Source organism: Taudactylus pleione, unplaced genomic scaffold (assembly GCF_031769625.1).
Source record: "Taudactylus pleione unplaced genomic scaffold, aTauple2 ptg000285l, whole genome shotgun sequence".
NCBI lineage: Eukaryota > Metazoa > Chordata > Amphibia > Anura > Myobatrachidae > Taudactylus > Taudactylus pleione.
In genome coordinates, this window is record NW_028284687.1 from 1,104,393 (window position 1) to 1,215,885 (window position 111,493).

The following is a 111,493-nucleotide window of genomic DNA, read 5'->3' on the forward strand; positions in this document are numbered from 1 at the left end:
ACGTGAATCTTTTACAAACACATGAATTAGGGATGTTGGGGGTTTTTTACTTTTGCTTTACATTTCTTCCACAAATGGAGAGAATCTGTGACTATACTGAGGTCATACAGATAACAGGGGTGTGAGGGGGGAGTACACAGGAGAGAAGAAGGATATCCACAGTTGAGCACAGATGGTTAAATTAAAAGACTAAGGGACTAATTAAGTCACCTGTGCGCAAGCATGGCTATCCTTAAAACATGGACTGGGTGCCTCGAGGATCGACTTTGAGAACAAAATACAATACAGAATTCCATCAGTCACTCTGCACAAATGATGTATGTTACATGTGTGGCCATCCTGCCGGCCGTGTGTGTGCAGCGTAGGGTGGGGTGAGATGTCCTGGGTATAATCAGTGACTCTGTGAGGATCTGGGGACTGTCACAGCCACTAGCTGTCTCTGAGAGAGCGTCTATTGCTCTGTATAACAAGATGCCCTGACAGACAGTCTCAGCTCAGGGAGTGCAGCCCTTTGTTACATGGCCTGTCTGAGTCCTTTCCCAACTCCTGTAATGTATCATCTGGTATATACATATATGTTATATCATATAGCGTTCCCGCTAGGCTGTTTTAGCGGGGCGCGGCGCCCTGCCCTCTTTCTGGAGGGCAAAAAGCGCCCTGCCCTAACAGCCTGCGGGAACCGTCTTCATCCGCGGGTCGCAGTGTCCCGCGGGTGAAGCAATGTGCGGTGGCCCGGTCACCGCTGTAGAATAGACGCCGGGCGCATGCGCCCGGCATCTATTCTCCCTGTCTGCAGGGCTTGGGGGCTGCCCGGCGTGTCCGTAAGTGCCGGGCACGCCCCCAAGAGTGACGAAAAGGGGGACGCGTCTTATAGACATGCCCCCTTTTCGATGACCACGCCCCCTTCTCGGATATGCCCTCTCTAGCTCCGGCGCCCTGCCTCCCGCCGGAGCTAGAGGGAACACTAAATATCTATTATGTGTTATTCCCTGACCATTCATTACTGTTATTATTACTCTGTAGCTACTGCTACAACACTCTGCTCATTCTGTATAACACTAACAGGACACCACAGGCTGCTCCCCTGTGAATATTAATAACAGGACACAACAGGCCACTCCCCCTGTATAGTAGGCACCACAGGCCGCTGTCACTGTACAGTGGGCACCACAGGCCGCTCTCCCTGTACAGTGGGGACACCACAGGCTGCTCCCCTGTGAATATTAATAACAGGACACAACAGGCCACTCCCCCTGTATAGTAGGCACCACAGGCCGCTCTCACTGTACAGTGGGCACCACAGGCCGCTCTCCCTGTACAGTGGGGGCACCACAGGCCGCTCTCCCTGTACAGTGGGGGCACCACAGGCCGCTCCCCCTGTACAGTGGGGGCACCACAGGCCTCTCCCCCTGTACAGTAGGCACCACAGGCCGCTCCCCCTGTACAGTAGGCACCACAGGCCGCTCTCCCTGTACAGTAGGCACCACAGGCCGCTCTCCCTGTATATCAGGCACCACAGACCACTCCCCCTGTACAGTAGGCAACACAGGCCACTCCCCCTGTACAGTAGGCACCACAGGCCACTCCCCATGTAAAGTAGGCACCACAGGCCACTCCCCATGTAAAGTAGGCACCACAGGCCACTCCCCATGTAAAGCAGGCACCACAGGCCACTTCACCTGTACAGTAAGCACCACAGGCTGCTTTCCCTGTATAGGAGGTACCACAGGCCACTCCCCCTGTACAGTAGGCACCACAGGCTGCTCTCCCTGTACAGTAGGCACCACAGGCCGCTCTCCCTATATAGGAAGCACCACAGGCTGCTCCTCCTGTACAGTAGGCACCACAGGCTGCTCTCCCTGTATAGTAAGTGCCAAAGGCTGCTCTCCCTGTAAAGTAGGACACCACAGGCGGCTCCTCCTGTATAATAGTGCACCACAGGCCGCTTCCCCTGTACAGTGGGCACCACAGGCCGCACCCACAGTATAGTTGGACACCATAGCCCGCTCCCCTGTATATTATGCACCACAGGCCGCTCCCACTGTATAAATAGACACCACAGGCCGCTCCTACAGTATTGCAGGCCACCATTACCTGCTGCTGCCGGACACAGCGAAGTAGCCTGCTCCGCGCTAGAGACTCGACACACTCGACGGCCACACGGAAGTTGCACTAATCGATGAAACCACCCTTCCTCTGTGTGGAACGCAAAGACCGGAAGTAAAGTGGAACGCACTAACCGGAATAACTATGGAACGCAAATACCGGAAGTAGAGTGGAACGCACAACCAGGAAATAGGTTGTTATTGGCTAGGAATTAGTTCCAACAAAGATTTATAAAGACATTTAATGATAGAGCCACTTATTATTATTATTATTATTATTATTATTATTATTATTATACTGTATATAAGTGGCTCTATCGTTATATATCTTTATAATATACATATACTGTCCCCATATATCCTCATACCACCTGTTATACATGTAATGTCACCATATACCCTCATACCGTCTGTTATTCATGTAATGTCACCTTATACCCTCATACCGCCTGTTATACATGTAATGTCACCTTATACCCTCATACCGCCTGTTATACATGTAATGTCACCTTATACCCTCATACCGCCTGTTATACATGTAATGTCACCTTATACCCTCATACCGCCTGTTATACATGTAATGTCACCTTATACCCTCATACCGCCTGTTATACATGTAATGTCACCTTATACCCTCATACCACCTGTTATACATGTAATGTCACCTTATACCCTCATACCGCCTGTTATACATGTATTGTCACCTTATATACCCTCATACCGCCTGTTATACATGTAATGTCACCTTATACCCTCATACCGCCTGTTATACATGTAATGTCACCTTATACCCTCATACCGCCTGTTATACATGTATTGTCACCTTATATACCCTCATACCGCCTGTTATACATGTAATGTCACCTTATATTCCCTCATACCGCCTGTTATACATGTAATGTCACCTTATATCCTCATACCGCCTGTTATACATGTAATGTCACCTTATACCGTCATACCGCCTGTTATATATGTAATGTCATCTTATACCCTCATACCGCCTGTTATACATGTAATGTCACCATATACCCTCATACCGCCTGTTATACATGTAATATCACCTTATACCCTCATACCGCCTGTTATACATGTAATGTCACCGTACACCCTCATACCGCCTGTTATACATTTAATGTCATAGTACACCCTCATACCGCCTGTTCTGCATGTAATGTCACCTTACATCCTCATACCGCCTGTTATACATGTAATGTCACCTTGTACCCTCATACCGCCTGTTATACATGTAATGTCACCTTGTACCCTCATACCGCCTGTTATACATGTAATGTCACCTTACACCCTCATACAGCCTGTTATACATGTAATGTCACCTTACACACTCATACCGCCTATTATACATGTAATGTCACCTTACACCCTCATACCGCCTGTTATACATGTAATGTCACCTTATATACCCTTATACCGCCTGTTATACATGTAATGTCACATTATACACTCATACCGCCTGTTATACGTGTAATATCACCTTATATACCCTCATACCACCTGTTAAACATGTAATGTCACCTTACACCCTCATACCGCCTGTTATACATGTAATGTCACCTTACACCCTCATACCGCCTGCTATACATGTAATGTCACCTTATACCCTCATACCGCCTGGTATACATGTAATGTCACCTTATATACCCACATAAAGCCTGTTATACATGTAATGTCACCTTACACCCTCATACCGCCTATTATACATGTAATGTCACCTTATACCCTCATACCACCTGTTATACATGTAATGTCACCTTATACCCTCATACCGCCTGTTATACATGTATTGTCACCTTATATACCCTCATACCGCCTGTTATACATGTAATGTCACCTTATATACCCTCATACCGCCTGTTATACATGTAATGTCACCTTATATCCTCATACCGCCTGCTATACATGTAATGCCACCTTATACCGTCATACCGCCTGTTATATATGTAATGTCATCTTATACCCTCATACCGCCTGTTATACATGTAATGTCACCATATACCCTCATACCGCCTGTTATACATGTAATATCACCTTATACCCTCATACCGCCTGTTATACATGTAATGTCACCGTACACCCTCATACCGCCTGTTATACATGTAATGTCATAGTACACCCTCATACCGCCTGTTCTACATGTAATGTCACCTTACATCCTCATACCGCCTGTTATACATGTAATGTCACCTTGTACCCTCATACCGCCTGTTATACATGTAATGTCACCTTGTACCCTCATACCGCCTGTTATACATGTAATGTCACCTTACACCCTCATACAGCCTGTTATACATGTAATGTCACCTTACACACTCATACCGCCTATTATACATGTAATGTCACCTTACACCCTCATACCGCCTGTTATACATGTAATGTCACCTTATATACCCTTATACCGCCTGTTAAAATGTAATGTCACATTATACACTCATACCGCCTGTTATACGTGTAATGTCACCTTATATACCCTCATACCACCTGTTAAACATGTAATGTCACCTTACACCCTCATACCGCCTGTTATACATGTAATGTCACCTTACACCCTCATACCGCCTGCTATACATGTAATGTCACCTTATACCCTCATACCGCCTGTTATACATGTAATGTCACCTTATATACCCACATAACGCCTGTTATACATGTAATGTCACCTTACACCCTCATACCGCCTATTATACATGTAATGTCACCTTATACCCTCATACCGCCTGTTATACATGTAATGTCACCTTATATCCTCATACCGCCTGTTATACATGTAATGTCACCTTATACCCTCATACCGCCTGTTATACATGTAATATCACCTGATATACCCACATACCGCCTGTTATACATGTAATGTCACCTTACACCCTCAAACCGCCTATTATACATGTAATGTCACCTTATACCCTCATACAGCCTGTTATACATGTAATGTCACCTTATATACCCTCATACCGCCTGTTATACATGTAATGTCACCTTATATCCTCATACCGCCTGTTATACATGTAATGTCACCTTATACCCTCATACCACCTGTTATACATGTAATGTCCCCATATACCCTCATACCGCCTGTTATACATGTACTGTCACCTTATCCTGTCATATCGCCTGTTATACATCTAATGTCACCTTATACCCTCATACCGCCTGTTATACATGTAATGTCACCTTATATACTCTCAAACCGCCTGTTATACATGTAATGTCACCGTATATACCCTCATACCGCGTGTTATACATGTAATTTCACTTTATACCTTCATACCGCCTGTTATACATGTAATGTCACCTTATACCCTCATGCAGCCTGTTATACATGTAATATCACCTTACACCCTCATACCGCCTATTATACATGTAAATTCTCCTTATACCCTGATACCACCTGTTATACATGTAATGTCACCTTACACCCTCATACCGCCTGTTATACATGTAATGTCACCATACACCCTCTTACCGCCTGTTATACATGTAATGTCACCTTACATACTCATACCGCCTATTATACATGTAATGTCACCTTATATCGTCATACCGCCTGTTATACATTTAATGTCACCTTGAACCCTCATACCGCCTGTTATACATGTAATGTCACCTTATACCCTCATAACGCCTGTGATACATGTAATGTCACCTTACACCCTCATACCGCCTATTATACATGTAATGTCACCTTACACCCTCATACCGCCTGTTATACATGTAATGTCATCTTATACCCTCATAACACCTGTTATACATGTAATGTCCCCATATACCCTCATACCGCCTGTTATACATGTACTGTCACCTTATCCTGTCATACCGCCTGTTATACATCTAATGTCACCTTATACCCTCATACCGCCTGTTATACATGTAATGTCACCTTATATACTCTCAAACCACCTGTTATACATGTAATGGCACCGTATATACCCTCATACCGCCTGTTATACATGTAATGTCACCATATACCCTCATACCGCCTGTGATACATGTAATGTCACCTTACACCCTCATACCGCCTGTTATACATGTAATGTCACCTTACACCCTCATACCGCCTGTTATACATGTAATGTTATCTTATACACTCATACCACCTGTTATACATGTAATGTCCCCATATACCCTCATACCGCCTGTTATACATTTACTGTCACCTTATCCTGTCATACCGCTTGTTATACATGTAATGTCACCTTACATCCTCATACAGCCTGTTATTCATTTAATGTCACCTTATATACCCTCATACCGCCTGTTATACATGTAATGTCACCTTATACCCCCTCACCGCCTGTTATACGTGTAATGTCACCTTATACCCTCATACCGGCTGTTATACATGTAATGTCACCTTATACCCTCATACCGTCTGTTATACATGTACTATCACCTTATACCCTCATACCGCCTGTTATACCTGTAATGTCACCTTATATACCCTCATACCACCTGTTATACATGTAATGTCACCTTATCCTGTCATACCGCCTGTTATACATGTAAAGTCACCTTATACCCTCATACCACCTGTTATACCTTTAATGTCACCTTATATATTCTCAAACCGCCTGTTATACATGTAATGTCACCGTATATACCCTCATACCACCTGTTATACATGTAATGTCACCTTATCCTGTCATACCGCCTGTTATACATGTAAAGTCACCTTATACCCTCATACCGCCTGTTATACCTGTAATGTCACCTTATATCCTCATACCGCCTATTATACATGTAATGTCACCTTACACCCTCATACTGCCTGTTATACATGTAATGTCGCCTTATACCTTCATACCGCCTGTTATACATGTAATGTCACCATATACCCTCATACCGCCTGTTATACATGTAATGTCATCTTATACCCTCATACCCACTGTTATACATGTAATGTCACCTTATACCCTCATACCGTCTGTTATACATGTAATGTCACCTTATATACCCTCATACCGCCTGTTATATATGTGATGTCACCTTATATCCTCATACCGCCTGTTATACATGTAATGTCACCTTATATCCTCATACCGTCTGTTATACATGTAATATCACCTTACACCCTCATACCGCCTGTTATACATGTAATGTCACCTTATACCCTCATACCGTCTGTTATACATGTAATGTCACCATATACCCTCATACCGCCTGTTATCCATGTAATGTCATCTAATACCCTCATACCTACTGTTATACATGTAATGTCACCTTATACCCTCATACCGCCTGTTATACATGTAATGTCACCTTATATACCCTCATACCGCCTGTTATACATGTAATGTCACCTTATATAACCTCATAACGCCTGTTATACATGTAATGTCACCTTATATACCCTCATACCGCCTGTTATACATGTAATGTCACCTTATATACCCTCATACCACCTGTTATACATGTAATGTCACCTTATATCCTCATTCAGCCTGTTATACATGTAATGTCACCTTACACCCTCATACCGCATGTTATACATGTAATGTCACCTTACATCCTCATACAGCCTGTTATACATGTAATGTCACCATACACCGCCTGTTATATATGTAATATCATCTTAAATCCTCATACAGCCTGTTATACATGTTATGTCACTTTATACCCTCATACCGCCTGTTATACATGTAATGTCACCTTATATCCTCATACCGCCTGTTATACATGTAATGTCACCTTATACCACCTGTTATATATGTAATATCATCTTATATCCTCATACCGCCTGTTATACATGTTATGTCACTTTATACCCTCATACCGCAAGTTATACATGTAATGTCACCTTATACCCTCTTACCGCCTGTTATACATGTAATGTCACCTTATACCCTCATACCACCTGTTATATGGGTAATGTCACCTAATACCCTCATACCACCTATTATATATGTAATATCACCTTATTCCCTCATACCACCTGTTATACATGTAATGTCACCTTACACCCTCATACCGCCTGTTATACATGTAATGTCACCGTACACCCTCATACCGCCTGTTATACATGTAATGTCACCTTACATCCTCATACCGCCTATTATACATGTAATGTCACACTATATCGTCATACCGCCTGTTATACATGTAATGTCACCTTACACCCTCATGCCGCCTGTTATACATGTAATGTCACCTTACACCCTCATGCCGCCTATTATACATGTAATCTCATCTTATACCGTCATACCACCTGTTATACATGTAATGTCATCTTATACACTCATACCACCTGTTATACATGTAATGTCCCCATATACCCTCATACCGCCTGTTATACATGTACTGTCACCTTTTCCTGTCATACCGCCTGTTACACATGTAATGTCATCTTACACCCTCATACCGCCTATTATACATGTAATGTCACCTTACACCCTCATACCGCCTGTTATACATGTAATGTCACCTTATATACCTTCATACCGCCTGTTATACATGTAATGTCACCTTACACCCTCATACAGCCTGTTATACATGTAATGTCATCTTACACCCTCATACCGCCTGTTATACATGTATTGTCACCTTACACCCTCATACCGCCTGTTATACATGTAATGTCACCTTATATACCCTCATACCGCCTGTTATACATGTAATGTCACCTTATACCCTCATACCGCCTGTTATACGTGTAATGTCACCTTATACCCTCATACCGCCTGTTATACATGTAATGTCACCTTATATCCTCATACCGCCTGTTATACATGTAATGTCACCTTATACCCTCATACCGCCTGTTATACATGTAATGTCACCTTATACCCTCATACCGCCTATTATTCATGTAATGTCACCTTACACCCTCATACCGCCTGTTATACATGTAATGTCACCTTATACCCTCATACCACCTGTTATACATGTAATGTCCCCATATACCCTCATACCACCTGTTATACATGTACTGTTACCTTATCCTGTCATACCGCCTGTTATACATCTAATGTCACCTTATATCCTCATACCTCCTGTTATACATGTAATGTCACCGTATATACCCTCATACCGCGTGTTATACATGTAATGTCACTTTATACCTTCATACCGCCTGTTATACATGTAATGTCACCTTACACCTTCATACAGCCTTTTATACATGTAATGTCACCTTACACCCTCATACCGCCTATTATACATGTAATTTCACCTTACACCCTCATACCGCCTGTTATACATATAATGTCACCTTTTACCCTCATACCGCCTTTTATACATGTAATGTCACCTTATACCCTCATACCGCCTGTTATACATGTAATGTCACCTTATACCCTCATTCCGCCTGTTATACATGTAATGTCACCTTACACCCTCATACCGCCTGTTATACATGTAATGTCACCTTATACCCTCATACCGCCTATTATACATGTAATGTCACTTTATATCCTCATACCGTCTGTTATACATGTACTATCACCTTATACCCTCATACCGCCTGTTATACATGTAATGTCACCTTATCCTGTCATACCGCCTGTTATACATGTAATGTCACCTTATACCCTCATACCGCCTGTTATACATGTAATACCACTTTATACCCTCATACCGCCTGTTATACCTGTAATGTGACCTTATATACCCTCGTACCGCCTGTTATACATGAAATGTCACCTTATTCTGTCATACCGCCTGTTATACATGTAAAGTCACCTTATACCCATACCGCCTGTTATACCTGTAATGTGACCCTATATACCATCATACCGCCTGTTATACATTTAATATCACCTGATACCCTCATACCGCCTGTTATACCTGTAATATCACCTTATATACCCTCATACCGCCTGTTATACATGTAATGTCACCTTATCCTGTCATACCGCCTGTTATACATGTAATGTCACCTTACACCCTCATACCGCCTGTTATACATGTAATACCACCTTATACCCTCATACCGCCTGTTATACCTGTAATGTGACCTTATATACCCTCGTACCGCCTGTTATACATGAAATGTCACCTTATTCTGTCATACCGCCTGTTTTACATGTAAAGTCACCTTATACCCATACCGCCTGTTATACCTGTAATGTGACCTTATATACCATCATACCGCCTGTTATACATGTAATATCACCTTATACCCTCATACCGCCTGTTATACCTGTAATATCACCTTATATACCCTCATACCGCCTGTTATACATGTAATGTCACCTTATCCTGTCATACCGCCTGTTATACATGTAAAGTCACCTGTGATAGGATCATTGGTAAAGTGGTCTGTGGCAGGTACATTTGTCCCAGATTCCTGTCTTATGTGTTTTAAACCCGCAGGAGAAAGTCTGCAGTATAGCAGGCTTGAGTTTCGGCTTTTTGAAAAGCCGGTTTGGGACCTGGGGGTTGTGGGTGAGAGGAGAGGGAGGGCTCCACCCACGGCCACTCCAGGTTTTGGTTCTCGCAGCCTGGTAACAGGCTTGTTAGGGTTTCCACCTGAGAGTGGCCAATATAAGCCTAGTTAGTTGAGGGCTGATTGTCTCACATGGGAGAGCAGACAGGGAGTTTGCTCAGAGACACTTGAAAACCTATCTGTGAGTACTGTGCTGTGCTTTGTTGCTGGCGAGGGCATTAGGCCCTGCCAGGTTCTGGTAGTGAGGGAACTACCTGTGAAGTTAGTGCCCCGACATGGCTAGGATTTATGTTTATGTTTTCTTTGTTATTTCTGACATTGTACAATAAAGACTGGCGCCGACCAGCTTGTACTTGCATCCAGACTGGTGTGCTGCTTCCCTGCTGCTGTGTGTGTGTAAGGAAGGAGTCCTCTACCCAGGAGAGGGACCCCCTAACTTAACTGTGTCACACACCTTATACCCTCATACCGCCTGTTATACCTGTAATGTCACCTTATATACCCTCATACCGCCTGTTATACCTGTAATGTCACCTTATATACCCTCATACCGCCTGTTATACCTGTAATGTCACCTTATATACCCTCATACCGCCTGTTATACCTGTACTATCACCTTATACCCTCATACCGCCTGTTATACATGTAATGTCACCTTATCCTGTCATACCACTTGTTATACATGTAAAGTCACCTTATACCCTCATACCGCCTGTTATACATGTAATGTCACCTTATATTCTCTAAAACCGCCTGTTATACATGTAATGTCACTGTCTATACCCTCATACCCCCTGTTATACATGTAATGTCACCTTATCCTGTCATACCGCCTGTTATACATGTAATGTCACCTTATATCCTCATACCGTCTGTTATACATGTAATGTCACCTTATACCCTCATACCGCCTGTTATACATGTAATGTCACCTTATACCCTCATACCGCCTGTTATACCTGTAATGTCACCTTATATCCTCATACCGCCTGTTATACATGTAATGTCACCTTACATCCTCATACCGTCTGTTATACATGTACTGTCACCTTATACCCTCATACCGCCTGTTATACATTTAATGTCACCTTACATCCTCATACCGTCTGTTATACATGTACTGTCACCTTATACCCTCATACCGCCTGTTATACATGTAATGTCACCTTATACCCTCATACCGCCTGTTATACATTTAATGTCACCTTATCCTGTCATACCGCCTGTTATACATGTAATGTCACCTTATACCCTCATACCGCCTGTTATACATTTAATGTCACCTTATCCTGTCATACCGCCTGTTATACATGTAATGTCACCTTTTACCCTCATACCGCCTGTTATACATGTAAAGTCACCTTATACCCTCATACCGCCTGTTATACCTGTAATGTCACCTTATACCCTCATACCGCCTATTATACATGTAATGTCACCTTACACCCTCTTACCGCCTGTTATACATGTAATGTCACCTTATACCCTCATACCGCCTATTATACATGTAATGTCACCTTACACCCTCGTACTGCCTGTTATACATGTAATGTCACCTTATACCCTCATACCGCCTGTTATACCTGTAATGTCACCTTATATCCTCATACCGCCTGTTATACATGTAATGTCACCTTATATACCCTCATACCGCCTGTTATACCTGTAATGTCACCTTATACCCTCATACCGCCTGTTATACCTGTAATGTCACCTTATATCCTCATACCGCCTGTTATATATGTAATGTCACCTTATACCCTCATACCCCCTGTTATACATGTAATGTCACCTTATATCCTCATACCGCCTGTTATACATGTAATGTCACCTTATACCCTCATACCGCCTGTTATACCTGTAATGTCACCTTATATCCTCATACCGCCTGTTATACATGTAATGTCACCTTATACCCTCATACCGCCTGTTATACATGTAATGTCACCTTATATCCTCATACCGCCTGTTATACATGTAATGTCACCTTATACCCTCATACCGCCTGTTATACATGTAATGTCACCTTATACCCTCATACCGCCTGTTATACATGTAATGTCACCTCATACCCTCATACCGCCTGTTATACATGTAATGTCACCTTATCCTGTCATACCGCCTGTTATACATGTAATGTCACCTTATACCCTCATACCGCCTGTTATACATGTAATGTCACCTCATACCCCCTGTTATACATGTAATGTCACCTTATACCCTCATACCCCCTGTTATACATGTAATGTCACCTTATATACCCTCATACCGGCTGTTATACATGTAATGTCACCTTATATCCTCATACCGCCTGTTATACATGTAATGTCACCTTATATCCTCATACCGTCTGTTATACATATACTATCACCTTATACCCTCATACCACCTGTTATACCTGTAATGTCACCGTATATACCCTCATACCGCCTGTTATACATGTAATGTCACCTTATCCTGTCATACCGCCTGTTATACATGTAAAGTCACCTTATACCCTCATACCGCCTGTTATACATGTAAGATCACCTTATACCCTCATACCACCTATTATACATGTAATGTCACCTTATACCCTCATACCGTCTATTATACATGTAATGTCACCTTACACCCTCGTACCGCCTGTTATACATGTAATGTCACCTTATACCCTCATACCGCCTGTTATACCTGTAATGTCACCTTATATCCTCATACCGCCTGTTATACATGTAATGTCACCTTATACCCTCATACCACCTGTTATACATGTAATGTCACCTTATATACCCTCATACCGCCTGTTATACATGTAATGTCACCTTACACCCTCATACCGTCTGTTATACATGTACTGTCACCTTATACCCTCATACCGCCTGTTATACATGTACTGTCACCTTATATGCTCATACCGCCTGTTATACATGTAATGTCACCTTATACCCTCATACCGCCTGTTATACATGTAATGTCACCTTATATCCTCATACCGCCTGTTATACATGTAATGTCACCTTATACCCGCATACCGCCTGTTATACATGTAATGTCACCTTATACCCTCATACCGCCTCTTATACATGTAATGTCACCTCATACCCTCATACCCCCTGTTATACATGTAATGTCACCTTATACCCTCATACCCCCTGTTATACATGTAATGTCACCTTATATACCCTCATACCGGCTGTTATACATGTAATGTCACCTTACACCCTCATACCGCCTATTATACACGTACTGTCACCTTATACCCTCATACCGCCTGTTATACCTGTAATGTCACCTTATATCCTCATACCGCCTGTTATACATGTAATGTCACCTTATACCCTCATACCACCTGTAATGTCACCTTATCCTGTCATACCGCCTGTTATACATGTAATTTCACCTTACACCCTCATACCGCCTATTATACATGTAATGTCACCTTATACTCTCATACCGCCTGTTATACATGTAATGTCACCTTATGCCCTCATACCGCCTGTTATACATGTAATGTCACCTTATCCTGTCATTCCGCCTGTTATACATGTAATTTCACCTTACACCCTCATACCGCCTATTATACATGTAATGTCACCTTATACTCTCATACCGCCTGTTATACATGTAATGTCACCTTATACCCTCATACCGCCTGTTATACATATAATGTCACCTTATCCTGTCATACCGCCTGTTATACATGTAATATCACCTTATACCATCATACCGCCTGTTATACATGTAAGATCACCTTATACCCTCATACCGCCTGTTATACATGTAATGTCACCTTATACCCTCATACCGCCTGTTATACATGTAAGATCACCTTATACCCTCATACTGCCTGTTATTCATGTAAGATCACCTTATACCTTCATACCGCCTGTTATACATGTAATGTCACCGTATATACCCTCATACCACCTGTTATACATGTTGTGACCGGATGCCTGTCGTCTAGGCCGGCCCTGGTCATGGGTTAGCGGTTTTGGACTCCCGCTCACCGTCAATGACCGCCTGTCACTGACTCCGCCCACCAGGGCCGGATTAAGGTCTGTGGGGGCCCCTATATACCACAGTTTCTTGTCACCCTAGGAACATTATTTTTTGCTTTTTATTCACCTCAGTAGTAATGCCCATTATGCAGTGCAGCCAGTAGTGGTCCCCCTATAGAGTCCCCCAGTAGTGTCCCTTATATAGTGCCCCCAGACCCAGTAGTGGTCCCCCCCAATGCAGTGCCTCCAGTAGTAGTCCCCCTATAGAGTCCCCCAGTAGTGTCCCTTATATAGTGCCCCCAGACCCAGTAGTGGTCCCCCCCAATGCAGTGCCTCCAGTAGTGGTCCCCCCTATGCACTGACCCTAGTAGCGGCCCCCTTACACACAAAAAATAAAATAAAATGACAACTTACTCCGCCGCAGTCAGCTCCGGGTCCCGGCTCTTCTTCTTCAGCTCAGTATGGGAGAGACGTCAGCGTCATGACGTCTCTGCCATCACACGCAGCGGGGGGAACCGGAAGGCGGAGCTCATGAGTGAGCTTCAGCCGGCTCCCTCCGTTGTGCAGCAGCCGATGAGAGTCTGTGTGACTCTCATCGGCTGCTGTAACATACACACACCTGCCGCCGGCGGCTGTGTGTATGTCACTGTGTAGTGTGGACTGCGCTCACTGCGCGGTCTACACTACACTAGCGGGGGGTGCAGACAGCACACCGCTGCTAGTGGGGGCCCCTCTGTGTGTGGGGGCCCAGGGACGACCGCCCCTGTTGCCCCCCCCTTAATCTGGCCCTGCTGCCCACTGCACTGTGGACGTGTAGCGATGCTGCCACCACCAAACTCTACCATCGGCGTTTGAAACTGCTTCTTAGTTACACTCAGGCTCTTACAGCCAGCGCCTGGAACCGCTCTGCTGCGTATGCGTTTGACTAGCTGTGGCCACACCCCCTGATTGGTGTCGGCTATTCCCACCTGATCCCTCGCAATGGACCAGGTCTGCACTGTAGCTGGCAGAGGGTTTGAACTTGGAGACACGGAGCTCTTACCCAGAACAGCCAGAGAACGGAATAGCGTTTGGCACAATTCTGATGGTCGCAGGATTGAGGCAATTGAAGTAAAGGCAGACGGTGTTTATTGCTCTCAGCCTTAAAGACTCAACCTTCCGAACGAAGGGGTACATTAGCATACATGAATCATAGCAGCAGTTCTCCACAAAGGATAAACAGGGTTGTACACATACAGGGCTCGCAGGCCCTGATTCAGAGCCGGACGCTATTAGCGCTCGCTCGTTCAGAAAAAGGGGGTGGCTATTCAAATTAACCATTCGCTCTTTGCGGTCTGTTGACGCCTCTAGGTCTGAATGAGTGAACAAAACATGCGGTCGTATTTTGGAAAACTAAGCCCCCTGGCCGCTCGCATCCTACGTCATGTCCGCTATTTATTAGATTAATCAAGTACATCGAACAGCGTATGAACTGCTCGCTATTCTTGTGGTTGGTTTTTCCTACCGCTATATTGCGAGCAGTTCTGACTATAAAACAACCAAGTGACGTGGTCGATGACGCTGCTGTATTAATTATGCACACCCATAAAACGCCCGTTTTGACCTTTAAGCACGCCTGGTTCTGAATTCCACTTCCCGTTTTCAAGCACCTTCCCCTGTTACCACCCACATACGCCTCATTCTGTCACTCAAAATAGCAGGCATTCGCTATATAGCGAACAAACGATTTTCGGCCGCACTGACTGATTCGCGCATGCATATTACAAACCGTACGCATGCGCAGATGTGCGAACATCGCTCCGAACGAGCGAACGTCCGCTTACGAGCGGCTCTGAATGAGACCCACAGTCCCTCTTTTTATCTCATTCTTACACACAATATCACAGGTGGGTAAATCCGCCCTGTGTTCCACTCAACCAATCATGTTTCCTCACATAATATAATTTAACAACATATTACATTTCAAAGGAGTCACCCAAACCTAAAAACAAAACTGATTTATCATATAGTAATAACTGTCTCCTAAAATGTTGATATAACATTTCACAGGAGATAGTAAATGACATTCATCCTTCCCAATGGGAGTATCAATCAGTTTGGCATTTCCAACCTTAACACATTCAGTGACCTCCAAAAGGGGTTTCTTAAAACAAACACTTTTCCCCAGAAGTGCACACACACAGGAGACAGGTCTCAGGGCCATTTCAAAGGAAGATTTGGCAATTGACACTCTTCACACCTTCCCAGCTTCCATCCTGGTCTCACTGGAATTAGGGGTGAGCGGGTTCGGATTTCTGAAATCCGAACCCCCCCGAGCCTCCCGGCTCCCCCGATCCGAGTCGTATACGAGTCAGGCTCCACTTTTCCCGCCTGACTCGGATCTGAAATCGAGGGAAAACGTCATCATCCCGCCTTCCGGATCTCGCGGATTTTGGATTCTATAAAAGGTCCCCGCGTCGGCGCCATTTCTCACTCCGGCTGTGGACAGTGAAGAAGGAGGGTGGGAGCTAGGGGCTGGCTGGGCTGTGTTGTACTTTGCTGCTGTTGTCCATAGGGGCTGGCTGGGCTGTGTTGTACTTTGCTGCTGTTGTCCATAGGGGCTGGCTGGGCTGTGTTGTACTTTGCTGCTGTTGTCCATAGAAGCTGGCTGGACTGTGCTGTGCTGCTGTTGTCCATAGGGGCTGGCTGGGCTGTGTTGTGCTGCTGTTGTCCATAGGGGCTGGCTGGGCTGTGTTGTGCTGCTGTTGTCCATAGGGGCTGGCTGGTCTGTGTTGTGCTGCTGTCATAGGGGCTGGCTGGACTGTGCTGTGCTGCTGTTGTCCATAGGGGCTGGCTGGGCTGTATTGTGCTGCTGTTGTCCATAGGGGCTGGCTGGGCTGTATTGTGCTGCTGTTGTCCATAGGGGCTGGCTGGGCTGTGTTGTGCTGCTGTTGTCCATAGGGGCTGGCTGGGCTGTGTTGTGCTGCTGTTGTCCATAGGGGCTGGCTGGGCTGTGTTGTGCTGCTATTGTCCATAGGGGCTGGCTGGGCTGTGTTGTGCTGCTGTTGTCCATAGGGGCTGGCTGGGCTGTGTTATGCTGCTATTGTCCATAGGGGCTGGCTGGGCTGTGTTGTGCTGCTGTTGTCCATAGGGGCTGGCTGGGCTGTATTGTGCTGCTGTTGTCCATAGGGGCTGGCTGGGCTGTATTGTGCTGCTGTTGTCCATAGGGGCTGGCTGGGCTGTGTTGTGCTGCTGTTGTCCATAGGGGCTGGCTGGGCTGTGTTGTGCTGCTGTTGTCCATAGGGGCTGGCTGGGCTGTGTTGTGCTGCTGTTGTCCATAGGGGCTGGCTGGGCTGTGTTGTGCTGCTGTTGTCCATAGGGGCTGGCTGGGCTGTGTTGTGCTGCTGTTGTCCATAGGGGCTGGCTGGGCTGTGTTGTGCTGCTGTTGTCCATAGGGGCTGGCTGGGCTGTGTTGTGCAGTCAGTTGTCCATAGGGGCTGTGTCCACTCCAAAGTCTTAGGGGCTGGCTGGACTGTGTTGTGCAGTGTCCCCTAAAGGCTGTAGTCCTAGAGGGGTGCTGTAGTGTTGTCCAGGGAGTGATCTGTGCATCAGGGGTGCTCCCCCAAAGTGGACTCCAAAAAAAAAAATTTTTTTTTTTGTGTTTGTGAATTGTGTGCACTGTGGCCGCACGTGCATCAACAAAGTAGTGCCAAGCGTGCGCCAGTGTCATAAAGCAAGGGCCGGCTGGCTCATCTCTTAAAGGGTGGTGTAACCCCCAAAGTGCACTCCAACAAAAAAAATACATTTTCTTCTGTGTTTGTGAATTGTGTGCACTGTACGTGCATCCTCAAAGCAGCAGCGCCAAGCGTGCATCTGTCTGTTAAAGGGTGGTGTAACCCCCAAAGTGCGCTCCACAAAAAATTAAAAAATCTTCTTTTTTTTCTGTCTTTGTGAATTGTGTGCACTGTAGCTGCACGTGCATCAACAAAGGAGCAGCGCCAAGCGTGCGCCTGTGTCCCATAAGTAAAGAGCTGGCTGGCTCATTTCCTAAAGGGTGGTGTAACCCACAAAGTGCACTAATCTCCAACAATAATAAAAAAATATTTTCTGTGTTTGTGTGCGCCTTAGCCGCACGTATATATCAATATAACATAAATGGAGGACCAAACTTTCTCCGATAAACATAAAATAGGGAAAGATCAAAAACCACTTCCTCCTAGTGCTGAAGCTGCTGCCACTAGTCATGACATAGACGATAACATGCCATCAACGTCGTCTGCCAAGGCCGATGCCCAATGTCATAGTAGAGGGCATATACAATCCCAAATGACAAAGTTCAGGAAAATGACCTTAAAAAAAATTTTAAATCATCTGAGGAGAAACGTAAACTTGCCAATATGCCATTTACGACACGGAGTGGCAAGGAACGGCTAAGGTCTTTCCCTACGTTCAAGACTAGTGGTACAGCTTCACATGATGATGGAAGCCCTCCTCCCGCTACAAAAATCAAACGAGTTAAGCTGGCAAAAGCACAGCGAAGAACTGTGCGTTCTAAGAAGATATCACAAATCCCCAAGGAGAGTCCAAGTGTGGCGGTGGTTGCGATGTCTGACCTTCCCAGCACTGGACGGGAAGAGGTGGCCGATCATGGTCATGCCTGGGCAGAAGACCAAACATTCCACCTCTTTGGTCTGGCAATATTTCTATCCAAATCCAGACAACAACTGTGTTGCCATATGTACCATATATAAAGGTGAAATAAGTAGGGGTAGGGACGTTAACCACCTAGGAACATCCTCCCTTATACGTCACCTGCAGCGCGTTCATAAAAAGTTACTGTTAAGTTCAGAAACTTTGGCTAAGACCATAAGCAGTCCAGGGACACCTAAATCCCTTCGTCCTGTTGTATCCAAGCGCCTGCAAACCACACCGTCAACTCCCTCCTCGTCAATTTCCTCCTTAGTCAGGATCGGAAGTAGTCCTGCAGGCCATGTCACTGGCATGACTGACTCCTATCCGGGATTCCTCCGGAGGATCCTGCATTGCTACCCCTACTACAACTGCCACTGCTGCTGTTGCTGCTGGGAGTCGTTCATAATCCCAGAGAGGAAGTAGGAACACCACTACTTTTACTAAACAATTGACCCTCCAACAGGCCTTAGCGAGGAGGATGAAGTACGACAGCAGTCATCCTGAAGCAAAACGTATAACTGAGGCCTTGACTGCTATGTTGGTGTTAGACATGCGTCCGGTATCCGCCATTAGTGCAGTGGGATTTAGACAATTGATGGAGGTAGTGTGTCCCCGGTTCCAAATCCCGTGTAGATTCCACTTCACTAGGCAGGCGATACCGAGACTGTACAGAAACGTCAGAAAAAGTGTCCTCAGTGTCCTGAAAAATGCGGTTGTACCCAATGTCCACTTAACCACAGACAAGTGGAACAGGGCAGACTAAGGACTATATGACTGTGACAGCCCACTGGGTAGATGTATCACCTTATGCAGCAACAACAGCAGCGTCACCAGTAGCAGCATCTCAGAAATGCCAGCTCGTTCCAAGGCAGGCTACGTTGTGTATCACCAGTTTCAGTAAGAGGCACACCGCCGACAACCTCTTAGAGAAACTAAGGGAAATCATCGCCCAGTGGCTTACCCCACTTAGACTCTCCTGGGGATTTGTGATATCTGACAACGCCACCAATATTGTGCGGGCATTACATCTGGGCAAATTCCAGCACGTCCCATGTTTTGCTCACACAATAAATTTGGTGGTGCAGAATTTTTTGAAAAGCGACAGGGGCGTGCAGGAGACGCTTCGGGCCACTTTCGCCATTCAGCGACTGCGTGCCGAAGATTAGAGCGCCAGCAAACACTCTTGAACCTGCCCCGCCATCACCTGAAGCAAGAGGTTGTGACGCGGTGGAACTCAACCCTCTATATGCTTCAGAGGATGGAGGAGCAGCAAAAGGCCATTCAAGCCTATACATCCACCCATGACATAGGCAAAGGAGGGGGTATGCACCTGACTCAAGCACAGTGGAGAATGATTTCCGTGTTGTGCAAGGTTCCCCACCCCTCAAACTTGCCACACGTGAAGTCAGTTCAGACACTGCCAGCTTGAGTCAGGTCATTCCCCTCATCAGGCTTTTGCAGAAGCAGCTGGAGAAAGTAAAGGAGGAGCTAAGACGGAGCGATTCTGCTCGGCATGTGGGACTTGTGGATGAAGCCCTTCATTCGCTTTGCCAGGATTCCAGGGTGGTCAATCTGTTGAAATCAGACCACTACATTTTGGCCACCGTGCTCAATCCTAGGTTTAAAGCCTATGTGGTGTCTCTCTTTCTGGCCGACACAAGCCTGCAGAGGTGCAAAGACCTGTTGGTGAAAACACTGTCAGCTGAAGTGGAATGTGACACGTCAACAGCTCCTTCTTCATTTTCTCCGGCAACTGGGGCTGCCAGGAAAAAACTTAGGTAACCTAAGCAACCCACTGGTGGTGATGCAGGGCAGGCAGGACCAAGTTTGGACATCTGGTCCGGACTGAAGGACCTGGCAACAATTTCTGACATGTCTACTGTCACTGCATATGATACTGTCACCATTGACAAAATGGTGGAGGATTACATCGGTGACAGCATCCAAGTAGGCATGTCAGACAGTCCGTACCTGTACTGGCAGGAAAAAGAGGCAATTTGGAGGCCCCTGTACAAACTGGCTCTATTTTACCTGAGTTGCCCCCCCTCCAGTGTGTACTCCGAAAGAGTGTTTAGTGCAGCCGGGAACCTTGTCAGCAAAAGGCGTAGGAGGTTGCTTCCACAAAATGTGGAGAAGATGATGTTCATAAAAATTAATTATCAACTCTTCCAGGGAGACCAGCCTCCAGAACGTACAGAGGGACCTGTGGTGGTGGATTCCAGCGGGGACGAATTAATACTCTGTGAGGATGAGGATGTACACAACACTGAAGAAGGTGAGGAATCGGTGGATGAGGAGGATGAGGACGAAATCTTGCCTCCGTAGAGTCAGTTTGTGCAGGGACAGATTAATTGCCAGATTGTTTCGTGGGGGCCCAAGTGAACCAATCATTTCAGCCACAGTCGTGTGGCAGACCCTGGCGCTGAAATTATTGGTTTGTTAAAGTGTGCATGTCCTGTTTATACAAAATAAGGGTGGGTGGGAGGGCCCAAAGACAATTCCATCTTGCACCTCTTTTTTTTCTTTGTATTATGTACTGTTTGGGGCCTAGTTTTTCAAACTGCCATCCTGTCTGCCACTGCAATGTCACTCCTAGATGGGTCACGTGTTTGTGCCGCCCACTCGTGTCGCTTAGCATAGTCATCCAGCTACCTCGGTGCAACCTTTTGGACATAAAAACACTATTGTGAGGTGTGAGGTGTTCAGAATAGACTGGAAATGAGTGGAAATTAAGGTTATTGAGGTTAATAATAGCATAGGAGCAGAAAAACCCACACATTCTGTGATTTTAGCTGTTTTTATGCTTTTTTTCAAAAAAATACCAATCCGAAACACAAAACCCAGAACCCAAAACACAGAAGGGTGGTTTTGGCAAAACCAATCCAGATCCAAAACACGAAGAAAGATCCAGATCCAAAACACAAAAAGTGGCCGGTGCACACCCCTAATTGGAATGCACTTCAAAGAAAGCTTTGTTACACAATGGGTTTGACCACTACCATAGGTCAGGATAATTAACATATCACTTCCTATGTCAGGAGGACAATCCCCATTACACTAATATATTCTTGAACCATATTCCTATAAGTGCATAGCATATTAAATATACTCTGCTTCATGCACTAATGCATTGCAGATCAGCTGCAGTGCATTATAGCAATACATATATACTTTAATGCAGTTTATTATAAACCACGTGCAGTGTGCTTTTACACTGTCCTGTGTCCTGGGACTTTAACTGTTTCAGTGCTGGTCACAGTGGGAGCTGGCTCTGTCTCCCAGCGTGCAGCCACACTCTACCCACACTCCCCCAGTGCAGTGGGTCCTGGCCCGACATAAAACATTAAAAACACACTTATTAACACTCAGTGCGTAGCGCAGAGTATACATTTACAATAGGTGCCTGGCGCCTTTTTGTCCTTTTAATAATGGCGCCGCAGCACAGGGGTTAACCCCTTCAGTGCTGCGGCCGCCATTCCACACGTGAGGCCGGCCTCCGGCCACACATGTAATGTCACCTTATACCCTCATACCGCCTATTATACATTTACTGTCACCTTGTACCCTCATACCGCCTGTTATACATGTAATGTCACCTTATACCCTCATACCGCCTGTTATACATGTAATGTCACCTTCTACCCTCATACCGCCTGTTATACATGTAATGTCACCTTACACCCTCATACCGCCTGTTACACATGTAATGTCACCTTATACCCTCATACCGCCTGTTATGCATGTAATGTCACCTTATACCCTCATACCGCCTGTTATACAAGTAATGTCACCTTATACCCTCATACCGCCTGTTATACATGTAATGTCACCTTATACCCTCATACCGCCTGTTGTACATGTAATGTCACCTTATACCCTCATACCAACTGTTGTACATGTAATGTCACATTATACCCTCATACCGCCTGTTATACATGTAATGTCACCTTATACCCTCATACCGCCTGTTGTACATGTAATGTCACCTTATACAGCCTGTTATACATGTAATGTCACCTTATACCCTCATACCGCCTGTTATACATGTAATGTTACCTAACATCCTCATACCGCCTGTTATACATGTAATGTCACTTTCTACCCTCATACCGCCTGTTATACATGTAATGTCACCTTCTACCCTCATACCGCCTGTTATACATGTAATGTCACCTTATACCCTCATACCGCCTGTTATACATGTAATGTCACCTTATACCCTCATACCGCCTGCTATACAAGTAATGTCACCTTATACCCTCATACCGCCTGCTATACATGTATTGTCACCTTATACACTCATACCGCCTGTTATACATTTAATGTAACCTTATACCCTCATATCGCCTGTTATACAAGTAATGTCACCTTATACCCTCATACTGCCTGTTATACATGTAATGTCACCTTATACCCTCATACCGCCTGTTGTACATGTAATGTCACCTTATATACCCTCATACCGCCTGTTAAACCTGTAATGTCACCTTATACCCTCATACCGCCTGTTATACATGTAATGTCACCATATACCCTCATACCGCCTGTTATACATGTAATGTCACCTTATACCCTCATACCGCCTGTTATACATGTAATGTCACCTTATATACCCTCATACCGCCTGTTATACCTGTAATGTCACCTTATATACCCTCATACCGCCTGTTATACATATAATGTCACCTTATATACCCTCATACCGCCTGTTATACCTGTACTGTCACCTTATATACCCTCATACCACCTGTTATACATGTAATGTCACCTTATCCTGTCATACCGCCTGTTATACATGTAATGTCACCTTACACCCTAATACCAGCTGTTATACATGTACTGTCACCTTATACCCTCATACCGCCTGTTATACATGTAATGTCACCTTATATACCCTCATACCGCCTGTTATACATGTACTGTCACCTTATACCCTCATACCGCCTGTTATACATGTAATGTCACCTTATATACCCTCATACCGCCTATTATACATGTAATGTCACCTTATATACCCTCATACCGCCTGTTATACATTTAATGTCACCTTATAACCTCATACCGCCTGTTATACATGTAATGTCACCTTATCCTGTCATACCGCCTGTTATACATGTAATGTCACCTTATACCCTCATACCGCCGCCTGTTATACATGTAATGTCACCTTATACCCTCATACCGCCTGTTATACAAGTAATGTCACCTTATACCCTCATACCGCCTGTTATACATGTATTGTCACCTTATACCCTCATACCGCCTGTTATACAAGTAATGTCACCTTATACCCTCATACCGCCTGTTATACATGTAATGTCACCTTATACCCTCATACCACCTGTTATACATGTAATGTCACCTTATACCCTCATACTGTCTGTTATACATGTAATGTCACCTTGTACCCTAATACCGCCTGTTATACATGTAATGTCACCTTATACCCTCATACCACCTGTTATACATGTAATGTCACCTTATACCGCCTGTTATACATGTAATATCACCTTCTACCCTCATACCGCCTGTTATACATGTAATGTCACCTTATACCCTCTTACCGCCTGTTATACATGTAATGTCACCTTATACCCTCATACCGCCTGTTATACATGTAATGTCACCTTATACCCTCATGCCACCTGTTATACATGTAATGTCACCTTATACCCTCATACCGCCTGTTATACAAGTAATGTCACCTTATACCCTCATACCGCCTGTTATACATGTAATGTCACCTTATACCCTCATACCGCCTGTTGTACATGTAATGTCACCTTATACCCTCATACCACCTGTTGTACATGTAATGTCACCTTATACCCTCATACCGCCTGTTATACATGTAATGTCACCTTATACCCTCATACCGCCTGTTGTACATGTAATGCCACCTTATACCGCCTGTTATACATGTAATGTCACCTTATACCCTCATACCGCCTGTTATACATGTAATGTTACCTTATCCTGTCATACCGCCTGTTATACATGTAATTTCACCTTATACCCTCATACCGCCTCCTGTTATACATGTAATGTCACCTTATACCCTCATACCGCCTGTTATACAAGTAATGTCACCTTATACCCTCATACCGCCTGTTATACATGTATTGTCACCTTATACCCTCATACCGCCTGTTATACAAGTAATGTCACCTTATATACCCTCATACCGCCTGTTATACATTTAATGTCACCTTATAACCTCATACCGCCTGTTATACATGTAATGTCACCTTATCCTGTCATACCGCCTGTTATACATGTAATGTCACCTTATACCCTCATACCGCCGCCTGTTATACATGTAATGTCACCTTATACCCTCATACCGCCTGTTATACATGTAATGTCACCTTATACCGCCTGTTATACATGTAATATCACCTTCTACCCTCATACCGCCTGTTATACATGTAATGTCACCTTATACCCTCTTACCGCCTGTTATACATGTAATGTCACCTTATACCCTCATACCGCCTGTTATACATGTAATGTCACCTTATACCCTCATGCCACCTGTTATACATGTAATGTCACCTTATACCCTCATACCGCCTGTTATACAAGTAATGTCACCTTATACCCTCATACCGCCTGTTATACATGTAATGTCACCTTATACCCTCATACCGCCTGTTGTACATGTAATGTCACCTTATACCCTCATACCACCTGTTGTACATGTAATGTCACCTTATACCCTCATACCGCCTGTTATACATGTAATGTCACCTTATACCCTCATACCGCCTGTTGTACATGTAATGTCACCTTATACCGCCTGTTATACATGTAATGTCACCTTATACCCTCATACCGCCTGTTATACATGTAATGTTACCTAACATCCTCATACCGCCTGTTATACATGTAATATCACCTTCTACCCTCTTACCGCCTGTTATACATGTAATGTCACCTTCTACCCTCATACTGCCTGTTATACATGTATTGTCACCTTATACCCTCATACCGCCTGTTATACATGTAATGTAACCTTATACCCTCATACCGCCTGTTATACAAGTAATGTCACCTTATACCCTCATACCGCCTGTTATATATGTTATGTCACCTTATACCCTCATACCGCCTGTTATACATGTACTGTCCCCATATACCCTCATACCGCCTGTTATACATGTAATGTCACCTTATACCGCCTGTTATACATGTAATATCACCTTCTACCCTCATACCGCCTGTTATACATGTAATGTCACCTTATACCCTCCTACCGCCTGTTATACATGTAATGTAACCTTATACCCTCATACCGCCTGTTATACATGTAATGTCACCTTATACCCTCATACCGCCTGTTATACATGTACTGTCCCCATATACCCTCATACCGCCTGTTATACATGTAATGTCACCTTATACCGCCTGTTATACATGTAATATCACCTTCTACCCTCATACCGCCTGTTATACATGTAATGTCACCTTATTCCCTCCTACCATTCGTTATACATGTAATGTAACCTTATACCCTCATACCGCCTGTTATACATGTAATGTCACCTTATACCCTCATACCGCCTTTTATACATGTACTGTCCCCATATACCCTCATACCGCCTGTTATACATGTAATGTCACCTTATACCGCCTGTTATACATGTAATATCACCTTCTACCCTCATACCGCCTGTTATACATGTAATGTCACCTTATACCCTCCTACCGCCTGTTATACATGTAATGTAACCTTACCTTATACCCTCATACCGCCTGTTATACATGTAATGTCACCTTATACCCTCATACCGCCTGTTATACATGTACTGTCTGGGTTATAATCGTGGCCTCTTCCCTCCCTCCCAAACGGAAGCCATCACCACCCTCCTCCATGCCCCGAAATGGCAGCAGACTGTCAATCACTGAGGGGTTCACCAACTCGGCTTTTACAAGAGTAACCAGGCTACCAGGATCTATCTGAGCCTCTGCCTGTTTGCCTTCTACAGTGATTATATACATGTGTTTATCTGGCTCAGCCTGTCGGTCTGCGGTGCATGCTAGCTGGACAAAGAAGCTTTGCCATTCACATAGGCAGTATTACATTGCATAGGCGGGAACCATGCTGACACAGCCGGCCGATCTCCAAGTACCAAGCCTACAGTCTGCGGATGTTTAAGTTGATCCCATTGCCCAGTGGGTCATACACTTGCGCAGAACTGCAGGCACATAGATATACAGGTTCATAACTAACCCTTGGCACGATCTGTAGCCCTGTTAGAGTCTCTGACTGTTGTCACTACTTGGTGAGATGGATTTGAGAGCAGGGAGCGTCATCCATTTGGGATCCCCAGCGATGGACTCCTTGTGCTCGAACAGACATCACGACTCCCAAAATCTCAGTTTCTAGTTTTTCATAGTCTTTGGGATCAATAAGATTTAAGTCAAAATATACCTTTTGCGGTTCCCCTGACATAAATGGTGGCAAAAGACCTGACCACCGATTTTTAGGCTACAGTTTCTTTCTTTGCTGTTTTTTTAGAAAGTTGTTAGATAGGCTTCAACATCATCACTCTTTGACATCTTGTGTCCGTATGGAACTGCAGCTAGTTACTATAACCAATGCTATACCACCTCTTTTACGGTTTCACGGTCTTGATGTTGCTGTCTCTGGTTTTATCAATGGTAAATTGCTGTTGCCTGGTAGCTTCCTGCTGAGCTGCTGTAGTCTGTAGCATTGCCGTAGCGATGTCTTCCATGTTATGTCATGGTGTAGGTGGGAAGGAAAATATGGCTCCCCTAAGCATCTGAAGATGACACCACCCAGAGTTTCGCCACATAACAGTCATTTCCCAGCAGAAAAAAAAATGTGTGTGTCTTGACATGTCTCGCATTCTCCACCATGCCATCTCCTGGGGCAAAAAGTTGCAATTGTCATACAGCAGCCAAATAGTAGTACGTCAGTCCAGGGCATTGGTATAAGTATCCGCAGCTAGTTTTATTAGCAGCACAAACATAAACAAAACATAAAAGTAAATGCTGGCCTGTCCAGCTCTAACTAACCAACATGGTTTCCTCTTTCAGAGTGGAGGGACCTCACAAAGCAGAAGTCTTTAGCACAGAACTTACATTCAGTAATCACAGTTTCTTAACAGGCCTCTGACCTGTTCCCCAGGCAGTGAGAGTCTGACTACAGTGAGCCACACCCCCTTTATCAGCCTCTCATAGGTGGTCTAGCTAATCAGCTTCTGTCTACCAGTATCATGACAGTGATGGCAAGCAGCAAACCAACTGCATGGGGGCGGGGGGAGCCACAAGATGTTTACAGCGCCGCATTCGGGCCGGATATACACATTTATTTCCATGCATGTAGATGCGCCCAGTATCCGCCAGAGTCTGTATTAAGCACCTTCATGTCTACTTGCATGACACGTGGAATGAAGACTCTCAATGTACTACATCTGGATTTTCCTGTATGACGGAAGGGTGTTGCGGTGACTTCATTGCAATACAACATAAAAAAGACAATTTGCAACACACAGAAATGACCGTGGCTGATTATATACATAAACGGCTAAAGAGCACATAAAAAAAGTTATCAGTATATGTACTAAACACAGAAGAAATAAATGAGCTTGCTAGTATAGTAATCTGAAGGTAGTAACCATATATGTAATATAGCACGTTATATTTCAGGACATTAGTTCTCGGGATATTCTTAGGCTATAAACTGCAAGGAACCATTCTGCAATGGAAGCTGAGTCTTCCTCAATAAGACTTTTCTTTACTGCTTTCACATATGCAAAATGTAGAATCTCCCAATATATTCTCTATGGCGCAATAAAGAAAGTTTAGGACAGTGGTTCTCAAACTCGGTCCTCAGGACCCCACACAGGTCATATTTTCCAGGTCACCCAGCAGGTGCACAGGTGTAGTCATTACTCACTGACACATTTTAAAAGATCCTCAGGTGGAGCTAATTATTTCACTTGTGATTCTGTGAGGAGACCTGGAAAACATGCACTGTTTGGGGTCCTGAGGACCGAGTTCGAGAACCTGTGGTTTAGGCAATATTCTGCGGACAAATAGATAACTCTATAGTTGCTGTCTTGTGCTAACGGAGGTAAAGTGAGAGACAGCCAGTGGCGGATTTTGCCTGTGGGCTGTGAGGCTGCAGCCCCCCCAAGCAAAATATATCACCTCTGTGTAGTCAGTGCAGTCCGTGACTGCACTGGCTACACTGTGACTGGCAGTGGCTTCCTATTGGATGCGCCACCTGCCAGTCACATATACAACAGGCTGCCCCAGGGTGAGGTGTCTCCTCCCCCTGGTGTCTCCTCCTTCTGGTGTCTCCTCCCCCTTGGTGTCTCCTCCTCCTGGTGTCTCCTCCCCCTTGGTGTCTCCTCCCCCTTGGCGTCTCCTCCTCCTGGTGTCTCCTCCCCCTTGGCATCTCCTCCTCCTGGTGTCTCCTCCCCCTTGGCATCTCCTCCTCCTGGTGTCTCCTCCCCCTTGGCATCTCCTCCCCCTGGTGTCTCCTTGGGGCTGCAGACAATGTAGCCCATTGAAAGCCGGTGACATGCACGTGCGCGGCTTCCCGCCGCTAGTGAGCATGTGCCGGTCCCGGCGCCTGACAGTGCGATTGCGCAGGAGGGGGAAGGAGCCGACGGTGAGTGACCCTGCTTTCAGCGGCTGGAGACTGCACAGACTTATCTGACCATCTGCCAGGGTTCTCCCAAATTGTTCCCTCCCCATAGAGGTCATTATTACTATATAAATCTCACATTTTGCTAAGCCCAAAGTGTTACTTCTGTATTATAGGTTTGTCACTATGCTTTTATCTTGCTAACCCATTGGGGACATACGGATTGATTATGAGCATTTTAATTTATTGCAATAAAGATAATAGGCTTGGGAGAACCAGTTTGTTTGACCGCCGGATGTGAGCTCGGCGGTTCAAATCCCGACACCGGCAGCCCGATGGAGGAGATCACGACAGCAGAGGTAAGTTTACTATTCCTAACCCTTCCCCCCCCAACCCACCTTTAGTGGTGCCTTACCCTAACCTCCCCCCGCTAGTGCCTAAACCTAACCCCCCTTTACCGCACCCTAGACCTAACCCTCCTGGGTGGGGGCCTAACCCTAACTTCCCCCCTTAGTGCCTAAACCTAACAGCCCCTTCCCCAGCCTAACCCTAACCCTCCCCCGGGGGGTCCCTAAACCTGACCCCACCCATCCCTGGCTACATGGATACTACATGGGCGTATCAGTCTTTGCACATGACTACACATGGATGTGCACCGGAGAAGAGCTCTCTAGCGGCATTCGCAGATGAGCGCGCGCCGGTAGAAGCAGTCGCGTCTTTGTCTACTTCTTCATCGGGCCCAATGGTCTTCAACCGTGCCGCGATCGTCATGTCACTAGCACCGAGTCCGCCTTTCACATCGTAACCTGCATCGGCACAGAAGGAGGAAAGGGATGATGAGATGAGAAGTGGGAAGAGAAGGTGTAGGGCAAGAGGAATGTGGGCGGTGGGGTCACATGGAGGAAAACAGGAGTGGGGACAAGGGGAGACCAGTACAGAAAGGGGGGAGAGAAGGTGATAGACACAAACAATTAAGAGGGTAGAGAGAAACACACATGCGGAGACAGAGATAGATGGGGGGCATTGTGCCCAAATTTCAGTGCGTACCAAAGAGACAGACAGGGGAGAAACGTAGGCATGGAGCCAAGAGCGTGCGGGCCGGCCTTGGAACATACACGGCTACCTCCTCTACTGGTTAGGTCTATTTCTGGGCACTGGGCACTGGGAATTGATATATTTAAATGGGGCCCCAATCTAACCCGGACATGTTATTACTCCAGTGTGACGGAGAGTGAGAGGACTATGGTCCTGATTCAGAGGCGCTCGCTATTTGCGAGCGCTCGCTCTGAATCAGGGCGGATTTAAAAAAAAAAAAAAAATCCGCCTCCAGGCCGCTCGCATAGCTGTGGGTGACCACCCACAGCTTGTGCGGGCGGCCTGGCGATGGTCGTGAACATCGGGCTTGCGACGAGACCCTTGTGGTCTCGTCCACCACAAGCCCCAGTGAACTTCCTGTTCTAATAGAGCAGGAAGTTCACTACTGACATCACGTATGATGTCAGTAGGGCCGCCCACAAACGGCAGGCGTTCCTTCGGGTACGCCTCCGTTTGTGCAGCCACCCCCCTGACCCGCCTACAAAACGGGGCGAGCTGTCGATCAACATCGACAGCCGCCCCGTCTTGTAGCGAGCCCTGGAGCGAGTGATTTCGCGAGCGGGTCTGAATCAGGCCCTATATTAATAATTAGCTGTGCACGGCAAAAAGTAATATCACTAACCTTATATATACGCTGCTGGATTGTGGATTAGACCTTTGAGTCACTTCTGATTGGGAAACAGGGAGCTGTTTTTATCTATTACTCAGACAGAGCAAAGATACTATTAATGTGCCTTTAACAGTGACCGTTTGTGTTCTGATAATATCAATTTTGTTCTGATGTCGGGATATTCCTACAAACACCCACTAATCGAGACACTGCTAATAACGACATTTTCAACAAAACGACTGTGGAGAATATATAGAAGTGACCAATAGACACAGCTATATATTATATACCTATTAGTGGGTCTATTTCATTATCTTTTGTGTCTACTGAGAACTATCAACAATTGGTCTGTGTACCTGTATTGTGATATATAGCATCTGCTCTTTTATTATTTACAGCTGGTTCCATTTTTAAGTGTTTTTTTTATGTTTTTATTCTTTATCTTCTTATATGATGTTTTTCTTATTACAGGCATATGTCACTTTCTATGTGGGGGTCTTATTTTTTGTGTGTACCCACATGATTAAATAAACTGTGGTTATTATTTGGGGTCAGTGCGTCTATACATTTCATTTTTAGGGAGAAAGAGGAGGAGGGCCATCGCAATGAGGAACAGACGACGGGCTTACCTGGGGATATTTGGGACCTGCACTGGTAACTGTTATTTCTCAGATTAACATGTTCCCCAATAAAGACTTTGGGGGTCATTCAGACCCGCTCGCGAGCGGCAGTACGCTCGCAAGCGGGTCGATGTTCCCCACTGCGCATGCGCACGATGGAGGGAGCTCCGTCGTGCGCATGCGCGAGACCCGGGGAGCGACGGGCTTTCCATCGCTCCGGGTCTCGCACCAAAGGGGGCGTGCTGCCGATGTTGATTGACAGCACGCTCCCTTTGGTGGGCGTGCCGGGGGTGTGCCTGCCAGACGGAGGCGTCCCCATGGGAACGCCTACCGTCTGAAGCCGGCCCCACTGACATCACTAGTGATGTCAGTGGGAGTGATTTTGGCTCTGATAGAGCCAAAATCACTCCAGGGCTTGTGGCAGGGAGACCCTACCGCAGGGTCTCCGTCGCAAGTCCGATGGTCGCGATGGTCAAGACCATCGCGACCATCTTTTTGGCCGCTCGCATATGCTGTGGTTGGTCACCCACAGCTATACGAGCGGCCAGGAGGCCGCTCCATTTTCATGGAGGAGGGCCCTGATTCAGAGCGAGCGCTTTGGTCAGAGCGTCCAGCTCTGAATCAGGCCCCTTGATCATAATATCTTCACATGATTGTTTTATTTTATTGTCTGGCGGTGGCGCTCCTCGCATGATTAGATGTGAAAGGGGCTCAGGGCCTGATTCAAAGATGGACGCGGAATTGGGGAGCCGCGCACAAACAGCTGTGCATTCTGTCCATCTAAAATGCTCCTTGCTGCATCTGCGATCCCAGCGTGGTGACCAAGGTCACAGCCGGTTATCACCATGGTAACCATCAGTCGTGATGGCTGCTCCTTTGGCTAGGCTGCGGAAGCTAAGGCTTACGGCAGCCTGACCGGATCCTGATCATTCGAGAGGCCAGGAAATCATACATCTCTGAATCAGCCCTCAGTGCACTGATGAATTGTAGCCAAGAAACCTGCTGGTTACAGCGAGCAAAGTATGACTGCAGAGGGCAACCTAGGTCCATGCCCATCGGCCACTCTCTAACAGGAGTTGGGGGGAGTATCACCAGTCTGGAAGGTAGAACAATGGCGTTTCCAGTTACCGGTGTAAGTAATTCTGCAAAGTGACGTCAATGGCTACAGTACGTGAAGCAGAGAAGGCGATTTCACGCCCACTATGGGGATATTATATAAACTACATGTGTTTGTGTGCTCCCCCTCCTCTTACATGTCATCCACTTAAGGTGCGTACACACGGTACGATTAAAATGGACGATGATATGAACGATAACCATATTGATCATATCGTGCATTTTTCGGTACCCAACGACCTGCGATGCGCGGGCACGTATGGACGATATCGATATTATCCATCGACCGCGCATGCAGGCCAACCTGCTCGATATCGACCAGGTTACTATAGGTGACCCGCGATCGTGGATCACTATAGTCGTTGGTGAGCTGGATGATCGATATCGATCATCCAGCACACCCGGGAGATCGTACAATGATATTATCGATCGTCCCGTGTGTACGCACCAATAGAGGGATTGGAGTTAGCCAGTAATCCTTAAGAGACCCAGAGAGGCAGCCATTTACAAATCGTTGTCCTGCTTGATAAATTTGTCACTGAATGTCCATGTTCTACTATGCAGGACAACCTGAGAGTTAAATATCGAGGTCAGAGGTTCTCAAACGCGGTCCTCAAGGCTCCCCAACAGTTCACGTTTTAGAGATATCCATGGTTGAGCACAGGTGGTTAAATCAATTTGACTGAGGTACTAATTAAGTCACCTGTGGTCAAGCATGGATATCCTTAAAACCTGGACTGTTAGGGTGCCTTGAGGACAAAGGGCCTGATTCAGACCCGGACGCTAAGCCGCGATCGCTCGCTATTGGCGATTGTCGCCCGTCTGCACATGCGTCAAAATACGCATGCGCAAACCAGTCACTGCGTCCGGGAATTGTGCGCTCGTAGTACACAGACTGGACGCTACTTTGAGTGACAGTGCCGTTTGTGGGTGGTCACAGGGGAAGGTGCTTGTGAACGGGGGAGTGGTGCAGCGAACGCGGGCGTGTCTGGGCGTCAAAACGGCATTTAATGGGCGTCCATAATTAGCATGGAAGCGTCATTGAATACGTCACTTGGTTGTATTTCAGCCTGCAGTGATCGCAGTGCTTGCGGTGGGGTAGGGTCTACCTTCAGGGCTGCGTGCAGCTCCGATGGCTCTCGATGGTTCTGATTACTCATACACTTCCTGGAGATGACATGTGGTCAGGGTTCGCAAAATACGCGCTATAGGGAGTTGCGGACCCAATTTAAAAAAATCCTGTAGGACGCGCTGTGTGGGGCTATGCTGGGTGCAGCAGCCAATCACCGCCAGCGGCATCTTTTCAACCAATAGCCGCCGGCGTCTCCTCAGTCACCGCCATGTGGCGTCGCCTCTCCCAATCTCTGGCTACAGTAGGATAACTGACCAGTCAGTCAGCCAGACACTGGCGGGCCCACCACGCTCCGACCACGGACTGTCTGGCCATGCCCACCGCCCGGGAGCAGCAGCAGCAGCAGCGAGGCAGCGTCTCCTTCCCGCATTCCCCCTGTTCCCAGGTCAGACTCGGAGTGACGTCTGCCTGTGGACACTCGTTGGAGAGCTGGGAGCGGAGCGCAGCACGGTGACTGCAGGGAGCCCGGTTCATACACCCCTATAGCAGCGCTGCATATATATATATATATATACACTTCTCTCAACTCTAGCCCCCTTGTGTGCCTCTGCCCCAGTCCCCAATGTGTGTCTCTGTCCAGTGCCCCAGTCCCCAATGTGTGTCTCTGTCCAGTGCCCCAGCCCCCAATGTGTGCCTCTGTCCAGTGCCTCAACCCCCAATGTGTGTCTCTGTCCAGTGCCCCAGCCCCCAATGTGTGTCTCTGTCCAGTGCCTCAGCCCCCAATGTGTGTCTCTGTCCAGTGCCCCAGCCCCCAACGTGTGTCTCTGTCCAGTGCCCCAGCCCCCAACGTGTGTCTCTGTCCTGTGCCCCAGCCCCCAATGTGTGTCTCTGTCCTGTGCCCCAGCCCCCAACATGTGTCTCTGTCCAGTGCCCCAGCCCCCAACGTGTGTCTCTGTCCAGTGCCCCAGCCCCCAACGTGTGCCTCTGTCCAGTGCCCCAGCCCCCAACGTGTGCCTCTGTCCAGTGCCCCAGTCCCCAACGTGTATCTCTGTCCAGTGCCCCAGTCCCCAACGTGTATCTCTGTCCAGTGCCCCAGCCCCCAACGTGTGCCTCTGTCCAGTGCCCCAGCCCCCAATGTGTGCCTCTGTCCAGTGCCCCAGTCCCCAATGTGTCTCTGTCCAGTGCCCCAGCCCCCAACGTGTGCCTCTGTCCAGTGCCCCAGCCCCCAACGTGTGCCTCTGTCCAGTGCCCCAGTCCCCAACGTGTGTCTCTGTCCAGTGCCCCAGCCCCCAACGTGTGCCTCTGTCCAGTGCCCCAGCCCCCAAAGTGTCCCTCTGTCCAGTGCCCCAGCCCCCAAAGTGTCCCTCTGTCCAGTGCCCCAGCCCCCAAAGTGTCCCTCTGTCCAGTGCCCCAGCCCCCAACGTGTGCCTCTGTCCAGTGCCCCAGCCCCCAACGTGTGCCTCTGTCCAGTGCCCCAGTCCCCAACGTGTGCCTCTGTCCAGTGCCCCAGCCCCCAATGTGTGTCTCCGTCCAGTGCCCCAGTCCCCAACATGTCTCCGTCCAGTGCCCCAGCCCCCAACGTGTCCCTCCGTCCAGTGCCCCAGCCCCCAACGTGTCCCTCCGTCCAGTGCCCCAACCCCCAACGTGTGCCTCCGTCCAGTGCCCCAGCCCCCAACGTGTACCTCCGTCCAGTGCCCCAGCCCCCAATGTGTGTCTCTGTCCAGTGCCCCAGCCCCCAGTGTGTGCCTCTGTCCAGTGCCCCAGCCCCCAATCTGTGCCTCTGCCCCAGCCCCCAATGTGTGTCTCTGTCCAGTACCCCAGTCCCCAATGTGTGTCTATGTACCCCCTCTCCATGTGTGCCTCTGCCCACCCAGCCTTTGTGAGCATCTGCCTCCGATTGGGGAGTCCTACTTGTTTAATTTAATGTATACTGGTCCCACATATTCTGATGTAAGCCTGCCTGCACCCACAGTGCTCTGTCCTTTGCAGCCTGGCAGCGCTGGACTTTTCCATGTGACTCCGATGCAGCCCGATCCTGGCATGACCCAGAGACGGTGACATGACGTCATGTACCCGCATTCCGCCTCCAGCTACAGTGATGCAGTGACACAGCAGGGCAGTGCAATAAAGTTGAATCAATGTGTTTATAATTTTTCCTGTGGGGCCAATGTCATCTGCTACATGTTTCATGGGATTTAGTTGGGACCCAGAAAATGTCAGGTAGGACCCCAATTTTTTAAAGTGAGGGGTCCCTGGAGACTCACATTTTTTGGAGCTCACCGCAATCACTGGTGCTAAGAAAGAAAAGTGGGTGTCATTACCCCGGCGTGCGCTCTCTAAGACATAGAGTGCATCCTTTAGCCTGGCCATGTGATCGCGGAATTTGCATATCCGCCCCCCCTGAGACAGAGTGCAGCTTAGCGTCCGGGTCTGAATCGCCCCCAAGAGTTTGGGTAACCTTTGATCTAGTGGAAAAACCAGATGCAAATATTCCATAACTAGCATGGATGACAACTAGAACGTCAATGAATCATGAAACTGTGGATAAATTCAGTACGTTATTTCTGTAGAGAGCCCCTCTGTGCTGCTGTATGCAGGGCCCCTCTGTGCTGCTGTGAGGGCTCCCCCTCTGTGCTGCTGTGAGGGCTCCCCCTCTGTGCTGCTGTGAGGGTCACCTCTGTGCTGCCTTGTGAGCCCCTCTGTGATGCTGTGAGGGTCACCTCTGTGCTGCCTTGTGAGGAAACCTCTGTGCTGCTGTGAGAGCCCCTCTGTGCTGCTGTATGCAGGGTCCCTCTGTGCTGCTGTGAGGGTCACCTCTGTGCTGCCTTGTGAGGGCCCCTCTGTGCTGCTGTGAGGGCCCCCTCTGTGCTGCTGTGAGGGTCCCTCTGTGCTGCTGTGAGGGCCCCTCTGTGATGCTGTGAGGGCCCCCTATGTGCTGCTTTAAGGGCCTCCCTGTGCTAAAGTGTGAGGGGCCCCTGAGGTACTATATTAGTTACACAGGAGAGGAGGGACATTAATAAGTTTCTCATGTTGCCAGGAGAGAGAGGTAATTAGTTTGTGATATATAAAGTAATAACAGCGGCCGCCATTTTGTTGTAGTCGCCGAGTCATTTTCTTCTAATAGCAACATAAGAAGCTTTGTATATGTCTTCTACATAACACAAGGTCAGCAGCCAGGGAGCGGCCATTTTCTCATAGTCTCATAGAGACTATGAACAGCAACTTATCCCGCCTATAATGTGTGACGCATAACAGGGGGCGGGGCCTCAGGCTGTTTCAACCGGCGCCATATTGAAACCTGGAGGATCCGTCTTGTAGCTCATACATTATACTGTATGCGGCTTATTATTGTGTGACACATGTCCAAGGCTGAGGTAATATCTTTCTCTAATACTATGGTACTATTATTATTATATAGGGGGAGGGGACTGTACAGTGATATATGAGGGGGAATAACACAGCTCCCAGTACATACTGATATGTGGTATTATTATTATATAGGGGGAGAGGAGACTGTACAGTGATATATGAGGGGGAATAACACAGTTCCCAGTACACACTGATATATGGTATTATTATTATATACTCTACCTATAATCCCGCCCCCAAGCCAGAGGCACCTCAGTTTGCGTAGGTGTCCGGCCGGAGTCGGATCACCATTAGCGCAGTGGGGGCTGATTAGCAGCCCCTAAGTTTAATGTAGGAGTTTTAATTTAATTTTATTTTTAGAACTCTTCAGAGCGGCAGTGTCGGACTGTCCATTGGACATCCAAGCTGTCACTCCACCCCGCCGGCGCCGCGACGCCAGTACAGGTCTGGGGATCGCTGCGGGACCCCAGAGTCTGTACTAGCCGGGCTCTGGGGGAATCCCAAAGCTGCAGCTGGATCGACAGGGATCAGGTAAGTCGCGGGTGACCTGCGTCTGTAACATGCAGCCTTCGGTCTCTGGGGACAGACCTGAGGCGCTAGCAGCGGCGGCGGGCTCCCCCTCTGTAGAGGCAAACCCCGTGTGACCGCTAGACCACCAGGGACTTGAAGTTCGGCAGCGGGAGCCGGCGTCCCGGGGGTTAATTGCTAGCCAGGGGAGGCAGCCTTCCCTGTCTAGCGGCTCCACCCCTCAGCTCAGCGCAGCACACCTTGCCTGTGTGTGGTCTGGCGTCCCTGAGCTGCATTCCTCCACGGGCCACGCTTCCTCTGAGGTCTCCAGGCCGCCATTTTCTCTATGGTGCAGCAGCAGAACTCCTAGGATAACAGTGAGCCCAGTCCCCCTGCGTACCTGGCCATTTGGGTGAGTGTACACAGCGCTATAGCCTTCCCAGACACTGAATCTGGGCAGTTGAATGTAGCAACATTTGCAGTATATTATATGTAATGTTTATGTGTATATATGTCTTCATTGTATTTGACTTATGCTAGTGCTGACTGTCTGTGCTTTATTCTCTCACCTGTCAGTGTATAGCTATCCCTTTTCTTTACAATCTGCCCTAATACACGTGTAGAAAAACACAGAAAAGAACTCCGCACAGGATTTTTTTTTTAACCATATGAAAAAAAACAACATATATGTTTGTCACTTGGGTGTTATAAGAACATCCCTTACCCATAACCTGGTTGGTGGTGCTCCCCTGGAGTAAGGGCTATATTCAACTTACAGGAATTATCCTATTTAGTAGGATAATAGAAAGAAACTCCTTTCTGGGGACTTTCTTTCTGTTATACTATATAGGATAATTCCTGTGAGTCTAATACAGGTGTACTTAGGGTGGTTCTGAGACCTCACATATATATGCTTGTCAATATTTGTGAGGTTTGTCACATACTGTTGCGTGCTGCACGTTGCCATATTTTAGGTGGAACTGTGTGTTGCATACGCTGATAATGGGTCCCTGCAGCTAATCTTAGCGTCAGTCAGGACCAGTATAGCACTGCTTAATATTTCCACGTGGCTGGTCAGTCAGATAGGTCTGACCAGGAAATAATAAGAGCACGATACTGCACCCTTTTTTTTGGCTATCCTGTGAATCATGGACTGCAGGTGTGAGTACGGAGGATTTGACTCAGGAAGGTTTATGTGAAACGTGCCATCAGGTGCCGGGCCCCTTACAGCATCCCCCTTGGGGGGTTTGTTTTCTCATGATCCAGGCCTCCATTGCGGATCGCCTCGCGGCCCCCATAGTTGTAACCCACTTGGGGTTACCTCAACATGCTACCCTTCTATCTCTCAGGGTATCTTGCAGTTCTTGCGGTTTACCCCTGTGACAGACTATTGCTCCCTACAGGGGTTTTTCAAATTCCACAGCAGTCTGTCATTTCCCTTGCAGGGATTACCACAACAGCCACCCTGGGTGGATGTTGTTTGTAAGGTATACAAGATGGCGTAGTAAAAGTCCTGTGGTTATGATGTTTCGGACTCCTATCCCTTTCACACGAGGGGGAGCCTAAAACAAGTATTATTATCCCTGCTTGGGTGAGGGCGGTCAAGCCATCCTAGTTATAGAGGATGTCGAACCTGCACCTAGATCAAATCACCCTCAGTTTAAGCATTAAAGTGTCCGTTTTTCTCCCTCTCTGACCAGTGGGTGGATCACATGGCGGGGGTCTGGCAATCGCCAGATAGGAGGTATCACAAGGCGTTTGGCCTCATGTTTCCCATTCCCTGAGGGTCATTGCAAGTCATAAGAATGACCTCATGGGGTGGATGGTCCTCATTGGCCTATCCTCTATCTCAAATTCCTAAACCAGTTCCTATAAGGTGCCTAGGCTCAGGAGGAAACCCCTACGCTCCATCATACGAGATTTGGAACCTGGGGAGTTTCTGGTATCGCTGAATGTTCAGGACGCGTACCTATAGAGCCCTCTCATCAGCGCTAGCTCAGGTTGGCTGTGCCTCAGCAACACTTCCAATTTTCGGGCTCTGCTCTGCCCTTTGGACTGTCCACAGCCCCAGCGGGGTTTACCAGATTTGTGGCTTTCATAACAGCCCACCGGTTCAGGGTATCCGACTGCTCCTGTATCTGGACGGCCTCCTGCTCTTGGCAGGATCACCAAGGTACTTTAAAGTAATTTCAAGTTAACCATTTCTTTCCTTCACAAGCACAAATGGTTAATCAACTGGAAAAAAGTTCTCCCTGATTCCCTGACAAGGTATGATTCATCTGGGAGCCCTGCTGTATTCTCAGAATCTGAGAATTCTTCTGACGTAAGACAAGATCTCCATTCTTCAACTACGAGTGCGCGGATGTCTAAACAGTCGACAAGTGTCATTACACTCTGTAATGCGCGTTCTGGAATCCAGGGTGTCTACCCTCGACAGGGTGGAATATGCTCAGTTCCATTCCAGGCCTTTGCATGATCTGATCCTCTCCAGATAGAACGGGTTTCTCCATCGGATCACTGTTCGGATGATGATGCTCTCTCTGAATGTGCGTCGGTCTCTATCTGGGTGGCTATGGCCATCTCATCCAGAGTAATCTTTACAACGGACGCCAGTCTCTGGGGTGCAGTGTCTGGTCCGCATTCCTTTCAGGGCAGTTGGACGTCTGTCAATTCAGCCCTGCCAATTAACTTGTTGGAACTTTAAGCTGTCTTGGGCCCTCACTCCGGCCTAACACATATTTCACGGTAAACCTGTAAAGGTTCAGTCCGACAATGTCACAACAGTGGCTTACATCTAGGAGACATTGGTCGTTGGGCAGCAATGACAAGAATGTCACGCATTCTGCAATAGTCCAATGGTCTCCTCCCGGCCATCTCTGCAGTGTTCATTCCAGGAGTTCTCCATTGGGAAGTGGGCTTCCTCAGCCATCACGACGTGCACCCCGAGGACTGGTCTCTTCTCCAAGAGTGGTTTCAACTCCTAGTGAGCGGAGGGGGCCTCCCACAGGTGGTCCTCATGACCTTCTGACTCTGTCACACACTACTGGTGTTAGAGTCCAGAACTAGAGGTGCTGCAGCAACCTTCGTTGACGAGTTGTCGGTGAAGTGGACCTTCCGCTTTGTGTACCTGTTTCCTTTGGTCTCCCTTCTTCCTCGAGGTCTTCGGAAGTTCAATCGAGACGGAGGTACTCTCCTGCTGGTGCCTCCAGTTTGCCCCAGACGTCACTGGGACTTAGATTTTCGGAGTCTCCCCATCGACACTCCGTTCCTGCTGCCTCAATATCCGGATCTGTTTCTCAGGGTCCTTGCCTTTCCCTGGTCCGGGATCATTTGTCTTTGACTGCTTCCCTACTGTGGTCCTAAGGCTTCTCTGACTCTGTCATCGTCGGGATGTTTCCAGCGCGTATGCCAACTTTTGCTGGGATCTACCACAGACTGTGGCATGCATAATTCTTATGGTATCGTACCTGTAGCTACGATCCTCAGGTGTTTAGGATTTCCAGAAGTTCTGGCATTCCTTCCAGCTGGCTTAGGTCTCACCCTCCACCTGGCCTTCCTGAAAGTGCGGGTCTCTGCACTGTCAGTTTTGTTCAGATGTGGAATTGCTCCACTCTCGGGTATCCAAACCCTCCTTCAGGGTGTTTTCTTAATTCTACCTCCCTTTATCCCCCCTGGGGGCTCCTTGGGATTTGGTAGTGTTTATTTGTGTCCTCCTGTGGCCTCCATTTGAACCACTTGCTTTAATAGCCCTTACGTGGTTTATAGCTTAGACTCTCTTTCATTTGGCATTTGCTTCTGTCAGGAGAGTGTTGGAATTGGGAGTGTTCTCATGTGCCTCCCTCTTCTGGGTAGTTCACCAAGACAGGGTTGTGAGTCGCACTTACCCTGTGTTTCTTCCTAAAGTGGTTTTTAAGTTCCATATTATTCAGGAACTTCTTGTACCGACATTTCAGTCTCCAGTCCTCTCGGCTGGGGTGGCCTTATTGACTGTGGTCCGGCCTCTCCGGATTTACGTGGTCCGTTCAAGTTCCTTCAGGACATCAGACTCCTTATTTGTAGTCGATAAATTTCACAGGAACGGATGGCCGGCTGATAAACGGAAATTGCCTAGATGACAGGAGCCTACACATATTACGCCCTTTCTGTTGATGCTTATTCTACTCGGGCTGTGGGCCCCTCGTGGGCGCCTGGCCACGTGGTCTTCTGTCCACACCTTTCTTAGGTTTTATGCATTGGATTCCTTTGCCTCTCACAATGCTTCCTTTTGGGTGACTGATTCTCAGCTCATCACAGGAGTGTCCCCACCCTTATAAGGACTGCTTTGGGACATCCCCAAGGTCAACCCTGTGGACCCCGTATGGACTCTGAAGAAGAAAATGAGAGAGATGGTAAGAACTTACCCTTGTGATCTCATTCTTCAAAGTCCGTAGGGCCCACAGGACACCCACCCTGACGCACCTGGCTTCATATGGGCTGTGTTACTGGCCACCGGTTTCCCGTCTCCTTCTCTGTGAGTGTGGTTCTAGAGTGTTCCAGTCTTCTCTCTTTCTTTCCTCCTCCGACCTTTGGCTACTTACAAACTGAGGTGCCTCTGGCTTGGGGGCGGGATTATAGGGAGAGTGGACCCAGTGCATCCTGGGAGCTAAAAGCTTTAACTGCGTGGTGCCCGGATTTGGTTCCCAACCTATAACCCCAAGGTCAACCATGTGGACCCTATGGACTTCGAAGATAGATAACAAGGGTAAGTTCTTACCATATCTCTCTATTATTATTATTAATTATTATTATTATTATATAGAAGGATGTAACCGTATAGTTATATATGAGGAGGAATAACACAGCTCCCAGCACACACTGGTATGTGATATTATTATATAGGGGAGAGGGGACTGTACAGTGTTATATGAGGGGGAATAACACGGCTCCCAGCACACACTGATATGTGGTGTTGTGATTATATAGGGGAATGGGACCGTACAGTGATATGAGGGGGAATAACACAGCTCGCTGTACACACTGATATGTGGTATAATTATTATATAGGGGCGACCGGACTGTACAGTGATATATATAAGGGGGAATAACACAGCTCCCGGCACACACTGATATGTGGTATATTTATAATATAGGGGAGAGGGAACTGTACAGTGATATATGAGGGCTAACAACACTTCTCCCAGCACAATATGTGGTATTATAATATAGGGGGGAGGGGACCGTACAGTAATATGTGAGGGGGAATAACATAGCTCCAAGCACACACTGATATGTGATATTATTATTATATAGGGGGATGGGACTGTACAGTTATATATGAGGGGGATTATATAGGGGGAGGGCACCGTACAGTGATATGAGGGGGAATAAAACAGCTCCCGGCACACACTGATATGTGGTATTATTATTATTATATATGAGGGGGAATGACACAACTCCCGGTGCACACTGATATGTGGTATTCTTATTATATAGGGGGAGGGGACTGTACAGTGATAGATGTGGGGGAATAACACAGCTCCCAGCACACACTGAGGGGAGAAGATACCGTACAGTGATATATGAGGGAGAATAACAGCTCCCAGCACACACTGATATGTGGTATTATTATTATATAGGGGGGAGGGGACTGTACAGTGATATATGAGGGAGAATAACAGCTCCCAGCACATACTGATATATGGTATTACTATTATGTTGGGGCGATCGGACCGTACAGTGATATATAAGGGGGAATAACACAGCTTCCGGCACACACTGATATGTAGTATAATTATTATGTTGGTGGCGATCGGACCTTACAGTGATGTATAAGGGGGAATAACACAGCTCCTGGCACACACTGATATGTGGTATATTTATAAGATAGGGGAGGGGGGACTGTACAGTGATATATGAGGGGTAACAACACTTTTCCCAGCACACACTGATATGTGGTATTATTATTATATAGGGGGGAGGGCACCGTACAGTGATATATGAGCGGGAATGACACAGCTCCCGGCACACACTGATATATGGTATTATATAGGGGGAGGGGATCGTACAGTGATACATGAGGGAATAGCACAGCTCCCAGCACACACTGATATGTGGTATTATTATTATATAGGGGAGAGGGGACTGTACAGTGATATATGAGGGGGAATAGCACAGCTCCCAGCACACACTGATATGTGGTATTATTATTATATAGGGGGAGAGGGGACTGTACAGTGATATATGAGGGGGGATAACACAGCTCCCAGCACACACTGATATGTGGTATTATTATATAGGGGGAGGGGACTGTACAGTGATTTATGATGGAGAATAACACAGCTGCTGGCACACACTGATATGTGGTATTATTATATGGTATGATTGTACAGTGATATATGAAGGGGAATTAAATCAACCCCACTGATTTAGATGTAGACACAATACTGATATTTATGCAGTATGAGTGATTTTCCGCCGCTGTAGGTACGGCGCCGGACGTAGAGAAAGGGATCTTCGGCTTGCTCCTGAAGTTGTGGCCACGAGAAAAGGGGGTGTGTTTTTAAGACACGCCCCTTTCCATCACTGTTGGAGGCGTTCCCGGCACTTATGGACATGCCGGGCTGCCTCCAAGCTCTCCCCTTCCTGTGAATCTATTCACCGGCTGTGATCGTTTCACCGCAGTTTTTCACACCCGAGGAACGCAGCCCGTGGGTGGTGATGGCACCCATAGGCTTTTTTAACATCCTGACGGGAACGCTAATTGTGTATGCTTGTAAGCCGCACTGTGCATGTGCAGCTATTTTTTTTGCAGTTGCGCTCAAACAGAGGATTCATTCGCAAACTAAGTGACAGTTATTCAGCATTTGGGGGAAGTATCGAGTGGTGGTCTTAAAAACGCGAGCGCGTCTGTCTATTTAAACACTGTTTTCTGGGCATCTATAAACTAGCAGGCACAAAAACAGACAAATCTCAGGTGCACAACTCCAAATTATTAATATATAAATGCAATACAATTTTGCAATCAATAGAGGTTTTTAGCATAATCTTGGCCAAGGTTATGGGCCTACCCTCCATATCCAGGTAACCTCTGTAGGGTAGGTCCCTAACATACTACGATTCAAATCCAGAGCGCAGGACACCCCCAAACTAGCCCAGCTAAGCCACCCCAGGGCACCGCCATAGAAAAGTGCAGTGTGAAAGAGATAGTTAGGAGCAGCTACTGCTGCATATAAAGAATGAAAATAAAAAGTGAGGTACATATATAATAAATAAACAGTGAAGGGTTAAAATGTGTAAGGTAGGGGTGCTAATCCAGACTGAGGGCGTCTCCTTTCCCTTAGGTGTGCAATAAAGCACATTAAATGGAGTATATGGGAAAGATTGCAAAATTTTATTGCATTTATATATTATTAATAATTTGGAGTTGTGCACCTAAGATTTGTCTGTTTTTGTGCCTGCAATTAGTCTCATCTGGTAGCACCTCCCATTTTTTATATATATATATATATGGTGTGCAGTCCAGAAATCCTTCCCATATACTCTATTTAATGTGCTTTATTGTACACCTGAGGGAAAGGAAACACCCTCAGTCTGGATTAGCACCCTTATTGGTTTAAAAGCATGGAGTCTTGTAATGAATATGCACACTAGTATTAGGCACAATTCTTGGTAAGTCCTACAAGTTTTATATACTGTAGTGCAACTTTGGTTCATTTTTTGGGTGTGGATCCCCCTGGATTGCCTTTGTTGATCTGTTTCAGGGCACCGCATAACACATTTTTCTTTTATAACACATTTTAACCCTTCACTGTTTGTTTATTATATATGTACCTCACTTTTTTATTTTCATTCTTTATATGCAGCTGTAGCTGCTCCTAACTATCTCTTTCACACTGCACTTTTCTTACTATGGCGGTGCCCTGGGGTGGCTTAGCTGGGCCAGTTTGGGGGTGTCCTGCGCTCTGGATTTGAATCGTAGTATGTTAGGGACCTACCCTGCAGAGGTTACCTGGATATGGTGGGTAGGCCCATAACCTTGGCCAAGATTATGCTAAAAACCTCTATTGATTGCAAAATTTTATTGCATTTATATATTATTAGTAATTTGGAGTTGTGCACCTGAGATTTGTCTGTTTTTGTGCCTGCAATTAGTCTCATCAGGTAGCACCTCCCATTATTTATATTTATTCAGGGTGTGCAGTCCAGAAATCTTTCCCATATACTCCATCCATCTATAAATTAGCCTCTGCTTTCTTACTTGCAGCTGGAGAGCCCTCTGCGTATCAAGACACTATGTCCGCGGCAGTTTAGGCTTACTCAGGAGGCTGATTGCCACCTGATCTACGTTTCCAGTTTTGTGCATAAGCGATGGATGTGGGGTGCTTTCAGTGGGTGTCTCTAAGCACTGGATGGTGAGTGCGTCATTAACATATCTTTCACAATTGCGATCCGTGAGAAATCGCAGCTACGATTGCATCCACATCTGAATTGGGCACTATGTCGCGATATGAATACTTAATGGTTGCTTAGTGTTTCTCAGTGTGTAATTTGTGAAGTTTTTTATAACAAGTATTTATTTATTCCTAGACAATTCAGCGGGAAGGAATGAGAGCATCAGTACGAGAATGATGGACAAGGACTGGAGTCACAAGACTGAGAGGATATTACATCTCACCCTGGAGATCATCTACCTGCTGACTGGGGAGGTGAGGGGATCTGGGGGTGTCACAGTGACATCACTTATATCTATAGTAATAATACAGGGACATGACTGGGGAGGTGAGGGGATCTGGGGGTGTCACAGTGACATCACTTATATCTATAGTAATAATACAGTGACATGACTGGGGAGGTGAGGGGATCTGGGGGTGTCACAGTGACATCACTTATATCTATAGTAATAATACAGGGACATGACTGGGGAGGTGAGGGGATCTGGGAGTGTCACAGTGACATCACTTATATCTATAGTAATAATACAGGGACATGACTGGGGAGGTGAGGGGATCTGGGGGTGTCACAGTGACATCACTTATATCTGTAGTAATAATACAGGGACATGACTGGGGAGGTGAGGGGATCTGGGGGTGTCACAGTGACATCACTTATATCTGTAGTAATAATACAGAGACATGACTGGGGAGGTGAGGGGATCTGGGAGTGTCACAGTGACATCACTTATATCTATAATAATAATACAGGGACATGACTGGGGAGGTGAGGGGATCTGGGGGTGTCACAGTGACATCACTTATATCTGTAGTAATAATACAGGGACATGACTGGGGAGGTGAGGGGATCTGGGAGTGTCACAGTGACATCACTTATATCTATAATAATAATACAGGGACATGACTGGGGAGGTGAGGGGATCTGAGTGTATATGCAGTGATATTTGGTTTCTCCCCCAAATCACAGGATTGCACAGTAGTGAGGAAGACCTTTGGTGAGTGTGAGACACCCAGCAGCTGTCCCCATGTGTCAGGAGGACTGAGCAGGACCCTGAGCCCCATCACGGTGCCTCCACCTCACTCACTGATACAGAAGAGAGACAATGACCAGAAGATCCTGGAACTCACCAACAAGATCATTCAGCTACTGACTGGAGAGGTGACTGCTGGGAATGGGACATTATACAGTAACACCAGGGGATGTGTCTGGGTGATGACTGGAGAGGTGACTGCTGGGAAGGGGACATTATACAGTAACACCAGGGGATGTGTCTGGGTGATGACTGGAGAGGTGACTGCTGGGAATGGGACATTATACAGTAACACCAGGGGATGTGTCTGGGTGATGACTGGAGAGGTGACTGCGGGGAATGGGACATTATACAGTAACACCAGGGGATGTGTCTGGGGGATGACTGAAGAGGTGACTGCTGGGAATGGGACATTATACAGTAACACCAGGGGATGTGTCTGGGTGATGACTGGAGAGGTGACTGCTGGGAATGGGACATTATACAGTAACACCGGGGGATGTGTCTGGGTGATGACTGTATCATTGTGTGTCAGGTTCCATAAGGTGTCAGAATGTCACTGTCTATGTCTCCATGCAGGAGGGGGAGTATACAAACTTGCCAAATAACAAAGATACTTTTTACAATATGGTGTGTAGATTTGCTCTGATATTATACTGTTTATTCCTAGTTAATGAAATTGCAAGTTTTTACAGTTACTTTGTTTCTACTTCAGGGTCCTTAGGGTCCACAGGGACTTCACCTTGGGGTATAGGTAGGCTGGGCAACCAGTCTGGGCACCATACAGTTAAATTCCTTGAGCCTCCCAGGATGCAGCAGGCTCCCCTCCTATACCCCACCCCCCGGCCAGGGCACCGTCAGTTTCGTCGGTGCCCGGCCAGAGTCGGGCGTTCCACAAAAAGGGGGGCTGTTCACAGCCCCTGAAGATTCTAAGAGCGGTAATGTGGACAGTCCGTCGGACATCCACATCACCGCCCCGCCAGCGCTGAGACCCCAGTACTGATCTGGGGATCTCGGCGGGCCTCCGGGGATTGATTCTTCTGACAGGGACCCTGGAGGATCCCTGTCTGTGGCCGGGTCTACGGGGGACGGGTAAGTAGCGGTGGGTGTCCGCCATCACAGTCATAATCACCCAGGGCTGGGGGCTCCCGGGGTGCGGGTCTGCTGGTGGAGCCAGGCTCTGAGTCCTGCGCTCCACCTAGTCTCCAGGGACAGCGGCCCAGAACAGTAGCGGTACTGCTCTGGCGTCCCTGGGGTTAATTGCAGCCCGGGGGAGGATGCCGTCCCTGTTTACAGCCGGCTCCTCCCCCGCGCCAGAAGCGCGCTCTTTGCTGGGCTCCTCCTTCTGTCTGAGCTCCGGCGGCCATTTTGGACCGGAGCTACAGACAGCGGTGGAGCCAGGTCCCCCTCTTGCATACCTCTCCCTCTGGACTGAGAGGTGCAGGTAACAGCGCGGTCCTACCAGGTCCAGTGCCTGGATAGTTGACTGGAAGCGCTGATGGACACTATATTTGCTGAGTGCTGCTGCCTGTGTCTGTCTATTCTATTACTGTCAGCCATTTTAGCTATCGCTATTTTTTTCTCTCAGAAAATTGACCCTTATAGTACAGATAGGGGTGCGATATATTGTGTTTAGACCAAGTCTGTGTTTAAGTGTCACATACATTGTGTCTATTTACTGTTTATCATGTCGGGTGATGATGAACCTGTGCAGATTGCTGCACCTGCCCTGTATTCCTGCATTAGATGTAAGGCAGGTATTGGGGAGGAAGAAGCAGAGGGCGGGGGCCTATGCACTACATGTACGTTACCTAGCCCTTCTCAGGCCGCCTGCGTGCCGCAAGAGCCTCCTTGGGCGAAAAGCCTGGCTCAGGCTATGTCCATCCTGGCAGGACGGCTATCGGCTCCGCTTGTATACCCTTCTATGGGGTTCACACAACAGCCGATGATACCGGGCCCTTCTCGGGAGCCCAGGTCAGATGGTGGTGGCACAGAGCCAGCCGTTACCTGCACCTCAGGTGTCACCTACCCCTAGTTGGGTGGACAACTTTCCTAAGGCGGTTAATTTCCTTATGGAGGCATCCCCGCTCAGGCCCGTGAAGAGGCCATTATTGTCATCCCAGCCTCAGTATGACGAGGATGATGTTACCTCAGATGATGGGGAAATCCTAGATTTGTCTGACACTGAAGCTCCCACCAAGGAGACGGAAGCTAGGTCGTCTATATATATCCCGGGACTTATACGGGCGGTCCGGGAGATCATGGTGATTGAGGACAAGATTTCTGCAGATACCGAGCTTCCGCATGCTTATTTCAAGAGTGTTAACACTAATTTGGTGTTTCCTTTATCTGGTCAGTTAGTTCATCACCTAGAGGAAGCGTGGAAGGCTCCTGGTAAAAGGTTTCAGCCGCATACCCTTTTGCGGACAATTATTTTTCTAAATGGGAGTCTCCTCATCAGGTGGATTCCCATGTGACACGGCTAGTGAAGAGTGCAACTCTGCCTATGTCGTCAATGTCTTCTCTAAAGGATCCTACGGACCGCAAGGTGGCGGTATGTCTAAAATCTATTTATTCTCTCGCTGGAGGGGTCGCCAGACCTGCAATGGCAGTGTGCTTGTTGGCTAGGACTATGGACAAATGGGCCGATGCCTTGGAAGCCTTGCTATCTTCCGGGGCTACCAGCGAGCAGATCATTCTGATAGGCAACCTCAGGGATTCGGCTACTTATGTAAATGAGGCAGCATTGGATGTAAGTTTACTTACTTCCAAGATTTCTACGGTAGCGATGTCTGTACGTCGATCCTTGTGGCTCAGATGTTGGAGAGCAGATGCGGATTCCAAGAGGGGCCTGGAATGTCTTCTGTACAATGGACAGGTACTGTTCGGACCGGCTCTGGATAAAATTGTGGACACGCTGGCAGCGGCAAAATCTACATGTTTGCCTTCGGCTCCGTCCAACTCTGGGTTAGGGACGTCGTCCTTTCGGTCCTATCGGCCTCCAGGTAAGTCTAAGGCCCAGTCTTTCCCAAGGTCATCAGGAAACAAGAAGCCTTCTAAGCCTAGGAAACAGGCTTGGAGCACCAGACGTCCGACTACCAAGCCTGATGATAAGCCCACAGCCTGACGGGGCGGGCCTCCTCTTGGGGAACCCCAAGGTGGGAGGCCGACTTCTTCAGTTCGCCCAGTGTTGGTGTCAGACCACCTCAGACACTTGGGTAAGGGAAGTGGTCTCTCACGGGTATTCCCTCTCTTTTCGGAAAAGACCTCCTCGTCAATTCTTTTCCACGGGTCTTCATTCAAATCCAGAGAAGGATCTGGAAATTCACAAGATTGTACGATCCATGCTCCAGGAGGGGGTTATTTTGCCGGTCCCGCTACCCCAGAGGGGGATAGGTTATTACTCCAGTCTCTTCCTGGTGCAAAAACCGAATGGATCATACAGGCCTATCCTCAACTTGAAGGCTCTAAACAAATATTTGAGGGTGCCTCGGTTCAGGATGGAGACCCTGTGTTCCATTATCTTGGCTATGGGGACTTTATGGTGTCTCAGGACAACCAGGATGCCTACCTTCATGTCCCAATAGCGATCTCTCATCAGCGCTTTCTCCGATTTGCGGTAGCAAACCAGCATTATCAGTTTCAGGCTTTACCGTATCTACAGCCCAGAGGGTGTTTACCAAGGTCATGGCAGTAATGGCGGCACACCTGCGCCTGCAGGGGGTACGCCTCCTACCTAACCTGGACGATCTGCTACTTCTGGCAGGATCTCCAGAGGTACTTCACCAGCAACTGCAACGAACTATACAAGTGTTGCAGAATCACGGATGGCTGATAAATTTGAAGAAGTCGTCCCTAACACCATCTCGGAGGATGCTTCATCTTGCAGCTCTGCTGGACACTCAGCAACAGCGGATCTTTCTGACGGAGGAAAAAATCTCAATGTTACAGGCAAGGATTCGCACTTGCCTGCGGGATCGCAGAATCTCGATCCATTCTGCAATGAGGTTACTGGGGTCCATGGTGTCGACGTTCGACATGGTGGAATATGCCCAAATGGGACGGGATACTTTTTCGGCTAAAGGTTCAGACGCTGGTACTGTCTCCAGAGGTACGTCTATCATTGACCTGGTGGCTTCAGAAGTCTCATCTTCTCATGGGACGCCCCCTCTGGATATCGGATTGGACTCTCCTGACAACGGATGCCTGTCTCAGGGGGTGGGGCGCTGTGTCGAGTCCACATGTGTTTCAGGGCCGGTGGACCTTGGCGGAGTCTGCTCTTCCGATCAACATCTTAAAACTTCGGGCAGTTTTTCAGGCCTTACAACAAGCGAGACTGTTTCTACAGGGTCGTCCGGTACAGATTCAGTCAGACAACGCCACGACTGTGGCTTATATAAATCATCAGGGAGGAACTCAAAGTCAGGCAGCTCTAAGAGAGGTGTCTCGCATTCTGACTTGGGCGGAAAACAACCTACCGGCCATCTCGGCGGTGTTCATTCCAGGAGTGCTCAACTGGGAAACGGACTTTCTCAGCTGTCACTATGTGCATCCAGGGGAATGGTCTCTTCACCAGGAGGTATTTCAGCTCCTGGTGGACAGGTGGGGACTTCCGGAAATAGATCTCATGGCATCCTAACACAATCGCAAACTGCGGGTGTACGGCTCCCGAACAAGAGACGCAGAAGCTCTCCTTGTAGATGCTCTGTCGGTACGATGGACCTTTCAGGTCGCGTACCTATTTCCTCAGTTCTCCCTGCTTCCTCGCATGTTGCGAAAGTTCAAGCAGGACGGAGGCATGATTCTACTGGTGGCTCCGGTGTGGCCCAGACGTCACTGGTACTCCGATCTACGGAATCTTTCCATAGACACTCCGTGGCTACTCCCTCAGCGTCCGGACCTGTTGTCTCAGGGTCCGTGTCTTTACCTGGATCTGGGTCAGCTGTCTTTGACGGCGTGGCTCTTGAAACATCCCTCTTGAGGTCAAAGGGTTTATCAAGCTCGGTGGTTACCACCATGCTCCGGGCTAGGAAGCCGACTTTGGCCAGGATTTACCGCAGGGTCTGGCACACCTATTTTGTGTGGTGCCGACCTCAGAAATATGATCCTTTGGTGTTTCGTGTTTCTAGAGTCCTCGCCTTCCTTCAGGCAGGCTTGGATAAGGATCTGTGCCTTGCTTCTTTGAAGGTGCAGGTGTCTGCCTTGTCGGTGTGGTGTCAGCGTTGAATTGCTCCTTTGGCTGATGTCCGCACTTTTATGCAAGGGTCCTTCGCATTCAGCCCCCCTTTGTCCTTCTGGTGGCACCATGGAACTTGGCGGTGGTACTGAAGGCTCTTCAGGGTCCACCATTTGAACCACTGGGCTCAGTGGGCCTCAAATGGCTTACGGCTAAAGTAGTTTTTCTTTTGGCTATTGCATCTGCCAGAAAAGTGTCGGATTTGGGGGCTCTTTCTTGTCGTCCCCCTTATTTGATTTTTCATCAAGATAGGGCAGTTCTTAGGACTCGCCCTGGTTTTCTCCCTAAGGTGGTATCCAGTTTCCACATTAATGAGGAGATCATTGTTCCGGCCTTTCAATCTCCTGGTTTGTCGGCGGGTGAGGCCACGTTGGATGTGGTTCGCGCTCTTCGCTTTTATGTGCAGAACACCTGTTCTTTCCGGAAATCGGATTGTTTGTTTGTGTTGTACGGTTTTCACAAAAAAGGTTGGCCGGCCAATAAGCAAACTTTGGCCCGTTGGATTTGTTTGGCGATTTCCGAAGCCTATGCTCGTGAGGGCATGCCTGTTCCGCCCTCGGTCACTGCTCATTCTACGAGGTCCGTCGGTCCCTCGTGGGCAGCTCAGCGTAGCGCCTCGGCTGTTCACCTATGTAAGGCGGCCACGTTGTCTACGATTCAGACCTTTGTGAGGTATTATGCTTTCGATACCTTCGCCTCTCAGGATGCTTCCTTCGGGCAGCGGATTCTCCTTTCTACACAGGAGCGTCCCCGCCTTTGAAGGGTACTGCTTTGGGACATCCCCAAGGTGAAGGCCCTGTGGACTCTGAAGTAGAAAACAAGAGATATGGTAAGAACTTACCTTTGTTAGCTCTGTTTCTACGAGGTCCTTAGGGTCCACAGGGCGCCAGCCCTAACGCCCTGTGCTTCAGAAGGGTCTTGTTCTGGTCGCCAGTTTTCTGTCTCTTTTCTGTGATTATGGAATTCTTGTGTGTGACGGACTTTCTCCTTTCTATTTTCTCCTCCACCGGCCTCTGGCTTGGTAATGTAACTGACGGTGCCTTGGCCGGGGGGCGGGGGTATAGGAGGCTAGCCTGCTGCATCCTGGGAGGTTCAAGGAATTTAACTGTCTGGTGCCCGGACTGGTTGCCCAGCTTACCTATACCCCAAGGTGAAGACCCTGTGGACCCTAAGGACCTCGTAGAAACAGAGATAACAAAGGTAAGTTCTTACCATATCTCTTGTTTTTGTGAGTTATTTAGGGTGAAGACCTGCCTAACATTAAGGTAGAAATAATTGAGGGAGAAGAAGAGATGTATGTGAGGGGTGATCAGCAGTGTAAGGAGGAGGCAATACCTACAGATTTCAGCACAGGTGAGTAATAAACACTTATTACAGAAAATAGTCACATATTCTCCTTGCTCAGTTACTACACCAATATCTTATCCTGCACCCTCCTCTGTCAGTGCAAACTAACAAGGGAAATGTATCTGCCCAGTGGGGGAGTCAGGAGCCATCAGCCCCTATTATACTCCTGCTCTCCCCCTCACACCATGTCACTGTGTGTTACCAGCCCAGAGATCTGACCAGTCTCCTCCCCACACTCTCTGGTGTATCTCATACATCAGGAGCCATCAGCCCCTATTATACTCCTGCTCTCCCCCTCACACCATGTCACTGTGTGTTACCAGCCCAGAGATCTGACCAGTCTCCTCCCCACACTCTCTGGTGTATCTCATGCATCAGGAGCCATCAGCCCCTATTATACTCCTGCTCTCCCCCCTCACATCATGTCACTGTGTGTTACCAGCCCAGAGATCTGACCAGTCTCCTCCCCACACTCTCTTGTGTATCTCATACTTCAGGAGCCATCAGGCCCTATTAAGCTCCTGCTCTCCCCCTCACATCATGACCAGTCTGCTCCCCACACTCTGTTTCTCTGGTGATGACCATCATACACTTTCATGACTGGCAGAACCTCATTTTTTTTCTTAATCTCATGCCCCAATGCAATCTCTATTCACTATGCCTTGGGGCGTTTTTATGTTCTGTCTTATCACCCCGCATTAAAGAGCAATTTTTATATACGTAATAAAAGCATCACATGGAATTATTCCTGGTTACCCTATCACACTATGGGCTGTTTATGTTACTGTACACACATCACCTGATAATCACATATATACAATGTACTCAGTCACTGTGTGTCTCCTACAGATGGACCCAGTAACAGAAATACCCCAGAGAGATGTCCCTGTCCTCTTTATTTCCAGGATTGTACAGAGGAGAATCACAGGACCCCACAGGAGGATCAGGTAGATGTGATTTACCAATATACCAAAGTGACTGTCACTATATGATCTGTAGAGAAGCTGTGTGTGTGTGTGTGTCTTATACACTGATATTATACTGTGTCTTCTCCATAATGATATTCCACATTACTAATGTGTTATTATTTTTTGTGGGGGATTTAGAAAGAAAATCTTACTGCATTAAAGATAGAAGAAGAAGAAGAGATGTATGTGACTGATATAAAGGCAGAAGATATAGAGGGAGAAGAAGAGACATATGTGACTGATATGAAAGCAGAAGATATAGAGGGAGAAGAAGAGACGTATGTGACTGATATAAACGCAGAAGATATAGAGGGAGAAGAAGAGACGTATGTGACTGATATAAAGGCAGAAGATATAGAGGGAGAAGAAGAGATGTATGTGAGGGGTGATCAGCAGTGTAAGGAGGAGGAAATCCCTACAGATATCAGCACAGGTGAGTAATAATCACTTATTATAGAAAAGAGTCACATATTCTCCTTGCTCAGTCACTACAACAATTAACACTTACATTTCTATCCAGCAGGTGATAACAAAAGCAGGAAAACCTCGGAGGGATGTTTTTACAATTTTACAACAGATTTTACAATAGAAGATAATACCCAGGAAATCCCTATTGCCCTAAATGTACATCATGCACCTCACAGTGCTGATAGACCATCTGATCCCTGTAATCCAGTGGCATGCTCTCCTGATATTGCTACACCTAGTACGGATCCTGCAGGGGATAACATCTTCTCCTGTTGTGGGAAATATTTCATACACCAGTCCGGCTTTGTGAGGCATTTGCAGACTCACACAGGTCCCAAAACTTTTCCCTGTCCTGAGTGCAGGAAATGTTTCACCATCAAATCCAATCTCGTTACGCATCGGAGGACTCACACGGGCGAGAAGCCGTTTCCCTGCCCCGAGTGCGGGAAAGGGTTTACGCGGAAATCCTATCTGGTTACACATCAGAGAATCCACACGGGGGAGAAGCCCTTTCCCTGCTCAGAGTGCTGGAAATATTTCACCCGGAAATCTGACCTTGTGAAACATCAGAGAACTCACACGGGGGAGAAGCCCTTTCCCTGCCCTGAGTGCGGCAAGTGGTTCAAATGGAAATCCAACCTCGTTACGCACCTGAGGTTCCACAGAGGAGAGAAGCTGTTTCCATGCTCGGAGTGTGGGAAGTGTTTCACGCAGAGGTCGGACCTGGTCAAGCACCAGCGGATCCACACCGGTGTCAGGCCGTTTCCGTGCGCGGAGTGCGGCAAATGGTTTACACGGAAATCGCATCTCGTTATACATCAGGCCACTCACACAGGAGAGAAGCCTATTACATGAGCTGAGAGACACGGAGTCCAGCTGCAACAATATTCTCAAAAGACTGGAAAAGTTGAACCATTGAATTGCAACACTTGACATTTATTTATTTTTATTTGTACTGTTGGTATTCTGTTCCAGTGTGATTAAACAAAGTATCTACTGAAGCTTTTCTCCAAAAAATCTGGAGGCAACGCCCTAGACTTGTAACCCACTGGCAGTACATCTGGAGCTTGGTGTTTACTGTGTGTAATACCCCCAGATTTTTCTTTCTTCCTTTAAATGTACCCATTGAGTCACCAAAATGAATTGATTCGGCATCTCCTCTAGCCGCCATTGTCCAATTGTAGCCTCCTGGAAGCAATCTCTGGTCCCAACTGTCTACGCAGTCAGTCGTGGCATGGCGATCATACCTCTCCAATGGAATATGTGACTAGTACGATATGACGCTCCACTAAACCCTTTAGGAAAATATGGGAGGCGTGCGCATTAGACAATAACAGTCAGATCTCCATTTTCCTGAGTTTGTAATGGGACAGCTGTCTCATTAGGGCCCTTAGAGTACATTAATGCCGCCATGCTCTGCAATCTTGACCTCGAAGTCCAAATCAGCACTAATCATCGCAAATAGCCAGCGTGCCTTGTGCGTTAATATCATCCCCACTACTACTACTGAGGTCAAATCTGCAGAGATGCGGCAGCTTGCAACCGCCTATGCTCTGTAAATATACTCCCTTGACTCCTCCAAGAAATACGGAAGGCTTGCAGTAATGCTGGTGAGAACAATGCTAACTTTATTATCAAACGCTTAAGTGCAAATTTTCTAAGTTGTTATAAATGAAAAGTTAAAATCAGCACTGCATTTGGCGACGGGTTATGTCCCGCTCAAACACATTTTTCAACGGCTAAAAGTGACTCAACCTTTTACTAAAGCTGCGATGTTTTAATGTAGGATGGTTCTGCTAACAAAAACAGCTGAGGACACAGTGTAGGCAGCATTTAATGGGCCGAACCAACATGGGAGCACATCCTGTACATTCACTAGGAAATAGTGACTGCAGCAAGGTCCTCTGTGAGCTGTCACCTTTCTGCTTTGCTTACTGTGCTGTTTATGTATATAAACTTGAGAAAATTTTCAGAGACCTATAGTTGCTGGTGGAAGTTACAGTTCATTGCTGGACTACGTTTTATAGTAACTTACCTTTTGTGCACTGTAGGTTGCACAGTTGACCAACAGAATATTTTAGGCCCGGCATCATTCAATTTTGTACCTTTTTGATTTTTTTATACAAGTCGATGATTTTATATAACATGACCTGCAGCTGTGTTCTGCATACGACCAAGGTAATAAAAGCTATACTTCCCAACCAAGTTGACTTATTGCGTTACCATGTGGTCTCCTGACCATATACACTGTTCACAAGAGTGAAAGGAAATGATTTGCTCATTATGTGTTAGAAACACAAGGCCACAATAAAAGTCCTTTAGTCTGCTCCTCGGGATTTGATCTCAGGACCTCAGGGACTTGAGGCCAGTCCTCCAGCCAGCTGAAGAGGCAACTTGATTAGTCCTAGCTTCTGGTTTACCTGATGTTTCTGAACAGTCCCTGGTCTCCGCCCACTTCATGGCCATGACCAATCAGCTGAAGGCTGTGCTGGTGATATTGCCCATCCTTGTGACCGTACCTGAACACGGTTTTACTACTGAGCATTCTGATCTCTCCAGTCCTGACCTCGGCCCGATTCTGGACTTCTTCTCGTCTGCTGCCTGCCCTGAACCATAACCTGTAGGGCATAGCTTCCCAAACTCGGTCCTCAAGGCTCACCAACAGGTTAGGTTTAGAGAGGTCCATTGATTTGCCCCATGTGCTTGACCATGGATAGCTCTAAAACCTGAACTGTTAGGGAGCCTTGAGGACCGCGTTGGGAACCTCTGATGTAAGGAAGACAGAATGACTAAATGCTGCAGTGGTTCCCAAACTTGGACCTCAAGGCACTCTAACAGTCCATGTACTAAGTATATCAATGCTTATGCACAGATGATATAACCAAACTAAATGAGGTATTAATTAAATGAAAAACAAGTGCAAGGGGATATTGGCTGGGTCCATATGTGCCCTTATCAGTTAATCTTTATTACAGATGGATATTGGCTAACAGACAGTAAGATTAAATCCAGTCTTGGTACAGAAATAAAAAAGCAATGAGTGTATTTTTTGAAGAGACAATATAGTCCTAGCATTAATACATAGAATGTGTGGTGTTCTATTTTATCCTGTTTGATATTTCTGAAGTGTGATATAAATATGTGGAGTCATATTTACTTGTGTTTGACCTTAAAATGAAGCATAAGGGGGGGGGGTGATGGATACCGAGGAATGAAAAAAATTAAAGGTCCCTTAAATTAAAAAGGCGTAAAATTCTAAATCAATATTAAAAACTACTGTGGTTAGCGGTTTCTAAGGCAGTTTTGTTTCATTCCTTTACAATGTTGCCATGAAGTCGCTTCCTCTACAATGATTTTGAATTTTTTTTTTAGTTCTATAAAACAATCCTTAGGGCCTTTTATTATGCTGAGTTCAGAAATGATTTGAAAAGCTATGAGTAGTTAGTCCTTGTTTTATATTTTATATATGTTCTGCAGTTCTTGCTTTGATTTTTCTTCATCCAAGCTGCTTATACGGATCTTTATAACTTATGGAAAGATCTCTCACCCCTCGGAGGAGCACTATTTTAAAGCCAAGATAAGAAAATGCATATCATTTTTTAGAGAAGCCACTTAATATGGAAGTATTAGAGGTAGTTCTCTCATCTACCCCCTAATGGGAAGAGCCCCAGGGACTGACCATTTGTCAGTTTCTAGAAGAATTTTAAGGACTCTTATGCCTCTTTTCTTAAAAGCCTACAATGCAATGTGTGCCAAAACACTTTTCCCTTCAGTTTATTGAGGCCCATAATTCTATCATCCCCAAGGAAGGTGAGGACCCCACCTAATGTTCCAGACCAGTCTCTTGAATATAGACCTTACTTATAGCAAAATGAATCATGAACGGTCTGAGTGTTGTTCTTCAGGGTCTGGTTCATCAGGACAAGGTGGAATTGGTAGAGAGGCGAAAGCGAACCCAAATAAGATCAATCTTATTCATCAGTGGAGGAGAGTCCCATGTGGTCCTGTTTATGTGTAGGAGGCAATTGATGGGGTCGATTAACATTTCTTATTGGGTCTCTATAGAAGGATGGATAACCCTATTATAGAATAAGAATCACCAGGAGAGATAACCAGGAGGATAGATAACCCTATTAGAGAATAAGAATAACCAGGAGGATGGAAAACCCTATTATAGAATAAGAATAACCAGGAGGATGGATTACCCTATTATAGATTAAGAATAACCAGGAGGATGGATAACCCTATTATAGAATAAGAATAACCAGGAGGATGGATAACCCTATTATAAAATAATAATTACCAGGAGGATGGTTAAACCTATTATAGAATAAGAATAACCAGGAGGATGGATAACCCTATTATAGAATAAGAATAACCAGGAGGATGGATAACCCTATTATAGAATAAGAATAACCAGGAGGATGGATAACCCTATTATAGAATAAGAATAACCAGGAGGATGGATAACCCTATTATAGAATAACCAGGAGGATGGATAACCCTATTATAGAATAAGAATAACCAGGAGGATGGATAACCCTATTATAGAATAAGAATAACCAGGAGGATGGATTACCCTATTATAGAATAAGAATAACCAGGAGGATGGATTACCCTATTATAGAATAAGAATAACCAGGAGGATGGATAACCCTATTATAGAATAAGAATAACCAGGAGGATGGATAACCCTATTATAGAATAAGAATAACCAGGAGGATGGATAACCCTATTATAGAATAACCAGGAGGATGGATAACCCTATTATAGAATAAGAATAACCAGGAGGATGGATAACCCTATTATAGAATAAGAATAACCAGGAGGATGGATAACCCTATTATAGAATAAGAATCACCAGGAGAGATAACCAGGAGGATGGATAACCCTATTATAGTATAAGAATAACCAGGAGGATGGATAACCCTATTATAGAATAAGAATAACCAGGAGGATGGATTACCCTATTATAGAATAACCAGAAGGATGGATAACCCTTTTATAGAATAAGAATAACCAGGAGGATGGATAACCCTTTTATAGAATAAGAATAACCAGGAGGATGGATTACCCTATTATAGAATAACCAGGAGGATGGATAACCCTATTATAGAATAACCAGCAGGATGGATAACCCTTTTATAGAATAAGAATAACCAGGAGGATGGATTACCCTATTATAGAATAACCAGGAGGATGGATAACCCTATTATAGAATAAGAATAACCAGGAGGATGGATTACCCTATTATAGAATAACCAGGAGGATGGATTACCCTATTATAGAATAACCAGGTGGATGGATAACCCTATTATAGAATAAGAATAACTAGGAGGATGGATTACCCTATTATAGAATAAGAATAACTAGGAGGATGGATAACACTTATAGAATAAGAATAACTAGGAAAATGGATAACCCTATTATAGACTAAGGGGTAAATTTACTAAAGTAAGATTTTTAAGAAACGAGTTTTAGATGAGATGCTACCCATAGCAAACAATCAGAATCTAGCTATTATCTGTTAGAAGGTGCTAGTTAAATGTTAAGTAGAATCTGATTGGTTGCTATGGGCAACATCTCTTCTAAAACTCATTTCTAAACACTCTCAGTTTAGTAAATTTACCCCTAAGAATCACCTGGAGAGATAACCCTATTATAGAATAAAAATCACAAGGAGAGATAACCAGGAGGATGGATAACCCTATTATAGAATAAGAATAACCAGGAAAGAGAACCAGGAGGATGGATAATACTATTATAGAATAAGAATCACAAGGAGAGATAACCAGGAGGATGGATAACCCTATTATAGAATAAGAATCACCAGGAGAGATAACCAGGAGCATGGATAACCCTATTATAGAATAATAATAACCAGGAGGATGGATAACCCTTTTATAGAATAAGAATCACCAGGAGGATGGATAACATTATTATAGAATAAGACTCAACTGAGAGAGAACCAGAATGTTGCTCCGGAGTGGTTCTCAGAATGGCTACATAATGATACGGCATCTGCATGTGTGAATTCATACGGAAGAACTATCTTATAAATAATATCAATATTAAAACAAATGGATATACAGTACTGTACGTGCGCAGTAGCAGTCTGCACGAGGGGCCTGCTGCTCCGAGATACTCTGAGAGAGCCTCAGGCCCTAAACAGATGCAGGAGAGAGAAAACCAGTTAAGTGGCTGGGAAATCTATATCTCAAAGGCAGAATCGATGAGGAGGGATGTGTAAATGAGAGAACACTATAGGACATCGGGGGGGGGGGGGTCCACACGCAGCAGCGCAGAGCGGGCTCTCGGGAACCAGTGCATGAGGCTGACTGCCCTCATGCAGTGTATGGCACTGACACTTATTGCAGAATTACACATAATATATGTAACGTAAATGTCTCTTTACCACCTGCTGCTCAGCACCTACAGGAAACTTTTGTCACAGATGAACCATTTATATACTTATATTCTGTCACATGTTTTATCCTCAAATATCTAATAAATGTGTCCTAGCAGCCCAACATGGTGGACACTCTTCGGGAGCTGTTTAGTCTTGGAATACATTCTCCCCCAGCGGCCATTATTCGATCCTTTGGCCCCAGGAGCCTACGTCCTTTATGGCTCGACCACCAGCTGCCTTCTTTTTGGAGCATCTGTGCCCAGTCCAGCTCAGCAATTTCATCTGTGACATCCTGAGGGGCTTCTATTGCCTCGGGGCCTGTCAGCACTTCCTGTGATGCGGCAGACACTGTTAGACTACTCTGGACTCTCTTGATTTACCCATGGCCCTTTCTGGATGCCTCACCCTCTCTACTACCCAATTCAGACCTGCTTGATGACCCCAGCCTCCTGGGCCCCACCCATCTCTGGGGCTGTCATAGTGCCAGAGCCAGACCTTCCACCCTGTCGATGCAGCTGCCATCTCTGCTGTCATACAGCTATCCTTCCTCTGGTTGGAACCCGGAGGGACTACTGACTTTCCAAACCACGAAAGCCTTGGTGTTACTGCTCCCATCTCTTGAGAACTTCATTCACTACCAGTTACTGTCCCCCGATTGGGAAAGCCAGCTTCCTCAACCAGCGACATTTCTTGCACATACATAGGCTTGCTCAGGATCACAGGATTTACTGTGTGGGTTTACTCTGTGACGTGCAGAGGCTCATTTAGGCATATAGAATCATTTAGGACCTTCTGGTACCTCTCTACCAGCTGCTCTGTGGTCCTCTCCTCTGGAACTTTAAACGGGACGTAGTTATTATACCAGCGCACAGAATGCCTTCGCCGGTATTTCAACACCAGTCAGCATCCCGACGGTAAGTAGTGGGTTTGGGGGAGGGTTAGGTTTAGGGGTATGGAGAGTGGTAGAGTTAGGGTACCTACAGGCAGGTGTTGGTATCTTAACCCTGTTGGGATTCTGACCGCCGGGATCCTGAGTGCCGGCATTCCATACCCAAATCATTTAAACCTATCCACCCAACACCTATTCGTAACTGTATCCTGACAAAGTTTCTGTGACCTCAGCTCCTGGTATATACTTTGTCATAAAAACTGGTCTATGGTTACTCCTGAACTCTTACCTTAGCCCCTACCTGGCACTTTATACCAACCTCATTTCCACTAACTTCAGATGGGAAGAGACTGTTCCCCTCATCCTGTTAAGTGACCATTTCTAATACCCAGTTCCAGACCAGAAACTGATACCCCGTTACCTTCCTTCCTGGAACCAACTTCTCAGGATATCGTTTTTGGCATAAGGTCTGCCCCATCATTTCTCACCCATCCTCCAACAAGAGATTGCCAAATTCACTTCCATATTAAGCCACTACCAATGAAACATCACTTCTAGTCTCTGAAGAGCAAGCTACTATACATAACGAGGTATGTGGCTATCCAATCGGATATGGCACAGCTCTTAGAGCACATTGTCACCCTGGGGGGAGAACCCAGAGGCTTCCTATGGACATTCACACCGAACTTAGGGATGTTGTATCATCATGTTGCCAAAACCTTCACGTTTGGGGTCTACTGGAAGACATTTCTCAACCCAACTTGGACATGTCCTCACAAAGATCTATGGTTAAATATTGGTGCCTAAATCTTAGTAGCAAAAACCTGTTTGACAGGGCCCATAGAGCTCTTCATCCCAGTTGTCTACTAACAGACATGCTTTTAGATGTTATCTGCTCCATTACTATACCCAAAAGGAAACTATCCTGAGGAAGACCCTTCAACTTGATGGCATTGATTTCCAAATGTTTTCTGACCTGTCGTGTTATACCTTGCAGCAATAGAGGGCCCTAAAACCTCTCACAGATGACCTCCGCAAACATGACCTAAGATATTGTTGGGGCTTTCTATCCAACCTCCTTCATAATGACAAAGCCGTTTCAATTACACACATCATCGGAACTCGACATCTTCTCTCCCTATGTTCATAATTGGGTTGGAGTTTGTATGATTCGTCCTGTCATTTGACTCCACCCCCTCTTCAACCTGACTGGACTCGCAGACTGCTTCTCTGCCCACCTGTACACTCACACAAGGCGGTCGGGACCTGCATCCTTTGCTCTAGTCGGTGGGAGCAGTGTGCACCATGGAACGAGCAGCACACTGCAGCCGGAAGACCAGCGCAACAGGCAGTGAGTGAGAGTGAAGGGGAGAATTATGTCTTTTTGCTGGTAGTGTAGGAGGGGGTGTCTGGGTGATGGTAGTGTAGGAGGGGGTGCCTGGGTGCTGGTAGTGTAGAAGGGGGTGCCTGGGTGATGGTAGTATAGTAGTGGGGTCCCTGGCTGCTGGTAGTTTAGAAGGGGGGTGCCTGGGTGCTGGTAGTGTAGGAGGGGGTGTCTGGATGATGGTAGTGTAGGAGGGGGTGCCTGGGTTATGGTAGTACAGCAGTGGGGTGTCTGGGTGATGGTAGTTTAGAAGGGGGGTGCCTGGGTGATGGTAGTGTAGGAGGGGGGGGTGCCTGGGTGATGGTAGAGTAGGAGGGGGGGGTGTCTGGGTGATGGTAGAGTAGGAGGGGGGGTGTCGGTGATGGTAGAGTAGGAGGGGGGGTGTCTGGGTGCTGGTAGTGTAGGAGGGGGTGTCTGGGTGACGGTAGTGTAAGAGGGGGGTGTCTGGGTGCTGGTAGTGTAGGAGGGGGGTGCCTGGGTGCTGGTAGTGTAGGAGGGGGGTGTCTGGGTGATGGTAGTGTAGGAGGGTGGTGCCTGGGTGCTGGTAGTGTAGGAGGGGTGTGTCTGGGTTATGGTAGTGTAGGAGGGGGGTGTCTGGGAACCATAACTGATTTAGCCATTCGCAGTTTCACTGGGCAAAATCTCTTCTAAAACTCACTTCTAAAAATGCTCACTTTAGTAAATTTACCCCTAAGGGAGGTAGGATATAGTCACCACACTATCAAAAAGTCTGAGACACTTATTTTTCCCAACAATAAAGAGAAAAAGAGGGGTATGATACTATGAGATACGTGGGCAACTACAGCCAGGTGTATGGTGTGACATCAAAAGGTCTGGGCAAGAAACACTGGCCCATCTTACAGATGGATGAAGGTCTATGCCACAAGTTACCAAAAACACCTATAATGAGTTGGAGAAGGTCCAGGAACTTGAGAGACTCACTAATCCGTAGTCAAGGAGTCTTATGCATGTGGATACTGCAAAGCATGTACCATGAAACTCACCATTGAGGATAAACATGGGAAAAGCAAAGAATTATCCTTATTTATAAACTTCAACACACCGAGTGTAATCTATTGCCTGGAGTGTGTGTATGCAGCCTACATTATGTGGGCATGACATCGAGAGTCTTAAGCAGAGGGTTCTAGAGCATATTGGGAACATAAGGAATGCTCAAGCTGATCTAATCAAAATGAAGAAACTACACAGTGGCCAGGCAGGTCTACCAGAATGATGGAGGAAATTATTACTCCATTAACGCCCACGGCCTTGAAAAGGTCACCTTGGGTATCGGGGCAGGCGCTCTGATGAACACACTTCTGAGATGTGAGAGCGAATGGATATTCAGATTGGGATCGCTTGCCCCAGGTGGTTTAAACGAGAACATAAACTTTGGGGCTTTCCTTTAATATAGAATCCCTTTTGGGCACCCACTTTACCGCACTGATCTTCCCATACTACAACCCTATTTTCGATTTATCCTTCTCAATCCCTGATGCCAGTCTAACCCTAGCTCGTCTAACCCTGGACTTCTTGTTATCATTTCAAATCCTCTTTAGGCCGTCCCACTTTTCCAAACCCTGATTAATATTATTGCTATAGGTTTCTTTTATACTTCCTACATTTTTTTTTATCTTATAGAAGGTCTTTGATGTGGCACCACAAGCCTACATTCATGACTAGTCCCCACAAACCTTAAGTCAGTACGAGTCTGGTCTTGTTAACTACTAAACAAACTAGGTTGCAACTAATCGGATATATCCTCAACCTTTTGACTCTAGATCACCACTTATTTCTCTCGTATTATAAGGGGAACAGAGCATCGAACACACACAAGTTGCCCTCTCTAAGCCCATGCACATTATATACATACATCACTATCCTAATAGTCATTAATCAAATGTGATTCTTACATATTTAATAAGTACTATTCATGACTCTGAGCTGGACCTCATGTCCTGGAGCAGGATTTGATATTGCAACTTTTCTTAGGACTACACAGGCAATTTTGACACAGTACTAGGTGACCTGCATACCAACGGGAACTGATGTTTTGGCAAATTAAACTCCCCCATCCTTTATACAGTATGTCTCTGAGAGATGTAGCGTACAAATGAGACTAGAATACCATTGGGACCCGATTTTTACAGTCTAGGATCACTTTACATAATCCTGTATAGTATTTGAGGACATATATACTCAGAGGCGCCTACACATCCCTGTTTATTAAACATACCTTGCAGATATGATATGATGTACTGTTCAAACCTATCAGGGCACACTATGAGTTGTGTGTAAGCGATGTCTAGCTGTGCAAAGGGGAAATAAGAATTTTTCCACTTTTTTCATATTTTGTAGCACTGTATTGAGTATTATAATTCTCATAATAACTATCTATAACAGTCTCCGTAGGAACTAATGGTGTGCAGACAACCAAAATGTGTTTTTGATAAATGCACAGCAGCGATATCTCCACTGCATTTCAACCAGAAAGAGTTAACAGGAGAGATGCTGGTCATCAGTCTGTCTTGGGAACGGCCATGGACCATCCATAGTCAGCAATCATCGATGGTTTAACTGTAGATGACCAATGGTTTTGTCATGGATGCAAGAGAGCCAATGGTTCTATGCCATCAATGGACTAGTGGAAGTAGAGGTTTTTTTTCTTTCTTGATGGGATGGAGCTTAGTCCAGCTAATGGCAGCTGCTAAGCCCCATCCCCAATTTTGATTGGCCCAAAAACCCACCATGCCCCCACTGCAGTGGCCATGGAGGTGCAATCTATCGATAGTTCACCATAGATGGTTTTTGTGCCACTGATGATAATCACCAATAGACCCACCTATGGTAACAATCGAAGGACAACTAACCGATGCCCATCCCTAGGTTCTACTACAGAGACACATAAATATACGATACCATGTGAGCCTGAGTTTGGCCAAATGAGCATGTCCCACAGTGCATCTCTCCTCCACAATGAACAAAGGGCCAGATTCAGACCCGCTCGCGAGCGCTATGTGCTCGCAAGTGGTCGATGGTGGCCCAGTGCGCATGCACACGATGGAGCCGGCTCCATCGTGTGCATGCGTGAGACCTGGATAGCGACGGGCCAGCAGTCGCTCCGGGTCTCTTCAAAGGGGGCGTGCTGTCGATGTTGAGTGACAGCATGCCCCCTTTGGTGGGTGGGCCGGTGGCATGGTTGCCCAGACGGAGTCGTTCCCAAGGGAACGCCTACCGTCTGGGGCGGCCCCACTGACATCACAAGTGATATCAGTGGGAGAGCTTTTGGCTCTGTTAGAGCCAAAAGCTCTCTGGGGCTTGCGGCAACGAGACCCTACCACAAGGGTCCCGTCGCAAGCCCGATGGTCCATCGCGACCATCTTCCTGGCCCTTCGCTATAGCTACCCATAGCTATAGCGAAGGGCCAGGAAGATGGTCACCAGGAGGCCGCTCTAGAAAAAAAATAGCCTGGCCCTGATTCAGAGCGAGCGCTCTGTCAGAGCGTCCGGCTCTGAATCAGGGCCAGAGGCTGATGAGAACAACCCCTTTTACTGCATGATTGGCTGCAGGACCTGCCACTTCGGGCACATGGTTGGGTGAATGTGGTATTATGTAGAAATGTCACTAAATCCAGGAAGTGACAGTGTCCGTGAGCAAGCCCGCTGGGTGAAACACATGTTGGACCAGGGCACCCACTGTGTGCACAAAGGGGGCTTCCCTATTACACAGCCATCACATTATAGCATCAGGTATCTTTCATCTATCACTTCCCTTTCTTCATCGCTCTTCTGTACCACAGGTAGTGAGACCGTGTGGTGTATATTTACTAAAGTGCCGGGTTTTAGAAGTGGAGAGGTTCCCCATACTAACCATTTAAATTGTAGCTATTATTTTCTAGAAGTTGCTAGATAAATGATAAATAGAATCTGGTTGGTTGCTATGGGCAACATCTCTTCTAAAAACCTGCACTGCAGTATATATACCCCTGTGTCTCACCAAGGGAATCATTACCCCATACCTATCAGCATACCCGTCCTTAGACTCCTCTTTCCAAACCCACATTTTTAACTTTACTAACTTGTATCAACAATTCAGTTGCTCTTCCTGATTGCGCAGTGCGTCTCCCCTCTGGTTCTTGCTTCCACTGCTGGTTCCCCTGTTGTCCGTTTGGGAGTTCTAGACCCTGAATGTACATTGTATGCTGTATAAGTCCTTCTTACTTGACACTGTACCATAATTGGAGGCTCTCTACTTCTCCAAGTGGATAATTTTTTATGTTCAGAAGAAGCAGGGATAGCACCCATCACCTTTCTCATAGTGCGAGAGGCTCAACCCCCACCCACTCCACAAACCGACGCATCGTCACTGGGAGAGCATTTTTAATTACACCCAGGTATTCTAACAAATCATATTGATCTTGGAGACCAAATCTAAGGTTCTCACCTAATGGTGCAGGCGTCCGACTGTTGTTAGTAGAATGGTTCCTGCACTGCTGGAGGACTCTGGGATCCGTGGCACATATTGTGGGGTTATACATAAAAATATCTGGTTCAGAATTTCTTTTATCAGGTATGATCAGTTTTACATGGGGATAAAATAAAATACTAAAGGGGAGATGTGCAGGGAATGAGCCTACAAATATTACGATCCAACCCATCTCTTTTGCAGTTAATCAGATATGTCGAAATGAAATACAAATAATAATAATAATCAATAAAAATCTGAATCTAGAAACCTACCAGAATTAAGAACACAATGAGATAATAGTTATTTAATAAGATATTAAATGAGAAATATACGAAATAAATAAATGAAGGAAAATATTAGAACCATTGCAGGGGAAAGAGTGTCAGGGGTATTTCATTTATTTGGGGGATATATAACTTAGATCAATATTAACAGGAAATAGAATTGAAATATTAAATCAGAAATAAAGTACACAGTAATAATAAAAACATTACTTTATTCCCCAATCATCCTTATAAACATGCAATACACTGTTTTACATGGATCATAAGAAACAAATAAGAACATAACCTAAATGTATACATGAAAATGCTATAGAGGACTCAAGTAACCATAGATACAGAAAATAAGGGGTTATGTCTCCGGCACTGGCTATTCACTAAGAATAGTATGGTTTAGGATGGTCTATTCACACCTTGAGCTTGCAGTCATAATTCAATTCTAGATTTTAATTCACAGCACCCAATTAAACTAGAATACAAAAACAATATCTTTCTTACTCACCGATGTTATGCATACAAATGAATGATAAACATAAAGTATATACCCATTGGATTTATTGTGAAATAAGTTATTACAAAATAACCAGGTTATTAATTTCTTCGCTCCCAGTAGCAGTACATAAATATATACATACCTATAAATTCAATACTTACAAATTTGCCATATTGATTGTGGTGTTCATCTCTCTACACACACACACACCATTTTAGTATAACAATGTAAGTACAAAAAAGTAAAGTTTAGTAACTAAACTTTCTGAGCCTTCAGACACAGTAATACTAAAATGTACACATAAAACATCATAGACACCAAATTCTAAATATTAAAAAAAAGTGTTTTTTTTTTTTTTAAATAAGCATAAAAATAAAATACAAAAAAAAAAGGTGCTCACTTATCCAGTTAGTGTGTACATTTTAGTATTACTTTGTATTAAGGCTCAGAGACATCTTGTCTGAGTCAAGCGGGCGACACTGGGGTCCAGAGGCTCTGATGGAATCTGGGCACTTTAAAAAGTTGCTAAGTCTAATTTCTACCCTGTTGGGAAACTCATTTATTTCCAGAAAAGCCCAACAGGATGGCACAAAGGGGGAACAAAAGTGAGAGATCACTTCTAACTTAATCAGAAACAATTGCATTATTGGAGGGAATTGTCCACCAATGCACTCAGAGAAAATTTTTTAGTGTACATATATTCTATATTCTCCTTCATCCTCATTGGGAACATTCCAAAGCTGCCCCTACAGGAGGGTACACTCAATGAAGACAAAAATGGTGAATATATAAAAATGGACAAGGTGGCCACTTGACACAGCTGTTCAGCCAAGACCCCCATGCTGTGCAACAAACATGGTAGAACTGATCTGATAGAATGTGATATCATGTTTTCAGGAAGAGACTTATTCTACAGTGTAAGCCTGACCTAATTACCATAGTAATCTACCTACTAATCATCTTGTTGGATGCTGAACAACATATTGTGATCATCACAGAGGACCAATAAGTAATTTGTCATAGATCCTCAAAGCCCTGAAGACAATCCACAGAGTGAAGAGAACCCTCTTCTTCTGGAGAACTACTGTGGTCTAAGGCTAGAATCACAATGTCCTTGATTGGTATGGAACTTGGAGGCCACTTTGGGCTAAAAATAAGTATTAGACACAAACATTGTCTAGCTGGACTTTCATGGCCCTTTCTCACATAACTTGGCATCCTCAGAGCTGTGTTCAACCCTAGAATTAGAGTTTCAGTATATTTAGCAGACTATTCAACAAGACCAAAGATATTAATAGCATCGCTGAATGTTAATGGGCTTCCATCCCCAAAGGCTGCTATCTGTTGCCACAATGGTCAAATCCAAATGGCAAAGTGAAGACCATTATTTAGTTTGCTGTCTCTAAGTCACCAGAAGAACGAGTGATGCTCTGTTGGATACAGTCCGGTGAACTGGAGAACCGGTCCGGTGAACCGATAATGGTGACTTGTTAAAAATGGAACTCCAGCAAGTGGAACAGTACAAACTGCACTGCCTAAAAGGACGAGACCATCTTTCCAAGGACCTTCATTCCAAAATGAAAATGAACAAATGTGTCTGCAAGCTAAAAAGGACTTTAATACTACAAGTACTTTTAAGGAAATCATCTTATTCTCCAAAATGTACATCTGCTGTTGGGTGTCAAAAAGCAGGCCAAGGAACACCATCTGCTGGGAAACATTGTGTTTTTTGTAGTCGATATCCCATCCAGAAGATTTTAATATGTCTTTTGTACACAGGCCTGCAGCAAGGTCAGAGTAACCTGAAGAATACTGTGCAAAAAGATAATGACAATCACAACCCCATGGACCTCAGAAGGTCTGTCATATCTGCCACCATCTTTATGAACACTCTCATCTGAAAGATACAGAATTAAAACTCCTGGTATTAGATGGCAATGTGAGAAGGCATTGGTGTCATTCCCAAACTTAAACATGCTAGTGTGTTTCCCTGATGTCAATCAAGTTCTGTTCAATGCTGTGTACGACATACCTCAAAAAATCCTGACTTGAACCTGTCTACTGAAAGTTGGATATTCTGGGACTTCAAGTTCAGAATGGGTCAAAAGGATTCATCTGTTTTCTGATTTGATTAGAAAACCCACCCCTTCTGCTACTTTGGGATGGAAATTACTACCCTGATGAATGGCTTCACCTTAAATCAAAATACTCTGTTTTATATCCAGGGAAGCCAGAGGTGGGGTCTTGAGGGGATCTATGGTGCATTCCAGACTTCTGATTCTTCTCACCCAGATGGTGATGTGAAACTGAATGGCTGCTCCACCAGAAGAGATGCAGGGAGGCACCCACCATGTAAATACATAGATGAGCAGCCTAACCATCATGTCAACTATCTGTCCAAGGGCTTGGGAGCTGGAAGCCTAGTTGCTCAATATTGCTGACCTACAGGAGGAGTGGAAGAGGTTTTATCTTCCCCAGGAAGTAGCCCCACAGTGGTAGCCAGTAGTTGGCATTTGGAGATCCCACAAGTGGTACAGTATGTCCAGTCTCCAGCAGTTGCTATGAAAGTGGAGATGCCCAAAAAGTGCTGAACTCTTACAGTACTTTAAAACAACTGAGCATCCAGGAGACTACAGCGGCAGAAAAATAGAGTTGGGCTTCTTAACATCTAAATTTAAACTGCCCTGATTCCAATTGAGCCTCTATAACCCAATGTTTACTACAAAGGTGAATGACATTTGTCCCATGAGCCATGCAGGTCTGTAAATGACCTGCTGTGAAACAGTAACAGGTTACAGAACTAATTACATAAACCATGTCACTCCTTCTTAGTACAAAACATAATCTTATTCCTATACAAAAAATATAACATCTCCATCCCATTTTGCCGAGATAATGTATCACATAGACCCTTACAAAACACTGTGATCTTGTAGTGGAAATTGATGCTGATATCTAATTGAAAAAGAAAATAGCAATAATGTCTACACATAAGAGATGACACACAATCCATCTATGTCTGTTAATGAGAATTAAGTTATATCATGTTGATATACTGTGTGACTGAAGTTTTCAGTTGCCCTCCATAACAGAGTGATGGCTATATAACTTTGTACACAATGTAAACTTTTAATGTTTTTACATAATACATTGTGATAAAATACACATATTTTGAGAGCATTGCTAGAAGCATTTTCATGTTTAACAGGTTATGGGAATTGTTTTTCTCTTGTATGTATTGTCTGATGTATAACTAGATGTGATCTCTGTGTAAAACATTTCCCACACTCAAAGCATGGAAATGGTCTCTCACCGGTGTGAATTCTCTGATGTGATGTAAGATGCGATTTTTTAATGAAACATTTCCCACAATCAGAGCATGGAAAAGGCCTCTCACCTGTGTGACTTCTCTGATGTGTAACAAGAGCTGATTTCCCTATGAAACATTTTCCACACTCAGAACATGGAAATGGTTTCTCACCTGTGTGAGTTCTCTCATGTATAACAAGATGTGGTTTCTTTATGAAACATTTCCCACACTCAAAACATTGAAATGGTTTCTCACCCGTGTGATATCTCTGATGTGTAACAAGATCTGGTTTAACTGTAAAACATTTCCCACACTCAGAACATGGAAATGGTCTCTCACCTGTGTGATGTCTCTGATGTGTAACAAGATAAGATTTCTTTGTGAAACATTTCCCACATTCGGAGCATAGATATGGTTTCTCTCCTGTGTGTATTCTCTTATGTGCAACAAGATCAGTTTTATATATGAAACATTTCCCACACTTAGAACATGAAAATGGTTTCTCACCTGTGTGCGTTCTCTGATGGTCAACAAGACCATCTCTGCGTGTAAAACATTTCCCGCATGCCGAACACGCAAATGGTTTGTCACCGGTGTGCTTTCTCTGATGCCTAATAAGACTTTGATTCATTTTAAAACATTTCCCACACTCAGAACATTGAAATCCTCTCTCACCTGGATGAGTTTTCTGATTCTTAATCAGCTGATATGTTTGTGTAAAACATTTCCCACACTCAGTACATGGAAATGGTTTCTTGTGTGTATGACATTTCTGATGTCGATGAAGAAGGAATTTCTGGGTGAAACATTTCCCACACTCAGAACATGGAAATGGCCTCTCACCTGTGTGATATCTATGATGTGCAACAAGATGTGATTTGTTCCTTAAACTTTTCCCACACTCAGAACATGAATATGTTTTTTTACCTGTGTGACTTCGATGTATAACTGAAATGGACTTACTATTACCATGCTCAAAACATGAAAACACTGTATCACCTGTATCAGTTGTACTATGTGTAGCAATAACCGATTTATCAGTAGAACATTCCTCATGATTAGAGGGCACAAGTGATTTATCTGCACTGATAACTACTGGATGTATATTTCTGGTAATGGGATTTTCTCCTGAAGAATCTTGTGTGATGTTATCTTCTATTTTAAAATCTGAGGACAAAGCAAGGCTTCCCTCCGTAGGATCCCTGCTTGTGAATCCATCTGCTGGAAATAACATAATTTCACACTATTAGCGAATACAAGAGGTCTGGTTGTTTAATCCCTTCAGTGCTAAGGACAAGTAAGATTTATCCTCAGCATATACCTCAAATCGAACACTGAAGATCAAAGGAGGAGGGGTGGGGATTACTTATCATTCCATTGGGTGATGATGTAACAAAAAGGGAAGGGTGTATTCCACTACTCTACAGAAAATATTGGTGACCCATAGGATGGGATCAGAGGGCACTCAAAGTCTCCTATCTCCTCTAAAATGGCAGATATTAGGAGAGTCTTCCATGTGCCCGTTAGGAAATATTGTCTGATAATCAGTGTGGTTACTAGACAATAACCCAAACAGTACGGGCACTATTATTTAATCCAGAAATAGGGGAGGATCTCCCCCATTCTGACTTATATTAATTAAAGTCACCCTCATGTGGAAACACGTGACACGTGGGTTACGGTCTATCAAATGATGTGGCACCTTTGTGATTATTGTCTGATGATAAGGATGACAATAACCCCATGCAATATAGAAATACAGAGATAGGGATGGGGCAGGGCATTTACCAACCTTACCCATCATGGCACCTACAGACCCAGGGACACCCTCGTTAGGAAAAAGCATAACACATTTTATGCATTTCAAACTAGTTAAAAAAAAAACAATTATGTACCAATTATGTACTATAATTTTCAAGAGCAGAACCTATTATAAAAACCTGTGTGTAGAACCCTGTCTTTTGTATTTTTGGAAATGCAGATTATTGCCAAAGCAGGAACCAAGTATTTCTTGCTGATGTTTAGTTTGTCTATTTTTCTTTTTTTTTATACATGTATTTTCTTGTATGTCCCTCTCTTGCAATTTCAACAATAAAATATAGATTTTAGTCACTATATCAGGAGAAAAAAAGCAAACTAGTGTTTCTTATCTGCAGTCAAATTCTATGTTTAATGTTACTTCCTGAAATTTCAATGCCTTGCGGAAAAACAAGGTATAGTTTGTGTGGGGGCTCCATATGCAAAATGACTAATACAGATGTTCGAATATAAACATCCCCAAAGTGCTAACAAAAGCTCCAGCATGGGAGTAACAAATGCGTCAGAGCAAATTAGTTATTTGCTGCGCAAACGTTGAAAATTAGCAAAAGGAAACTGTAAAGCAGTCGCTATAAGTCCCAAAAGGCAAGCTACGTGGAAGCCTTAGTAGAAACAATCACTGAGCAGTTAGGAAAGCAACAGAACAGTGCAAGTAAATGTTTATTACTCACCAGTGCTGATATTTGTAAAGATTTCATCCTCCTTATACTGCTGATCACTCCTCACATACGTCTCTTCTTCTCCCTCTATATCTTCTGCCTTCATATCAGTCACATAGGTCTCTTCTTCTCCCTCTATATCTTCTGCCTTCATATCAGTCACATACGTCTCTTCTTCTCCCTCTATATCTTCTGCCTTCATATCAGTCACATACGTCTCTTCTCCCTCTATATCTTCTGCCTTTATATCAGTCACATACGTCTCTTCTTCTCCCTCTATATCTTCTGCCTTCATATCAGTTAGAACTTCATCCTAAATAACCCATAAAATAATAATGTCTGATTTAATTGAGATTACACAGTATAATATCAGTGTATAAGACACACACAGCTTCTCTACAGATCATATAGTGACAGTCACTTTGGTACATTGAGGAGACCCTAAATCCCACCTACCTGATCCTCCTGTGGGGTCCTGTGATTCTCCTCTGTACAGTCCTGTGAATAAAGAGGGGGACATCTCTCTGGAGTATTTCTGTTACTGGGTCCATCTGTAGGAGATACACAGTACATTGTATATATGTGATTATCAGATGATGTGTGTATATAGAGGGCCCCCATATCTGCTCTTCCCTGTACAATAAATGACCATCTCCTCTTACCCAGTGATGTGTGGGGCCGGTTATTCTCCATCATCACGTCCTTGTGCAGACCCCTGTGTTCCTCTTTATACTCCCCCACCTGCATGGAGACATAGACAGTGACATCCTGGCACCTTATAAAAACCTGACACACACAATCAGGGCCTGACAATGTGTCCCTGCTTCCCTAGGCTAATACTTTCAAAGTGCCCCAAACCCTTCTAATGTTTGTTTTATTTTCCTGACCAGTGCCCTAACTGTGTGGAGTTTGTATTTCCTCCATATGTCGGGTTCCTCTATTTTCTTCTGATTCCTCCCACACTGCAAAGCATATTTGTAGGTTAATTGGCAGCTGCTGACTACAATGGAGCCTAGTATGTGTGCTAGAGAAATTAGAGTGTCAGCTCCAAAGAGGCAAGGTCTGGTGGGAATAAGAAATATTCTCTCTGTGTTGCTGCATACATGGCGCTATATCAATACATCCTAGTAATATCCCTACAGGTCCAGTGGTCTTTCCACTCGCTGCATGTTATCTCTTATACTCAAATGGGAGAAATTCCACACAGGATACAGGGAATCGGTATGAAATCCCGGCGGCCACATGGCCGGGAGTTCAAATCCCGGCAGCGACAGCCCGACAAAACAGCAGAGCCCGGCAGCAGAAGCCCGACAGCGCTGGAAATCCCGACCGTCCTAAGGTAAGTATCTACTACCCTAATCCCCCCTAACTCTAACCCTCCTTAGGGGTGCCTAACCCTAATCCCCCCTCTAAGTGCCTAACCCTACCCCCCCTTCCCCGCTGCCTAACCCTAAGTCCCCTCGGGGGTGCCTAACTCTCCCTCCCCCTAGCCTAACCCTCCTGGGGGGTGCCTAACCCTGAGTCCCCCCCGGTAGCCCTAAACCTAACCCTCGCCCCCCCCCGAGGCTGTCCACTCTTGCCCTCGGCATCCCTTCGATCGGGATGCCGGGCGCCGGTCTCCCGGCGTCAGAAAAATGACAGGCGTCTAGATTTAGACGCCTGTCATTTAACCCTCGCCGGGATAATGCAGTCGGGAAGACGGCTGTCGGGCTTACGTCAGCTGGGTTCCCGACTGCATCCCGGACACAGGACTGGTGTATATTGCAAATTTAAATATGTTTATTGTACACATATGATATAGCTTATACACACTAAGGAACCAACAAGTGCCTAAAATAGTGAGTAAAATTCCTGCGGTACAATGTGCTGGAGATGCTTCCAGGAGTCAGAGCTAGGAACTAACATTTATAATATTAATACAATTTTACCAAAATCATAAGAGTGTCCTGCACAGGAGAGTTTTTAGTTCTGTCTAATATGTGTCAACCACCTCAATGTCTCTATTGTAGGATAAAGTATATCTGCCTCTTCTTCGTAGTATTAATGAATTGATTGCTGGTTCTGGACCCTTTTTGGCTCTTAGTATATGAAATTTGTCTACATTCTCTCCCAATAATTATTAACTATATTTTTGTTTACTATCATTCTCTTAACAAAACAGTCTGTAGACGTTTATTCTGCTTTGTTTTCTAAACTCGTCTGAATTTGGCCGAATAATGTGGCGAAACGCGTCCCAGCCAGAACATACATTCTGTTACTATCCATTCATTAAGGTTATTTACATACTTGTATCATCTATCCTAAATAGAGTATGGAATAAATCATTGAGATATGAGCTAATCATTTCCCCTGTATAATAACAGGACACCACAGGCAGCTCCCCCTGTATAATAATAATTTAAAATAGGACACCACAGGCTGCTCCCTCTGTATAATAATAATAACAGGATACCACAGGCTGCTCCCTCTGTATAATAATAATAACAATAAAAGGACACCACAGGCTGCTTCGCCTGTATAATAATAACAGGACACCACAGGCTGATCCCCCTTTATAATAATAACAGGACACCAAAGACTGCTCCCCTTGTATAATAATAATAATAACAGGATACTACACGCTGCTCCCATGAATAATAATAACAGGACACCACAGGCTGCTCCCCCTGTATAATAATAATAATAGTAACAGGAAACCACAGGCTGCTCCACCTGTATAATAATAATAACAGGACACCACAGGCTGCTCCCCCTGTATAATAATAATAATAATAATAACAGGACACCACAGGCTGCTCCCTCTGTATAATAATAATAACTGAAGACCACAGGCTGCTCCCCCTGTATAATAATAATAACAACAGGACACCACATTCTGCTCCCCCTGATTAATAATAATATAACAGGACACCACAGGCTCCTCCTCCTGTATAATAATAATAACAGGACACCACAGGCTGCTCCCCCTGTATAATAATAATAATAAAAATAATAATAATAATAATAATAGGACACCACATGCTGCTCCCCCTGAATAATAATAATATTAATAATAATAATAATAACAGGACACCACAGGCTGCTTCCCCTGTATAATAATAATAACAGGACACCAAATACTGCTCCCCTTGTATAATAATAATAACAGGACACCACCGGCTGCTCCCTCAGTATAATAATAATAACTGAAGACCACAGGCTGCTCCCCCTGTATAATAGTAATAACAGGAATAACAGGACACCACAGGCTGCTCCCCCTGTATAATAATAACAGGATACCACAGGCTGCTCCCTCTGTATAATAATAATAACATGACACCAAAGACTGCTCCCTTTGTATAAAAATAATAGTAGGATACCACAGGCTGCTTCCCTGTATAATAATAATAACAGGACACCACAGGCTGCTCCCCCTGTATAATAATAATAGTAACAGAACACCACAGGCTGCTCCCCCTGTATTATAATAATAATAACAAAAACAGGACACCACAGGCTGCTCCCCCTGTATAATAATAATAACGGGACACCACAGGCTGCTCCCTCTGTATAATAATAATAACTGAAGACTACAGGCTGCTCCTCCTTTATAATAATAATAACAATAATAATAATAATAGGACACCACAGGCTGCTCCCCCTGAATAATAATAATAATAACAGGATACCACAGGCTGCTCCCCTGTATAATAATAATAACAGGACACCACAGGCTGCTCCCGCTGTATTATAATAATAATAATAATAATAATAATAACAACAGGACACCACAGGATGAACCCCCTGTATAATAATAATGTCAACAGGACACCACAGGCTGCTTCTCCTGTATAAATATAATAATAACAGGACACCACAGGCTGCTCCCCCTGAATAACAATAATAATAACAGGACACCACAGGCTTCTCCCCCTGTATAATAACAGGACACCAAAGACTGCTCCCTCTGTATAATATTAATAACAACAGAACACCACAGGCTGCTCCCCATGAATAATAATAACAGATCACCACAGGCTGCTTCCCCTGTATAATAATAATAATAACAGGACACCACAGGCTGCTCCACCTGAATAATAATAACAGGTCACCACAGGCTGCTTCCCCTGAGTAATAATAATAATAATAATAATAATAATAACAATAATAGCAGGACACCAAAGAATGCTCCCCCTGTATAATAATAACAATAACAGGACACCCCTGCATAATAATAATAATAATAATAATAATATTATTATTATTATTATTATTAACAGGACACCACAGGTTGCTCCCGCTGTATAATAATAATAATAATAATAATAATAATAACAACAGGATACGACAGGCTGCTCCCCCTTTATAATAAAAACAGGACAGCAAAGACTGCTCCCCCTGTATAATAATAATAACAGGACACCAAAGACTGCTCCCCCTGTATAATAATAATAATAACAACAACAACAGGAAACCACAGGCTGCTCCCCCTGTATAATAATAATAACAGGACACCACAGGCTGCTCCGCCTGTATAATAATAATAATAATAATAACAACAACAACAACAGGAAACCACAGGCTGCTCCACCTGTATAATAATAACAGGACACCACAGGCAGCTCCCCCTGTATAATAATAATAGTAACAGGACACATGCTGCTCCCCCTGAATAATAACAGGACACCACAGGCTGCTCCCCTTGTATAGCAATAATAACAGGACACCACAGGCTGATTCCCCTGAATAATAATAACAGGACACCACAGCCTGCTCCACCTGTATAATAAAAATAACAGGACACCACAGGCTGCTCCCCCTGTGTAATAGTAAAAACAGGACACCACAGGCTGCTCTCCCCATATAATAATAAAAACAGCACACCACAGGTTGCTCCACATGTATAATAATAATAATAATAATAATAATAATAACAATAATAACAGGACACCACAGGCTGCTCCCCCTGTATAATAATAACAGGACACCACAGGATGCTCCCCCTGTATAATAATAATAATAATAATAATAATAATAACAACAGGATACGACAGGCTGCTCCCCCTTTATAATAAAAACAGGACAGCAAAGACTGCTCCCCCTGTATAATAATAATAATAATAATAATAACAGGATACCACAGGCTGCTCCCCCTGAATAATAATAACAACAAGACACCACAGGCTGCTCTCACTGTATAATAATAATAATAATAATAATAATAACAGGACACCACAGGCTGCTCCCCTGTATAATAATAATAATAACAGGAAACCACAGGCTGCTCCCCCTGTATAATATTAATAACAGGACACCACAGGCTGCTCCCCCTGTATAATAATAATAATAGTAACAGGATACTACAGGCAGCTCCCCCTGAATAATAATAATAACAGGACACCACAGTCTGCTCCCCTTGTATAGCAATAATAACAGGACACCACAGGCTGATTCCCCTGAATTATAATAATAATAATAATAACAAGACACCACAGGCTGCTCCCCCTGTGTAATAGTAAAAACAGGACACCACAGGCTGCTCTCCCCATATAATAATAAAAACAGGATACCACAGGTTGCTCCACATGTATAATAATAATAATAACAGGACACCACAGGCTGCTCCCCCTGTATAATGATAATAATAAAAGGACACCACAGGCTGCTCCACCTGTATAATAATAATAACTGGACACCAAAGACTGCTCCCCCTGTATAATATTAATAACAACAGAACACCACAGGCTGCGCCCCCTGAATAATAATAACAGATCACCACAGGCTGCTTCCCCTGTATAATAATAATAATAACAGGACACCACAGGCTGCTCCACCTGAATAATAATAACAGGACCCAACAGGCTGCTCCCCCTGTATAATAATAATAATAATAATAATAATAATAATAGGACACCACAGGCTGCTCCCCCTGTATAATAATAATAACTGAAGACCACAGGCTGCTCCCCCTGTATAATAATAATAACAGGACACCACAGACTGCTCCCCCTGAATATTAATAATAACAGGACACCACAGGCTGCTCCCCCTGTATAATAATAATAATAATAATAACAACAACAATAACAGGACACCACAGGCTGACCCCTCTGTATAATAATAATAATAATAATAACAGGACACCACAGGCTGATCCCCCTTTATAATAATAATAATATGACACCACAGGCTGCCCCCCTGTAAAATAAGAACAACAACAGGACACCACAGGCTGCTCCCCCTGTATAATAATAATAACAAGACACCACAGGCTGCTCCCTCTGTATAATAATAATAACTGAAGACCACAGGCTGCTCCCCCTGTATAATAATAATAACAGGACACCACAGGCTGCTCCCCCTTTATAATAATAAAAATAACAATAATAATAATAGGATACGACAGGCTGCTCCCCCTTTATAATATTAACAGGACACCAAAGACTGCTCCCCCTGAATAATAATAACAGGACACCACAGGCTGCTCCCCCAGTATAATAATAATAACAGGACACCACAGGCTGCTCCCCCTGTATAATAATAATAATAATAATAATAACAACAACAACAACAGGAAACCACAGGCTGCTCCCCCTGTATAATAATAATAACAGGACACCACAGGCTGCTCCCCCTGTATAAGAATAATAACAACAACAGGAAACCACAGGCTGCTCCCCCTGTATAATAATAATAATAATAATAATAACAGGACACCACAGGCTGCTCCCCCTGTATAATAATAATAGTAACAGGACACTACAGGCTGCTCCCCCTGAATAATAATAATAACAGGACACCACAGGCTGCTCCCCTTGTATAGCAATAATAACAGGACACCACAGGCTGATTCCCCTGAATAACAATAATAACAGGACACCACAGCCTGCTCCCCCTCTATAATAATAATAATAACAGGACACCACAGGCTGCTCCCCCTGTGTAATAGTAAAAACAGGACACCACAGGCTGCTCTCCACATATAATAATAAAAACAGGACACCACAGGTTGCTCCACATGTATAATAATAATAATAATAATAATAATAATGACAATAATAACAGGACACCACAGGATGCTCCCCCTGTATAATAATAATAATAACAACAACAGGATACGACAGGCTGCTCCCCCTTTATAATAATAACAGGACACCAAAGACTGCTCCCCCTGTATAATAATAATAACAGGACAGCAAAGACTGCTCCCCCTGTATAATAATAATAATAATAATAATAATAACAGGATATCACAGGCTGCTCCCCCTGAATAATAATAACAACAGGACACCACTGGCTGCTCCCACTGTATAATAATAATAATAACAGGACACCACAGGCTGCTCCCCTGTATAATAATAATAATAATAACAGGAAACCACAGGCTGCTCCCCCTGTATAATAATAATAACAGGACACCACAGGCTGCTCCCCCTGTATAATAATAATAATAATAGTAACAGGACACTACAGGCTGCTCCCCCTGAATAATAATAGGACACCAAAGACTGCTCCCCCTGTATAATAATAATAACAGGACAGCAAAGACTGCTCCCCCTGTATAATAATAATAATAATAACAGGATACCACAGGCTGCTCCCCCTGAATAATAATAACAACAGGACACCACTGGCTGCTCCCACTGTATAATAATAATAATAATAATAATAACAGGACACCACAGGCTGCTCCCCTGTATAATAATAATAATAATAATAATAACAGGAAACCACAGGCTGCTCCCCCTGTATAATAATAATAATAACAGGACACCACAGGCTGCTCCCCCTGTATAATAATAATAGTAACAGGACACTACAGGCTGCTCCCCCTGAATAATAATAATAACAGGACACCACAGTCTGCTCCCCTTGTATAGCAATAATAACATGACACCACAGGCTGCTCCCCCTGTGTAATAGTAATAACAGGACACCACAGGCTGCTCCCCTTGTATAATAATAATAATAGTAACAGGACACTACAGGCTGCTCCCCCTGAATAATAATATGACACCAAAGACTGCTCCCCCTGTATAATAATAATAACAGGACAGCAAAGACTGCTCCCCCTGTATAATAATAATAATAATAATAATAATAATAATAATAATAATAATAACAGGATACCACAGGCTGCTCCCCCTGAATAATAATAACAACAGGACACCACTGGCTGCTCCCACTGTATAATAATAATAATAATAACAGGACACCACAGGCTGCTCCCCTGTATAATAATAATAATAATAACAGGAAACCACAGGCTGCTCCCCCTGTATAATAATAATAACAGGACACCACAGGCTGCTCCCCCTGTATAATAATAATAATAGTAACAGGACACTACAGGCTGCTCCCCCTGAATAATAATAATAACAGGACACCACAGTCTGCTCCCCTTGTATAGCAATAATAACAGGACACCACAGGCTGATTCCCCTGAATAATAATAATAACAAGACACCACAGGCTGCTCCCCCTGTGTAATAGTAAAAACCGGACACCACAGGCTGCTCTCCCCATATAATAATAAAAACAGGACACCACAGGTTGCTCCCCCTGTATAATAATAATAACAAGACACCACAGGCTGCTCCCTCTGTATAATAATAATAACTGAAGACCACAGGCTGCTCCCCCTTTATAATAATAAAAATAACAATAATAATAATAGGACACCACATGCTGCTCCCCCTGAATAATAACAGGACACCACAGGCTGCTCCCCCTGTATAATAATAATAGTAACAGGACACTACAGGCTGCTCCCCCTGTATAATAATAATAACAGGACACCACAGGCTGCTCCCCCTGTATAATAATAATAACAGGACACCACAGGCTGCTCCCCCTGTGTAATAGTAAAAACAGGACACCACATGTTGCTCCACATGTATAATAATAATAGGACACCACAGGCTGCTCCCCCTGTATAATGATAATAATAATAAGAGGACACCACAGGCTGCTCCCATGTATAATAATAATAATAACAGGACACCAAAGGCTGCTCCCCCTGTATAATAATAATAACAGGACACCACAGGCTGCTCCCCTGTATAATAATAATAACAGGACACCACAGGCTGCTCCCCCTGTATAATGATAATAATAATAAGAGGACACCACAGGCTGCTCCCCTGCATAATAATAATAATAATAACAGGACACCACAGGCTGCTCCCCCTGTATAATAATAATAACAGAACACCACAGGCTGCTCCCCTGTATAATAATAATAACAGGACACCACAGGCTGCTCCCCTGTATAATAATAATAACAGGACACCACAGGCTGCTCCCATGTATAATAATAATAATAACAGGACACCAAAGGCTGCTCCCCCTGTATAATAATAATAACAGGACACCACAGGCTGCTCCCCTGTATAATAATAATAACAGGACACCACAGGCTGCTCCCCCTGTATAATGATAATAATAATAAGAGGACACCACAGGCTGCTCCCCTGCATAATAATAATAATAACAGGACACCACAGGCTGCTCCCCCTGTATAATAATAATAACAGGACACCACAGGCTGCTCCCCTGTATAATAATAATAACAGGACACCACAGGCTGCTCCCCTGTATAATAATAATAACAGGACACCACAGGCTGCTCCCCCTGCATAATACGGGTCACACTATTACCGGCTTCCGAATGTCTCCTCTGTCCCTCACTTACCCGGATGCAGAGATGCAAGACACGCCCTATTCTGTTCTTTGGAGCACAACAATCTAGACAGGTGGAACGCACAGAAAGGAAGTCAGGTGGACCGCAGACCGGAAGTCAGGTGGAACTTACAGACTGAATGGTATGTGGACCGCAGACCGGAAGTTAGGTGGAACGCACAGACAGGAAGTAGGCTGTGTAATAGGTTCTTTGTGGCGGGAAGCGGTGACTGTCGCGGTGAGCACCCATACAGGTAGCTAGTGACACCTGATCTAATATATATCTAACATAGATACACAGAGAGCTCACATACATGACACACACATGGTGTACCCCCCCATCACAGCCATTACCCAGCTCCTAAATGTATATACATCAATTATATCCTATTATTTCATAGATACCCCTGTACAGCTGCCCTTATCCCCTCCTTTATACCCCTGTACAGCTGCTCTTATCCCCTCCTTTATATTCCTGTACAGCTGCTCTTATCCCCTCTATATACCTATACCTGTACTGCTGCCCTTATCCCCTCCTCTATACACCTATAATGCTGCCCTTATCCCCTCCTCTATACACCTATAATGCTGCCCTTATCCCCTCCTCTATACCCCTGTACTGCTGCCCTTATCCCCTCCTCTATACACCTATAATGCTGCCCTTATCCCCTCTATACCCCTGTACTGCTGCCCTTATTCCCTCCTCTATACACCTATACTGCTGCCCTTATCCCCTCTTCTATTCCCCTGTACTACTGCCGTTATTCCCTCCTTTATATCCCTGTACTGCTGCCGTTATTCCCTCCTCTATACCCCTGTACTGCTGCCCTTATCCACTTCTCTATTCTGCTGCCCTTATCCCTCCTCTATATCCCTGTACTGCTGCCGTTATTCCCTCCTCTATACCCCTGTACTGCTGCCCTTATCCACTTCTCTATTCTGCTGTCCTTATCCCTCCTCTATACACCTGTACTGCTGCCCTTATCCCTCCTCTATACCCCTGTACTGCTGCCCTTATCCCCTCCTCTATACCCCTGTACTGCTGCCCTTATCCCCTCCTCTATACCCCTGTACTGCTGCCCTTATCCCCTCCTCTATACCCCTGTACTGCTGCCCTTATCCCTCCTCTATACCTCTGTACTGCTGCCCTTATCCCCTCCTCTATACCCCTGTACTGCTGCCCTTATCCCCTCTATTCCCCTGTACTGCTGCCCTTATCCCCTCCTCTATTCCCCTGTACTGCTGCCCTTATCCCCTCCTTTATATCCCTGTACTGCTGCACTTATCCCCTCCTCTAGATACCTGTACTGCTGCACTTATCCCCTCCTCTAGATATCTGTACTGCTGTCCTTATCCCCTCCTCTATACCCCTATACTGCTACCCTTATCCCCTCCTCCATACCCCTGTACTACTGTCATTATCCCCTCCTCTATACCCCTGTACTGCTACCCTTATCCCCTCCTCTATACCCCTGTACTACTGGCCTTATTCCCTCCTCTATACCCCTATACTGCTGCACTTATCCCCTCCTCTATACCAGTGTACTGCTGTCCTTATCCCCTCCTCTATACCCCTGTACTGCTGTCCTTATCCCCTCCTCTATAGGCTTGTACTGCTGCCCTTATCCCCTCCTCTATATTTCTGTACTGCTGCACTTATCCTCTCCTCTATATACCTGTACTGCTGCCCTTATCCCTCCTCTATACCCCTGTACTACTGCCCTAATTCCTCCTCTATACCCCTTTACTGCTGCCCTTATCCCCTCTATATCCCTATACTGCTGCCCTTATCCCCTCCTTTACATTCCTGTACTGCTGCCCTTATCCCCTCCTCTATACCTGTGTACTGCTGCCCTTATCCCCTCCTCTATACCCCTGTACTACTGCCCTTATTCCCTCCTCTATACCACTTTACTACTGTCCTTATCCCCTCCCCTATACTGCTACCCTTATCCCCTCCTCTATACCCCTGTACTACTGGCCTTATTCCCTCCTCTATACCCCTATACTGCGGCCCTTATACCCTCCTCTATACCAGTGTACTGCTGCCCTAATCCCTCCTCTATACCCCTGTACTGCTGCCCTTATCCTCCCCTCTATACACCTGTACTGCTGCCCTTATCCCCTCCTCTATACCCCTGTACTGCTGCCCTTATCCCCTCCTTTATATCCCTGTACTGCTGCACTTATCCCCTCCTCTATATACCTGTACTGCTGTCCTTATCCCCTCCTCTATACCCCTATACTGCTACCCTTATCCCTCCTCTATATAGCTGTACTGCTGCCCTTATCCCCTCCTCTATATCCCTGTACTGCTGCCCTTATCCCCTCCTCTATACACCTGTACTGCTGCCCTTATCCCCTCCTCTATACCCCTGTACTGCTGCCCTTATCCCCTCCTTTATATCCCTGTACTGCTGCACTTATCCCCTCCTCTATATACCTGTACTGCTGTCCTTATCCCCTCCTCTATACCCCTATACTGCTACCCTTATCCCTCCTCTATATAGCTGTACTGCTGCCCTTATCCCCTCCTCTATATCCCTGTACTGCTGCCCTTATCCCCTCCTCTATATCCCTGTACTGCTGCCCTTATCCCCTCCTCTATATACCTGTACTGCTGCCCTTATCCCCTCCTCTATACTGCTGCCCTTATTCCTTCCTCTATACCCCTGAAAATTTTTCTCCATCTCAGGCCTCTAGAAAAAAAAAATGGTAAATCACTATTCTTGCCTACAAATGTGAGGATTTATTTCAGAACCTCTTTTTTTGCCAAATTACGCGACTTACGAATATTTTTGGGGGCATTTTATCATTAGGGGTGTTGTCCAAAGGGTTCTGAAAGAAATCCCCACATTTTTAGGCAAGAATATGGATTTTCCATTTTTTTGTTCTCCAGGTCTGAGATGGAGAAAACTTTTCGCCTGTTTCTCACTATAACTGTGCGATAAATTATTATTTATTATAAAAATGTAATATAAAAATCGTCGATAATCGGCCGATAATATCGCCGCCATTCGAATATGGCCCATAGTATTAGCGTCTCAGTCCTCTCGTCAGCACAGCTTATTAGTGTGTGACTGCCTTTAGTGAAGAAATTAGACACAAAGCTCCTTCAGCTGCTCTTATCGGAGTCGGTACATCCACTATGTCAGCAAGTAGCTGCGAATTGTGCTCTTCTAAACTTACAGGATGCTTCCAGTCATCAGCGCTTGTTGAATGGCGGTCTGTAAAGCGAGAAAGCGTTCGTGCAGCGCCACAAGCGAGTCCCGCCTAGTTTTGCAATCTACTATCAGTGCTCATTCTGTACCTTCGTACGTTGACAAATTGTGAGGGAGACCTTTTGAAGATAAGAGCAATATTTTGAATCTTTTTGACAAGTTCATGTATGTTTCGCTCATAAGATAGGTGAGAGATATTATCATTCGAGGCTGAAAGGAAGGCTAAGCCCATGTCCATGTTTTTTACACTAACAGACGTTTAAATCAAACAGTAAATACGGCTGGTACGGTAACGGGCAATGCGAAGGCTGCCTCAGTCCTCCCTCGCAGTCCTGACTTCTGTCCTGACAAGTCCTCCTGTGGTGCTGCTGCAAGGTTGCAGCAGCGAGAAATACAACTGTCCTCAGGACCCCCACACTCCCACTCTGACTGTCTTTCAGTCTCTCTCCTCTCCCTACTACTGTCTACTGCAGACTCCAGTGACCAATCTCTCCTTTCCCGCCAGCTGATGTCTATCCTCGCCCCCTGCAATGAGCGGCAGTTGGGCAGCATATGAGTCGCACACATGCAGCATCCGAAATTTTGCGCTCGCGGATGTGGTCACTGAGACTACAGACAGTCACTGTGAGTAACTGTCTCAGTGACCACGAGAATCCCGGTTATACAAGGGTTTTGGTGCAGAAAATCCCAGGGACTGTGGGCATCTAAAACTGTCCGGAATTGGATTCCCTGACTATAGTACTGTATATCAGATATATTATATTGCTAACAGTATGTTGTGTTTTTTTCTATTGCTAACATGTAGACAGCGGAAGCTGCAGGAGGAATATTATATACTCCCATATATATATATATATATATATATATATATATATATACTTCTCTGAAAAAAGCGGCACTCCCAGACTTCAAACAATATGAGTGTTTACTGCATCAAAGCTTCAACGTTTCGGGGTCATCCCCCTTCATCAGGATACAGTTACAAAGTGAATTACAAACATTTTATACTCACAAACAGTGACGGTGAATCCCCACAGCGCGCCATCCAGGTATCCGGCGTCCAACTTCCGGTTTTCGGCTGTGACGTCATGCCGGAAGTGACGCTTAGCCGGGTCCACGGAATGGCCTTGCTGCTGGGAGTGATAGTTAACAGTGATTGAGACAGTGTTAGTTGTCCACAAAACATGTAGACCACACAATAAAATATTTAAGTTAGTATCAAACAGATATACACACAATACAAACTAATATAGACAGTTCTTCTATCCAATCCCTTGAATCTCAATATTTAACAATACTAAAACATTATTAACCCTATGTTTATACAATTGTGGGTCTGTTGTAATTATGGGCCCTTTTAGTAATTTCATGACTTTGTCTAGAAAATCTGTTAACCCATGGTACTACCCTTGAATCTATATCAGTTTTCTTTTTTTCTTGTAATAATGCCGCCCTGTCAATATTAGTGGCTTTCTTTTTTGATTCCTCAATTAATTCTCTCGGGTGACCCCTATCTAAAAACTTGTTCGTCATAATTTCCAGTTGTCTGTATCTCTTTCATCCGGTTCATTATTGATACGACAGACCCTAAGAAACTGTGAATAGGGTAGACTAGATATTGTCGATTTTGGATGACAGCTATCCAATTTTAATAATGTGTTACGATCTGTGCTTTTTACATGCAATTTAGTATAAATCTTGTTTTTCTGTATACTTAAATTGACATCCCAAAAATTGACATTATCATTACTGACTGTCATGGTTAGTTTTACCGGACTTAGGGATAAATTGTGCCGTTCAATAAGTGATTGCAAAGCATCAATAGTTCCTGTCCATAACAGTAAAAGATCGTCAATGTAGCGCCAGTATTTAAAGACACATTGACTGATTTCAATTGAGTCAAAAAATAACTTTTTCTCAATTAGGAACATATATGCATTCGCAAAAACCGGAGCAGCACAAGATCCCATTGCGCAACCTGACTTTTGTAAGTAGAATTTTCCATCATAAACAAAATAATGATGTGTTAAAGTAAACAATAATAATTTAAGGAGAAACTCTATATCTGGACCTTCATATAAAGTATTGTTCTCAATCAATAGACGTACTGCCTCCACCCCGGCTTCATGTGGAATGCAGGTATAGAGGCTTACCACGTCTATACTTGCCAAAACATGATCATTAGGTGTGGAATTAATCTGTGATAAATCTCGTAACAATGTGGACGTGTCTTTGAGATGTGCGAACGTATTGGTTATACATGGTTGCAAAAAAACGTCAATATAAATCGCCAACGGCTCACATAGGGAACCCCTGGCCGAGATAATGGGCCTACCAGGGGGTCTTACCATGTCTTTGTGTATTTTTGGGATAATATAAAAAAGCGGAGCCTTGGGATATTCTACCTCTAATGCCTTCCGCAAATCTGTTATGATTTTATCCGATACTGCCGATGATAATAAAACATGGAGTTCTTTTTTAAATTTCAATGTTGGATCTTGCTCTAACCGCATGTAAGTATCATCATCGGCCAGTAGTCGTACACATTCATCTTTATAATAGTTAATGTCCAAAACAACCACTCCACCACCCTTATCTGCCCCCCTTATAACAATGTCCCGTCTAAGGGACATATTTCTATATCCTACAGTTGCTACCCTTTGCGGGATTTCTTCCATCATTCTGGAAAAAGTCTTTATGGATGGATTAAAGGATTGGGGGTCAAACTGGGAAGAAGGACCCAATTTTTTTATTCGTGCTGGAATTTCCTGAGTCTCTGCAATCTTTTTTCCTTCTTCTTTCTTACCGAAAAAGTCTTTCAGTCTGAGCTTACGTTGTAATTTGTAATTATCTATTTTCCACTGAAAAGAATGATGTTCATTAGTGGGAATAAAGCTCAAACCCTTATTTAAGACGCTGATCTCATCTCTGGATAAAGGTGTATTAGAGAGGTTGAAGACTAGGTTCTGCGTACTCTGGGGGGCCTACTTCCTCTGCCTCTCCGATTGCCTCCCCCGTCTAGTTGGTTTGGTCTTAAACCTGCTCTTGAGCTGCGGGTATCTACTCCTAAAGGGATGGATTGATTTGCTGTAGGATGCAACTGAGGGCACTCATTATCACTGGCTGAAGTACTCGATTGTTCCATACGTCTCCAAGCCGACTGACGCATTCTCCCCCGTCCCTGTCTAGTTTCTCCTGGGGGGCGGCTAGCAGTATGCAGCCAATTATACACCCTAAGTTGCGAGTAATCCAACTGTACTTTGTGAAACTTTTCTTTTTTATAACGAATAAGTTCCTTACGATAAACATCTATCTGTGTTTTCAATTTCTCCATCCAATTAGTATCAGTATCACTGGAAAAACTATTACCATGTTCTGTTTCAAATGAAGCAATTTTTTCTTTAATACCATTTAACTCTCTAGTGGACTCTTCTATCACTAGAAGCATTAAGTCCATAGAGCACTTATTGAGGATCGATATCCATTTCGTACAGAAAGCGGCATTGTACCTCCCTATAGTCGGGGTGTTATGGACTCTAAATCCTCTAGGTATCTGCTTCATGCGGTAATATTCTGATAAAGTCATACCATGATATAAAAAATCAACCTCTCTTTTCTTCATCCTTAGTAGCTCACGAAATAAATCATCATTTGTGGCATTTTCTGTTGTTTCAAATGCGGCTCCACTATATAAAATATTGGAAGCCTCCACATCAGAAACACTAAGGACATCCTGTCTGTCACACTGTAACAGCTAACAGACAGAAAAATGACAAACAATCGTTGTCCCAATTAGCAACTGTGGCTGCCTTGTAAGATAAAGGGTATTATATTAATGTCTTCTGTTAATTGTGTGACAATCCGATAATCATAAAAACAGTGCACGTGATAAAGTGAAAGAACTCCTGAGGAGAACACAGTCCTGTTCAAATAAATGAGCTCACTTAGGTGCCTTCTGTGCTAAATGGTGACTATCACTCCCAGCAGCAAGGCCATTCCGTGGACCCGGCTAAGCGTCACTTCCGGCATGACGTCACAGTCGAAAACCGGAAGTTGGACGCCGGATACCTGGATGGCGCGCTGTGGGGATTCACCATCACTGTTTGTGAGTATAAAATGTTTGTAATTCACTTTGTAACTGTATCCTGATGAAGGGGGATGACCCCGAAACGTTGAAGCTTTGATGCAGTAAACACTCATATTGTTTGAAGTCTGGGAGTGCCGCTTTTTTCGGAGAAGTGCATTGGAGGGGTATATACCCCAGGGTTGAGCACCCCAGCGGGACATGTTTTTAAGCTCTGAATTTCTTTGAGTGCCGGTGACCAAGTTTGTGTATATGTGTATATATATATATATATATATATATATAGTCAGGTGCATAAATATTGGGACAATGACAGAATTCTCATATTTTGGCCTCTATTCACCACCACAATATTTATGCACCTGCCTGTATGTATATATATATATATATATATATATATAGCTAGCAAGTATAAATGTGCTATTTATATAAAATAGTACTTCATGTATATTTAGTGTTCATACTAGCTCCGGTGCGAGGCAGGGCGCTGGAGCTAGAGAGGGCACGATCTTGCGCGCGCCTTCGGCGCGCGGTCATTGAAAAGGGGGCTTGTCTATAAGACGCGTCCCCTTTTCGGCACTCTTGGGGGCGTTCCCGGCACTTACGGACACGCCGGGCAGCCCCCAAGCCCTGCAGACAGTGAGAATAGATGCCGGGCGCATGCGCCCGGCGTCTATTCTTTGGCGGTGACCGGGTCACCGCACATTTCTTCACCCGCAGGACACTGCCACCCGCGGGTGAAGACGGCTCCCGCAGGCTGTTAGGGCAGGGCGCTTTTTGCCTTCCAGAAGGAGGGCAGGGCGCCGCGCCTCCGCTAAAACAGCCTAGCGGGGACGCTATATATTATGCACTATTAACTCCTATTAAATAAATACAGATTAAGATTCATTTTTATTAAACATTTCCCCCAATACACAGGATTACACAGTAGTGAAGAGGACATCCTGTGAGTGTGAGCAGGACCCAGAGCCCCATCATGGTGCCTCCACCTCACTGATACATAATGAGCAGAAGATCCTGGAGCTCACAAATAAGATAATTCAGCTGCTGACTGGAGAGGTGACTGCTGGGAATGGGACATTATACAGTAACACCGGGGGATGTGTCTGGGTGATGACTGGACAGGTGACTGCTGGGAATGGGACATTATACAGTAACACCAGGGGATGTGTCTGGGTGATGACTGGAGAGGTGACTGCTGGGAATGGGACATTATACGGTAACACCAGGGGATGTGTCTGGGTGATGACTGGAGAGGTGACTGCTGGGAATGGGACATTATACAGTAACATCAGGGGATGTGTCTGGATGATGACTGGAGAGGTGACTGCTGGGAATGGGACATTATACAGTAACATCGGGGGATGTGTCTGGGTGATGACTGGAGAGGTGACTGCTGGGAATGGGACATTATACAGTAACATCGGGGGATGTGTCTGGGTGATGACTGGAGAGGTGACTGCTGGGAATGGGACATTATACAGTAACACCGGGGGATGTGTCTGGGTGATGACTGGAGAGGTGACTGCTGGGAATGGGACATTATACAGTAACATCGGGGGATGTGTCTGGGTGATGACTGGAGAGGTGACTGCTGGGAATGGGACATTATACAGTAACACCGGGGGATGTGTCTGGGTGATGACTGGAGAGGTGACTGCTGGGAATGGGACATTATACAGTAACACCGGGGGATGTCTGGGTGATGACTGGAGAGGTGACTGCTGGAAATGGGACATTATACAGTAACATCGGGGGATGTGTCTGGGTGATGACTGGAGAGGTGACTGCTGGGAATGGGACATTATACAGTAACACCGGGGGATGTGTCTGTGTGATGACTGGAGAGGTGACTGCTGGGAATGGGACATTATACAGTAACACCGGGGGATGTGTCTGGGTGATGACTGGAGAGAAGACTGCTGGGAATGGGACATTACACAGTAACACCGGGGGATGTGTCTGGGTGATGACTGGAGAGGTGACTGCTGGGAATGGGACATTATACAGTAACACCGGGGGATGTGTCTGGGTGGTGACTGCTGGGAACACCAGGGGATGTGTCTGGGTGATGACTGCTGGGAATGGGACATTATACAGTAACACCGGGGGATGTGTCTGGGTGATGACTGGAGAGGTGACTGCTGGGAATGGGACATTATACAGTAACACCAGGGGATGTGTCTGGGTGATGACTGGAGAGGTGACTGCTGGGAAGGGGACATTATACAGTAACACCAGGGGATGTGTCTGGGTGATGACTGGAGAGGTGACTGCTGGGAAGGGGACATTATACAGTAACACCGGGGGATGTGTCTGGGTGATGACTGGAGAGGTGACTGCTGGGAATGGGACATTATACAGTAACACCGGGGGATGTGTCTGGGTGATGACTGGAGAGGTGACTGCTGGGAATGGGACATTATACAGTAACACCAGGGGATGGAGAGGTGACTGCTGGGAATGGGGCATTATACAGTAACACCAGGGGAATGTGTCTGGGTGATGACTGGAGAGGTGACTGCTGGGAATGGGACATTATACAGTAACACCGGGGAATGTGTCTGGGTGATGACTGGAGAGGTGACTGCTGGGAATGGGACATTATACAGTAACACCGGGGGATGTGTCTGGGTGATGACTGGAGAGTTGACTGCTGGGAATGGGACATTATACAGTAACACCGGGGGATGTGTCTGGGTGATGACTGGAGAGGTGACTGCTGGGAATGGGACATTATACAGTAACACCGGGGGATGTGTCTGGGTGATGACTGGAGAGGTGACTGCTGGGAATGGGACATTATACAGTAACACCGGGGGATGTGTCTGGGTGATGACTGGAGAGGTGACAGCTGGGAATGGGACATTATACAGTAACACCGGGGGATGTGTCTGGGTGATGACTGGAGAGGTGACTGCTGGGAATGGGACATTATACAGTAACACCGGGGGATGTGTCTGGGTGATGACTGGAGAGGTGACTGCTGGGAATGGGGCATTATACAGTAACACAGGGGGATGTGTCTGGGTGATGACTGGAGAGGTGACTGCTGGGAATGGGGCATTATACAGTAACACCGGGGGATGTGTCTGGGTGATGACTGGAGAGGTGACTGCTGGGAATGGGGCATTATACAGTAACACCGGGGGATGTGTCTGGGTGATGACTGGAGAGGTGACTGCTGGGAATGGGGCATTATACAGTAACACCGGGGGATGTGTCTGGGTGATGACTGGAGAGGTGACTGCCGGGAATGGGACATTATACAGTAACACCGGGGGATGTGTCTGGGTGATGACTGGAGAGGTGACTGCCGGGAATGGGACATTATACAGTAACACCGGGGGATGTGTCTGGGTGATGACTGGAGAGGTGACTGCCGGGAATGGGACATTATACAGTAACACCGGGGGATGTGTCTGGGTGATGACTGGAGAGGTGACTGCCGGGAATGGGACATTATACAGTAACACCGGGGGATGTGTCTGGGTGATGACTGGAGAGGTGACTGCCGGGAATGGGACATTATACAGTAACACCGGGGGATGTGTCTGGGTGATGACTGGAGAGGTGACTGCCGGGAATGGGACATTATACAGTAACACCGGGGGATGTGTCTGGGTGATGACTGGAGAGGTGACTGCCGGGAATGGGACATTATACAGTAACACCGGGGGATGTGTCTGGGTGATGACTGGAGAGGTGACTGCCGGGAATGGGACATTATACAGTAACACCGGGGGACGTGTCTGGGTGATGACTGGAGAGGTGACTGCCGGGAATGGGACATTATACAGTAACACCGGGGGACGTGTCTGGGTGATGACTGGAGAGGTGACTGCCGGGAATGGGACATTATACAGTAACACCGGGGGACGTGTCTGGGTGATGACTGGAGAGGTGACTGCCGGGAATGGGACATTATACAGTAACACCAGGGGACGTGTCTCGGTGATGACTGGAGAGGTGACTGCCGGGAATGGGACATTATACAGTAACACCAGGGGACGTGTCTGGGTGATGACTGGAGAGGTGACTGCCGGGAATGGGACATTATACAGTAACACCAGGGGACGTGTCTGGGTGATGACTGGAGAGGTGACTGCCGGGAATGGGACATTATACAGTAACACCAGGGGACGTGTCTGGGTGATGACTGGAGAGGTGACTGCCGGGAATGGGACATTATAAAGTAACACCAGGGGACGTGTCTGGGTGATGACTGGAGAGGTGACTGCCGGGAATTTGACACTGTACAGTAACACCAGGGGACGTGTCTGGGTGATGACTGGAGAGGTGACTGCTGGGAATGGGACATGATACAGTAACACCGGGGGATGTGTCTGGGTGATGACTGGAGAGGTGACTTCTGGGAATGGGACATTATACAGTAACACCGGGGGATGTGTCTGGATGATGACTGGAGAGGTGACTGCTAGGAAGCGGACATTATACAGTAACACCAGGGGATGTGTCCGGGTGATGACTGGAGAGGTGACTGCTGGGAATGGGACATTATACAGTAACACCAGGGGATGTGTCTGGATGATGACTGGAGAGGTGACTGTTGGGAAGGGGAGATTATACAGTAACACCGGGGGATGTGTCTGGGTGATGACTGGAGAGGTGACTGCTGGGAATGGGACATTATACAGTAACACCAGGGGATGTGTCTGGATGATGACTGGAGAGGTGACTGCTGGGAATGGGACATTATACAGTAACACCGGGGGATGTGTCTGGGTGATGACTGGAGAGGTGACTGCTGGGAATGGGACATTATACAGTAACACCAGGGGATGTGTCTGGGTGATGACTGGAGAGGTGACTGCTGGGAATGGGACATTATACAGTAACACCAGGGGATGTGTCTGGGTGATGACTGGAGAGGTGACTGCTGGGAATGGGACATTATACAGTAACACCAGGGGATGTGTCTGGGTGATGACTGGAGTGGTGACTGCTGGGAATGGGACGTTATACAGTAACACCAGGGGATGTGTCTGGGTGATGACTGGAGTGGTGACTGCTGGGAATGGGACGTTATACAGTAACACCAGGAGATGTGTCTGGGTGATGACTGGAGAGGTGACTGCCTGGAATGGGACATTATACAGTAACACCAGGGGATGTGTCTGGGTTATGACTGGAGAGGTGACTTCTGGGAATAGGACATTATACAGTAACACCAGGGGATGTGTCTGGGTGATGACTGGAGAGGTGACTGCTGGGAATGGGACATTATACAGTAACACAGGGGATGTGTCTGGGTGATGACTGGAGAGGTGACTGCTGGGAATGGGACATTATACAGTAACACCAGGGGATGTGTCTGGGTGATGACTGTCATTGTGTGTGTCAGGTTCCTATAAGGTGTGAGGATGTCACTGTCTATGTCTCCATGCAGGAGGGGGAGTATATAGAGGAACACAGGGGTCTGTACAAGGACGTGTTGATGGAGAATCACCGGCCCCTCACATCACTGGGTAAGAGGAGACTGTCATTTATTGTACAGGGGAGAGCAGGTATGGATACCCCTATATACACACATCATCTGATAATTACATATATACAATGTACTCAGTCACTGTGTGTCTCCTACAGTTGGACCCAGTAACAGAAATACCCCAGAGAGATGTCCCTGTCCTCTTTATTCCCAGGATTGTACAGAGGAGAATCACAGGACCCCACAGGAGTATCAGGTAGTTGGGATTTAGGGTCTCATAAATATACTGTCACTATGGGGGCAAATTAATTCAACGCGATGTTGAATAGCTGCGGGAGGGAGCTCTCGCAGCTATTCAATTCACCGCGCTGCCTGGGCGTGCTTCGGATTTCTTCTCGCACCCCCCTGGGGATTTGAGGAGGAATCCAACCAAAGTGCCGGGTGCGCAGTTTTTTTTTCTGCTTAGCGTGGCGCTAACAGCCGCACGCCCAGCAGTTTGTTCAGAGAATGCCGGTTAACACGAATACAAAAAATGCTATTACTTGGTGCGCTAATCAATGCTGCCTAAACACCCTGAAACATACGAGCTTCACCAATACTCATAAATAAATAGCATATATCCAAAAAATAGTGACTGGTGCTTTGAACTCACAGCCGTAAACTTGCATCAACAACTCTTATGGGTATTTTTGATCTCTCCCCCTTTAGATATATGAAATAATGATTTGGGGTTTCCACCTATACATCACACTCACGATTTCCTCCTTAGGGTAATAGACATATCTCAAGTTCTTGAAGGATTTCTCCGACACTTTGTTTGATTAACTCTCACTTTAATGGCTCCCATACAAAAAGAGTTAAAAAATAATCTTATTCAAACAGCATACAATTCCCAAAAGGGATTCCAAAAAGAAGAGTTTAAACCAATGATGTCCCCACCGGATAGGGATAAATCTTACTGGACCTTCAGATGTTAGGGATCCCAAATAAAGTCCAAAGTATGACAGTTCTCCTTCCTCAGTGGGTAAAAATCACAAAATAGTATAAGCCAGTAATCCCCACCAACACATTTCGACCCACCAAACAGGGTCTTTTTCAAGGTGTGAGGGATATCTAGCTCAATTCCCTTATATACCCTGCTAATTACCCTCATACACTAATTAACCTATCCCTATTACCAAATAACCCTGCCACATGGATAACACATTAACAAATGCTATTAACAATCAAACAGTATTGGTCCATGCATATTGAAGGGTCCCACTATTCCCCGATTTACTCCGGCGATGTGGCCGGAAGTGACATCATCCTCGGGGTCCCGCACGGTCGCATGTTTATCATGCACTTCCGGATCGTGACGTCATACCGTAAGTGACATTCCGCTCTGTATCCTATTCCAACCTTACACCGGATGTCACGCGGCTGCCATTTTGTAGGAGTCCAATGTCTTGAAATTAAGACAACCATGTTGTTGTGAGCTAAAATCGCATGCACTTCCGGATCGTGACATCATCCCGGAAGTGACATTCCGCTCTATCTCATGTTCCAACCCTATACCGGATATCACACAGCGGCCATTTTGTAGAAGTCCAATGTCTTAAATTTAAGACAGCCATGTTGTTGTGGGCTAAAATCGCTATTGAAAATAACATATAAAATTACATATAAGATAGATTAATAGTATATCCAATAAAATACTAAAACATATAAACCTGTTAAAATATCTTTTAAAGAAACCATTTAAGCTCGAAATCATTGTTCAAACCATTGGGTATCAAAGTATCAAACACATAAATGAGCTTTATTTCAGTCTTAGCAATCTTGCTCGTTCAATTATTGCACCTTTGCCTATGTTTGACCTGTTTTATACCAATGAAATTTTTAATCCCATCGGTTGTACAATTATGATCTTTTTTACAATGACTTGACAGGGAGTGTGTTTCCAAACCTTCTTACATTCCTAAGGTGTTCTCCTATCCTTACTTTCAGGGGTCTTGTAGTTCTACCTATATAATACTTGCCACATCCACATTCTATTGCGTAAATGATATTTATCGTGTGGCATGTAATGAATCCTTAATTTCATACCTATGGCCATTAATGACGACCTCCTCATATTTATTTACGCCGGTCGTTCCCTTTATGATTCTGCATCCAATGCAAGAACCACATCTGTGGAAACCTTTTCTTAAAATTCTCCCTGTTTCTATTTTACTTAAATGGGCACTATTCACCAAACTATTCCTCAGATTGGATGCCCTTCTATATATAACAGTCGGTTTGATACAGAGCGGAATGTCACTTCCGGTATAACGTCACGTTCTTGAAGTGCATGATAAACATGCGACCGTGCGGGACCCCGAGGATGATGTCACTTCCGGCCACAACGCCGGAATAAAGCGGGAAATAGCGGGACCCTTCAATATGCATGGACCGATACTGTTTGATTGTTAATAGCATTTGTTAATGTGCTATCCATGTTGCAGGGTTATTTGGTAATAGGGATAGGTTAATTAGTGTATGAGGGTAATTAGCAGGGTATATAAGGGAACTGAGCTAGATATCCCTCACACCTTGAAAAAGACCCTGTTTGGTGGGTCGAAACGCGTTGGTGGGGATTACTGGCTTATACTATTTTGTGATTTTTACCCACTGAGGAAGGAGAACTGTCATACTTTGGACTTTATTTGGGATCCCTAACATCTGAAGGTCCAGTAAGATTTATCTCTATCCAGTGGAGACATCATTGGTTTAAACTCTTCTTTTTGGAATCCCTTTTGGGAATTGTATGCTGTTTGAATAAGATTATTTTTTAACTCTTTTTGTATGGGAGCCATTAAAGTGAGAGTTAATCAAGCAAAGTGTCGGAGAAATCCTTCAAGAACTTGAGATACGTCTATTACCCTAAGGAGGAAATCGTGAGTGTGATGTATAGGGGGAAACACCGAATCATTATTTCATATATCTAAAGGGGGAGAGATCAAAAATACCCTTAAAAGTTGTTGATGCAAGTTTATGGCTGTGAGTCTAATGAGTGGGGGCATCCCCAATAACATCCACAATTTAGACTCGGATCAATTTTGTCATTTATTATTGATATATGCTAAACAGGATTACACTATTGTATGTTGTTCTTCTCTTTTTCATATGCCTATCTGAAATAATCCGGTGGAAGCAAAGGATTATCATAATTAGGGGAGTATTTTACCTTAATTTCTTTTGTTCATAGCACCATAACACCTGTCACTATTTTTTGGATAAATGCCGGTTAACACGCCTTAACACCCATGTTAAGGTGCGATAACCGGCATTCTCTTGTGTCTCTCTTATACACGGATATACTGTCTAGTGTTTGAAATTGGAAATATATTAAAGTATTATTTTGTGTGTTAATTAGGGAGAACATATGACTGATATAAAGGCAGAAGATATAGAGAGTGAACAAGAGACGTATGTGACTGATATGAAGGCAGAAGATACAATGGGAGAAGAAAACACGTATGTGACTGATAATAAGGCAGAAGATATAGAGGGAGAAGAAGAGACGTATGTGAGTGATATGAAGGCAAAAGATATGGAGGGAGAAGAAGAGACGTATGTGACTGATATAAAGGCAGAAGATACAGAGGGAGAAGATGAGACATATGTGACTGATATAAAGGCAGAAGATACAGAGGGAGAAGAAAAGACTTATGTGACTGATATGAAGGTAGAAGATATAGAGGGAGAAGAAGAGACGTATGTGAGGGGTGATCAGCAGTGTAAGGAGGAGGAAATCCCTACGGATATCAGTACAGGTGAGTAATAAACACTTACTACCACTGTCCTGTATAATATAACTTCATGGGTTTCATTTTGCTACATATGTGTGCACATGGGGTGCATGGATAGATAGCACAGGGTGCTTATACCAGGGATTGACAAATCCTGGGGTTCAGGTCGCTATGGCGACCAGATTATCCTCGGTGGGAGGCGGCAGATTCTCGTCAGCCCCAGTGGAGATTTGTGGGCGTGACTGTACTGTGGAGGCCATATCACTTTAGAGTGCATGTAGTGAACACCACCAATTCTGCTGTGCTGACTGAAGTAAGAGGGTCTATGCATGGTCAGGGTAGAGGCTTCGGAAGGGATAGCCGAGTAATGACATGGGTGCGCAGTGGGAGTTTCCCCGGGTTAGCTAATGAGTGGTGTGACAGCAGGGGGTGGTTTGCCCGGGGTTAGCCGAGCAGTGGTTTGGCTACAGGCAGTGGCTTACCTGAGGGCAAACCAGTCCCCGGTTCTGCTGTGCTGACTGTCCGTTGCAGTGCTGACTCTCCATTCTCCAACTCTCCTTTAAGAGGGTGTATGCATGGTCGGGATGGGGGCTTCAGAGGAAGTAGCCATGCAATGACATGGGCGCACAGTGAGGGTTTGCCCGATGGTTAGCTGAGACGTGGTAAGACCGCGGGGTTGGTTTGCCTTTGGGTAGCCACGCAGTGGTTGGTCGCAGGGTGTGGTTAGCCCGGGGGCAGCCGAGCAGTGGTTGACCACGGGGTTGGTTCGTCTGGGGGTAGTCAAGCAGTGGATTGGCGCGGCTCTTAAACTTTTAAGCTAGCTCCTAGACTTTACAAAAAATTGGTGACCCCTGGAGTATACAGATGTGTCCTCAGTCACCCATCCTTTTTGTGCCATGTGGCATGACTTAGATGTTCCACCATGGATAGTGATTCTTGGAGTTTTGTATCTACTGTCAGGAATCATGCTTACCCTCTAGGTCGTGCTGCTCTGTCTTGGCGGGGGGCTGGCCGGGGGGTTCTTAGTGTGTGCTGTCAGCAAGCCCCCAACGTGGTGGTGGTCCCAGGGGCCCGGACCTCTGGAGGCGTTCCCTCCGGCTCTGGAAACTGGGCGCAGCTATGGCGGCTTTTGCTCGCCAAGGTACATTGTTCTTGGGTTCTCAGTGTGGTAGTTGTCTCAGGGGGCTTGGGGCTCCAGCTCCTACACTAACGGTCTTAGACATTCTGATGAATCCAACTTCAGTGTGTATTCCAAGTCTGGCTCCACTTCAGCTCTGGTCCATGTTCCAAGTTCAACTCCATTTCAGTTCCATTGTGTATTCCAAGTACCGGTTACATTCCGACCAGTATATGTTCCAAGTCTGGTTCCATTCTGACCTCATTGCTAAATCCAATGTCCAGTACTCCAGCTCCATTGTGTGTTTCAAGTTCAGTTCCAGGCTGGGTCCACTGATCATATAATACTGTCCTGCTGCATACCATATTATTTATTACATCTATGAAGAAGAGTTCCATACGACCATCTTTACTCTAAACTTCTCAAATCATCAGCGAGCTTGTATCCAGCTAACTTCTGGGCAAACCAGAGTCCTTAGCGTCAACGTTGCTGTTCCCAAAGTCGCTTAAAGTCTTCTGGGTGCTCAGGATTAGCACTTTTGTTATAGTCGGGTTGGTGTAACGTCACACGTAGAGCACAATGATGCGCGGCTTCCTGGTATCAGCCCTCTGCCTTTTGCCCCGGTTAACGGCTGATTCTCACACAGCTGCTGCATGAAACGCCAGCAGCAGCATTGTCCAGGGTACTCAAGCAAAATACTATTGTCGCAATCGGTGTGTGAATAAGATGCACATTCGGTACAAAATTGTGTGTTGGGATGTTTGGTGCAGCTTAGTTGCATTTTCTGTGGCACTCCAAATGGGGATATCAGATGTTATTTGGGAATAAGTTATTGAGGACACACCTCTATACAGCCCACGTCTTCTCTGCTTCCAAGGATCAAGCAGGGCTGGACCGAGACTAAAAATAGGCCCTGGTATTTAAAGCTCACAGGCCCACCTCACGTCATCATCTGAACACAGAGGAGGACACATCTGGGCACACCAAAGCAGAGCCATAACTACACATTTTGGTGCCCTATGTACGTGAAGTGCATTGGTGCCACCATCAACAAATGAAGCAGACATAGTGCGCGCCGATAAAAACAGGTATGGTCTCGTTGGGAAGGGGCGTGAGCACACAATAGTACCTTCAATTCAAATTATGCCACACAGTAGTAGTACCCTTATATATTATGCCACACAGTAATGGCCCTTATATATTATGCCACACAGTAATGCCCCTTACTCATTATGCCACACACAGTAATGCCCCTTACACATCATGCCCCACAGTAATGTCACACAGTATTGCCCCTTACATATTATCCCACCCCCCCAGCAACTCCCCCCTGTGTCCGCCCAGCAGCCTGTATTTTTCACCTGTGTGCCTTGTGAATTTGGTGCGGGGCCGCCTGCATCAAATCCTCGAGGAAATAGCGCTGATGTAATTTTTAATCAGACGCCGGTGAATGCTGACTGGTTAAAAATTACATTGGTGCTGTTCCTCAAGAGCTGCTGCGGCTACATGCATAAGGTCCCCACCCACGGTGGCACTCTGGCTGGACCTGCCCATCTGCCATTTGCCTGAACTGCCAGATGGCCAATCCAGCCCTGAGCTGTTTGTGTGCGTAGTGACTGGGTGCGGGTGGATTGTACAATGTCACTGGCTGGTGGCTTCCTGTCCTGTATTGCTGACTTGGCAATGTCTATGCTTGGACAATGTTATTCTGCATTTTGGGTATAATTGTCCAGTGTCACTGCTCTGCATGTCCCAGTGGCTGGGTCTATGCAGCTAATGTGCTTGTGTTATATTTTAACTGTACAAGAGTCATGTTTGCAGTTGGTACATTTATCATTGATAAATTGCAATTATCATAGTTTGCAAAGAAATTTAACTGCTTATCTCCTTCATCCAATGGGGGACACTGGAACACCGGGCTATAGTGGGGAACCTGACACTTTAATACTCAAACTGTTTTGAAGCAGACTCCTCCTCTTCTCCACCCGGGCTGTCCGGTCAGTTTTCTCTAAGTGCCTGTGGGAGCCGGGTCCTTTTCTAGTTTTATTATTTTTTTGCTCTTCTGTTCCTTGCCTGGGAACACTACTCACTCGATCCTTGGATGCTGCAGTGGCATCCCTGCTTCGAGGGCCTGCCTGCAGTGTGGAAGGTCCCTGAAAGGACATACCTCCGCCACAGCAGGTGTGTATCTGGGATTCCTGGCTCTGCCTACCAGCGGGTATGGGAACCTGTATTGTGCACTGAAGGCCATTGTAGATGGTGAATAGCTATCCATTCCTACTGATGGGAGGTATATATTTTTTTTATACAAGCCACAACTGCTTCCCCATCCTCCTTCCTGGTTAGACCAAGGAGAGTGTGTAGCAGGGTGTTGAGGGAGGAGAGAGGAGCGCCAACTGACTCTTTTACTATCCGAGACGAGACTTCCTCGGGCCATCCATTGGATTAGCCCATCTCCCCTATAGTGTTTCCAGGGGGGAGTCCTTTGTTTTTTTGTAAGAACTCCTCTCGAGACCTGTCCATCCATCCGAGGGTATAGAGGGGGAGGTTCCTGCTTCAAAACCGTTTGAGTTTTTAAAGTGCCAGTTTCACCACAGCACCTACTATGCTCAAGTGTTCCCTGTGGAATGAGAAGTTCAAAAATATTACCCGTACTTAAGTCTATGTTGGCACTTTTTGGGCTGATCAAATTCCAACATCCATATCAGTCATTTTTTGTATACAGCCCCCACACAAACTATAAATTGTTTTTCCAGTTGACATTGAATTTTCTGGAAGTAGCATACTTTGTGGTTCTTGCTTCGGCATGATTCTACCTTTCCAAAAACTACAAAGAGTAGTATTCTCCATATAGAGTTTTATAATAGGATCTGCTCTCCAAACTTAGAGCACTCAATTTGTTTTTCTAGTTTGAATTAAATGCATAAAACGTGTAGGAGTAATACATTTTGCCCTAATGAGGGTGTCCAAGGGTCTGCAGGTCTCAGGATGGGAGGGATTGGTCACTTTAAGTGCCCCCATTCCCCAGCTCTTTCTTTACCCGTATGTCTGCATTGTAGGATGTCACCATGATCACCAGATAATAATTACAAAGTGGGCGCATCATATGAAAGACTGTAACCCCCCTTTTCCAAATAAGGGTGACTTTAATTTATTGAAGCCAGAATGGAGGAGATCCTCCACTATTCCTGGGTTCTGTGATGATTTCCAGAGTGTTGGGGTTATTGTCTAATGATCACGCTGATCCTCAGACAATGGGGCAGATGTTCTAAGTTCTGGAAAGTGATAAACTACCAACCAATCAGCTCCTAACTGTAATTTTTCAAACAGTCATGAAAGTTAGGAGTTGAGTGGCTGGTAGTTTATCACTTTCCAATTGATCTCTTTCCAGAGCTTAGTACATCTCCCCAATATGTATAATTCGGCACAAGAGGTCTCTCACTTTCAAATGAGGGTAACTAATGCTGTTTACATTTGCCAGATTGGAGGAGATAGGGGACTTTGAGTACCCACTTATCCCATCCTATGGGTCAGTAATATATTCTGTGTAGTGTAGTGGCATAGACCCTTCCCATTTTGGGTAGGGTGAATCAGCCAGTGAGTTAACATTTTCATTGAACGCAGACAATTTTGGAATAGATCTGTTGACTATGTTTTATTGATGTAAGTCATATTATTCATTTACTAGACTTGTCTGTTCATTAGCTAGCATTGTGCAGTCACTCACTGGTAATATATACACCTCTCCTGTTTTTCATAAAAAATTCTAACTATTCATTCAATCTTTAAACCAAAAGTGTATTTTAAAAGTATACATAATAATTATGGCACATGTCTCAAATAGTTTTTTATATTGTATTTTCTACATACACCATCACCTTAAATATGAGAATTCCCTTAATCGTTCATTCACTGGGCAGTTTACTTTAGGTATGTTTTTTGTTTTCTTCCTTTGAACTCCTTCAATGCTGAGGAAGAGTTTGACTTGTCCTTAGTACTTTTGAGGTATATGCTGAGAACAAGCCACCCTCGTCCTTAGCATTGAAGGGATAAAACCACTAAACCACTTGCACTGACTAATAGTATGAAATTGTTATTTCCAGCAGATGGATGCACATGCAGGGATCCTAAGGAGGGACATCTTGTTTTATCGACAGGTTCTAAAATACAAGATAACAACATCATACAAGATTCTTCAGGGGAAATCCCCATTACCTTAAATATACAATCAGTACTTATCAATGTGCAACCTAATCATGAGCAATGTTCTCCTGATAAATCGATCATTACTGCGCATAGTACAACTGGTACAGGTGATACAGTGCTGTCATGTTCTGAATGTGGTAAATGTTTTAAGTCCATTTTCTTTGGGAAATGCTGTACAAACAGATCACATCTTGTTAGCCATGAGATAAGTCACACAGGTGAGAAGCCATTTCCATGTTCTGAGTGTGGGAAATGTTTTACACAGAAATCACATCTTGTTACACATCTGAAAGGTCACACAGGTGAGAAACCATTTCCATGTTCTAAGTGTGGTAAATGTTTTATACAGAAGTCAGTTCTTATTAGACATGAGAGAAGTCACACAGGTGAGAAGCCATTTCCATGCTCGGAGTGTGGGAAATGTTTTTCACAGATTTCAGATCTCATTAGACATCAGAGAAGTCACACAGGTGAGAGGCCATTTTCATGTTCTGAGTGTGGGAAATGTTTTACACAGATATCAGATCTTGTTAGACATCAGAGACATCACACAGGTGAGAAGCCATTCCCATGTTCTGAGTGTGGAAAATGTTTTAAACAGGAATCACATCTTGTTAGACATGAGAGAAGTCACACAGGTAAGAAACCGTTTACATGTTCTGAGTGTGGAAAATGTTTCACACAGAAGTCCCATCTTCATAGACATCAGAGAGATCACACAGGTGAGAAGCCTTTTGTGTGCTCTGAGTGTGGGAAATGTTTTATACGCAAATCACATCTTCTTGAACACAAGATGCGTCATACAGGTGAGACACCATTTCCATGTTCTGAGTGCGGGAAATGTTTTATAAGAAAATCACATCTTATTATACATCAGACACGTCACACACATGAGAAACCATTTCCATGCCCTGAGTGTGGGAAATATTTTAGAAAGAAATCGAACCTTGTTAAACATCAGACAAATCACACAGATGAAAAAACATTTTCATGTTCTCAGTGTGGGAAATGTTTTTCACAGATTTCAACTCTTGTTAGACATGAGAGAAATCACACAGGTGACAAACCATTTCCATGTTCTGAGTGTGGGAAATGTTTTAAACAGAAATCACATCTCATTGAACATCAGAGAACTCACACAGGTGAGAAACCATTTCCATGCTCTGAGTGTGGGAAATGTTTTACACAGAAATCAAGTCTTGTTAAACATCAGAAAAGTCACACAGGGGAAAAGCCATTTCCATGTTCTCAGTGTGGAAAATGTTTTACACAGAAATCAGATCTTGTTAGACATCAAACAAAACATAAAGGAGAAAATAAATTTACTATAAGCTAACAGAAATGAATCAGGTTCTAGCAATAATCTATGTAATATATGATCTGCAGTGGGTTGGAGATGTAATTTGTGGTTTGGGATGCTTTCAAATTATGTTTTTGTACTCTGAAGGTGTGACATGGTTTATATAATCTGTTCTTTAATCTGTTCCTGTCCCACAGCAGGTCATTTACAGACCTGCAAGAAATGGCCCATGGAGCAAATGTAATATTTATTTCACCTTTATGGCTAACATTGGGTGATAGAGGCTCAGTTGGAATTAGGGAAGTTTAAATGTATATGATTAGAAGCTTAACTCCTCTCTTTCTACACCGCTGTGGTCTCCTGGAATGCTCAGTTGTATTAAAGCACGGTAAGAGTCCAGCACTGTTTACTGGGCTTCCAATTGTAGCTGAACTTATTACATTATTTATTTAACATTTCTTGTATCTTCACTGTTGTAGCAATTGGGGGAGACTCAAATCGTGCCACAAGTGGTATCTTCTCCTGGAAACCACTGGCTATCACTGACGGGCTACTTCCTGGGGAAAAAATACCTTCTCCACTCCTCCTGTAGGTCAGCAGTAATGTGCAAGTAGGCTTCCAGCACCTAAGTTCATGGACAATTAGTAGGCATGATGGGTAGGCTGATCACCTATGGATCTCTGATTTTCTTCTGGGGGTACGGTGATTGGATTTCACATCACTGCCTGGGTGAGGGGAATCGGAAGTCTGGGATGCACCATAAATTTCCTCAAGTTCAAACCAGATATTTTTTTTTACCACTGACTTCTTGGAGATAATACGGAATTGTGCCTTAAGGAAAGTCATTCATTCGGATGGTAATATCACTCCCAAAATAGCAGAAGGTTTTTGGTTTCTAATTAAATCAGAAACCAGATGGATCCTTTTGGCCCATTCTGAACCTGAAGTCCCAGAACATCCAGCTTCCAATATACAGGGTCCAGATGGAGTCATTAAGATCTGTGATGCGCAATGGCTAACAATCACTCGAGCTGCGTAAAATCGGATTCAGTCCCTATGCTTGTGACCAATACCTTTTTTTACGGTCTCCAATGTCCATATCAGATCTGCGACTGTTTGTTTCTTGAGGGGCACAGCATGGAGTCTCAGCTGAACGGCTGCGTCGACTGGCAGCCTTGTCAACAGTCCACACCTCTAGTTTTTACATATTTACCATTTTTGTCTCCAATGAGTGTAGCCTTTTGTAGGGGCAGCTTTGGAATGTTCCCCCATAGGATGAAGAATACAAAATTTTTGTATGTACACTAAAGCGTACATTGGTGGACACAAGATTCCCTCTTATTCCAATGTTTTTGTTTCTAGTGATCTCTCTCTCTTTTGTACCCCCTTTGTGCCATTTTATTGGACTTTGTTGGAAATAAATGAGTTTCACAGTAGGGTAGAAAAAAAGACTTTTAGAGAAAATTTATAAAGTGGCCAGATTCCATCTTAGTTTCTGAACCCCAGTGTCTCCCGTTGGACTCTGACAAGAGGTCAGAAAGCCTTAAGGCAAAGTAATACTAAAATGTACACAATAAACATTATAGACAGTACATTCTAAAAAATATTTTAAAAAAATTACAGTAGGAAGTTGACCATGATCCACGAAACTCGTGTCACTACACTGACTTTGGATGAGTGAAAGCCTTTTTTTTACGTATATATATATTTTATGCTATTTAAAAAATATTGTTTTAATATTTAGAATGTGCTGTCTATGATGTGTTATGTGTACACTTTAGATTTACTGTGTCTTAAGGCTCAGAAATGTATTTTAGTTACTCTACTTGATTGTACTTCTGTTATAATTCTTGAATGTTGTGTGTATAGAGATGAACACCACAATCAACAAGGCAATTTTGTAAGTATTGAATGTATATACATTTTTATAAAGCTACTGGGAAATTAGCTGCCTGGTTATGTTGTAATAACTTATTTCTCAATAAATCCAATGGTATGTACTATGTGTTTTATTATTCATTTGTATGCACAGCTCCCTATGGGTGAGTAAGACAGATATTGTAATTGTATTCAGTATCTGTGGTGCCGTGAATTAAAATCTAGAATCGTATTATGATTTCAAGGTGTGAATAAACCATTCTTAGCCATACTATATCCAGTGCCGGAGATATAACTCCTTATTTTCTGTATCTATGGTTACTTGTGTCCCCTATAGCATTTTCATGTATATGTTTAAGGTTATGTTTGTCTCTAATGATCCATGTTATACAGTGTATTGCATGTTTATAAGGACGATTCAGGATTAAAGTAATACTTTTATTATTACACTGTACCTTATTTCTGATTTCATGTTTTCATTATATTTCATTGATTTAAGTCATATGTCCCCCAGATAAATGAAATACCCATCACACTCCTTCCCCTGCAATGGTTCTAATAGTTTCCTTTATTTATTTTGTATGTTCCCGTTTTGATATCCTATTAAATTATTAATATTTCAGGTGGGTTTCTAGTTTCCGGTCTTTTTATCCGTTATTATTTATATCTTCATTATGTAATATCTGGTTAGCTGCAAGAGAGATGGGTATGGATCATAATATTTATAGTCTCACCTCCCCTGTAGTATTTTACCACTGTATACAACTAATTACACCTGATACAAATCTCTGGTTGGGATTTTCTTTTGCGGATAACCCCACAATATGTGCCACGGATCCCAGGAGAGTAATTCCATAGTCTACAAACATCCGGCAGAGCAGGAACCATTCTACTAACAACAGTCAGGTACCTGCAGCATTAGGTGAGAACCTTAGACTTGGTCTCCAAGACCATCAACATTCTTCCCCTTTGAGATGTATGCAGTGTTATTCAAATCACATTTCCAGGCTAATGTAAGTTTAGGAGGGAAGGCCAAACATCCTAAATGATGAACTTATAAATCTAGGGAAAGTAATGGATAGTACAGACTGATTAAATTGGGGTCAGATCTCTACCGAGAGAGTTACCTCAGTTTAAGTGCTGTATGTAAACCATACCTGCCTACCCTCCCGATTTGGTCGGGAGCCTCCTGACCTCCCGGTAAGGCAGGCAATCCTCCCGCAAGCTGCCGACCCCTCCTGCCCCCCCCTTGTGACACGATTCACGCTGAATTCCATCATTTTGGCCCCGCCCCCTGCTTCATAATGCCGGGATTATCGTCATTGAGTAGCGGGGGCGGGGCCAGAATGATGCGTGTGCGTGGCCATGCCCCCAATTCCGCCCACACCAGGCGGTCACGCCCCCCGGTTTTGCAGATTTGGCTGCCCCCTCCCGGAAAGGGGCAGCCAGAGTGTA

At 45.1% G+C, this 111,493-nt stretch overlaps 2 protein-coding genes across 7 annotated transcripts; one reads left to right on the plus strand and one right to left on the minus strand.

The window, feature by feature from the left end:
• The first annotated feature begins 37,527 nt into the window (after positions 1 to 37,527).
• On the plus strand, positions 37,528 to 110,594 carry LOC148512036 (uncharacterized). Of its 6 annotated transcripts, XM_088482349.1 has the most exons (9): positions 37,528 to 37,659; positions 46,727 to 46,845; positions 47,558 to 47,749; positions 54,099 to 54,210; positions 55,054 to 55,151; positions 55,311 to 55,605; positions 97,923 to 98,020; positions 101,162 to 101,561; positions 106,758 to 110,594. In XM_088482349.1, exons 2-9 carry the CDS (start codon positions 46,765 to 46,767, stop codon positions 108,194 to 108,196), a joined length of 2,715 nt encoding a protein of 904 aa, XP_088338475.1. In that variant the 5' UTR covers positions 37,528 to 37,659; positions 46,727 to 46,764; the 3' UTR covers positions 108,197 to 110,594. The 6 variants fall into 6 exon arrangements, with proteins under 6 accessions (XP_088338475.1, XP_088338474.1, XP_088338472.1 ...); XM_088482348.1 differs by lacking the exons at positions 97,923 to 98,020; positions 101,162 to 101,561; positions 106,758 to 110,594 and adding an exon at positions 55,696 to 57,841; XM_088482346.1 differs by lacking the exons at positions 37,528 to 37,659; positions 46,727 to 46,845; positions 47,558 to 47,749; ... (1 more) ...; positions 55,054 to 55,151; positions 55,311 to 55,605 and adding exons at positions 85,187 to 85,264; positions 93,234 to 93,374; positions 97,726 to 97,804.
• On the minus strand, positions 69,296 to 85,009 carry LOC148512037 (uncharacterized). Its single transcript, XM_088482355.1, has 5 exons — positions 84,990 to 85,009; positions 76,013 to 76,091; positions 75,807 to 75,901; positions 75,363 to 75,663; positions 69,296 to 74,094 (listed from the first exon to the last, which is right to left on the minus strand). The coding sequence occupies exons 2-5, from the start codon at positions 76,044 to 76,046 to the stop codon at positions 72,773 to 72,775; spliced, it is 1,752 nt and encodes a 583-aa protein (XP_088338481.1). The 5' UTR covers positions 76,047 to 76,091; positions 84,990 to 85,009; the 3' UTR covers positions 69,296 to 72,772.
• Positions 110,595 to 111,493: the final 899 nt, after the last annotated feature.

Excerpts from the sequence above, each read along its gene's own strand:
- LOC148512036 (XM_088482349.1), top strand. The coding sequence starts at position 46,765 with ATGATGGACAAGGACTGGAGTCACAAGACTGAGAGGATATTACATCTC. Across the intron at positions 47,750-54,098 it reads TTCAGCTACTGACTGGAGAG|GGTGAAGACCTGCCTAACAT; the intron begins GTGACTGCTGGG and ends TGAGTTATTTAG. Across the intron at positions 55,606-97,922 it reads CCCTACAGATATCAGCACAG|TTGGACCCAGTAACAGAAAT; the intron begins GTGAGTAATAAT and ends TGTCTCCTACAG.
- LOC148512037 (XM_088482355.1), bottom strand. The coding sequence starts at position 76,046 with ATGATGGAGAATAACCGGCCCCACACATCACTGG. Across the intron at positions 75,664-75,806 it reads GGACCCCACAGGAGGATCAG|GATGAAGTTCTAACTGATAT; the intron begins GTAGGTGGGATT and ends TGGGTTATTTAG. Across the intron at positions 74,095-75,362 it reads CTTTACAAATATCAGCACTG|CAGATGGATTCACAAGCAGG; the intron begins GTGAGTAATAAA and ends TGTTATTTCCAG.